General features: G+C 37.4%; 4 protein-coding genes across 7 annotated transcripts in view; 1 reads left to right on the top strand and 3 right to left on the bottom strand.

The window, feature by feature from the left end:
• The window catches only part of IGDCC4 (immunoglobulin superfamily DCC subclass member 4), a 43,001-nt gene extending 41,722 nt beyond the window's left edge, over positions 1-1,279 (bottom strand). For 3 of the 4 annotated variants that reach the window (XM_069098275.1, XM_069098277.1, XM_069098276.1), the window contains exons 1-2: positions 1,244-1,278; positions 758-858 (exon numbers count right to left, since the gene is read on the bottom strand). In XM_069098275.1, coding sequence (XP_068954376.1) covers positions 758-858; positions 1,244-1,263 — 121 coding nt within the window. In that variant the 5' untranslated portion in view covers positions 1,264-1,278. Of the gene's footprint in view, positions 1-757; positions 859-1,243 lie in introns of all 4 variants that reach the window. The other variant, XM_069098278.1, reaches the window with a different exon arrangement.
• A 23,264-nt stretch (positions 1,280-24,543) lies between these two features.
• Positions 24,544-96,555, bottom strand: DPP8 (dipeptidyl peptidase 8). Its single transcript, XM_069098274.1, has 20 exons — positions 96,358-96,555; positions 91,894-92,163; positions 89,212-89,324; positions 86,710-86,883; positions 80,434-80,602; positions 75,107-75,217; positions 73,291-73,419; positions 72,470-72,531; positions 69,989-70,089; positions 68,877-69,054; positions 67,346-67,505; positions 57,557-57,636; positions 42,848-43,000; positions 42,419-42,554; positions 41,087-41,232; positions 33,064-33,210; positions 31,733-31,885; positions 30,589-30,731; positions 29,660-29,771; positions 24,544-28,711 (listed from the first exon to the last, which is right to left on the bottom strand). The coding sequence occupies exons 2-20, from the start codon at positions 92,150-92,152 to the stop codon at positions 28,589-28,591; spliced, it is 2,649 nt and encodes an 882-aa protein (XP_068954375.1). The 5' UTR covers positions 92,153-92,163; positions 96,358-96,555; the 3' UTR covers positions 24,544-28,588.
• A 7,631-nt stretch (positions 96,556-104,186) lies between these two features.
• HACD3 (3-hydroxyacyl-CoA dehydratase 3) lies at positions 104,187-129,677 on the top strand. Its single transcript, XM_069098272.1, has 11 exons — positions 104,187-104,442; positions 109,870-109,912; positions 111,868-111,941; positions 114,551-114,715; positions 115,353-115,404; positions 117,048-117,158; positions 120,716-120,843; positions 122,775-122,887; positions 125,723-125,829; positions 126,861-126,992; positions 127,986-129,677. The coding sequence occupies exons 1-11, from the start codon at positions 104,356-104,358 to the stop codon at positions 128,060-128,062; spliced, it is 1,089 nt and encodes a 362-aa protein (XP_068954373.1). The 5' UTR covers positions 104,187-104,355; the 3' UTR covers positions 128,063-129,677.
• A 3,056-nt stretch (positions 129,678-132,733) lies between these two features.
• INTS14 (integrator complex subunit 14) overlaps positions 132,734-132,800 on the bottom strand; it is a 16,832-nt gene continuing 16,765 nt past the window's right edge. The window contains exon 11 of the mRNA XM_069098273.1: positions 132,734-132,800. This exon is cut by the window's right edge and continues 763 nt beyond it. The gene's annotated coding sequence lies outside the window, so the exon portion shown is untranslated.

The raw sequence follows: 132,800 nt of genomic DNA, 5'->3' as shown, positions 1-132,800 counted from the left end.
TGTGTGTGTGTGTGTGTGTGTGTGTGTGTGTGTGTGTGTGTGTGTGTATCTGACACCCAGAGTAGGGTTAGCAGGGCTTTACACACACACACACACACAACACACACACACACACACACACAGAGCCTTCGCCGCTCTCCTGTCCTCTCTGCCCAAAATCCGGATGCAGTTTCACTACTCTCCCCCTCTCCTAACTGCCTGCCTCGGAGCAATAATTTCGAGGTCGGGCCCCTATCTCCCCCCAAACCTTTAAGGTTTATCCCCTGCACTGGGATAAGATATGCGTCATTTTCACGGCACCCCATAACCCAGCAGCCCCATAGTCCCTCCACGGCAACCACCTCCAAATCTTCAGTCTGTACCCCTCGACCTACTCCCGCCAACCGGCCCTACAAATCCATACACGCCCCGCGCCACGGACACCCCCAAAGTCGAAGAACTCCCCACACCCCTATAAACTGCAAGACCTTCCCCCCAAAACCTGACAACCCCACAGCACCTCACCCCACCCAACCTCACACCACAAATGTGAGCATGCACCATAAACAACACTGGCACACTCACATCATCCCCAAACACAGCCACGCACCTCATGCACAGACCGCGCACACCCTGGGGACACAGGCACACACTGGGGCACAGGCGCGCGGGCGCGAACGCGCGCACACACACACACACATACACACACACACACGCACACACATACACACGCAGTCCCCTTCCCCCTTCTTGTTCTGTCGGCCCTCGGGCCCCTTACCGTGCACGGACAGCGCGCAGAAGGTCAGTGAGAGCACCCAGAGGCTGCGACGGGCGTCTCCCTGCGCCATGGGAGGGGGCCCCGGGCACCGCGGCCGCTGCCTGCCGGGGAAGGGGCGCACGGTGTCACTGGCCCAGGGAGCCGCAGCTCCGGGGGCGCGGCCTCGGGGGCCGGAGTCGGGGCCGGGGCCGGGGCCGCTGCCGTTGCCTCTCCCTCCCCTCTATCGCCATCTTGGCGAGAATCCGAGCTGGGGCTCTTGCAAGGCTCAGCCGGCCCCGAGTCCCACTTGAGCTGTCCGCCAGACACGCCTGAGCCTGTGCCAGTAGCAACCTCTCCTCCGCCCCCCGCCACCCCCACTCCCCCCTGGCCAGCAATGCCCCCCCTCCAAAAAAAAAAGGCCCCACCCCGTCCCTCAACAAGCACCCTCCTCCCCTCCCCAGACACTACTAGCCTCAGCCAAAAAACAAACCACACATAGACGCGTACACAAAACCCCATTCTCTCATCTGTCTCCCTCTATCTCAATGTCTCTGTCTTTAGGACTAACCTCCCTGGATTAGCCTGAGGCCCAGCTTTCTCCCAAAAAAAGGGAGCCCCCGTTCCTTGAAGAGAGGGCCTTCACATTGGAGTCAGGTGTCTTAGAAGCTTTCGTTTGTACTGCAAAGGCAGAGGGCACTTTTTAAAGTTAAGTGGGGAAACTGAGGCACAGAGATCACAGTGTTTGACTCACAAGGTCTACCCAAGGTCCACTTCAATTAATCACAGAATCACAGAATTGGGAATTGGAATAGTCCTCAGCAGTTAGCTAGTCCAACCCATACCCAAAAGGAATTCCCTAAACATTTACTAACCACTTATTTATGTCCCAGGCACCGGGCTAAGCTCTGGGGACACAGACAAAAATGAAACGGTATCTTCTCTTAAGGAGCTTACTTTGTATTAGAAGGAACAACCTAGGCATATACAAGCATTTATAAATACAGAGTATTTCTCCAGGAGTCATTTATAGGGGTTGGGATGAATCAAGATCTTGCCCTGGATCCCTAATATGCTGAGCTAAGTGGTTGGGGTAGAGGTAAGAAAAAGAAAAGCTATACTGTACAATAATCTACTATGTAGAGTCAATCCAACTCTTCCCTATCCTTCAAGGCTTGACTTTTTTCAACTCCTCCATGAAGCTTTGCTTGAGCACTCTACCTGCCACTGATTTCTTTCCTCCCTTTTCTGAACTTCTGAAGCATTCTGTCTATCCCACACTGTCCAGCAATTTGGGCATTCTCTTGTTTTGGTCTTTAATGGTTTTGTATGTGTGGTAATCTTGTCACCCTGATGAAGGTGTATGCTCTTTAAAGGAAGGGATTCTCTCTTTTGTAGGCATTCCCTCAAATCTACTTGAAAAAACTCAGAACGCACTTTCCCCAGTGGTTCAGGTCCCAGACTAGCCCAGAAAAAAAAATGTGTTTAGTCCAGAATGAAGCCGACATATTATACATTTGCAGTGAAAAACACTATAATAGAAAACAACACTTGTTACACTTCAAGGATCTGTGATTTTGATCCTATGGATATTTTCTCTGTCCACACAGAGGGGAAAACAAAGGTAGCATTTATATAGCCCTTTATGGTTTGCCAAGCACTTTAAACATTATTTTATTTTACCCTCTAATGCTTGTTAGAAAGTGTTCATCAGTTATTATGGCGATAACCACTCAATGGCCAGCCTTGGTCATGTGATTTTAGTCAAGCTGTCTCTGAGGTTAAGCAGTCCAACTATACTCCAGCCTGTGTTTGAAGCCTTTCCAGCTTGGTAAGATTTGCCAGAACTTAGACCCCCTTTGGTATACTGACTTAGAACTCTATATCATAATGCAGATCCAAGGAGAGCTTAAGAACAGTTGTCATACTTTAAAAAAAAAAAGGGTAGTTAGTAATTTAGTGGAAAGAATGCTAGACTAACTGTGAGAGAATCTGAGTTCAAAGCCTGCCTCTGATGTTTACTCCCTGTGTGATCTTGGGCAAATCATTTCAGTTCCCTAGGTCTTAGTTGCCCCATCTGTGAAATGGAAGGGGTTGAACTTGATGACTTCTGAGGTCCCTTCTAGGTCCCATCTAGCTATAAACCAGTGATCCTATGATTTTGATTTGATACTATTCCCTACTTTTGAGTTTCCTTTGCCTATAAAATGAAGGGGTTGACTTCCAAGAGCTTTCTTAATATTGGCTGCATTACTCTTGTTTTTTTTTTTAATTTATTTACTCTTAGGTTACATTTAGTTCCACAAGTTTTTGAGTTCCAAATTTTCACTCTCTCCCTCCCCCCCCACGGTGGTATGCAATCTGATGCAGGTTCTACATATACCTTCACATTAAAGATTATTCAAGTTGTAAAGAAGAATGATAACCGATTGAATGAATAACGAGGAAAGAGAAACAAAACAAAAAGAGAGAGCAAGTTGTTTCGATCTGCATTCAGACTCCATAATTCTTTCTTTGGATGTGGATAGCCTTTTCCATCATGAGTCCTTTGGAGTTGTCTTATAACCTTGCATTGTTGAGAGGAGCCCAGTCCATATAAGTTAGTCATCACAGATATCATGTGTCTGAAATTGTGTACAAAGTTCTCCTGGTTCTGCTCTCCTCACTCAGCATCAGTTTATATAAATCTCTCCAGGTTATTATGAAGTCTGTCTGCTCCTCATTTCTTATAGCACAATAGTATTCCATTACATTCATATACCACAACTTGTTTAGCTATTCCCCAATTGATGAACATCTCCTTGCTTTCCAATTCTTTGCCACCACAAAAAGAGCTGCTATAAATATTTTTGTACATATGGGTCCTTTTCCCACTTGCATGATCTCTTTTGGATACAGTCCTAGAAGTGGTATTGCTGGGTCAAATGGTATGCACATTTTTATAAGCCTTTGGGCATAGTTCCAAATTGCTCTCTAGAATGGTTGAATCAGTTCACAACTCCACCAACAATGCATTAGTGTTCCAATTTTCCCACATCTCCAGCATTTATTATTTTCCTGTTTGGCCATCTTAGCCAGTCTGAGCGGTAAGATGTGGTACCTAAGAGTTGTTTTGATTTGCATTTCTCTGATCAATAGTGATCTATAGCTTTTTTTCATATTCTTATAGATATCTTTAATTTCTTCCTCTGAAAACTGCCTGTTCATGTCCTTTGACCATTTATCAATTGGGAATAATCAAGCATTTTTTTACTTTGTGCTAGGCACTGTACTACACATTGGGGATATAAAGAAAGGTGAAAATAGTTCCAAGGCTCAATGAGCTTGAAATCACTTTGAATACAATTTTATTTAATTTCATTAATTAGTACATTTCAGTTAATATTATTAGTTAATTTTATTATTTAATACATTTTAATAAACATTTTAATGCTAGAAGACCCTAATCTTCTTGGGGTATACTTTTTGAGAGTTTATTGGGGAAGAAGGTAAGTCAGGATCAGAGTCGTAGAATATCATAGTTCGCAGAGACCTCAGAGGCTGTCAGGTCCAACCTATACCTGAACCAGAATTCCATTTACAATATACCTTATGTGTGACCATGCAACCTCTGCTAGACCTATTTCTAGGGATAGTCCATGTTTCCCAAGGAAGCCCATTTCACTTTGGGATAGTCATAATTACTAGGAAATTTTCCCTTATATCACAACTACCTTTGCCTCAACATTTTTTTACTTTTTTTGGTTTTTAGATTTTTTTTTGAAGGGGGCAATTGGAGTTAAGCGACACTGCATTAGTCTTTTTAAAAACTGATGAAACAAAAATGAATAAAAATGAATTCATCTTAAATGCCTGTTTCATAATATCAATCAAAAAATTTATTATCATTATGTATTATGCATTGGGGATACAAAGATCAAAATGAAATAATCCCTGCCCTCAAGGAGCTTACATTATATAGACAATAAACTATATACATCTTAATTCTCCAAGGTTCCTTTTTTCCAGACACACTTTGTTTCGTGTTTAACTTCTTTCTACCACCAATCACCAATTGCCTCCCCTCCTCTCCCAGCTCCCATGTCCACCCTCACCACCACTCCCACTAATTTTATGTTTTGACTGAAACTTTGACTGTTTATAAGTATTTCAGTCTCCCAAGGTCCCATAGTTCCCCATTCAGGTCCATTTGGAAAACATGCACTCTTTTTTGTCTCGGTGGCCACTCTGGCCCAGATAGGACATTCTGACTCAAGCTAAGCTGACCAGAGTTTGAAATACTGATGTTAGCTGGACAACAGAGTTTATCCTGAGAACTATGATTTGTCTTTAGTGCCACAAAGTCCCTTTAAAAGTTGTATCCACTTCTTTCCAGCTTCCCAGTACCCTCCAGTTTGGCACTTCACTAATCTTTCTAGCAAGCTCCCATACTTGGTTCTTTTACCCTTGCCATCAAAACTTTGCTTATTTCATTCATATTTTAAATCCTGTAGTACAGGCTCCTTGCCCCATTTAGTTCCCTGAAAGTCAAACTCAAGTTCAAAAAACTTATTGGATTGTTGGCTATTCAAAAGTCCAGGTCACAAGGACCCATCTCTTGTTCTCCTTTTACCAAAACACAAGGCACATTAATTCAAAGCAAAAGTATTTAATTAAACAAAATAGCAAAGTAACAAGAAAAATATCCCCTTTGCAGATCCATTTAGGTCCAAACTCTCCCACAAATTGTTGTAAGGATGGGAGAAGGAATAATTTAACCTACTAGGGTTCAAAAATTTGCCACTGAAACTTGCTTGCTATTTACTCAAAGAGCATCATCTGTGCCACTTCTGCCACCGAACTGCTACTTTTTAGTTAAATTGCAGCTGTTGGTTGACTTCTTTCCAAAGCTCTTTTTTGAACCAGCCCATTGCCTCAGAGATATTGTAGCTCTTTTGTGAGGAAGACCCACTGCTAGAAGCAGTAAGAACAGCAAAGAGTTTTTCATGGAATTGTTTTACTTCTTTGCTTCCTAGTTATTGGGAACTCCCCTGAGCCTAATTATTATTTGGGTTCATGTGAGTAAATCCATTTCAACTGCCAGTATTCCCCTGGCCAGCTGTCAGCACTAGAACTATGCAGATTACCTGTTAAAGAGGCAGTCTGGAGTTGGTGAACTTTATCCTGAAGTTGCAGGATAAAACTATAAACTTAAATCACTGATCCTCTTACAATTTATTCCTTCAACAAAGTGCATATTGTGTTCAGAACACTGCTGAGGAATACATGAAATCTGCCCTCATGGGAATTATAATTTCGTAGAGGAATAAGACACAAGCATAAGTGTCTATAATATGTCAGAACTAAACTGTGCTCAAAGATTGACACATATTTTAATAGGAGTCCCACGTTACCACCTTAAACAAACAGTAAAATCAGGGCCTGATAGGATGCCTTGTACAGACTGGGTAAAGGGCACATTCAATCAAAACCAATTCAATGATCACTTATTAAGCACCTACACAAGATGCCATAATAGGCTTCAGGGATAGAAATACAAAAGGAAAAACAGACCCCACCTTTGAGGACTTCACATTATTTTTATTCTGAACTTAACACCAAATAAAATGAGCTTTTCCATTTATATGTATGTATATATGTATACACACATATACAAATATATGAAACTCAGCATTGAATTTTCAAAGTTTTCTTACTGGTGTTTCTTGGTTTGTTTCTTCTACATTATCCTCTCTCTTTTCCACTTGTTTGCCCATTGGATTAAAAGAAAAAGAGAAAAACCAAATCCCTTTTTAACAAAAATGGAGGGGTGGCCAGGTAGCACAGCGAGTAAGAGCACCGGCTCCAGTGTCGGGATGACCTGTGGATCAAATCCAGGCTCAGATACCTAGTACCACACTCAGAAATAACTGGCTGTGTAACCTTGAGCAAGCTACTTAACCCCGATTGCTTAAAAAAAATGGATCATCAAGCAAAACAAATTCTTAAATTTTCTGTGTCCAAATATAAGACATATATCTTATTCCACACCTTGAATCCATCACCTTTCTTACTATGTAGGTAGCCTCCTTCATCATTAGTCCTCTGGAATTGTGGTTGGTCGATTCATTCACCTGAATTACTACATCTCATGCAATTTTCTTTAAAATATTATTAGTTTTTTTTCTGGTTCTGCTCCTTTCACTCTGCATCAGTTCATATAAATCATCCCAGGTTTCTTTGAAACCATCCATTTAGTAATTTCTTACAGCTCAATAATATTCCATAATTACATAATAATATTCCATAATTTGTTTAGACTTTCTACAGTGGATGGGCACTCCATTAATAGCTAAGTCTTTGCCACCAAAGAGAGAGCAGCTATATTTTTATACTTATGGGTGTTTCCCTCTTTGTTCTCTTTGGGGAATAGGTCTAGTAGTGGTATCTCTTGGTCAAAGGGTAATAACAATTTAGTGACTTTTGGGGCATGCTTCTAAATGGCTTTCCAGAAAACTGGACCAATTCATAGCTCTACCAACAGTGATATTAATATGCCTGTTTTCCCACAGCTACTTCATTTTTTTTCTTGTTTGCTAATCTGCTGAGTGTGAGGTAGACCCTTACTCTTTCGTTTCTGTAATTATTTGGAAATTCTTCATTCAATAACTGTCTATTCATATCCTTTCACCATTTTAAACTGGGGAATGGCTTTTACTCTTGTTAACTTGAATTAGGTCTCTAGATCTTGGAAATAAGAAACCCACTGTAAAGATTTTTTTTCTCCACCCATTTACCTTCTACTTTTTTAGCTGCACTGGTTTTGTGCAAAAACTTTTCAATTTCATACAATTAAAATTGTTCATTATATCTTCTGTCATCTTTATCCACTGTTTGGTGATGAATTATTCCCCAATTAATAAGTCTGAAAGGTAATTTCTTCCTTACTCCTGTAATTTATATCTTTTATGCCCAAGTCACATATTTTTGAAGCTTATGTTGGTATATGGTATGAGATATTGGTCTATAATTACTGCCAGACTGCTTTCCAATATTCCCAGAAGTTTGTGCCAAATAGAGACTTTGTCCCAAGAGTTGAGGCCTTCAGGTTCATAGAACATTATTTTGCTTCTGATTATTGTGTATCTAATCTGTCTCATCAATAAACCTAGTTAAAAAAAACTAGAAGGGGCAGGTAGGAGTCAGGGGGACTTGAATTCAAATCCAGCCTCAGACACTTAACACTTACTAGCTGTGTGACCTTGGGCAAGTCACTTAAACCCAATTGTCCTTCCTTCCCCTCTCCAAAAAACAACAAAAAAAAAAACCTAAAAGCAAATAGTTTTGCTAATTTTTGCTTTGTAGTACGGTTTGAGATTTGGTACTGCTAGGTTTTCTCAAGAACTTTACATTCTTTATTGTTTCTTTGACTACCTGGTCCTGGGATGGGGTTGGAGGTGGGAGGAGATGGATGTCTGGCAGATTTAATGTCTTGGCAAAAACATATTAAGGTTTTTCTCTCTTGAAGAACTTAGAACTTATATTCTCTTTACCCCCAAGGGGAAAAAAAGTTTAAAAAATTCTTACCAAAAGCACAGCCAATACCTACATCTCTCTTACACATTAATCCTTATTTAGGATATGCCTTTATCTTTCCCTCTTTTCCTCCCAGATAGCCCAATACTTCTTTAGTTCTTAGCTTTTCCCCTGAAGAGGATGGTAAGCAAAAACTAATCCTGAAGTTTGCTAACAAAACCTCCTTGGCCTCGAATTATGGGTGGTGTTGAAGAAAAATATTTTTTCCCCAGGGAATGAGAACAGGCATATATATGGGACTTAGAATAAAGATGATGACTGGAAATGGGTTATGGGTCTCATGTCTTCTGTGCTCTAGATTCCTCTGTGTCATTTTGCTGTCTCAGGAGCCCCTATCTACCCCGAAGGTATCCTTGAGTTCTCCTTCCCTTTTCTCCATCAAAACCTGCACTTGTGAAATTATCTGATAAATACATTCATATTACAGTGCAAGAGACCAAGGAGAGCTTAAAATATTACCTTTCTCAGAAGTATTTGTATTTTAATTGGCAAGAATGTGGGTGGTAAGGTCAAAAGAGTAAAGCTTAGATTTTCTGTAACCAGATGAACAGGAAGGATAAGTATTGGGGAAGGGAGGGTGTGAATGAGGGCAACATCCTCAAACTCTTGAATTTGCATCATTTATAGTGCTTTTTTCTTCCTCTTCCCTTGGAAACAGTCTCAGGTGGGAATGGCTAAACAAATTATTTTATGTGGATATAATGGAATAATACTGTGCAATAAGAAATTAGGAATAAGAAAACAGGAGTGCTTTGGTAAGGCTTTTATAACAATACAGAGTGAAGTAAAGCAGACCCTGAATATAAACAAAAAGAATCTAAAATGAAGGAGAAGGCCATGTAATTATAATGACCACTATCAACCCCAGGGAGAAGGGAGGGAAGCGAAGGGAATAAGCATTTTGTACAGCATCTACCATGTGCCAGGAGCAGTGCTAAGTACTTTAAGAATAGGTGCTACTATTGTCCCCATTTTAGTTGAGCAAACTGAAATAAACAGAGGTCAAATGACTTGCCCAAGGTCACACAGCTGGTAAATGTCTGAGGTTGGATTTGAACTCATTCTTACTGATTCCAGGTTCCAGCACTCTAGCCACTGGACCACTTTCTGGCCTCTAGAAGAAGAAAAGGAAATGTACTTACGTGGTCTCAACTGCTGATTTTAACTATTCTTGTTTGGTGCAAGGGAAGGTTTGAAGGAGTCAGTGGGGTTGAGGACATATCCAGAAATGACTAAACTTTAAAACCTTATTAAAAAAAGATACGTCCACAGTTCCTTCCTCTCTGGTGGCTAATTCCCAGAGAACCCTTGTGAAGTCACTGCCCCGGGAGTTAGAGAAATATTACTCACTAGATATCCCCATTGCTCTGACTGATTTAATGCCTCAAACGAAGAGGGACTAAAAACAAATAAAGCCCTTCTTTAATTGTATCAAGGATGAGGTCCTAACTGCTTAATGACTGGTGAAATTCAGTTTTCTCTATGACAAATAGGTAAGCTGACACAGGCCTCTGTTTTCCAGTCACTGATGTTAAGGAGCCAGCTGTTAGCCCCTTAGCATCAGATTGGAGTTAAGGGTAAGCACCTCTTAATGAGCCTCCCTTGCCACCCCAACCATAAGCCTTCAGAGGCCCTGGAGGAGGATGAACTGGGGCAGGGAAAGGGGACCGTGGTGTCAAATAGGTAATTTTCCCCTCCTTAGGCCCAATTTGATTTAAAAAAGCATTTAGGAGTCATTTACTTCTGTGCTCAAGGAGATCACTTTTTTTTTTTATATATATTTTTAAGCAATCGGGGTTTAGTAACTTGCTCAAGGTTACACGGCCAGGTGTTTCTGGGTGGGTGCTAAGTGTCTGAGCCCGGGATTCGATCTCCTGGTCTTCTCAACACTGGAGCCGGTGCTCTTACTTGCTGTGCTACCTGGCCGCTCCCAAGGAGATCACTTTCTAGAATGATGAGAGATTTCTACTGCAAGTCTGAAGGTAAGGCCCCATGGTGTAGGGTAAAGGTGTAGAGGTAAAGCAGATAGTAATTGCATCTTTTTAAATTTCATTTCCAATGATAAAACAATTCCTACTAATTCCTACTAAGGCATTGTGAAACTATAAGGACAAAGTCCAATCTTTAAGAAACTTAAAATATAGTTGGAGAGAGAAGACACGCTTAACAAAATACTGAATAAAATGACTGGTCCAGTGGCTAGAGTGCTGGAACCTGGAATCAGGAGTTGCAGTTTGTTTTTGTTCAGAGAAAATGTAAAAAGCTGGAGTAGTCAGGGAAGACTTCGTGGAGGAGATAAATAGTACTTAAGCTGATCCTTGAAGGTAGGATATGAAAAAGTAGATGACTGGAGGGCATGCTGGAAAAAAAAACGTTTCTCTGATACAGCCTAGAATACAGCCTAGAGGCTGGAGCTCAAAACTACCCCAGAGAACATTCAATGCAAGCCCCTCATTTTATAAAAGAGGTAATTGAGGCCAGAAAGGTTAAGTGCCTATCCAAGGTCACACAAGTTCATGACAAAAGCAGGATTAGAACTCATTTTTTTTCTACCAAGGAAATGCATGCATACATAGGTATATAGGTGCTTACTATGTGTGAAATACCATGCTAACGGCTGGGGACAAAAATAGACAAGCAAGACAAATGCTGCTCTCAAGAAGCTCCCATTCTCAAGCAAGGAGAGGTCTCTGCTGCATATCCAAAGGAAAGGCCCCTGGTTCTTAGGTGCAGAGTTAAAGCAGAAGGTCATGCATCTTCTTTAATGTGATTTCCACTGATAAAACACTATCAGCTTCTGCAGTGCCAAGGCCTGGCAAGAAGAATTCTCTTTTCTGGGTCTTTGGTGCTGTGACTGCAGAGGAGGAGGCTACCAGGCCGCATCTCCATATAGCTACTTCTCAGGATGCCTTCTACAGGGGCTGGGGTGGCAGCAGGGCCAGGGATGAAATAGCTGAAGCCAGGGCTTGGGCTCAGAGTCCTGGACTATCTCTGTTAGGGGGTGAGGTAAGGTTGGCAGACAAGGGGCTGCAGTAGTTTGATTTGCTTGGCACTGATGATTGAGCAGGGTGACTTGACTGCTGTGTAGGTAGCGAGTCGTGGGCAGTTTGTGAGGATGGCTGGTTCCATTTCCACAGAAGTTGCCTCTCTTGAATGATGGCTGTGGGGACAGGGCCAGAAGCAGGGTCAGTGACTTGAGGGGGTGGGATGCAGTGCCATTCCACAGACTCTTGGGCTTGCCTGCCCATCTCTGGCAATTTGTAGGTGGTTTTTTTGATGGTGGTGACTGGTGAGTCATTCTCCACAGGGATTGTTCCCTTTGATGATGACTGTAGGGGTCAGACTGCAAGTAGAACCAGTGGTATGGGGGACTCTGCTCTTCCTAGGGCTCTTGTGCTGTCTCCCCAGAAGTCTGAGAGAAGCTGGTGGTCACTGATTCATCTGGCACCTGGCACCTCTTGTCTCCCCCTCTAGGTGCCCTGCTGCTTCTACCAGACTAGGTAGCCTAGTTTCAAGTGCTCATGAACAGAGACACAGAGGTGAGAGTGAAGTGTCTATAGGGAAAGTTTGGAACATACCAGGAACAGTGAGAAGCAAAGCTGGATGGAGACCAATAACAGGAATCTCAGAAGTCAGGCAAAGGGGTTGGGATTCAATGAGGCAGAGAATAACGCCCACCATTTGAAGGTTCTTGAATGCAGGAGTGACCAGGCAAACCTGTGTTTAAAGATGAGTCTAGAAACAGTGTGCAGAGTGAACTGAAAAGCTGAGAGTCTAAAGTCAAATGAACTTAGGTAGGATGCTATTAGTGATCCAAGAATGAGATAACAATGGCTTATACTATGGTGGAATAACTGTGTTTTGGAAAGGACACTAGATTTGGTATAAGACGACTTGATTGAGTCTTGGTAGCTAGGTGATGCAGTAGGTGGACAGAGTACCACACTTGGAGTCAGGAAGACCTGAATTCAGATCTAGCCTCAGACACATACATACTAGCTGTGTGACCCTGGGAAAGTCACTTAATTTCAATTTGCCTCAGTTTCCTCAATTGTAAAATGAAGACAGTAACATCAGGGTTGTTATAAGGAGAAAAATGGGATATGTGTAAAGCACTTAGCACAGTGTCCACCACATAGTAGGTGCTACATATATGCTAGCTACTACTGTTATGGTTACTATTAACTCTGTGACCAAGGGCAAGTCACTTAACTTGTTTAACTTAAAGTTGTCTTTCTTGTGGGGCTGTGGTAGGCCAATTCATAAGCTCACAGTTCTTGTCCTAGAAGTGGCTAAGAGGGGGTAGATAGACAAGGTTAAAAAGGAAACAGAACATTTAATATCTCTCACTGGGTTTAAGTCACCTGGCTTAGACATCCTAAGGTATTGAAATAATTGGAGAGGATGTGATTGTCAGTGGTATTTGAAAAGACTACCTAGAACATAAGTGCCACAGGACTGAAGAAAATGGAAGGGCAACTGTCTCAGTTTTCAGAAGTGGAAGAGAATTTTCTGCAAAGTATACATCATTGAGTTTTACTTCTATTCCTGGCAAAATTCTAGAATATGTTATTGAAGATGATTAGTGAACATCTAGAAAAGGAATCTGTGATCACATAAAGACAACACCAGTTACATCAAGAAAAGGTCATGCCAGGCTAACTGTAACTCATTTTTTGAAAGAATTAATAAAGTAGATCATAGAAATGCTATGAATGTAGTATATACCTAGATTTAGCAAAGTATTTGGTAAAACATCTCTTCTTCTATAAAAGATGGACAGATGTGGACTAGATGTGGATAACAACTAAGATGTTGAACAGGCAGACCCAAAGAGCATTTGTTAATAGTTCAATGTCAACTTGGAACATTGCCAGTGAAGTTCCCCAGGAATCTGTGCTTGACCCTGTGCCGTTAAACATTTTCATCACTGCCTTGGAGAAAGGCACAAATGGAATCCTTATAAAAGTCAAAGATGAAACAAAGCTAGTAAGAATAGATAACACACTAGATGATAGAATCAAGATCCAACAAGATCTCCACAGGCTAGAACACAGGCCCTACTCTAATAGTCGACAGAGACTGGACCTAGTAATTATCTGCTGGAGCTCCACCCACGGAAAAGCCTGGAGCTGTGTTGTCTAGACAAAAACTGGGGTCTGAAGCCTAGGGAAGTCCTGGGGTGGGGGAGGGCAGTGAACAGACCAAGCCCTGGATCTAACTGTATAAAGCCCACTGCAAGTTTGCAGCATCCTGGCCTAAACTGACCCTGAGATCCTTAATGAACAAAGCATTTAATACCTAGAGAAAGCAGTGGCATGAACCCAAATAAGATAGGCCAGGAGTGCAATGCCAACATGGTCCCACAAGAAATAAACATAAACTGTCCCTAACATAAAATCCCAATAGGAGAAGGCTGGAAGAATGAGTAAACAAAAAAAACAAACAAAAAAGCAGAGTTATTGTAATACCAGAGATACTCAAGACACAAACCTAGAAGTGGAGAATATTACAAAACACCTACAAACCAAGGTCTCAAAGAAAAACACAGCTTGGTCACAAGACAATTAGAATTCCTAGAGGAAATTAAGAAGTTTTTTTTTTTAAGTTTAAGATATTATAAATGAAAAGAAAGAAATGGAAGTGATAGTTATGGAGTAAAGATATAGAAAAATAATTAATAGCTTAGTGCCAGGTGTCCCAAACCTTATCCAAATAACATGTTCCTTGAAAATTAGGATGGATTAAATATATTAACATTAGTGGCAATAATAATAGCTAGCATTCATATGGTGCTTTGAACGTTGCAAAGCATTTTACAAATATTAATTCATTTTATCATTATAATAGCCCTGGAAGGTACATGGAACTATTATCCCCATTTTATGGGCAGAAACTGAGGCAAAGAAAGTTCAGGTGAACTGTCCAGGGTCATACAACTAATAAGTGTGTAAGGTCATATTGGAACTCAGGTCTTCCTGACTGAAGGTCTAGTGCTCTATTCACTCTTCTATTTGCTAGCCAAAGAACAAGGAAAAAAATTATATAGTGCTTTAAGGTTTTCAAGTGCTTTATAAATATCTCATTTTACCCTCACAACAACCCTGGGAAGTAAGTACTACTATAATTCCATTTTACAGATGAGAAAACTAAGAAAGATAGAGGTTAAGAGACTTGTCCAGGTATACAGTATCTCAATGTCTAAGACCAGATTTGAACTCAATTTTTCCTGATTCTAGGTCCAGTACTCTTTCTACTATATCACCTAGCTCCATGAGATAATAAGAAATACTTATTAAACAGAATCAAAAGATTAAAAAATATAATGTATAAAACCCATAAAAACATGTAAAACACAACTGACCTGGAAAATAGATCAAGATAATTTAAGAATTATTAAACTACTTATAATCCATGATTAAAAAATAAAGGCCAGGATGGCATCTGTATTTCTAGAAATCATGAAAGAAAACTGCTCACACATATTAAAATAAGAGGACAAAAGTAAAAACAGAATACTAATCATCTCTGAAAGAAACCGTTTGATGAAAACTTCCAGGAACATCATAGCTCAAAACCAGAGTTTCTAGACCAAAGAAGAAATACTGCATGCAGCTAGAAAGAAAGAGCTCAAATACTCTGGAGCCACAGTCTGGGTTGCACAAGTTTTAGCAGGTACTACTACAAAGAATGAGGAGTATAACACTAAAAGGCAAAAGATATAGTTTTATAATCAGGACTAACTTATTTAAAAAAACTGAGTATAATACTACAAGGGAAAAAATTTTGCCATTAATCAAAAAGAAGACTTCCAAATATTCATGATAAAAAGTCCAAAGCTGAGTCAAAACTTTGAAACATAAACATAGGAGTCAAGAGAAACATAATAAAGGCAAATACAAGACAATCATCAGAAGGGACTTTATAGGACTGAAGCATTTACATTCTAAGGGGGAGGGGGAAGTCATACAAGTAAAATACTTGTATTTCCTCAGATTGCTAATGTCTGGGGTCATAGAGAGAGTTATATAAGACAGGGTGCCTGAGAGTGATTTTGTTATATCTTGATAATATTGGAAGCAAAGGGAGAGGGGGAAAAAAAAGGAATACATTAGGGAAGAAAAGGGGGTAAAGTGTGGGTAAACTTGTCTCACACAAAAAGGTGCACAAATAGAAGTCTATAAAAACAAGGTGGGTAGTAGTCAACATTTGGACCTCACTTTCATATAAACTGGCCAAAGGAAGGTAGAGAACACACACACACACACACACACACACACACACACAGAGGGTTTGTTGTAGAAATATATTCAACAAGGAAATAGAAGGGAGAGAGGAAAGGGTGGGGAGGTTAATTATTGCTTTTTATTAATCCTTCCCTGAGGGATTAGTGATAAAACAAATAAACCTAAATCTTGAAAGGGAAGTGTTGTGAATAGGAGTATAAAAGGGAAAAAAGAAAGGGTAAGAACTTCTGATTGGGGTCTAGGTAAGGGAAAGAGAAAAGAGACAGGGGAGCAGAAGATGATTGTATTCAGCAAAGAGCATTGGTGCTGCTTATGCTCCTGTCCCATGACCCTCTTCTTCTATGCAAAGAGTAAAGAGAAGAAAAAGTATAAGAAATTAGGATGGAAGAAAATAAACAATTAATGATCATAACTGAATGTGTATGGGATGAACTCACCCATGGAATGGAAGAAGATAACAGAAAGGATTAGAAAACAGAATCCAACAATATGCTATTTATAAGAAACACACTTAAAACAAAGATTCCTCTAAAATTTAACTAAAGAGCTAGAGAAAAATCAGTTATGTTCCAGCTGAACAAAAATACCCAAACAAACCCAAAAAGCAGGACAATGACCATCATCTCAAACAAGACAACAAAAACAGGCATGATTAAAATCATAGACAATGTGGGGCAGCTAGGTGGCACAGTGAGTAAAGCGCCGGCCCTGGAGTCGGGAGGACTCGAGTTTGGTTCCAGCCTGAGACACTTAACACCCACACAAAAATACTAGCTGTGTAACCTTGGGCAAGTTACTTAACCCCAATTCCCCTCCAAAAAAAAAAAAGGCAAAAAAAAAGATTATAAAACCATAGACAATGAATGAGTTTCAATACTATGCACACACACATATATGTATATGCATCTATACCTATATCTATACATACACACACGACCTCACCTCTCCAAATAGCATAGCACCTAATACGTAAAGGGAAATGCTGCATGAATTACAGGGAGAAATAGTAAAAATATAATAGTGAATGACTTCAATGTGTCCCTTTCACAACTAGACAGATCTAACCAAAAAATAAACAAGAAGGAAGTTAAGGACCTGAATAGATTTTCTGAGAAGTCAGATATATTAATTCTTTGGCAATTATTGAACAAGAATAGAAAGAAGTACACATATTTCTCAGCTATGCATGGCATCTTTACAAAAACTGACTATGTAATAAGAATGTTACAAACAGATGCATAAAAGAAGAGATATTACACATATCCTTTACTGACCACAATGCGATAAAAATGATAAACAAAGGACCACTGAAAAAAGGATTAAAAATTAACCTGATATGAAATAACTTAATCCTAAAGAATTAGTGGGCCAAAGAACAGATCATAGAAACAATAATTTCATTAATTCAAAGTTAAATTCATAATAACAATGAGAAGACATACCAAAAATTTTGAAATGCAGTGAAAGCAGTCCTCAGGAGAAAATTTCTATTTCTAAACACTTTTTTTAAATTTTGTTTTTTTATTTTTTTGCTTTTTGGAGGGCAATTGGGGTTAAGTAACTTGCCCAAGGTTACACAGCTAGCTTTTTTTGGGTGTTAAGTGTCTGAGGCCAAAACCTAACTGGGGTCTCCCTGACTCTGGGGCCGGCACTTTACTCACTGCGCCACCTAGCCGCCCCTCTAAACACTTTTTATCAACAAAAGAGAAAAAAAAAATCAATAGATTGGGAATGCATCTTAAAAGACTCAGAAAATCAACAAATTCAAAAACCACAATTAAATAAAAAATTAATCTTGAAAAACAAAAATGAAATTATAAATTGAATGCAACAAACCCTAATGAATGAATGAAACCAGAAGCTCATATTTTTGGGTAAAAAATTAAACCATTAGCTAATCTAATTAAAAAGAAAAAAAACCCAAATCATCAGTATCAAAAATGAAAAAGCATTCACAAAAAATGAAGAAATAAAGGATATTAACAGAAAGCATTTGCCCAACTATCTGCAATAAAACTGGCAATTTAAGATGAAAATGACAAAATTTTACAAAAAAAACTCCATAAAATACAGATTAAAAGAACAAGAAACAGTCAATTTAAACAACCCAATCTCAGAAATAAAAGAGAGAATTTGAACAAGCCACAAATGAACTCCTAAAGAAAAAAATCTAAGATGAGATAGACCTATAATAAAATTCTATCAAACACTCAAAGAACAATTAGTTCTAATGCTATGCAAACTGTTTACAAAAAAAGGAAATGAAGGGTCTGTCAAATTTCTTCTATAATATAAATAGGATCTTAATATTTAAATCAAAGAGTCCAAATAGAAAAAGGAAACTACAGACCAATATTCCTAAAGAACACTGATGTAAAAATTTTAAATAAAATATTAACAGAAAGCAATATATCAAAAAATTATATACTATCATCAAGTTGGATTTATACCAGGGATGCAGGGTTTGGTCTGTATTAGGAAAACCATACACTTAATTGGCTATGTTAATAACAAGAACAACAAAAGTAATATGATATCAATAGATAGAGGAAAAGCTTAGGGCAAAATGTTAAATATTAAATTTTAATAGCTTAAAAATGCACTAGGACTTTTGGACACCCTATGTAACACCCATTTCTGTATAGAAAACACTAAATATCACAAGAATAAATGTATTTTTCTTTCTTTTTTTTTTTTTTTAAAGCAATTGGGGTTAAGTAACTTGCTCAAGTTTACACAGCCAGTTATTTTGTGTGGGTGCTAAGTATCTGAGGCAGAACTGATCCCGGGTCTCCTGACTCTGGGGTCGGTACTCTTACTGTGCCACCTGGCTGCCCCGTATGTACTTTTCTTTATATGTTAAGTAGCATACATCTGAAATCAAGAGGCTACATTATATTCATCATTTATTTATTTATTTATTTTTTGCTTTTTGGAGGGCAATCAGGGTTAACTTGCCCAAGGTCACATGGCTAGTTGTGTGTGTGTGTGTGTGTGTGTTAAGTGTCTGAGGCCGAATCAGGTTCTTCTGACTCTGGGCCCTGTGCTCTACTCACTGCGCCACCTAGCTGCCCCAAGAGGCTACATTATACATAATGAGAATACATGAGAGATCTTCCTGGTAAGATCAGGGAAAAAGCAAGGATATCCATTGACAAGCAATACCACTAGTCAGTTCTGGAAATGCTAGCTATGGCAATATGACAAGAAGAAGAAATTAAGAAAATAAATATAGGAATAAAATTATTACTTTTTTTAGATGATATGATGGTATACTTAGAGAATACTAAAAAGTCAACTAAAATTAACTAAAATAATAATTTCAGCAAAGAGATATGAAAGGGAAGTTCCATATAAAATGACTATAGAATATATAAAATACTTGGGAGGATACCTACCAAGATATACACAGTAAGTATATGGTTACAATTATGAAATGTTTTTATACAAATAAACATAGACTTAAATAACATTGGAGAGGGGAGGCCAGGTAGCACGGCGAGTAAGAGCACCAGCTCCAGTGTTGAGAAGACCTGGAGATCGAGTCCCCAGCTCAGACACTTAGCACTCACCCAGAAACACCTGGCCGTGTAACCTTGAGCAAGTTACTTAACCCCAATTCTTTGGGGCGGCCAGGTGGCTCAGCGAGTAAGAGCACCGGCTCCAGTGTTGGGATGACCTGGATCAAATCCGGGCTCAGATACTCAGCACCACACCCAGAAATAACTGGCCGTGTAACCTTGAGCAAGTTACTTAACCCCTATTGCTTTTAAAAAAAAATAAATAACATTGGAGAACTATTAAAGTGCTCATGGGTAGTTCAAGTCAATAAAATAAAAATGACAGTATTACCTAAATTAATTTATTTATTCAGTGAGAACACCATCCAACTACTGGAGGGTAAGTTTATAGAACTAGAGGGAAAAATGAAATTCATCTGATGGAACAAAAGATATTCAAGAATCTCAAGGGAAAAATGAAAAGAACTGGGAAAAAAATCTTAACTGTACTTAATCTCAAACTGTAATACCAAGTAGTAATAATCAAAACAATTTGTTACTGGTTCAAAACTAGACAGGGTAGGTATATAACTTACAGAAAGAGGTGAACTAAGTAGCCTAGGGTTCAATAAACCAAAAGACCAGATATATTGGAATAAGAATTCACTATTCAACAAAAACTCCTGGGAAAAAGTCTGGTGGAAAGTAGGTTCAAGTCAATATTTCATACCATATACCAAGATAAGCTTCAAATTGATATATGACCTAGACACAAAAGGTAAAATTATAAACAAATTAGAGGGGATGGCTAGGTGGCACAGTGAATAAAGCACCAGCCCTGGAGTCAGGAGGACCAGCCTCAGACACTTAACACTTACTAGCCATGTGACCTTGGGCAAGTCACTTAACCCCAATTGCCCTGCCTTCCCCCCTCCAAAAAGAAAAAAAAATGAGTAAGGAAGAAATTACCTTTCAGATTTATGAATAAGAAAAGAGATCATGATCAAAGATCAGAAAATGTAAGAGAAAATAAAATGGATGATTTTGACTACATAAAATTAAAAATGTGTTGCACAAATTCAATGCAATTAAGATTAGAAGGGAAATATGTAACTGGGGAAAAAATCTTTATAGCATGTTTCACTGTGGGGGATTGCATTTCTTTTTTTTTTTTGCTTTTTGGAAGGCAACTGGGGTTAAGTGACTTGCCCAAGGTCACACAGCTAGATTTGTGTGTGTGTGTGTGTGTGTGTGTGTGTGTTTTAAGTGTCTGAGGCCGGATTTGAGCTCAGGTCCTCCTGACTCCAGGGCCGGTGCTCTATTCACTATGCCACCTAGCGCCCCCCCCCCATTGCATTTCTAATATATGTAAGGAATTGATTCACCTTTATAAGACTAAGAGCCATTCTCTAAGTGACAAATGGTTAAGAGATATGAAAAAAGCAATTATCAAGGGAAGAAATCTAAATCATCGCAAGTCATATGAGAAAATTCTCCAAATCAATGATTATTAGTGAAATGGACATTACTCTGAAGGTCCACCATACACCCTTCAGATTGTCAAAGCTGACAAAAAGGAAAAATGATTGATGTACTCTTGGTGGGGCTATGAACTGGTACGGCCATTCTGGAAAGCAATTTAGAAGTATGTCCCAAAAATTACCAAACTGTGCATATCCTTTGACCTAGTGATACCACTCCTAAATCTATCCCAAAGAGATCAAGAAATAGGAAAAAAATTAAATGTACAAAAATAGTTATAGAAGCTTTTTTGGGGGGGTAGCAGCACACTTTTGGAAACTAAGAGGGTATCCATTAATTGGAGAATGGCTGAACAAATTAGGAATACAATGGAATACTATTGCACTGTCAGAAATGAAGAAGATAGCTTCAGAAACTTGTGAAAATTTTATGAACTTAATGCAGGATGAAATGATCAGAACCAGGAAACAACTTTTAGTATAACAAAATTGTAAAAAAAAAATATTTTTTGAAAGACTCAAGAACTCTGATCAGTTCAATGATCAATCATGATTCCAAAATATTGACAAGGAAGAATGTAACCCATTTCCTGAGAGGTGATGGACTCAATATACAGAATCACACACACATGTGTGTATATATGTATTTATATGTATATTATATATATATAATATATGTATGTATGTATGTATGTATAAAATTTGGCATGGCCAGTATGGGAATTTGTTTTGCTTGCCTGTTCATATTTGTTACAATGACTTTTTCTTCTTCTAGGAGAGGGCTGGAGATGGAGCTTGGGTGGAAAGAAATAAATACCTGTTAATCAGGTCAATCAACAGTCAATCAGTTTCCCAATGTAAGATGGGGAAGGAATTGTAAGGTAGTAATTAGTTTGAAAAAGATCTATGGGTTTAAGTGGTCTTAAAACTGAAAATAATTGGGTATATGTCCAAAAAGCTGTGACCTTGGACTTCCAGGAAAAAGGTAATTGCTATGAGTGCAGGTACCAGGTAGACCACATTTACATTCAGTTCTAGGTACCATGTTTTACAAAGGGCATTGACAAGCTAGAGAGCATCCAGAAGAGGGTAGGTACAATACTGAGATCATACCATATGGTGATCAGTTGAAGGAACTGGGGAGATATATCCTGGACAAAAGACAACTGAGGAGAAATATGATAGCTATCTTCAAATATCTGAAGATATGTCATTTGGAAGAGGGATTATACTCATTCTGTGTGATCCCAAAGGGAAGACCTGGGAATACTGGGTAGAAGTTGTAAAGAGACAAATTCAGGCTTCCTGTCATAAACAAAAGACCTGTCTTAATAATTAGAATTATTCTGGGTAGCTAGGTGGCGCAGTGAGTAGAGTGCTGGCCCTGGAGTCAGGAGGACCTGAGTTCAGATCCAGCCTCAGACACTTAACAAACAAATAAAAACTAGCCATGTGACCTTGGGCAAGTTACTTAACCCCAATTGCCCTCCAAAAAGCAAATAACAATAATAATAATTAGAACTATCCAAAAGTAGAATGGGCTGCCTTAGGAGGCAGTAGCTTCTTTCTCACTGAAGTCTTCAAGTAAAGCAAAGGTTGAATGAACATATTTCTGGAATTTTGTAGATGGAATTCTTGTTAAGGTACAGGTTGGATTCTGAGGTCCTTCCAACTTTGAAATCCCTTAATGTATTCAAGGATCCCTGGTTTAAGGGATCAAATGATTTAAGGAGGGTTATTCCTGTGGAGATGAATAGAGACTGGACCTCTAACTTCAATAACATAAGTAAAGTTCCAGGTGATGAAATTCCCTTTACTGATACAGGTCACCACCTTTTCTGCAACAGAGAACTGGAGAACAGCAAACACCTCTCAACACTCCTGAGTAAATTCCAAATTAGATTAAGATATAACTTTAGAAATACTTAACAAAATAAATAAAAACACAAAAGTACACAAATAATGTTAATACGTGCTTTTTAAAAGCAACATGTGGCTTCAGGGATCCTTATGCACAATTTGAGTTTGATACCACTGTTGTGGGGAGCTGCCCAGAGCACTGAGAGGTTAAGTGACTTGTCTATGATCATTGAGCTAGAATGTCAGAGGCAGGATTTGAACCCTGGTCTCCTGGGTTTGAGACCAGTTCTGTACACTATACCACATTGCCTTTCCTCAAGTTATTACTGAAATATCTTAGTCAAACACATATACCTCAGCTGTCTTAGCATTTTACTCTATCAAACTTTGTGAGCCCTTAGTACATAGTAGTCTCAGAGAAGAAAGCCAAGACACTCTAATAGAACAAACATTGGTAAATTTTTATCAATCAGAGTTTTAGAGTAAGAAGAACTCTCATTAGCATGTGGGACTAACTTCTTTTTAATACTAAATTCTTTGCTAGTGATGGTTCAATAAGGTTTAGCCCTCCTAGGACCAGGATGGTGAACTTCCCTTTCACGATGATCCTATTCTGACCCTTTAGTTCCACCAAAGATAGAACTGGGCAATGGGGAATTAATTCTTGCTAACTCAATTCACCAAACATTTAAGCATGACTATGACCAAGGCACTGTGGATATAAAGAGAGATGATGTAGATTCTACTCCCAAGGAGCTTACAATCTAATGAGAGATGGAGGCAAGACAAGAATTACTTCAATGCAAGTACATAAATGACTGATACATGAAAAGTGTAACAAGTGCAAAGGACCTAGGAATTTGAGGGAAGAATCACTTTCAAGTTGAGGTGTGAGGATGTGACCTGGGAGGAGCTGGACCATGAAGAAAAGGATTTCAACAGATGAAAGACAAGAATCTCTTCAAAGCATAAGAAAAAGCAAAGGCATAAAAAAATATAAGTATGGGGAATAAAGAGTAGTTTTGATTGCCTGGAAAGCACAGTATAGAAAGGGATGAGGTAAAGAAGAAAAGGTAGGCTTGAAGTAGGTTGTGGAAGACCTTGAAAACCAGGAGTAGGACTACTTTTAATTCAGTAAACAACGGTGACCCCTAGACGTCTTGAGGCCAACATAGTGGTACATGATAAAGATTATCTGAGTGGTAGATTGAATGGAGAAGGGAGAGTAAGCATAAAGGCTGGATCATGAATAATCCAGGAAAGAAGAAATGATAATCTTCAGTAGGATAAACATAGTAGCAATAGAAAGGAAAGGACAGTTAAGAGATATTGATGACTGAATTTGAGAGAGAAGACAGTCAAAGATGACAAGTTATAATGAGACTGGGTCACTAGGAGGATGACTGCCTCTCGCATAGACAAAAAGTCGAAAAGGGAAACAGATTTTTGAAGATGAATTCAACTTGGGACATGTTGACATGGGACATGGGTGCCTGTAATATCCTAGTGAAGATCTCCATTAGACAATCTTTGAGGCTGAATAGCTAACAGAAGTTGGGGCTGGACAGATTTGTGAATCAGCTGCATAGAGGTGATAACTGAAGCCACAGGAGTGGATGGGAATAGATGAAATCATAATCCAACCCTTTCATTTTATTGATGAGGAGGCCTAGAAAGGTTAAATGCCTTGCTCAGGGTCACAAAGGTTATTAAGTTTTAGGGCTTGGAGTCCAACCCAGGTCCTCTGGATCCAAATCCAGGGCTCTTTCCATTGCATCAAGATACTTTCTACAAACATGGCTCATGCCCACTGATTTCCAAAGCAGTATCTTTCCTTGTTCAGCAGCACCAGCTGGTGGTTACTGGGAACAATTTGAAACTTGAAAACCATTTGCAGCTTGAAAGCAACACTGTACACTCCCTCTAGGCTTCAACACACTAATTAATGTAGAGATTTGATTAATTTTAATACTTAAAAACCTGTGTAATTCTTCACAAAATGGCCTCTTTACCCCAGCTCCCCCACTGCTAACCTCAAAATGTTACTTTTGAAGACTGAAACTAGAGATTTAATTTCATGCTTAAATACAAGCTGTTAAATCAAGGAGAGTGTTTAAAATGGGGGTGGGGGAAAACATTTAATTCAATTTATTTTAGCAGCATCTTTATTCCAACAAAAGGATCTGTAATAAAACACAACAAAACTAATGTTTCCACTTTACATGATTAAAAGCCGTGTAGCTAGAAATGGGGAAACCCATAAACTTACTGAAGTGAGACATGCAATTCTGCTAATACAAGTCAATGCTTAAAACAGCAGGCACTTTACATTCTAAAATTAAACACCTGAACTCTAATTGTGCTGAACAACCACAAAAGAAAAGGGAAAAAAAATAACCAAAACACTACTGTTTCTTCATTCTGAAGGTCTGTAGAACCAATAACTTTGGAAATAGTATGCAGGTGTACTGACACTTGGGAAACCTGAAGGAAACTGGGAAGGCATTTTGTATTAAGTTATCCCAATATTCTAGGCTGAGAGTTGGGGTGGAGGAAGGTTCTTCTTATATATTTATTATGACACTGATACTCTTATGAGAAGGGCTAGCTTTCCTTCAGACTTCCATAAGGACTAGTCCTGGTCCTATCTGTTTTCTAAGTTAATAGGTCAGGTAGACGGGCTTCAAGATCACGAGCAACCAATCTTGTGAATTATCAATTCCCTAGTGTTCTTATTACCAGGGAAAATATATTTTGTATTGGCATAATGATTTTAATCATATTCAACAACTTCACATGCTAATTAGTACAACTTCATTAATAAGCATCCTTAGCATTTAATTTGGAATAGGGGAAAAAAAAATTTTTATTCAGTTGTTTTTCAGTCATGTTCGACTCTCCCTGACCCCATTTGGGGTTTTCTTGGCAAAGATATTGGAGTAGTTTGCCATTCCCTTCTCCACATTTGGATACTTTTTTATTAAAGAAAAAAAAGTGCTCAAATAGGTGAAATAAGTAAGACTATATATATGTATATATACATACATAAACTTTAAATACACACGATATACACATATATATGTATATATCACATGTGTATTTAAAGTTTGTCTTTTCTACATATTTCTTGGAACTTAAGAGTTTTATTAGGAGACTAATTCCAAAACATGAAAAAACATTATATAAAGAGAGGTAGAAACTGAAATAAAGTCTTAAAACAAAAAGAAAAATTTGAACACTGGCAACATGCAACAATTAAATATCATTCTTAGAAAGGTAAGGAAGTTGGTGTGGTGGTGGTAGGACCAGGATTCATTCCCTTTTGTTGTCTGTGGGAAAAATTTTCAAACTGAGGCCTTGGAAGACAGGAGGAAGCTGGCCTCAAAAGCAGTCTTTACTCCCTTGTTCTCACAAGTAATGTAGAGCTGCTAGCTGCTTTTCACATACATCTCTTATAGTGAGAAAAAGTGGTCAATATTTACCTACAGGGAGAGGATTTCCTGCTTACACATCATTATCTCTTCTAAGTCAGTATAGTATAAATTTCACTCATTAGAGTCTTTAGAGTTATTTCAAATAACTATACTCAATAATGGCCATGGGAATTTATCAAGACAATGAATAACCCAGGTTGCCTTTTAACCCCAGTGCTTTTTGGCTCTCACCAAACGTGCTCCTTGCTTTAAACTGCCACTTGATGAGCTGCTTTCCTCATAGTTAACGTTACCAGTGAATCTTGGTAGAGGTTTCCATTGCTTGTTAACTTTGTAAACAAGAGCCTCCATTTCCTTTAGGAACAGCAAATCCAATCAAGTATCCTTTCTGAAAGAAAATTCAGTCATGTTCACAGTATGGCTGCCAACGTGACAACATTTCTTCACTGGTAAAGAAGGGAAATAGTGCTTAGGAATTGTAATGAGAACTTGCAATTTCTTTATTTATTTGGACGGGGAAAAGGGAAAAAACTAAAAATGAACTGTGTGTTTCACTAGAACAGTATGCAGCAGCAATTGAGTATTTTATTTTTTTCTTTTGGCAAAGGAAGAGATGCCACTGTAAAGAGACAGCCTTACAAAGTAAGAAATTTGCAATGAATGCTTGTCTAGTGGCTTGTGGTACTGCTGGATACCCATTCTGTTCTGTACACTGTCTGCAATGATCACAGATCCCTGAAGACTATTGGTACAGAAGCATGCATCTCCCTCATCAAGTAAAACTCGAGTCATAGGGGGAATTATTTTCTTGGGTTGCAGGGGGTATGAAGTTACCCAAATCAAAATATAAACAAATTTAGGTGTGGGAAGATACTAAATATGTAAGTTTATACGTATATATGTATATATGATAAATATACACGGAGAGAGATGACAGAGAGATAGGTATGTATATATACTACAGTTATGGAAAGAATTTTCCCAAATGAATATCCAACAGTGGTACATTATCACTTCTGGCTTCCCTCATTTCTTATCTCCCCTTATCATAAGGTAAAAACGTGCCACAAAGATAATGTCTTCGTGACAAGTATATGCTCTGCACACAAAAATCTACAGTCAGTATGTGATAAGCAAAAGAAACTTCCACATTCTCTCTGGGGACTCTTATAAATATAGCAACTTCTTTCCAAGAAAACATTAATGCCTGTGATTAGCAGGGCTGGGTCAGTTTTTAAAGTTAAGTTTTTCTTCCTGCTATGCTCTTACCCAAGTCTCCTAGCAACAAGAAAATTCTGCCCTTCTACCCCAACACTCCAGTGGGAACCCAAACAGTACCTGTGAAAGCATATGAAAACCCTTGAACATTAAAATGTTAGGGGTAAACCAGAATAATTTCATTATCAGAGTTTATTTTAGGGAAACTTAAAATAGGAAACTATATACAATTTTTAAACAATGAAGAAGAGAATAATGCACCACTAAGGGGGTCAACTTATGATAAACAAATCTGTTGGAAATTTAAATTTCTACTTTAAGCTTGTCATTTCCAAAAAGCTCTTTGTGCTCACTGAACCACTTAAAAAGGCGGGAATGTAAATGTTTGTTTCTAAAAAATTTAAAAAGAATTCTCTTGAATATAGTCAGTTTCAGATTATACTGGCTGAGGGGTGATTATTTTACTTTGGTTTTCTTAGTTAATATTCTAAGAGTTAAAATCTCATTTCCCAAATTTTTTTCATGACTTTTCCCAGCCAACTGGTACTTGCACTTTGGACTTAAAAAGATCCCTATCTCCACTCCAACATCCCTATGATTCCCTTCTATCTTCCCCCTACCTCCCCTTGTCCCTGCAACATCTAGAGCATTTTGATATAAGGAAATGGTATACAGAAAATTGGGTACCAACATATTTTCTGAAGAACAAAAGTGAATATGTACTTTTCTTTTCCTAAAGGAAAAAATAGCCTGCAAATATTTAAGTTATTGTCATTCAATTTAAAATTAATCTGCATGTAATTATTAATACCATAAGATTAGTTAAAACCATGCTACAAATACAGTTACTCTCCTTTATGTGAAAGTAAATCAGGTAAAACCCATCTTGTCATATCATCAAAGAAAAATTAGTATTTTGTTTTTACTAGACAAAGCTAAAACTCACTTGGGAAGAACTTGGATAAACCAAAATGAGTATCTTGAGGAGGCCACTAGGAATTCCTTAAAATCATTAACAATTGGTTAAGTCATAGGTTTAATAATGATTAGTTCTTAACATGCTGGACATACCCCAAGCAATGAAGCATAAGCTATTCAATTACACTTGAATGCTATCAAATTTGTAATTAGCCAGAGATTCAGGAATTGTAGTGAACCAATCACCTAATATTACCATAATGTAACAAACTCAAATATAATGTAAAAATACACCGATTAAATCCATGAGGCTTACAATGCTTTTAAAAGGTGGAAATGTGATGGTGCTGATATGTGCTGCAAATGTTTTAGCTTCTCTCAGTAATTCTCATGGTATTGCTGTGTCCCATGGAAGTGAACATCGTTCAATTCTTTGTGTGAGTTAAGGTATGAGGTTGCTATTTGTGTACTGTAGATTCCTGTATGGCACCAAATTTACTTTCAGAAGTGGATGTTATGTGGCAGGCACCAAAATGTGATGATCAGTTTTCTATATTTTCTACAGATTAGACCTCCTCATTTGGTTAAGCAGCCATGTATCAGAGTTCCACAAAAGTCACAATTATATCACTTTCAGAGCAGCAATTCGTGAACCAAGATTTTCTTGAAGATAGTGCAAAAGATGCAGTTCATAATGTTCTCCAGATTCAGGGACTCTTATGCTGTGTCTCTCCTGAGGATAGATCTAAAAATAAAAATTAATATCACAAAACACAAAGGACAAGCAGTTAATAACTATAAATCTCTTTCAAAATCTCCCCAACAGATGTCTAACAAGATTAACAATATGCAAGAAGAGTAGCCTTACAGAGAGGTTACAAACATGTACACATATACACAGTCATTAGAGATTCATAAAAAGGCTTTTCATCTCTTTCAATTTTCTGACACATCCCCTCTTCTTCCAACTTCCTTTGTTATTAAGCTAAGAGGATAAAAAAAACCTACTTACCTGGAATCAGATAATTTAGAGTATCCCCTTAAATACAAATGCCCATGACAATTCAACAAATGGAATAAAAAAGCAGATATGCTCAGGGCATGTGTAAATATGTGTAAGTAGTGGAATGAGGATATGTAAGAAGGAAACTTATTCCTCTCACTACCCAGAAGTGGGTTTTAAATAATAAAAACTTGTTTATTTGAGAAGAGATAACTTTCTGACTTTTGGACTACATGAATCAATGTTAATGGGTGAAGTAGGGAAGAAAGAACTAAAAGATTATGACATCAAGAGATTCTGCCCTTCCAATCATGAAATTAAGCATCATTTCCTCAACTTACAAAGAGAAAAAAGGAAAACAGTAAATTGACTTCCTACTGCCATTTCCGTGTTTACAAAGAATGAAACTGAGTATGAAAACACTGAGTGGTGGAACTAGACAGTCAAGTTTCTCAGCACATTTAACCAGGTCTGTCCTTTTGTGGTTCTTGTAAGTTTTAGGAAGCCAGAGCTAAAAACTTAACCTTTTACTCTGGTTTATCAGAGTGCAAGGAAATACCATTTACTTTTCACATCATGTTTTTAAAAATCTTGAGCTCATAAGGTCAAAGTATAGCACACAATTTTTAACCAGGAAAATTGAGTCATATGATATTGTTATATTTTAATTTAGATGGTGCAGGAACTTACCTGTAAATCATATGGCTTCCCAGCCCTTACTAAAAAACTCAGTAATATACTGGTATGTGCAAAGTGAACATTTTCATCCAAGAAGCCATGCAATAGCAGTAAACGATTGGGTCTGGAAAAGATAAAACATAGAGTATTAGGTAATATGCTGGAATACTTAAGGGAGCCACATAATTTAATATATAGTTCTGTTTAATAATTTCCAACTTCTTCACATATCATGATCAAATTCTAACAATTTAACTTCAAAATCACATGATGTTAACTTGCTCCCTCATCTTAGGGAAAAAAAAATCAAGAATGAAATAGAAGGTGGGTTTGTCCAATTTCCTTAGGAGAAACTGGCTGTAAAATCAGACATATTATCATTCATGCCCTTTTCCAGGAATAGGGCAGTTATTCAAAACTGTATAAAAACCTTTTAACATCTTTTTTGTTCCACTTTAGTAGAATTATGCCTTTAATTTCTTCAATTATAGGTGGAAGAAAAGAAATTACATGATCAGGAGGATTATAATTATGCAAATGATTGATTATTCAAGTAAGTAAAGGTACTATCTTAGGACTATAAAATCACTTTGTTTAGGACTAGTATTTCCTTTTCTAAAAAATGTTTTATTCACTTTAAACTTAAATACAAAACAAGAAAAAAAGGCATTTCCATGTACACAGCAGAACATAAGAGAGGATTCAATATAAAACAATAAATTTCCATTTCAAGAAAACCCATGTAATAAACTGTTTTAAAAGCTACCCAGTTTTTCTGTACTTCCTTCTTTTTCTTTTGTTCTTGCCTGTGCACTTTTTATTTTATTTTTTTCTCCCTCTCTCCCCCTTGCCCCAGGACTAGTATTTCCATCAAATAATTAAAAACTGGCCCTAATATATAGTTTTTAAATTTAGCTTAATGATTAAAAGAGTACACTTACTCAGAAGGGAACTTCTCTGCTTGCATGGCCACAGATCCTAGGTAATAGCCTTGTTCATTCTGGTCAGGGTGACCCATGTAACGTTCTGTATATCCCGTATCATAGAAAATCCACAAAGTAACTGGAGCTCCAGCAATGGCAACCTATACAAACCAATAATCACAATCAAATGTGGGCCAGGAAAGAGCTAGCAGTGAATACTTGCAATTGCATATGTATAGGCTAAAACTATTCTTATGTTGTACATAATGGATCTTAGTTCTAGTTAGCTTAGCCAGTCACATTGTAAATGTTATTTCAAATAATGGGTGGCCAATTAGTTTCACAATTTTTCAGGCACACATTGTATTCTTCTCTGGGATCAATAATTTTACAAATGAATATTCTTTAGTCAAAAGGGGGACTAAACAAGAAACTGGATGGTTTGTTGCAAATCCATCTCCACTACTGGAAAAAATTAATTAAGAGTGCATATGCTGAAGGCATCTTGGTTACATCAGCTTTGTGTATGGAGTACAGCATTATCAAGTAAAGGAAAGTTTAGAATCAGAGAACATGAGTTCAAATCCTCACAGCTGTGTGATCTGTGGAAGACTGCTTTCAGTTCCATGGTTCTCTTGCTATGATTTTTTAAAAGTCCCTCTTGAGTCTGCTGGTTTTAAAACAATAAAAGGCTATCGTTAAATATTAAATAATATAATTTCATGGATGCCACATAAACTTTCATATTTAAATATCTTATTCAACCTGTCCACAGGTAGCAGCCAGTAAAAACCATGCTAGTCATTTGAATTTATATTGATGGCTGAATAAAAATATTCTGCTATTATGTCATTATGCATGATATCTATTTCTATAAGTCATGCTATTTTAAAAACTTGATTGTCATTAAATTTTTTTTAAGCCTAGGTGTGGTCAAAATTTTCTAATAATAATTGGTTGCCAAAAGTTGACAAATCTTATATATCTATCTACCTCATGGAAAGTTAATATCTGTAAATCTTTGATATTTTATAGATTTTCTGAGTCTGTAAAACAAAAAAAAAATGTTTCATTTAGAAGAAATCTGCCCTATGTTCTATCCCTAAGCCACAAAGATATTTTGATTTGTATCTCAAAAATAAGTCTACAAGAATTCACATACCCTGAAGATATCTGACCTCTGCATTAATGCCATCAGAGAGAGGTATCCTCCATAGGACCAGCCATGGATGCCCACACGATCTAAATCAATGAAATCATATTGAGATGCTAGGTACTGAAGTCCTTCTACCTGGTCTTCAATTTCTATTTGACCCTGAAAGAAAATGAGTGCATTTCGTTGTTAGTGCTTAACTATAAGTATTACAACACTGCTTGTTAAAATCTGTCGATTTTAAAAATGGAATCTGTCCCTTATTTTTTTTAATCATTGTATTATTATTAGTCTTGTCAACTATAAAATGAGGGTGTCAGACTACATGACCTCTAAGGTGTATTCCAGCTCTTAAATTCTGTAATTAGCTAAAAGGAAGGCAATGGTATCAATCTGAAAAACCTCTTTATATGTGGCAATTCTATAACTTACTTTAAGTAGAGTCTACTAGTATTTTATTACCCCATATAATTATTTTTAACATACATTTTTGTATACTTGTAAAGTACTTTCCTTGTCACAGCTATCTGATTTTCTTTTCTTATTCCTCTGTGAAGAGGGACATCAGTTGGTCAAAGTCTTCCTTGTGACAAGTCTCCATATACCCAAAGACAGGAAATAAGTTACTCTTTAGACTTCTTCTCTGGGCTAATACCTCTATTATTTTGAAAATATGAAAAGGGAGTCATAATTGAAGCACTGCTTTACTGTTTCCCCGATCTCTATCTCTCTCATTAAACATAATACTTTCAGAGAGATACAGTATGCCAGGACATATTTTTCTAAAAAGTCTCACATGAGAGTACAATATGAGGTCAAAGAATTGACCTTAGGAAAAAGTCATCACTTCCTACTCAGCATGTTGAATACACTGGCAAATATTCTAACTGTCTTACTGTGCAAAAGGAACATCAGTTTCTTGTTTTCCAAATGCAGCGGGTATAACATGGAAGCATCTCTAAAAGGTAGCATTTTAAGCTTCCTGTAGAGAGAAAAAACTTGTCACAAGGAGACATTGATCACCTGGTCTCCCTCCCTCTTTGCATTGGACAGAACAAAGCTCAAACACTCCTCTTGGTATGATATAGGAAGCTGCAAATTGGCAATGTTACTTTTAATCTCAAACTCTGAAAATCAGAAGTCAGGGATACATCTACAAACTAGGTTAAGTAGCTCTGTTTTATATCTCTGAGGTTTCAAATAAGAAGAGATAAATTAATATGTTTTATTGATCACTAGCTTCCTACTCTCTCCTCCGTTTACTCTCAGGGTGTTACACTGGCCAATGCCACACAATGAATCACGATGTTTAATAGGCAAATGTTTTCTTGCACACACACCATTTTATATTTGAAGGCACCTTCAAATTTAAGCCCTCGATGACAAGATCCCCTGTTGTCTATTACCACAACTACATAACCCAGAGATGCCAAAGTATTCAAGCGGAAATATTTGACTCCTTTAAACCGATTATTCACCAGCTGCACCTGAGAAAGAAATACAAGATCAGTCAAATTCTATAAAATAATTTATATGCAAAAGAATGAAGCAGGTATGGCTGCTCAAATGACTAAATTGCTTAAATTGCTGTTGATACTATTCTGCTATGTAATTAAGTACTTTTTAAAAGTTAATTAAAATAAAGAAACTGTTAGGTGGGGGAAAAAAATCTCTGAATTAAATATCTGATGAAAGTCTCATATCCAAGACATATAAGGAATTAGCACAAATATATGACCAAGGACCATTCTCTAATACGCAAGTGGTTAAAGAATATGAACAAAAAGTTGCCAAAGGAAAAATTGTAAACTATTAAAACCATATGAAAAAATAGCCCAATTATTAATAATAGAAATGTAAATTAAAACAGCTCTGAGTTTTCACCTTACAGCCATCAAGTCAGAAAAGATGATAAAAGATAGAAATAATCAGTACTAGAGTGGATGTAAGAAGACAGGCAAAATAATACATTATTAATGGAGCTATGGAATAACCCAACTATTCTGGAAAACAACTTGGAATATGCAGTGAAAGTCACTAAACTGTTCATACCTTTTGCCCCAGTAATTCCACTCCTAAGCATATATCCCAAAGAGAAAGGCTCCACATGTATATTTATCAAAATATTCAGAGAAACACTTTGTGTGGTAGCAAAAAAAAAAAGGGAACAAAGTAGGTGACACCAGTTGGGGAATGGCAGAACAAATTGTTGTATATGAATATGTTTTTGTTATAGTCATTTTTAGTTGTGTCCGACTCTTTGTAACTCTATTTGGGGTTTTCTTGGCAAAGATAATGGAGTGATTTGCCATTTTCTACTCCAGCTCATTTTTCAGATGAGGAAATTGAGGCAAACAGGGTTAAGTAACTTGCCCAGGGTCATACAACTAATAAATGTCTGAGGTCAGATTTGAACTCAGCTCTTCCTGACTCCAGACCCAGGGTTCTATCTACTGTACCACCTAGCTGCCCTCTATATAATTACATCATTGCATATGAATGTAATGTTATATTATTATGCCATTAGAAACAAGTAAAATGACATATTCACAGAAATATGGAAATATTCGTATGATCTTATATAGAATAAAGTAAGCAGAAACAAAAACAATATACACAATAACTACAACAATGTAAACCAAAAAGAACCCCCCTACAAAAGCCAAACCTGAGTAACTATAATACTAAGTATTCCTCCTGGAGAATAGATGATAAAATGTATTTCCCTCTTTAAAGGAGAATAGTGATAGTGGTATACTCCATCAGATACAGTCACTACATTGGATAGATATGCTTAATTGTCTCTGGTTATAAGAGAGTATCCTTGGAGGAGGGTGTTATAACTGGAAAAGGCTGTGATATAAATGAGGGGAATTACTGAAACACTTTTTTTTTTTTAAAGATGACATAGTACTTGGGGAAAAAATTAAATACCATTAAAACTAATGCTGATAGTTAAAGTTTCTTTTGTGCCTTAAAGTTTTCTAATAACAGTGACACTTATTTCACATATTTAAGAACAACTGTGAATTGACATGTGCCCATGTTAGTTTCCTGACTCTCCCTATGCCATGTTGTCTGCAGCTACAGCTTCCACCTTCTACTGGAACTTAAACTCCCATCTTTGGGCTCTGGATTAGGAATATGCACATTATCTTATCTTGGTTTTAGGTCTACCATACCACTTTCTGACTTTCTCCATGCCATTTCTTCCCCCCAACACCTCAAACTCTAGTTCTGAGAACAGTAATAATTATCAACACTTTCATTGCTGGAAAGGGCATATTCAGTCACTTGCTCTATGGCAACACTCACTCTGACTTCTTTGTCCAAAATACCCTTCTCACTGGCCATCACTGGTGTTGTCTTTCCCTATGAAAACATAAGCTCCTTGAGGGCAGCTATATTATTGTTCTTGGAACATAATAAGCACTTTATAAATGCCTTTTCCATTCATTCAATTTCAGAAAAGGAAAATAACTTAATTGCTTCTCTGTCTTACACTTCAAAGTGAGAAAAGTCTAAGAGAGTAAATATGTTAGTACTTCCCTAGAACAGGAGCAGCACGTAGTGATACAAATATTACATTGTATAGACAAAAAATTACAGAGGCTCAAAGAATGAAAGGCAGAGAATTCATAGAACAAGGTTCTGGTAAATATCAACCAGAAGGAAAGTGACAAATAAATATAACTCCATAGATGAGCTAGGAAGTAATTAGGAAGTGGCATTAGAAATAATAATAAACATTTATTGGGGCAGCTAGGTGGCACAGTGAATAGAGCACCAGCCCTGGAGTCAGGAGGAAGTGAGTTCAAATCTGGCCTCAGACACTTAACACACACACAAAAAACTAGCCGTGTGACCTTGGGCAAGTCACTTAACCCCAATTGTCCCTCCAAAAAGCAAAAAACAAACAAACAAAAACCAAACATTTATTGAATGCTTCCTGCATGTAAAACAGGTGGTATTATAGGTGATACAAAGAAACATTAAAAATAGTCTTCGCCCTTGAGGAGCTCAGAAACTGGTTTGAGGAGACAAGACAAACAAATGAAAAGTTTAAAAATTATGAAAGGGATAGATTATTCAGTACGATCGAAGAATTTCTGTGAAGAAATATGTGATTAATTATCAAATGGACATCACAACGTACAAATAAATGAGTAAAGAAAATAAAATTTTTCAGAGAGGATTCTGGGAAGATGGTTGAGCACATCAGAAAATTCCAAGCTCTCCAGATTTCCCCCACAAACAAGATAAAATAGCACCTCAAGGTGAACAAAGAGTGGTAAAAACAAATAAGAGTAGGGGCAGAACAGTGTTCCCCTGGGACAATTGGAGAAGATCTAAAGAAAAATCCCAGGATGAAGTTTGGTCCCTGTGAAGAATAAACACCTCCAGGCTAGTTCCACTTAAACAAGAGGTGAACCCTGGGGTTAGCTGGGCTGGGAGGCAGTCTTAAGTCGAGCCATAGGAACTTTTTTTTTTCATTTTTCAAATGCTTTATTAACTTCTGATTTACATCATTAATTTCCACCAGTTTTGAGTTACAAATTTTCTCCCCATTTTTCCCCCACCCATTCCCCGAAAACAGCAGTCCCACAGGATATACCCTCCTCCAATCTGCTCTCTCCCATATCTTCTCCCTTACCCCCTTAGACTTTTCCAGTAGGGCATGGTGGATCTCTATGCCCCAGTGCCTGTATATCTTATTTCCCAACTACATGTAAAATAGTATTAATAATAGTATATATGTCTATATAATTTTAAACATTTGATTTTAAAACTTTGAATTTCAGATTCATTCCCTTCCTCCCTTGTCACCCACCCTTACTGGGAAGATAAGCAGTTCAGTATAGAATGTACATGTGTAGCTAATGCAAAATATTAACATAGTAGATATATTGTAAAAGACTGACTATATTTCCTTCCCTCCTATCCCACCACTGACTTGTTCTATTCTCTACTTTGATCCCGACCCTTTTCAAAAGTGGGTGCTTCCAACTTCCCTCCCCCCAGCCTGTCCTCCCTTCTATCATCCCCCCCTCATCCCCTTCCCCCTACTCTCCTGTAGGGTGAGATACCCTATTTAGTGTGTATTTCATTCCCTCCCCAAGCCAAATTCAGTGAGAATAAGGTTGACCCATTCCCTTTTGCCTTCCTATTCTTCCCCTCCATCATAACCCTTTTCCCTTGCCTCTTCTTTATGAGATAGTTTACCCCATTCTGTCTCTCTCTATCTCCTCTCATTATATTCCTCTCTCACCTCTTAATTTCCCCTTTTAAGCATCATCCCTTCCTATTAAATTGGTCCCAGCCACAGGAACTTTTACCCCCAGGTCAGTGAGGGGAGTTGGCCATCTGAGCCAAAGAAAATTGAGGGAACCTCTGCTGACAAGGAATGCCAGACCCAGCTGTGCTGCTGAGACATGAGAAGGAACCAGCACAAACCAGGTAACTGCAGAAAAAGTGGGGCAAGATAACACTGGCTGTGGGCACTTATAGGAAGCTGGAGGTCTTGGTTTCAGTTCCAGACCAGAAGGGAGAACTGAAAGATCTGAGGCCACACCCCAGGGCTATAAGTGATTACAAAAAAAAAAAAGTTGCTAAAATTTTTTTTTAAATGAGCAGGCAAAGGAGAAAGACTTCAACCACAGAAAATTACTATGGGAACAGAGAAGGCCGGAGTTCATCTTCATCTTCATGAAACAAAGAAACCCTCTTCTACTCTAAAGAGTAACATCAAATGGTGGCCTGCCCAAAAAGAATTCATAGAAGAACTTAAAAAAAAAAAAAAGACTTTAAAAATCAAAGGAGAGAGAGTGAGGAAGAACTGGGGGGAAAAAGAAGAATCCAAGAAAAACATGAAGATTGTAAAAAGAAAGTCAACAAATTAGAAAAGGAGATCCAGAATCTTAAGGAAGCAAACAACTCCCTGAAAATCAGAATTAGGCAAAGGGAAACCAGTGAAGTCATAAGAGACCAAGAAATAATAAAATATAAAGAATGAAAAATAAAAGACAATGTGAAACATCTCCTAAAAAAAAAACTGACCTGGAGAACAGATCAAGAAGAGAAAACACAAGAATAATCAGACTACTTGAAAGCTATGATCAAAAAAAGAATCTTGATACAATCATAAAAGAAATAATTAAAGAAAATTGTTGTAAAGAATTAGAGCAAGAGGAGAAAACAGAAATAGAAAAAATCCACCAATTACAACCAAAAAGAGATCCTACGAGGAAAACCCACAGGGATATCATAGTCAAATTCTGAAACCCCTAGCCCAAGGATAAAATGTTATAAGCAACAAGAAAAAAACAATTTAAATATGGAAGTGCCACAATTAGAATCACACAAGACCTAGCAGCAGTGACACTAAAAGACCTCAGGTCTTGGAACTTTATACATCAAAGAGCAAAAGAACTAGGGTTCTGGTCAAGAATATATTTTTTTAAATTTTTAAATTTATTTTTTTGCTTTTTGGAGGGGGCAATTGGGGTTAACTGACTTGCCCAAGGTCACACGGCTAGTTTGTGTGTGTGTTAAGTGTCTGAGGCCGGATTTGAACTCAGGCCGGTGCTCTATTCACTGCGCCACCTAGCTGCCCCTCTGACCAAGAATATTATACCCAGCAAAGCTCACCATAATCTTGAATGAAAAAAATGGACATTTAATGAATTGTCAGACTTTCGGTATTTTGTTTAAAAAAAGCAAAACCAACCAACAAACCTGAACTAAACAGAAGATCTGACATGCAAGAGCCAAGAAAAAATAAAAGGTATATATGAAAGACTAATTCCAGGGACTAAATAAGGACAGACTGTTTACCTTTTTATGAGAAAATGTAAAACTGTTATTAGTAATTGTGTAGTTTGTAAGAAAGATTGGGGTAGACCTGAGTATGATATGATTTTAAAAAGTAAAACTTTATAGGAACAGCTAAAAAAGAGTAATTATCTTATACAAATGAGGTGTGAAAGGAAGAGTCAACACAGAGGAATTACATGGGGTAGGAAGACTAGTAGTTCTGGAAACCTACTTTCATCAGGAATGGGTTCAAGAGGGAACAATATATCTAGAAGAGTATAAAAGTTTTCTAAACTCAGAAAGAAATGAAATGCTAAGGGGATAGAGAAAGGGGAGATGATAAGGGAAAGATCTTTAAAGGAGAAGGTGAGGTAATAAGTTCAAGTGGGGTACAGAAGGGTGTTTAGATTAATGGGAATGGGAGGATAAGAGAGGGATCCTTGGAGGTGGTAGGTTAAGTAACAGAAGGGAAAGGTAGTGGGTAGAAGTAGAGGAGTCAGGAGGGATAGGAAATAAGAGATATGCACAAACAAAATAAAGATCAGGAGTACAATTTATTAGGGGGAAAGGAGCAGGGGTGGTAATAATTATTTCAGACAAAGTTAAGGCTAAAATAGATTTAATCAAAAGAGAAAAACTGGGAAACTACACTATGTCTCAGTCATATTCATCAATGCTGTTTTAGACTATTTAAAACAACCAGACAGTATAAGGTTGGAATATTGCTGTGTTGTAGGAAGTGATGAGTTGGTAGACTTGGAAAAACATGAGAGGGCAAATTAAAAAAATATGGTCTTACATCGATGCATACAAATGGATATGTCTATATATGAGTATAATTACGTATATGTATGTGCAAATGTATATATGTATGGGTATATGTATTTATATATGTACATCTTTGTGAATATATATCTATGTGTGTATGTATATCTGTGTGTGTGTGCACGCATGCGTGTGTGTGTGTGTCCACATTTAATCGCAACGGGGAGTGGAGAACAAAGTAAAAAGCATATAGCAGGGAACAAAAGAAAATTTACAAGGAAGGAAAGAAAAGATGGACAGCTCTCAACATAATGTGTAGTATTTATTATATAGGTTTTGCTGAAATGGAAATTTATTGTATATTTTTAATCCTTTCTTACATTCTACTGTGCACATGGCAATACATTTTTTCTTTTTTGCTCTTGTATTATTTTAGTTAAATTTGTCGCTCTCATTTTGTATTTAAGTTTAAAATAAAATATATTAAAAAAAAGAAAACAAGAAAATATAGTTTCTTCTTCAAATGAAATAAGGATAGTGTTGTAAAACCCTGAAATAATACAGTCAATCCCCACCCTACCCCCCAAAATTTGGATATGATACCTCCACAAAAGGCTTATTCTGATGCTTCATCATGGATTAGAGGCCATAGCAGAGGCAAACTCTACCAGGTTAGGAAAGTTCTGAGTATATTGCCAGCAACAGACTGTGCCTGCTGCATGAAACCAACCTTGCTAAAGAAAGACAAGTTCATGACCAGAAGGTTGATCACTAAAAGATGAAGTTTTTGGCCCTGGTGACTCATGAAATATAATATAGATAATAAAATAGATATAATATATAAAATGTAATAAATATGTAATACAAATTAAAAATATAAAATAGCACTCAAAACTATGCAATCCCATTCTACTTCCACAGTGAAGACAATTGGGGGATTATAAAAAATAGAATGGAAGGGGAATAAAGTGCTAAAAATTGTAAAGGCTTTAGACCATCTATAAATATTTAACTGCTGTTAATCTTAATATGAAATAAGTATCCAATGACCAACAAGTTGATATACTGCAGGAGGAAATGAACCATATCTACAGCCATTCTCACTATAAGCAAAGCCAAAAAAAAAAATAAAGAAAGAAATGGTAGCTAAATGGAAAGATACCTTATAGGTTCTGATGAGAAGGGCAAAATAAATGAATTAGAAAAGTTGGTTTTATTACATGCAAGAGTGAGGGATTAGAAGGATGGACAGTACAAAGATTGCACAGATATTCATGAAATACTAGAAAATCTGACTGACAGCCTCTAACATAATGACAGATTCTCTATGAAGGACTTATGGAAGGACTTGGGCAAGGGCTGAATGAAAAGGCATTTTTAGGTTATGATTTGTACCAGTGGAGGGGAACACTCATGAAAAGATCATAAATCCATACTGAAGGGTAGATTCAATAACTACATTCCTATCCTCTGTCCCAACCAAAATTTTTGAGGCAAATATTATTTTTACTGAGGGAAAGGAGCTGGAAAAAAGAATATGCACAAAAGAGTACAGACTTCTAAGAAATCTAATGCCTGCAAGACAGATATTATTGCTATACATTGATACTTGTTTTCACCCTTATTTTAATGCTATGGAATGTGGGTGTTAACATAACCTTTAAACAATACCACCTTAGAATCTAGACAAAGAACTTCAGAGTAAGAATAAGCAATTCTGGTTATATGCAGACAAAATCCTAGCTTACTCAACCTGACTACAGCTACTGAAAGTGACACACCTACCTGAGGACCACCATAGATGAACAGCACAGTGGGATATTTCTTCCCAGGCTGTAGATCATGAGGTTTGTACATCATTCCATACAATGTGAATCCTGTAGTGCTTTCAAATGAGAAGATTTCTGGTGGTGTGTAGTCAGGAAGAGGGCCTGTGGGCAAATAAAACCAACCTTAATTCCAAAGGGCATTTATATAGGAGCACTATAATCCTATCTTCCTCCTGGACAAGAAGAAACTACACATGTATACACACAAACACACACACACACTCTCACTCTCTCTCTCATTCACACAAATAACTGCCCATTCTCTTCAACTGGCAGGTTGAAAATAAAGCAAGAGCATTCATCTTCAAAAGATTCTAATGAACATACCAAAAGACCCACACTACAGGAGGGGAAATAAGTTTTGTATAATTCTTGAAGTACAGAAGAAAGGCATTTAAAGTCAAGTATATACACACAAAGCAACTGTGAACTGGATCAGAAGTGGTCAATATGCTGTGTCAAGTTCAGTATGGCTTACTTTAACGGTCAGGCCAGCACTATTTTTGCTATTTCCACCACTGAATGACCAAGTAGAATATTTCAAAATTGTATTTGGTTCACTAAGACTACACATATCTGGCCCTCCTTTCCACCTAAAGATGCAAAATTAAGTTTTGTTTGCATTACAATCAGAGTAGAAATTAAATTGTATTGCTATGAATTCTTCTATGTAGATTAAGTAACTTGGAATTGCACCAAAATTTCTCAATATATACTAAGAAAATGAGTTCTGGAACAGGGCATGTTCAAAAGGTGCTAAAGCAAGACTGTAATTTGTTCTTAGGACACCAAGTCATTTAATTGGACATGTAGTTCTCAGGCATTATGACCCTGCAGTCACAAAGAAGTTTCATGTGCATTCAAGGTAACTACTTGATATATCTTTTCTGCAAGGAAGCAACCTCCCTGGCTGGAAAGCTTTACTGGGAGAGCAAGTAGTGTTTAGGTCAGCAGGCATTTTCCTCTCCTTTTGCTCATCTAGCAATTCATGCAGCTATTTATAAGTACAGGAAGCATCCTCGAATCTATCATAGCTTTTCTAGTGTTATTTTCAAAAAGGCTAGCCAGATACACTTCTGCTAAATGTAGGTGGCAGCCCATCTAATTTCACTATTTAACAGATACTCTGGGGAAGGTGGAACTAATTAAAAGCCTAGCAGCTCAGAGAATAAGCTAAGTGGTGGCAATAACAAAAAGAAAGATCAACCCAATAGTGTATAGACCACATACAGCTACAGTTAGTTAATTCACTGTTCTCATTTAATGTCAATTTAAACAAACTGAATACCTGCTGAATCTAAAATAGTGGCCCAAAATTCTTTTGTTCTGCGTGCTGGGTCATCTTCAGGACCTGAGAGCTTGTAAAGGGACACACAGTGTGGATTCTTCTGGTTACTGTATTTACTTATAAATAAATCACAATGCTGGAGAAAGGGAAAAAGAGACAATCATTTCCTTATGTTTTTTTTTTTCGCTCCATGGTATTATAAAAAGAGATTTTAAAATCTGAATTAGACAAATTCTGTTTGAGCTATACTATGCTATAGCAGGGGACAGAATAATGTTTTAACTTTTTATGATTCTATAATATGTACCTTCAGGGAGAAGTTAATATTAAGTTTAATGCACCTAAGAGTTAAATTGCTACACAATCCAATTTTACTTACTTCAAAATATGGACAGGGTCTTTATGAACCATTCAGACAGGAGTTAATACCTGGCTAATACAGCAGGAATGAGAGTAGCCACGATCTGTCAACCTTGTCACCTCTCCAGGATTGTCATAGCTCACCACATACAAGTGATGCTCTAAAGGGGAGTCTTTGGTGCCTTCAAAATACACCAGCTTCTGTACTTCATCAACTTGAATCTGCCAAAACCCAAAAAGTCGTCAATGTTCATTTTGATTTTATATAGTGAACAAATAATGTATCTAAAACTAAGTTTTATGGTCCAATTTCAATCTCATCCATTTGGTTACTCTTTGACTTGTGTTTAGCATTTTTCCCCTTTAGGGATATAAACTACTCTGTCTTCTTACCATTACTAATACACTGAGTTTATGATTTCAGCTAAAAATAAATCCTATTAATGAAGAAATAAAACAGTAGGATATGTTAAGAATTGGCAGCTTCCCGCCTGATCAGGGAATGTATTTTTATTAAGAAAATTATAGGAAATAAATCCCATTAAAAAAAACAAAAGAGAATTTCTTGGGACCAGCATCTGGTGGCAGAGCAGCTACAGAAGAGAGAATCAAGAACTGAGCCAGAATTTTCTGAGAACTTGTGGTAGTAGAGCTTCTTCTGAAGAGGAGCCCAGGAGCCAGGAGCCCAGGTGACAGAGGAGCCCAGGAGCCTAGGAGAAGACTGAGGAAGCAGAAGACTGAGGAAGCATGACCAGGATGCTGAGACTTTGTTTATGGCTTGGTTGAGCCTTGAATTCCCTGGAGCAGAAATTATGAAGGATTTGAGATAGACTGGACCCTGTGAACTTCAGTGTGGAGCAGGACCTACCTAGAGATCTGGACAAGGAACTGGGAGGTGTCTGCCATTGAACCCAGCTTTTAGGATGGAGAAGTAGAAGCACGACCTTCCCGGGCTCCGGCTTCCACCCTCCCCAATCCATGTAAAAAGGGGACTCTAAACAAACTTTGGAGCTGCAGAACCCACAAAATGACACAGAGAAGCTAACCTCCCGCTGAGGACAGCCCGGCAGGCCGGCAGGAATCGGCCAGCGCAGAGCTCTGGGAGGCTCTAGCCCCAGGGCGGGCCTGACCAGCCGCCAGCCAGAGGGACTCCAGATCAGCAGCAGCTGTGGCCGTTTCCAGATTTATCAATACATAGATGCGACGGACAAGGTGAGAGGCCAGTGCATTCTGGACTTTGGGACCAAGTAAGTGGGAGTGCGGGCACAGCCAGCCAGCACCACGTGGTGGCTTCAGCTCCTGGCCTGCAGAGTGTAGGGGGACCAAGCACCAGTCTGAGGGGTAATCGCTCTTGCTTTAACCTGCTTGGATCTGGATTGCAGTCTAGGGTGGAGGACCTGGGGTGTGTGTTCAGCTTGCCAGAGCCTGTGGAGACCTCAGATGGGCACCCATCTAATACCTCTGGCAACTGAGAAAAAACCCTAGTGTTTGGGATGAAAACCCCCTGTCTGGTGGCAGAGTCCTACTGTGGCAAAAAGACCAAAAATCAAATAATTGAGTGGCAAAATGAGCAGGCAAAGGAAACAAAGCAGACAGAAGATTCCAACATTACATTCCTATTTTGGGGATAAGAAGGAGCAAGGCATGGAACAGGAGGAAAACAGTGAAGTCAGAACTCCTGCACCAAAAGCTTCAAAGGAAAATACAAGCTGGTTACAGGCCATAGAGGACCTTAAGAAGCAGATAAGAGAAGTGGAGGAAAAATTGAGAAGAGAAATGAGAACAATGCAAGAAAATTATGAAATGAGAGTCAACAGCCTGACTGAAGAAAATAATACCTTAAAAAACAGATTGACTCAAATGGCAAAGGAGGCTCAAAAAGGCAATGAGGAGAAGAATGCCTTAAAAAGTCGAATTTGCCAGATGGAAAAAGAATCTCAAAAGCTCACTGAGGAGAATCATTGCTTCAGAATTAGATTGGAGTAAATGGAAGCTAATGACTTTATGAGAAATCAAGATGCTGTTAAACAGATCCAAACAAATAAAAGAATAGAAGGCAATGTGAAATATCTCATGGGAAAAACCACTGACCTGGAAAATAGATCCAGGAGAGATAATTTAAAAATTATTGGACTACCTGAAAGCCATGACCAAAGTAAGAACCTAGAAAGCATCCTCCAAGAAGTTCTCAAAGAAAACTGCCCTGATGTTTTAGAACGAGAGGGCAAAATAGAGGTTGAAAGAATCCACTGATCACCTCCTGAAAAAGATCCCAAAAAGAAAACTCCTAGGAATATTATAGCCAGGTTCCAGAATTCCCAGATTAAGGAGAGAATATTACAAGCAGCCAAGAAGAAACAATTTGAATATTGTGGAAACACAATCAGGATAACACAGGATCTGGCAGCTTCTACACTGAGGGATCGAAGGGCTTGGAATGTGATATTCCGGAGGGCAAAGGAGCTGGGATTAAAACCAAGAGTCACCTACCCAGCACAACTGAGTATCATGTTTCAGGGGAAAATATGGTCATTCAGTGGAATACAGGACTTTCAAGCATTCTTGCTGAAAAAACCAGAGTTGAATAGAAAATCTGACATTCAGATACAAGAAGCAAGAGAAGCATGAGAAGGTAAACAGGGAAAAGAAATCATAAGGAACTTATCAAAGTTGAACTCTTAACATTCCTACATGGAAAAACAATAATTGTAACTTATGAAACTTTTCTCAGTAGTTGAAGGGATTAGAAATATATATATATATATATGTCTTTATATGAGGGTATGCGGGCATATGAATACATACGTGAATGTGTATATGTACGTATACAGGTATACATAGATAGAGGGCACGGGACCAATTTAACAGGAAGGGATGATACTTAAAAGGTGAAATTAAGAGGTGAGAGGAATATAATGAGAGGAGATGGGGAGAGACAGATTGGGGCAAACTATCTCATACAGAAGACACAAGGGAAAATGGTTACAATGGAGGGGAAGAATAGGAAGGCAAAAGGGAATGGGTCAACCTTATTCCTATTGAATCTGGCTTGAGGAGGGAGAGAAATACACACTAAATAGGGGATCTCACCCTCCAGGAGAATAGGGGGGGAAGGGGATGAGAGGTGAGATGATGGAAGGGAGGGCAGGCTGGGGGGGGGAGGGAAGTTGGAAGCATCCACTTTTGAAAAGGGACAGGATCAAAGTAGAGAATAGAACAAGTGGGAGGTGGGATAGGAGGGAGGGAAATATAGTCAGTCTTTTACAATATATCTACTATGTTATTGTTTTGCATTAGCCGCACATGTACAACCTATACCGAACTGCTTGTATCCCAGTGGGGGTGGGTGGCAGGGGGAGAAGGGAATGAATCTGGAATTGAAAGTTTTAAAATCAAATATTCAAATATATATATATATATGTGTGTGTGTGTGTGTATATATATATACACTATTATTAATACCATCTTACATGTAATTAAGAAATAAGATATACAGGCACTGAGGCATAGAGATCCACTGGAGAAGTCAAAACGGGTATGGGAGAAAATATGGGAGAGAGCAGATTGGAGGCAGGGATATCCTGTGGGACTGCTGTTTTGGGGGGATGGGTGGGGGAAAATGGGGAGAAAATTTGTAACTCAAAATCTGGTGGAAACGAATGATGTAAATCAGAAGTTCATAAAGCATTTAAAAAAAAAACAAAAAACAAAATACACCACCACCACATTTAGAGTGGTCTGATTTTATTTTATTTTTCAAAATTTCAAAATATACTGTTCTAATGCAAGATACTTTTCAACAAATCCTTTTAGAAAACATTTTGATTAATAACAGAAAACAAAGAGATAGCTTTTAACTTTTGGTAGTATGATACCCAACACTGACTGTCACATCTGATCAGAATTTTTATGTCTTTCCATGTTGATTTTCTTTCTACTCTACTTATTGTGTACATTGGTATTCTGGCTCACAAGTCAAGCTGCATCGTTTCACACAAATCTTATAATTTCTCTGGATTCTTCTGATTTGTTGTAAGGTAGTATTTCATTAGAATTACATATCATAATTTGTTCAGTCATTTCCCAATCAGCATATATTTTGTTTTCAGCTGTTTGTTATCACAAGTAATGCTGCTATGAACATTAGTGTACAAAGGAGTTTTTTTTTTTTTTTGCTTCTTCAGATATAAAGTACCAGAAATTGGATCTCTGGATCAAAGGGCATGAAAAATTAGTAATTGTTTTTACAGTTATAATTTTTCTCCATAATGGTTCAAATATTTCCCAGTTCTACTAGCAATGAAGCCTGATTACCTTTTCAAGGCCCTTTAAACAAGTTTCTTCCCACCCTCACCCCCATCTTTTAGTCTTTGTTAGCCTAATGAGTGTAACTAAGGTGGTACCTCTAATTTGTTTTAATTTACATTTCTCTACTCATTAGTAATTTTGAATATTTTTTTTGGTGGTGACAGTTTGCAATTCTTCTGAAAAGTGTACATATTTCTCTGATCAATCTGCCTATTAAGGAATGGATCAATCATTATATATGCCAGTTTCATATAGAATCTAGACAAAAGACTTGAGTTATTCAATACAAAGATTTTTTTCCCATTACATATAATTTTTTCTGATTCTAATTGGAATGATTTTATGTTCCTTTGTGTTTTAAATTTTAAATAATTTAGATTACAATTTCTGTCTGATGATTTTCTTTTGTTCCTTTTCTAGTTACAAATTCTTTCGCTAACTATAATGGTAAAAGATAACATTTCATTCTATTCTATTAAAAAACAATGACAAAACTTACTTTTTTACATAGAGGTCATTTACTGGTTTGAAAGTTATTGTGGTACAAGGTATAATAAAATGCCAATCGAAATCTGAATCTACCAAATTGCTTCTCAGTTTCTCCATACTTCTTGTTGAGTAAGCAATCCCTTCCCCTGGACCTTGTTTTATTTTAGGGCTGACTGCTGCACATGTTTGTTTCCAAGCTTGCTTATCTGGGCAATCCTACTGATCTACTTTTCTATTTTAAATCTAATACCAATTATTTTTGGTAATTACTGCTTTATAGTATCATTTGAGATCTGGTAGTGCCAACAACACCTTCTTTTATTTTTTAAATTTATTTTTTCTGATATTCTTGACTTTAGATTGCTCCAAATTAACTGTTATTTTAATTCTATAAAATATTCCTTTGATGATCTGATTGGCGCAATACTAAATTTATAGAATGATTTGGATATCTTCCTTTTCACTATATTGTAACCAGTCAAGAATATGAAATATCTTTCAATTTGTTTGGAGTGTTTTTATTTCTGTAAAAAAATGTTTTATCATATTATCTAAGATATATGTTGATAGGTTAATTCTCATATATTCAACACACTTTTTTGTGCTCTTATATCTCCTCTAGTTTTTTTTTGTAGTAACTTATACAGAATATCTACTGATTCTATGAATTTACTTTTTATTCTACCACTTTCCTAAATCTAGTAGCTATCGACTATTTTTTTCATGAATTTTCTGGGGTTCTCCAAGTAGATCACATTATCTACAAACAGAGATAATTTTACCTTTTTTTGGCTTATGCTTATTACCTCAATTTCAAAGTCTTTCTACTTATCATTTTGAGCACTATGTCAGATAAAAGTGGAAAACAGTAAGTGACCTTGTTTTAACTCTGATCTTATTGGGGCTTTCAATGTTGTACTTAAAAAAAAATTTAATCACTCCATCTTTCTTCTCATCCATGTTTTTCCCATTACAAATACTGCTAGGTTTTGATTTAAGATAGATACTTTTGGTCACAGTAAGGTAAAAATATTTTTATTCCAATTAAAAATTAACACAAAATGGATACAATATTTTTGGAGACTGTCTCTACAGAATATAATCACTTTGTTTTAATTAATTTTGTTATTAATATCACGTTCAGAGTTTGCTTAATGTTTTTTTTTTAAGCAATTGGGGTTAAGTAACTTGCTCAAGGTTATTGCTGGGTGTGGTGCTAAGTATCTGAGCCCGGATTCAATCCCAGGTCATCCCGACTCTGGGGCCAGTGCTCTTACTCACTGCACCACCTGGCCACCCCTAAGCAACTGGGGTTAAGTAACTTGCTCAAGGTTATACGCCAGATGTTTTTGGGTGGGTACTAAGTGTCTGAGCCTGGATTCAATCCCAGGTCATCCCGACTCAGGGGCCAGTGCTCTTATTTGCTGTGCTACCTGGCCTCCCCCAGAGTTTGCTTAATGTTAAACCATCTTTGCATTCCTTTTGTTAATTCAACCTGATCATATCAGTTTCTTGAATATGCTGCTAATCTTTGCTAATACTTTAATATTTCAGATAATTTAATATGATTATTTCTAATGATAAAATCTATTACTTTCTGAGGTTAAACCATTTCACAGTGCTAAGGGTTTTGGTGGCAAGAATTTCCTTTTCTGTAACTTCAGTAATTATGGTTCTAGCACTTGCAGCTTTCTAGGTCACATCTCCATGGGGGCTGTTTCCCAGAATGATGGCTGAGTTGGAGGCAGAGGGAGTATTTTTTTTTTTGAGGGGGAAAGGCAAGGCAATTGGGGTTAAGTGACTTGCCCAAGGTCACACAGCTAGTTAAGTGTCAAGTGTTTGAGGCTAAATTTGAACTCTGGTCCTTCTGACTTCAGGGCGGGTGCTCTGTTCACTGTGCCACCTAGCTGTCCCCAGAAAGAGTAGTCTTAAGGGACAATGCTCTTCCCAAAGCTCATAGGTTCAAGGTCCTGAGCTATCTCCATTGGGGAGAGTAGGCATCCTTGTTTTGCTGCTGAATTTATTGGGAAAGGTTTTGGTGTATCTCAGTTACATGTGATACTTGCTTTTGGTTTCAAATAGATATTACTTATGATATTGAAAAAAGGTTCCTCTATGGCTATATTTTATAGAGTTTTGGACATGTTTGTTGTACTTTGTTTAAGGCCTTTACTGAATATATTGAGGTAATTATGTGGCGTGAGACTTTTTTTTTAAGATTATACTGACTGTTTTTCCAATGTTGAAATAGTCTTCAATCCCCTGGAATAAAATCCAACTTGGTTATAATGAATGATTTCTTGAATGAATAGTTATTGTTTGAAAAGATTTTATTTAAAATTTTTGAATTGATATTAGTGATAATTGTATCCTTCCAAGGTCTGGTATTAGGCTTATGTTTGTCTTGTAAAAGGAATCTAGTCAGGTGCATTTTTCCTCAATTGTTGAGAATAATTTGTGTACTACTGATACTACTTGTTATTTAAAAGTTTAATAGAATTCTCCTATAAATCCATCAGGGGCAGGAGCTTTCCCTGCCTTCCCTCCCTCTCCCCCTCCTTTGGTAATTCCTTTACACTAGGTCTATTTCCTTTTCTGAGATTGGATTATTTAAGATTTCTATTTGATGTTCTATTAGTTTGGGTATTTTATTTTTTTGAAGATATTCCTCTATTTTTGGTTTCTCAGATTTGTTTGCATGTAACTGTGTATAACAGGTTCTAATTTTTTTTTTATTTCTTCTGGTTTTATCATGATTTCATCTTATCTGCTATTTTGTTGACTCGATTTTCTTTCCTCTTTAATCATATCAGTTTTTTCAAAGGACCAGTTTTTAGTTTTATTTATAATTCTACACCTGGAGGTTTTTTGGGGGGGAGGGGCTTCTAGTTTATCTATTTCTCTTCTAAACTTTAATATCTCTTCTTTTATGTTATTTTAGGCTTATTTGTGAGCTTCCTAATTTTCAAAAATGGATATGCAGTTCATTAATACTCTTTTTTGGGGGAAAAGCAAGGCAATTGGGGTTAAGTGACTTGCCCAAGGTCATACAGCTAGTAAGTGTCAAGTGTCTGAGTTTGGATTTGAACTCAGGTCCTCCTGACTCCAAGGCCAGTGCTCTATTTACTATGCCCAATAATACTTTTTTTTTCTGTTAACATTAGTGATATGATTCACACCCCCCCCCCCAAGAACTGCTTTAGCTGCATCCTAGAAATTTTTGTTTCATAAACATAATTTTCTTTCATATATTTATTGTTTCTATGATTTGTTTTTTGACCCACTAATTATTTAGTATTTTACTGTAAAGTTCCTATATGGGTATGTATCTTTTGTTTGTGCTACATGAATTGATTACTATTTTTATTACTTTATGATCTATAAAGGATATATTTACTATTTTGGTCTTTCGACATTGTACATGGTCAGTTTTTGAAAAATTTCCCTGTTGTGCGGTGTGTGTATATGTGTATGTGTGTATGTGTGTGAGTGTGTGTGTATGTATGTGCGTCTTTAGCAGGCCAATTTTAGAAGACAGCATAAGTCTTTTAGTTCTGTTTTCTCCAGCATTTTGTTCAGTTCTACATTTTCCCTTTGGTTTTCTTTTTGTTAGATGTATCTAAAACTGAGAAAGGGACATTAAAATCTGCTATTATTGTGTTCGTCTTTACCCTCCTGTAATTCAGTTAATTTTTTTCCTTTTATGAATTTAGATGCTAAGGCATTTAGAGCATTTAAATTTAATATTGATACTGGTTTGTTGTCTATGGTTCCTTTCAATATAATATAATTTTCTTGTTTATCTTTTTTTAATGTTCTGAATGTTTGTTTCTGCTTTGTCAGATAGCATAATTACAACTTCTGCTTTTCCGGATTCATCTGATGAAATTTTTTCCCCCTAGACCCTCATTTCTACTCTATATGTTTTTGTTTCTTAAAATGTGTTTCTTATAAGCAACTGATTATGGAATACCCTTTTTTTTTTTTTAAGCAATCAAGGTTAAGTAACTTGCTCAAGGTTACACGGCCAGTTATTTCTGGGTGTGGTGCTGAGTGTCTGAGCCTGGGATTCAATCTCCAGGTCGTCTCAACACTGGAGCCGGTGCTCTTACTCGCTGAGCCACCTGGCCGCCCCTAAGCAATTGGGGTTAAGTAACTTGCTCAAGGTTACACGGCCAGGTGTTTCTGGGTGGGTGTTAAGTGTCTGAGCCCGGGATTCGATCTCCAGGTCGTTCTGACACTGGAGCCGGTGCTCTTACTCGCTGTGCTACCTGGGCGCCCCGGAATACCCTTTTCTTATCCAATCTATCACTTTTTCATTTTATTAGATTGTTTATCCATTCACATTTAAAGTTATTATTAGGTTTTATATTTTCTTCTATTTGTCTCTAATACCTTTTTTTTTCCAATTAACATTTTCCCCCTCTTCCTCTGTTAACACAGTACTATGTCATTTCAATCATTTTAGCTTAATATATTTTGAGGCAATCCCACTGTCTCTCTTCTCTTCATCCTTAACACCCTTTTTTCTATCTCTACTCCTCCCCCCACTAACTTCTCCCTGGTTATCTCTTTCCCTAGTTTTGGAATTTTGCTTAACTTATTAGTTCCTTTTTTTTGTTTGCTTTCATCTGGTTATTTAATCTTTCCCCTCTTTTTTTCGTTCTCAGTAAAGAGTCAAGTAAAAAAATTCCCTTTCTTCTCCTTCAAATTTTTCTATTCAATAGTTTTTAAAATTCCATTTTCTGCGCATTTCTCTAAAAAGAATTTCTTTCCATCAGTTTCTTCATTATTTATATTTCCTTTCTGTATATTACAGATTTTTATTATTTGATCCATGGTTCCTATGCTTATTTTGCCCTTCTTTCATCTCTATTCCTTATGGAATTAAAGCTTCTAAGGTATATACTTCAGGCTCCTTCTAAAGATCTTGCCCTATTGCCCCCCCCCCCTTTTTTTCTATTGTACTTCACTCTTAGAAATACCAATTCCTGCAGGTTATAGATAGATGTTATTCCATGGTGGAGATTTTCCTATGTTCCTGATTGTGCAGTTCATTGTTCATTTTTGACTCAGGCCTTCCAATGGTAGGTTTTTTTCCCCCGTGTGTTTCAAGATCTCCTTGTATCTGTGCCTTCCATTCTTCTGGGTGTCAGCTGTCCCTAGGAGCTATTATTCTCCTCTTAAGGGAGGACAAGTGATCTCTCTAAGCACCAAATCCCTGCAGATTATATCCATTTTAAGGTCCTGGTCTCCCTTTGTGGAATATCTCTTCTCCTATAGAAGCATTCATCAGTGGTACCTCTTCTCATCAAAGAAATAAGATTTCTCCTTTCTTTCCCTTGTTTCTGCCTTTGCTTCTCTGCCCATTTGTTGTTTTTTTTTTTCTTCCTGAGAGGATATAGGAGTTATTTTCCCTTCACTGCTAGCCTTTGACTTACTCAGGCTACATCCCATAATCCCCTCCTATGTTCTTCCACCCTGCTCCCTTTTTATGCACCCTCCCATTCTGTAATTTAGTCCTGCAAAAACACTGATTCTCAATTCAGACCTGTAGGTGGAATATTGTGACTTAGGTCATCATGTTTCATGCCTGTTTCTACATCATCACTTCTATTTGAATTCTGCTTGTCTCCTTATGCATACATTTAGAAAGAAATCTCTTAGCACTACAAATATAAAATAAATGATTTTGATTACATAAAATTAAAAATGTTTTGCACAAACAAAACCAATAAAACCAAAATTATAAGGAAAGCAGACAACAGGAGGAAAATTTTTGCAACAACTATCTATAAGGGTCTCATTTCTCAAATATATAGATAACTGTGTCAAATCTATAAAAATACAATTCATTCCTCAATTGATAAATGGTCAAAGGATATAAACAGGTGATTTTCGGACAAAGAAATCAAAACTACCTATAGTAATATGAAAAAAATTCTCTAAATCACTATTGATTAGAGAAATGCAAATTAAATCAATTCTGAGGTACCACCTCTAACCTTTCAGATTGCTATTATGACAAAAAAGGAAAATGATAAATGTTGGAGGGAATATGGGAAAACTGGGGCACTACTGAACTGATGGTGGAGTTGTGAACTGATCCAACCATTCTGGAGAGCAATTTGGAACTATTCCTATGTTTTTTGAATTTCCTTTCCTTAATATTTAAAGAACTTTCTCATGATAGTTTGCAGAATTTGATGTCCATGGAACTTTTTAATTTAAGTGTATTTTGGAATTTGCATCATAGGATTTTTTTCTGGAAGCATTATGTGGAATCTTTTAATTGGCACTTTATTTTCTAAAACCAAAGGTTCTGGGCAGTTTCCCAGCTAGTTAGGATTGTTCTACCCATTATCCTTTTTTTTCTGTGATTTCATGGGTGTACACTTTAGTGGAAATACTCTTTACCAATGCAGACTGGCACCTCACATACAACTTACAATCTTAGAGAGTTACTGGGGGTGCTGAAAGGCCAGGACTTACTGAAAGTCACTCAGCTAAGAAATGTCATAAATAAGACTTGAACCCAAGTCATCAGAATACAAGGGCCTCCTTCTAATTTCTACATATGCCCTTTCTCTGTTTTCTTCTACTGCCCAGCTCCTCTCTGTTATATCTACATATGAAAAATACATTATTTCAAATTCTCTTGGAGCATTTGAATTCAGAGTCATAGTTAAAACCACAGCATAGCTTGTAAATAAGTGAAAGAAGGTACAGTGAAAAGGTTTCCTTTACTCAAAAAGCAAACAAAATCTCACAGTAGCAGAAACAAGACATTCTTAACAAATTGTGTCAAGATACTGAAAAAAATATTTTCTTTCAGTTATACCTTTGTACGTTTTCTATTACTGTCAATACAAACATGCTCTGAACAGGTATCTACTACTGTAGATACAAATGTGATTCTAAAAATAACAATTTATGAAATATCTGCTAAAACTCAAAGTAACTTTTTCAGATGGCCTAGTCATATCTTTAAAATTTGAGTTACAAATTTTCTCCCCAATTTTCCCTACCCACCACCCCAAAACAGCATTCCCACTGAATATCCCCTTCCCCACTCTGCTCTCTCTCATATCTTCTTTAAAACACAATCAGAATAACTCAGGACCTGGCAGCTTCTACACTGAGGGACCGAAGGGCTTGGAATATGATATTCCAGAGGTCAAAGGAGCTGGGATTAAAACCAAGAATCATCTACCCAGCAAAACTGAGTATCATATTCCAGGGAAAAATATGGTCATTCAGTGGAATAGAGGACTTCCAAGCATTCTTGATGAAAAAACCAGAGTTGAATAGAAAATCTGACATTCAGATACAAGAAGCAAGAGAAGCTTGAGAAGGTAAACAGGGAAAAGAAATCATAAGGAACTTATCAAAGTTGAACCATTAACATTCCTACATGGAAAAACAATAATTGTAACTTATGAAACTTTTCTCAGTATGAGAATAGTTGAAGGGAATAGAAATGTATATATGTGTATATATATGTATGTGTATATGTATACATACATATGTATGTTTATATAGGAGGGTATATGGGCATATGAATACATATGTGAGTGTGAGTATATATGTCTACCAGTATACATAGACAGAGGGCACGGGATCAATTAAATAGGAAGGGATGATACTTAAAAGGTGAAATTAAGAGGTGAGAGGAATATAATGAGAGGAGATGGGGAAAGACAGAATGGGGTAAATTATCTCATATAGAAGAGGCAAGGGAAAATTGTTACAATGGAGGGGAAGAACAGGAAGGCAAAAGGGAATGAGTCAACCTTATTCTCATTGAATCTGGATTAGGGAGGGAATGACATACACACTAAATAGGGTATCTCACCCTACAGGAGAGTAGAGGAGAAGGGGAAGAGAGGGGGGATAATGGGAGGGAGGGCAGGCTGGGGGGGAGGGAAGTTGGAAACATCCACTTTTGAAAAGGGAAAGGATCAAAGTAGAGAACAGAACATGTGGGGGGGGGATGGGATAGAGGGAAATATAGTCAGTCTTCCACAATATATCCACTATGGAAATGTTTTGCGTAGTCTTATCTATGACATTTCTTAGCTGAGTGACTTTCAGTAACCTATACTGAATCGCTTATCTTCCCAGTGAAGGTGGGTAACAAGGGAGGAAGGGAAAGAACCTGGAATCCAAAGTTTTAAAATCAAATGTTTAAAATATATATATATATACACACACACATATTATTCTTAATATTTTGCATGTAACTGGAAAATGAGATATACAGGCACTGGGGCACAGAGATCTACCGTGCCCTACTGGAAAGTGGAAGGGGGAATGGGAGAAGATATGGGAGAGAGCAGATTGGGGAAGGGGATATTCAGTGGGAACACTGTTTTGGGGTGGTGCGTAGGGAAAATTGGGGAGAAAATTTGTAACTAAAAATCTTGTGGAAATGAATGATGTAAACTAAAAAATAAAAAAGAGAAAAAAATTTTGGTTTTAAAAAATGTCTTATTTTAAAAAGTTAAGTGTTTTCTATTATTAAAGTTTTTTTTTTCCTGAATGAATGCAGAAATAAATAAGTTGCATTGGGTAACATGGTATATGTAAAACCTAAATGGAAGAAGACAGTGGGTTAGGGCAGGACACAGACACAAGGGACTTCCTAGGTTTATGCTAATCCCTGTAAAATGTTAGGACTGACTGTCCTTTATAAAGATAGTCTTCAAATAGCAGCTGGAAGCCAGACTGTCCAAAACTGAACATGATTAGTCAATTCCCTGCCCACATGCAGAAAGAACAGTACGACAGAATGGAAAAATGTAGTATCGGAGTGTGATGAACTGGATGCAAGTCCTGGGCTTTGTCATTTATTAACATAAGATCATAACACCTCTGAGTCTCAATTTCTGAGAACCTTTTAGTTCTATATCTATGATTCTATGAAATTAGAAACCTTGAGTGGGAACAAGAAGCTGATCTTGAGTACCACCAACTAATGTAATGCCATTACAATTCATTCGTAGGTCTAAGACACATATAGGTAGGGAGAATGAAAAAAAGAGAAGAAAAATAATAGTATAAAAGGAGAAAATAGAGAGAAAAAAATGGATTGTAGAATGGTAAGAGGTAGAATGACATTACCAATTATCCAAGTGGTATTACTGCCATAGATTGGTAGCTTTGGGCTAATCTTTAGACCTACATGAAAACAATTTTGGAAATTCCTTTGATAGACTGAGAATCTGATTACTCTTCTTTGTCACAAAATAATCAAATATATTCCACTGCTACTTGTTCTTTTCCCTGACAGCTCTAGAACTCTGTATAAAAACTTTCTCAAGTGATACAAGGTAACAGCTAATAGTAAAGACAACTGAGTCTCTGAAAAGATTAAAAAAATGTGTATTGTAACTACACCAGAGAATATTAGACTTTAACCAGGAATTAAAGTTTAGACTATTCTCCACCTGACTGTTTATGATTCTTTAGCAACACAAACAAGTCTGGTTCCTGTTCTTCCTTCTCCCTCTATATTCACCTTGAAGACTAAAAGGCAACATTTACAGTAGCTAGTACACATAATCCTTTAATAAGTCCCATATCAATTTGTGGCAGTCACATTCAGTTCTGCTCTAAATGCTAGCAGCACACATCAAGCCAACTGTATATGTTACACATTAATGATATGATGGCTCTTCAGGATCCTATGAAGCCAGTAATCCTTTGGATAACTCCTGATCCAAAATATTCAAGCAACATTGCAACATTTTAATTATAGGTATGACAAAGTAAAATTCAAGCTACTATGAAGGACAGACAGGGAAATGTTAATACTTATTAAATCACTTTCACGAGTCGGATAAATGGAAAATTTCTCTTTCTCTTCCCCATCAATTCAAGCTCTCCATAACATCTTATCTAAGAGCAGGAATCATTTCACTTTGTATATTCATTTTATAGCATGACATAGGAGATGCTGACTAAACCGAAAGAACTTACATTAGATCCATGTCGGCCAAGCACTTCCCATTCACCACTTGTAATTGCTACTTCTTCCTTGACTGGGCACTTGAAATCACCTAAAGATTAATACATAGTTAATTTGAAATTTTAGTAGGATTCTAGAAATATATTCCTCATAAATTGCCCTAAATCATGTTTTTTGAAGTGAAAATTGATTGCTTGTGGGTGGGCTGAGCCAATATAATAAACATGACAATACTTTTGTAAAGAAATTTACCTATTCAATGCTATACCAATCAAATCACCAAAGGATTACTTTATTGAGCTATAAAAATAATAACAAAATTGATCTGGAAGAGAACAAGAAAGTTAAGGGAATCAGGGTAAAAAAAAGTAGGAAGGAAGGGTATCTATCAATACCATATTTCAAACTATACTAATAAACTATGAAAATAAAAACAACTGGCTAAGAAATAAATAGAGGGGTTGATCAGGGGAACAATATATGGAAACAAACTAACACAGTAGCCTACTGTTTGATAAACCCAAAAATTCCTAGCTATTGAGGCAAGAATTCATTATTCCATAAAAACTGTTGAGAAAACTGGTAGTCTGGCAGAAACAAGGCATGGACCAACATCTCATACTAGAAATCAAGACTAGTTCCAAATGCGTGTGTGACTTAGACATAAAAGGTATTATCTTAAACACTATATGATGATAATAACAGCTAGCATCTATATAATGCTTACTATGTGCAAGGCACTGTGCCAAGCACTTTACAAATAGTATCTCATTTGATCCTCACAAGAACCCTGGGAGGTAAGTGCTATGATTATCCCTATTTTACAGTTGAGGAAACTGAGGCAAACAAAGATTATGACTTGCCCAAGGTCACATAACTAGTAGGTGTCTGAGGTCAGATTTAAATTCAGGTCTTCCTGACTGCTCAGCAATGTGGCACCTAGAAACTATGACATACTATGTATGGTCTTTACAGAGATATGTCCAGACTTCCTCAGCAGGTGAGCCTCTTCAAATTTCATTGCTATACTCTGTGCTGGCCCAGGATGCAATGGGAGATCTTGGCCCTTTTGGACTAAGGCTTTTTCAGGTTCTCACTCTGAGTGAGGTAATGCCCTACCAGAGTATGAAATCCACAGGATCAGGAGGCTAGGTGCCCCTAAAGACTTCTTTACCCTTCATCTCCAAATGAACATGGAGATTCAGTTAATTAGGAGTAAGGAAGAAATGACCTATTAGAAATATAGATAGGACCCAGAAACACCTGGCCATGTAACTTTGAGCAAGTTACTTAACCCCAATTGCTTAGGGGCAGCCAGGTGGCTCAGCGAGTAAGAGCATCAGCTAGAGTGACAGGATGACCTGAATCAAATCTGGGCTCAGATACTCGGCACCACACCCAGAAATGACTGGCCATGTAACCTTGAGCAAGTTACTTAACCCCGATTGCTTTAAAAAAAAAAAAAGAAATATAGATAGGGAAAGAGATCATGAAGAAACAAGAGATACAGAGGATCAAAAAAAGCAAAAAATGGACAATTTTTATTCTATAAAATTAAAAAGATTTTGCACAAGAAATTCAATCTGCTAAAATTAAAAGAGAAGCAGGTGAATGGGGAAAAATCTGTAGTACATTTCTCTGAAAAAAGTCAAATTTTTCAGATATTTAGGGAATTTATAAGAATTTAAATTTATAAGAATAAATTATCCCCCAGTTTATACATAGCCAAAAGGATATGAATAGGTAATTCTCAGAGGAAGAGATCCATGCTATAAGGAAAAGATTCAAGCTATATTAATAGTTTGGATCTCTTCCTATGAAAATATAATAAAATGAATGTCATATAAAGAAATCTATATAATTAAAAAATAGAGAAATACAAATTAACTCTGAGGTTCCACCTCAATACCCTCAGATTGTCAAAGCTGATAAAAAAGAAAAGAGATTGATATACTATTGGTGGAGGTATAAACTGGTCTGGCCTTTCTGGAAAGCAATTTGGAACTATGCCCCCCAAACTACTAAATTGATCCATAATAGCACTCCTAGACCTATACCTCAAAGATATCAAAGAATGAAGAAAAGGGCCCATATGTGCAAAATTAGATATATGCCACTTCTTCTGGTGGCAAAGAACTGGAAACTGAAGGATTCCCATCAAATGGGAAATGGCTGAACAAGTTATGGTATATTATAAGATGAAATACTATTATGCTGTAAGAAATTATGTGGGGGGGGGAAGGGCAGCTAGGTGATGCAGTGGATAGAGCACTGGCCCTGGAGTCAGGAGAACCTGAGTTCAAATGTAGCCTGAGACACAACACTTACTAGCTGTGTGACTCTGGGCAAGTCAATTAACCTCAACTGTCTCAGGAAAAAAAAAAAGAAATGATGAAGGGGATGGTTTCAGAGAAACATGGGAAGACTTATAAGAACTTATGCAGTGTGAAATGAGCAGAACCAGGAGAACAGTTTATATGATGTAACAGTAATGCTGCAAAGACAAGCAACTTTCAAAGATTTAGGTTCTCTTACCAATTGTAACTGGAGGACTCAAGAAGAAACATGGTACTGACCTCTAAATTAAGAGGTGATGGAATGAGAGCATGTATTGTGCCTTTTTTGGGGGGGAGGGGGGAAGGGGGAGACATGGTCAATGTGGGAATTTGTTTTGTTTGACTATACATGTGGTTTTTTGTTTGTTTGTTTTTGCTTTTTGGAGGGCGATTGGGGTTAAGTGACTTGTCCTAAGTCACATGGCTAGTAAGTGTGTCAAGTGTCTGAGGCCGGATTTGAACTCAGGTCCTCCTGACTCCAGGGCTGGTGCTCTATTCACTGTACCACCTAGCCACTCCTATATATGTGTTTTTAACAAGGATTTGTTTTTCAAATTTTCTCAACTGGGGAGGAAGTAGAAGGGAGAGAATGTGAATCTGAACACCTTAAAAAAATATTTAAAGACATGAACATCACTAATAAATTATAACCAAATTCTGCTATGATGTATCAAACCCTGACCATTAATAAAACCATTTTAACGATCTCCACTTATAAAATGATTTCCTTTGAACTAATTGCCTTCCTCCCTCCCCACAGTATTCGTGTATGTATAGAATCAATTAATAACATTAATTATGTAATGGAATCTGTATTTCACAACAATACCTTCACTGTCTCGTTGTGTGGTGGTAACCCTGGGATCTCTAGTAAGATGCCAGTGAAACACAAGCTTCAGAAGTTTCTACTATGCTGGAAAGGCTTGAGTATAGTTCCAGCAATAAAATCTTAGCTGCCTGAGTCTGAGGATTAACCTAAGCACAGAGAGTCTGTACAACTGCCAATATGCTAGCCATTAAATAAATTCTTTGGCCATGACAACCCTTAAAACTAAGAAAATACAAAATGGACTTCAGTTCTATGTGAGCTGCCTTTCCATTCTGCAATAATAGAAAGAAATTAGCAGGAAATGGGGAACCAAGAATCACAGTTTTCAAAAAGTCTATAAACATTAACTTAACTGCTAGTCCTCAAAATACAAAATTTTTACTAATTCCTAGGACCTTCATTTCCATTCTACCTTAGTCATCCTTAAAGAAGGTCACATCTTTGACATCATCATCATCATCACACCAAACTATTTCACCTGCATAATTTTAAACTCTATTCTTATTATTACTATATACCAAATGAAATATTTATAAATTCCTTAGCATGGTGCCTAGCACTATAGTAGACATTATAGAAATGCTTATTACCTTCCCCCTCCCTATTCCAAAAAAAATCCTTCACTTGACCCTCAAGCTTTATCTATATTGCCCTTTGTATCATTCTAAACTCTGAGAAAGAGCTATTCTCAGTCCCTCCTTGAAATCTGGCTTATTTATGATTATCACTCTACCGAAACTGCTCTTTCAAAGGTTACGAATGATTTCTCAATTACTAAACATACAGATCTTTCTCAACCCTTATACTACTTTTTTTTCCCTCCCTATTTTAGTTTTGATACTGTCAACCAGTCTCTCCTCCTAAATATTCTCTTCTCCCTTTAGATTCGACAACACTCATCTATCCTGGTTTTCTTCTAACTTGTCTAACCACTCCTTGTATGGAAGAGGCTTAGTTTTGAGTTTTTCAGTTCAATGTTCTTTCCCATGGTGATCTCAGCAGCTTCCATGCTTTCAATTATCTCCTTGCAAAAGATTCCCAAATCTACATACCAACTGGAATCCCTTTGTGAACTATAATGCGACACTGCTGGATTTCTATAGGAATGACCCATATGTGACTCAAATTAAACAAACTCATAATGCTCACCCTTAACCCCTACCCCCTCCAAATGTCCTTATTTCTTTTGAGTATTATTCTCTTCTTTTTTTTTTTTTTTGGAGCATATTTCTTTTGAGAAGTTCTACTTCTATGAAACCTTTAGAATCATTCCCATTCTCTCTAGCTACACAGCCACTACCCTAGTTTAGGCCCTTAACACCTCTCATGAGAACTATTTTAATAGCCTGGTTTCCTTGATTCCTCCTCTAAATAATTATCCACAGATGCCAAAATAATCTTTCCTAAAGCTGTTTCCTAATCTTTTTTGGAATAGACTTCTTTGGCAATCTAGCAAAGCCTATGAACCCCTTCTCAAAATAATGTTTTTTTTAAATGAATAAAATAAAATATGGGATTGAAAAGGAAACCAATTATACTGAAATACCAGTTATCAAAAAATTTTTAAAAACCAAGTTCACAGAACCCAGATTAAGAAACTCTTTTCTAAAAATTGTCTGCCTGATCACGTCACTCCTTTGCTCAAAAATCTTCAGTGACTTACCAATTATCTCTCAAAGAAACGTAAACAACGACCCTGGGTATTCAAAAGCCATTAACAATGTGGCTCCGACCTACTCCTTTGTGCATTTGTATTGATATACCTTTAATACAACCCACACTTCCCCCCAAAGCCCCAAACAAACCTCCTATTAAGTATATTTCCCCAAAACAGTTAAGAAAAGCAAACAGAGGGACTCAGTCATAGTAGATGCCCCTTTACACTTTTATAGTGCATTGGCTAACAGGAAAGTATGTGTTTGATCTTTAATAACCTGGTTCCAACACTGTCCGCTGCTTTTTCATCTGAGTTTTGCTGCCTTTTAGTGTTATCTTTACTTAAGATGTTCAAACCTACTCTCCTTAATTATTTTATAAATTACTACCCTTCAAAGACTTCATTTCCAGGGAAACAGTTTTACCAACATTCCAAAATTGTTCTTTCATCTTCTGGCTCTGAAATGGCTGTTCAATACATCAACAAACTGATTAAGCATCTATGTGTTTATGTGCAGGGGATCCAAAGAAAGGCAAAAACCAGCGCCTGCGTCCGGGGCGTCAGTCTCCAGTCTACTGGGGAGACAACATGTACGCTGTGCGCAAATGACGCACAGACTGGAAGAATCGAAGAAATAAACTTGAACGTAAGACTCCCTCTGCTTGGTGTGCATTTCCACTAGCTGTCTCCCAGGCCTAGAGCCTTCTCCCTCCCAGCATCCTTTAAGTCCCAGCTAAAATGCCATCTTCTATAAGAAATCTTTCCCTATTCCCCGTCCTCCCTTTCTCCAACAAACTTCTTGGATAAGTTGTCCACACTCACTTATTTCACCTCCTTTCCTCTTACTTGCCCTTAAATCTTTGCAATCTGGCTTCTAATTTAATCACTCAACTAAAACTACTTTCTTTCCAGAATTACCAATGCTCTCTTAACCCTCAAACTGGATGGTCTTTACTCAGTCTTAACCTTTCTCAACCTAGCTGTTTCATTTTACATTTATGATCACCATCCCCTCTTGGGGTTCAGTAACACTACCTTTTCCTGGTTAGCCTCTTACCAGTTTAACTGCTCCTTCTCAATCTGTTGCTGGCTCATGTTCCACTTGAGGCCCTCTAACTGTAGGTGTTCCCTGATGTTCTCTCCTAAGTCCTCTTCTTTTCTTTCTCCATAATCTCTATCTTACTGTAACCTCAGCAACTATTATGGGTTTAACTATCATCTCTATGCATATGACTCCTACATTTGTATATCCTGGCCCATTCTCTCCCCTTGTGCTTCAGTCCCACATCACTAAGTGATTATTAAAAATTTCAAGCTGAATGTCTTAAACTCAAGATGTCCAAAATGGAACTGATTATCTTTCCCCTCAAACTCTCCCCTCTTCTAAACTTTCCTATTTCTGTTGAAGGAGTCACTTTCCTTCCCATTTCCCAGGTTTATAAACTTGGCATTATCCTTGACTCTTTCTCTCTCACCCCACATATCCAGTCAACCTGCCAAATCTTGCTGCTTCTGCCTTCACAACAATGTGTCCCACTCCTCTCCACTCCCATAGCTTAGTTCAAGCCCTCATCACCTCTTGCCTAAATGATTATTACAACAGTCTCCTAATTCATCTTCCTGACAGCCTCTATGCAATCCAGAGTCCTTCCTACATCCCGTTGTCAAAGTAATTTTCCTTAAGTGCAGATCTGACCATGTGACTCCTCTACTCAAACAAATCCAGTAAATTCCTATTGCCTCCAAGAAAAAATGTCAACTCTTATTTAGCTTTTGGAACTCTATATAAATTGCTCTGACTGAAACTGCAGCAGTCACTTACATTCCAGATCCCAATACTGATCAGCATGAAAACTAACCTGCTGACCTCAGCCAGTTCACCCCTCTTTAGCCTGAATGGTCTCTACTCCTAAGGGGCTCCCCATAATAGGTGTTGGACTTAGTGCAGACACCTAATTGGCTTTAGTCTTACTGAAGCTTAGAATTCCCAAACTCAAGAGATCTGTAGTGCTTCCCCAGTATCTGCGACTATAGGTGCATTCTATTATGACTGACCCTTACTCTATTCCTTTTCCATAAAGCATGTAACAATGTTAACTCTGGTTTCAAACCTTTTATATTAATAAAGTCTCCAGACTTACCTTTAAAAAAAACCAATTATAATCAAGACATGGAAAGAAATGCAAAGGATAAGAAAGCATGGATGGGTTGATGACCTATACCTAAAGAAGAACACTCTCACTAATGATTATTTCACTGTATCCAGAGTCTCAAGAAGAGAAGATGAGTTTTTCTGGTCTCTTTTTGGTGTTTGCAGGGATAATTACATAATTTAAAATATTTTTTTTTCTATACATGTGGCAGATTAGGTTAACAGTTTTTTTTTTTCTAATTTGTTATATAAACCTTATAGTCAACTCAAATTTTATTTATTGAACACTTACTATGCATAAGGCACTGTGCTAGGTTCTAGGGGGATACAGAGAAAAATAAGAAAAGAAATTTGCCCTTATGGAACTTCAATCTAGTAGGACAGATAAAATGTGCACATCTATAATACAAAATATCCAACTCAACAAACATTAATTAGTAACTAAGTATAAAGTGGTGCTAGGGATTAACAATTATGAAACAGTCTCTACCCTAAAGGAACTTGGATTCTATTGTAGAGAGACAACATATACATATATACATTTGTGTGTATGTGTGTGTGTGTGTATATATGTATACACACACACATTTACATATGTTTTTGTATATATATATATATGTATGCATAATAGGTATATACAAAATACATATAAAATATAATAGATAAGACAGACCTGACCCTTTAGAAATTTACAACCTCATGGGGAAGAACATGTCTGACAATAATAATGGTACAAGAGAGACTGAGAGAAGTGGGAAGGAGAGATCCACTGAGGGCAGGGACTTTTTTTACCTGATGGGATACAAGGAGGAAATGGTCAGGGAAGGCTTCATGAAGAAGGTGGCACTATAGTGATGCATTAATGGAAGGGCCTCTAAGATCAGTTGTGATGTGAAGATATGCCAGCATTCTCAAAGCTATGCCAACAGAGAATAAATTCTGGTAGGTCCTATAAAAACTTTAAATACAGGCCTGGCAATAGAATGCATGCCTTAAGAACAAGACCAGCTAAGTGTGGAAAGACTTGTCAAAAGGATAAAGAATTATTCAACCATAACAACTCAGGATACCTTGGGTTTTTTTTGCTTTTTGGAGGGGCAATTGGGGTTAAGTGACTTGCCCAAGGTCACACAGCTAGTTTTTTGTGTTAAGTGTCTGAGGTCAGATTTGAACTCAGGTCCTCCTGACTCCAGGGCTGGTGCTATATTCACTGCACCACCTAACCGCCCCACACAATACCTTTTAATAAGACAAAGAATGGTTGTGATTTGCATTCATGGAGGGAATATCCAGACTAATCAAATCACATATTTATTACTAATTGCTATTATCTTGAAGACAGAATAATTTAGTAGAAAGAATAGTTCTTAGAGGTAGAAGACTGAATGAAGTTCAAGCCTAGCTCTAACATTTACTCAACAAAGCACTTAAATTTTCAGAGTCGAATATATTTATCTATAAAATGGACAGGAAATTAATGTAGTATAGTAGAGAGAAGTAGAGTCAGTATGACCCAAATTCTAGTTTTGCCTTTTGATACCTAATGAGAATGAGAGCTTGGGAAAGTCATAATCTCTAGTACTCTAAGCAATTCTATGTAACTCTCTAAGGCTATAAATTCCAGAGTAGCTGCCAATCAGCATTGGTAGGAGGAAATTTACTTACCAGTAATTTCTTATACTGATAAAATCACAAATTCATCCAAAAAGCAAATAAAAAATGGGAATAACATTTCCATTATCTACTTTATATGGCTGTTACTAAGAAAGTACACTGAAATTTGAGTTTTAAATTTTCTCCCCTTCCCTCTCTTCCCCCCTCTCCAAGATGGCATACAATCTGATATAGGCTCTACATATACATTCACATTAAACATATACTCATATTAGTCATGATGTAAAGAAGAAATAGAACCAATGGGTATTGTAAAGCACTTTATAGACTTCAACACAATGATTGTTGTAGTTATTATTATTATAAGAATGGCTAATATGTTTGTGCTTTTTCGTCAAGTTTGGGTATCAGAGCCATATTCTATAATTGGGAACAATTTATATAGCTGTTCACATTGGGATGATTTCTGCTTTAAAGTTTGAAAAAAATTTCTAGTGATTCTGTCAGGTCAGATGCCTATTTCTGAGGTGTTTTATTATTCATTCCTCTCTTAATGGTTTATTTACAATTCTCTATTTCCTGTTTTATCAGTCTCAGTAGTTCTTTGAATGCTAAACTCCCATTTTACAGTTAAGACAAATTATATCCAGTAGTTCATTATTTTTATTCTGAGTATCATAATAAATATTTCAAATTATATCAATTGAAAATAAGCTATAATAATGAATGGAAGTACAGTATGGAACAATAAAGTATGGAAGACACATACAGATTTTAAATGCTGCTCTGCCATATGTAGTAATACCATTTTTAATTTACATAGTGCTTTGTACTTTTCCCCAAAGTGCTTTTACATGCACCATTTCCTCTGAACCTCATGATGACATATTAGGCATTCAGGGAAGATACTATTATTATTATTATTATTATTATTATTTCACAGAGGTGAAAACTGAGGCCCAGAAAAGTTAAAATGATTCACCCAAAATTACAGTGAGTCACTGGAAGAATCATAATAAACTCAGGCCTCCTGACTCTTTCCACTACTTTATGTTGCTTCCCATTTGTGAGACTTCTATTTACTTTACCACAAAAGAGGAGAGAATATACTTTTAAAATTCTGAGTAAAACAAATTTAACGTGGCAAGTTTTGGGGTCACTATATATCTTGTAAAAAACACATTGCACCCTCTCAAAAACCAGATTCCTTACTTGGAGCAGGTAGTCCTCCATTGGATCGTTTATACTTGCTCTCCTTTAAAATGGATGTGATTTTATACAGATGTCGGAAACCTGTTTTGCATTCTGAGGCAAAAATAAACTCTATTTCATCTTCATGACTTTGGGGGAAAACATAAAAGATATCGTGGATCTGTGAAATAAAAAGGTGAATTACTATATATAACACTTAAATATCTTTCTACATACAAAATAAAATAATTCAATATACTAGAAAAAACAAAATAACTCTAAATATACCTTCAAGTATAAAAATTACTAGCACTAAAATAAATATTTCAACTACAACCACAGTCTTTGCCTATAGCTTTCAAACTTCATCTTAACTTGACAAATTTCTCACCTATTTTGAGATCAATTTGTATTTCTAGATGGGGAAAAATACAAGCTTCATTTGATTCTATCACCCCAATACTACTATAACATATCACCTGAGGTAATTTATATCTTTTTTTGATGTACATTTACTTAAGAAATAGTGAGAAAAGGGTTTAATTTTCTTTTTGCTAAGAAGGTATTTGCTGAGGATAGAAGGAAAAGTTTCATTTCAGATGAATCATAATGCATGAATATGATAAAACATAGTTTATGATATCACTATGATTATTTGAATTGTGGAGAATCATAGCATCATAGATATAAAGTTAGAAAGGACCTTAGAGATCATTCTAGTTCAATATCCACCTTTTACAGATGAAGAAACTGAGACACAGAGACTGAGAAAACCTATAGCAAATAATGTATCTACATAATTTTATTTTTAAATTCAACATTTTGATTCCCTTTTAAATTTATTTTTAAAATATTTATATAAAATGGATAAATATTTTGTTTAAACTACTTCTAGGAGAATTTAAAAATGAAAAAAAAACCTTTTGAATTTATCTACTGTGTTTGTTATAGTTCTCTCATCTTGAAAAAGCACAGTATAGAGCTTTAGAGAATATTCTCTTAAGGTCATTTCAGCAAAGCTGACTCTGCTGGAGAACCTGTAACTGTATACCAATACCTGATGTTTCCAGGAACAACTGAAATAAGCAACCAGGGAGATGCCATTTCAATGGCATCAGCTTTCTATCTACATAACTGCTTAATTCTGGAACTCTATTCTTACTATTTTTACTGTACGGAAGAATAATGCAGTATGCTTTAGTGTTTTAGCCCACACATACTAGAAATGAAAGCTTTATTTATTTATTTATTTTAAATAAGAAACTCTTACTTTCTAGAAAGGGAAGAAAGCATATAATCTTGAATGAAAGAAAACTGAAAGTATTACTTCTGGTGAACCATGACAAACTTTCCTTGAGGCAATCAAGTAAGAGTGAACTAAAATGCTTCTAAAATGTTAAGAACCAGGGAAATAACTCACTTTTTCTTTTTGGCTTTTTTTTTAATCCATTATGACAGCTGACTATATGAAAATCAATGTTCATTGTTATGTTATGTTATGTTATCATATTAATGGAAATATTTAACCAACAACTCTAGAAAAAAGTCTTACATTTATCCAGATGTCTGTTGTTTCTTCATAGATAATGAGTGGTGTAACAGAATCAGGCACTGAATCTATTAGTTTCTGTCTTTCCATTGCATCATCTTCTACTGGGATAAATAACGCAGGGGATATTAACACTATCTGTAGTCGGGTTTGAGACCGATCTAGTAGGATGGACCAAGCACTATTTATGTAAAAAAAAAAAACTTATTAGAAAATAAGTTAGATATAGTTTTAAGAATATAATACAATATTAACCTACAAACTAGTTGCCAGAAATTGAGAAAATGTTTTTTAATGGCAAAGTGAAAAGAGAATTGCAGAACTAGTTGATTTATTATGCTTATCACAAACAATTAAGATATTGAATCCTTTTTTTTTAAATTAAGAACATTTAATAGATAAATTAAAATTTTCTTTCTCATGGGGCAGCTAGGTGGTGCAGTGAGTAGAGCGCTGGCCCTGGAGTCAAGAGGACCTGAGTTCCGATCCAGCCTCAGACACTTAGTGCACGTGCGCGCGTGCGTGCACACACACACACACACACACACACACACACACACACACACACACATCTAGCCGTGTGACCTTGGGCAAGTTAACCCCAATTGCCCTCCAAAAAAAAAGCAAAAATAAATAAATAAATGAGATTTTCTTTCTCAAAATTCCCAGTCACATGTAATCTTTCAAATTATTTTTCATTTTAAAGTCAATAGCTGCATGCAGCTCTTATCTATCATAATTTAGATATAAACTTTGCTCTTATATTATTTTAAAAATATTTACACATATACCTATAAATAATTTATTAAAAGTGAATGCCTAAAAATTATCTTGAGAAAAAGGATAGCTTCAAATTCATATCTGGTAAATTTAATCTGAGTAAACAGTGTTCAAGGTTGTAATAGAATTAAAATGCAGTTTTATTTACTTTCAATTCTGTTTTCCAATCAATAAGTCAACTCAAGTCTTTGTATTATATTAGTATTTCTGCAGGCAGGCATTTTTTTCAAATGAAAAAACATATTTACAATGAAAGACAAATCCAGAACTATAGATGTTTCTAAAGCTACTTATCCTAAACCCGATGTAAACAGCAGATAACTTAACATACGCACTATTTTCCCTCTGGAGTCCATCCAGCCCGGGCAATATACTCAACTCCTTCAAATAGAACCTCGAAGGGTTGTACTAGTTCCTTATCCACCACATCTGCGATCTGTTAAAATCAAAAGCATTTGAGTTATAGAGGATTCAGTCATCAACGAATGAAAGTATTTAATTAGTATTGTTATGGAAAGAGCACTGGATTCAGTCAGAAGTGCTGGGTTGAGTCCAGCTTCCAACACTTACTTAGCTGGATGACTAGCAAGTCACCTGACCTCTCTGTACCTCAGTTTCCTCATCTGTAAAATGAGGATAATAGTATTTATTCTATTCACTTCACTATGTTACTATGAAGAAAGTACTTTATAACATAAAGCATTACATAAACACGAAGGGTTATTGTGATCATCTCCTATGATATAGTTCATCCTTAGGTAACTAAGAGAATTGGAGGGGAGTGAGGAGTATCTATGCAGGATACCAGTAAACAGAACTAGTACTAATCTGTTGGTAACTCACAAAAATGCCTTTAATGCCTACCAAAAGATCTAGCCAGAGAATCAACCCAGACTAAAAGAAGAGTTCTTAACTTTTTTTGGTATCATGGATCCCTTTGGCAGTTTGATAAAGCCTGTGGACCCGTTCTTAGGAAAAATGTTTTTAAATGCATAAAATAAAATATATGGAATTGCAAAAGAAATCAATTATTTTGAAATATAGTGGTGAACAATGACTAGTTAATAACCAGAAAATAATGTGCTGTTCTTTAAACTGGTTTTTATGGAAAAACCCCAACAACTAAGATTGAGTAATAATGGTAACACACACACACACACACACACACACACACAAACACAGTTTTAATAGTTCACAGACTCCAGGCTAAGAACCAATGGTCCAAAATGTCTTTTCCAAGTCTATACATTGCTCATGATGTATTAAGAGAAAACCAGAAACATTAGCATATGTGAATTTTAAGTAATATTCCCTTGTATTTTGTTCAAAAACATACTTCTAACATTTGTTGTGCTTTCTCTCTGCCATTATACTCATTTTCCTTTTAAATACTGGTTAAAAAAACACATTACTTTTTCATTAAATTACACTGATGTATTTTAAACTAAAACAAAAAGTTGCAAAATATATGGATTACTCAAACATCATGAAATAGTACAAGAGGAATTTGTGGTTACACTCAAATGGACCCTGTGATCCCATGGATTTAAATATTCTTACCAATTATGCAGATTGTAAGCCATTGATGGCTTGCATATCCTTCCATAAGTTCACCAGAGATGTCCACCCAATGAAGGGCCTTATTCATTTTTCCATGACATCACAAGAATACCAATGGAGTACATGGGCTCTCCACTGTCTATTTGCTGTATTAACTCATCACCATCATGTGACTTTACTCTTCCATTAACATTTTCTTTTGATTCTTCCTCCTGTTGTGGAGGTGACATTGGGTTCCCAAAGGCTATGCTAGTACAGCACAAGCTCTAACAGGTTAACTGTTAAACTGTTCCAGCTTAACTGGAAAGGTTTCAAGTTTTGGCTGAGTAATGGCCTACATATCTCATGTTAAAGGACCAGCTCATTTCAGAGAGGGTCATCACCAACCTAGAAGGTGAAGAATTTTTCAGGCCTAGAAACTCTACATTTATTAAGTTATGGACGGGTTACAAATTGCAAATGGTCAATATATCAGTGAAATTACAGATTCTTAAGATATAAATTTGTCAACTACAGAGAGACAACCTCTAGTTAATATCCAGAAAATAATGTGTTATATTTTATACTAGTGTATGGGAAAAAACTAAGGCAGAGTGGTAATGGAAGGTGATGATGATTTCTCTCCATTATATCCTTATACTGTTAAGATGAAAACTGCCTGTACTTTGAAAAATAGAAAATTAAACATGAAACAATCTATTCTTCAAAAAGTCCACAGATTTGTTCAATAGGCCTATTAACTTAACCTACAATGTTACTTAGTGTGAGTAAAGAATCACAAGAATTACACCTAAAAGACTACAAAGTATTTTTTAGAAATTGTTCAAGAAAAACTGCTAAGTTTTGACAAAGTAGTACTATATATATCAATGCCAAACTGTTGAAACAGTATTAACATCAAAAGTCCTATTTCTGTCCTGCTCTACAAGAAGAGAAATCACAGAAAGACAAACTAGTGACTAGATATTTTTAGAACAAGAAACATAATGTAATGACTATTTTAGAATCGTTATTTCTAGAACAGTGTAAGTATTTAGTCTTTTTGAAATTGTATAAAAAGAACAGAGTTACAGTCCCTCATTTGAATCCCCAAGTTGATTGCCTATATGCATATATTCTGGGGAAACTGTTATTTTTCCCTCTTAAACATTATACTATTGCATAATAAACTTGTCTTCATGTGTGATTTCCAACACAAAAGGACTCAACTAAATTTCAAATGAATTTAGAAAATAAACTTATAATTTAATACTTACCCTTCCTTCTGCATCAACTGTTACTTCTGACATCTTAAAAGTGACTTTTGGATTTGCTGTGCCTTTTCAAAAAGACATTAATAATGAGTTGCATCCAAATTCATACATAAACAATTTTTCCCAAACTAGACATCTGTACCAGTTCAATGCACTGTACATTTTAGAAAAGTCAATGCTATCAATGAATATTGAAAAAATGGCACTATTTTATATATCAGACCTTTTCTGGGGAAAACATCATGACATCATTATACATTAGTACTTGGCTGCAAAAAGAGGAGGCTAGAAAATATGTACCCATTTTAAAAAAAACCTTGAAAGCAACATAAAAGTGAAACAACTGATCAAATGTACTGATGATGATAATAATATTTAGCATTTATATAGAACTTTAAGATTTGCCAAATGTTTTACAAATATTATTTCATTTTACCCTTGACAACCATCTTGGGAAGTAGATGCTGTTATTATTCCCATTTTACAGATAAGGAAACAAACAACTGACTTACCCAGGGTCATCTATGAAAATTTTCTTGACAATATAGGCAAGTATTCCATTTCCCAACTACTGCTAATAGCTAGCACAGTATTATATGTGAAATAAAGCAACCAGTAAGAAAACACAGTGTTTCAGGTGAAAATAATGGAAGAACTTTGAAAATTATCTATGAGTTCAACATGTACTAAATTTACTAATGTAAACTAACCCTATTTTTATGAAAGACTTAGTAATAAAAGATAAGTACTGAAGGTTCAGATAATTAGAACAGGTGATATAGGAGGGGAAATTGTGTTAAATAAATGCCAGCAAGAGGCCTTACCTGTTTTGGGATATCTGAATGAATCTGTCCTTCTGGTCTCTAACATGGGGGATGTAACATGAATAATTTCCACTTCTGATTCATCATTTTCTTCATATAGAATTCGAAGAATTTTTCTTCCATTGGGAGCTTAAAAGTAATTTATTATTTTTGTATTCAGAATAATTAAAAATAAAACAAAAAATTCTCCTAGTACTAATTTTATATATATATAGTTATATATATATATATAACTAGTAAAAAATTTTTATATATGAAGTTGTCACTACTGATATGCTATCAAGATGATAAATGTAATGATTTTTGCTATTTTAATATGAGTTTGTTCTGAGAAAGTTTAAATAATTTCATTATATACATTTTAAAGGTAAACAAAGAATAAACATTTCTGATGTACTTAGGATTGGAGTTTTCTATACACTGTTAAAATATCTATATACTCTATTAAAAATACTTAATATGTTATGTGGCATTCAAATTTTTTCATGAATGTCAAATCCTGTAACAAATGTAGTTACAAGTGGACTACTAGCTTAATATGAGCCAACAGAGGCATGTCAACAACAAAAAAATACAAAAGTGATTTGAGACTTCATTAATAAAGGCACAGGATTCAGAATGAAGTAGGCAATAGTCCCACTGTACTCTGGCTAGGTCAAAGAATCTCTCAAGTACTACATTCAGTTCTGAGTGCAAGATTTGAAAAAGGATACTGATAAGATAGTATATTCAGAAAAAGACGATCAGCATGGAGTGATGGATGGGGCTAATGCTATGTAAGGATCAGGTGAAGAAACTGAAGGTGTTTAGATCTAGAAGAGACTACTTAAGAGGATTATAAGAATGGTCTTCAAAATTCTGAAAGACTCACATGGAAGAGAGATTAGACATGTGCTAACTGGTCTCACAGGGCAGAATTAGGAGCAATAGATAGAAGTTGCAAAGAAACAAATTTTGGCTCAATGTAAGGAAAAACTTCCTTAAAATTTGAGCTGTCCCAAAGTACAATGGATATGGAGGGAGGAAGTGGCAGGTTCCTCTTCACTGGAAATCTTCAAGCACAGACTGGCTGACCCCTTCCTAGGGATATTGTAGAGAGGATTACTGTTTATGTGTAGATTGGACTTGACGATCTCTAAGAAACCTTCAAACTCTGTGTCTGTGAATAATCTCTAGAGCAAAAGAAAAAAAACAGGCAAACCCTACCTAATGACCTACTTATCTCAAGGAATATTTTATAAAAAAAGTTTCGGATACAACAAGAGAAAAAGCACAGTTCATTAAAATATTATTTTCCAACCTTTTAAAGTCAGCTATACACTTATGAAAGCCTTTTTCCACTCCCATTTAGTTCAGACCAATCCAAGCATTTGTTTAGCCACAACTTTTACCTCAAATTCATCTCTGCATATTTGCATATATATGCACACACATACACACTACACACACATGTGTGCACATACACACACAGACATCATCCTTTTTTCTACTACCTTCTATATGAAAACTATCAAAGTATCAGGAGGGAACCCAGGACAATGAGATATGATAAAAATGTTTTCACAGGATATGAAATTGTCCAAATGCAATGATTGGAAAATAATGACTTACGGTTTGGTGCAATAGAATTTGTTCTATTTCATCTGATTAATATTTTGCCTAGAGAAGGTTAGCCCTGATTTTCATCACTCCGAAATCTATACTATCACTATCTAAGACTTAGAATCTGGGCACAGTATTGAATAGCACTATGGTAGATGAGTCTTAAAATTATTTGTCTGTTATCCAGTTAATGGGCTAGATTCAATACACTTACTTGGTTCAGCCTCTGGACACCACCAATACCCAGAATATCTATCAAATTCTTCCTGAAGGACAAAAGTAGCAACCCCAGCAGATCTTGGGTCCTCTTCCATGTTAGCAAGCTCTGAATAAATATAAAAGGCATCATCACCATCACAAGTAGTTTTGAATGTCTGAAGCCAGAAAGTAGTATGACTATTTCATTCTGCATTTTTAAAACTAAGATTTATATAAGAAGAGCAAAGATAACATCCATGGCGAACAAGTATACACAGAAATAATAACTGTAGCCATCAAATGAGATCTACAAACACTTTAAAGTTTTTAAGGTCACTTTCCTTGTAACAACCCTGTGAAGCAGATAATAAAAGTGTCTACATTTGACACTGAGAAAACTGAGGCTCAGAGAGATTAAATGACTTGCCTGAGCTCACACAGTCACTACGTTTCAGAAGTGTGTATATAGTATATATAATATGTTACATCATTCTATACACTTTTCCTCTTTTCTCATACTCTGTTGTTGAGTCAAACTGTACTTCGTTCTTTCAGTGTTACACTCCAGCTCTCATTCCTGCATTGGCCATTCCCATGTCTAGGACATATTACCTATTCACCTTTACCCCATAGAATACCTAATAGTTTTTAAGATACAGTTCAAGTATTACCTTTGAAGAGCACTTGTTTACTAACATCCTATGCTGTTAGATTCATCCCTCATTATCTTATATTTAACTACCTTTGTTTATTCTGAATAAATTTACTCTGCATATACTTGTATATGCTTTTTCTCTTCTCCCCTGTCCCCAACTGCAACAGAATATAAGCCTGAGATCAGGGATATTTGCTTCATATTTTTGTCTTCGTATATATCCATGGTACCTGGCACAAGCAGGTACCTTAATAAATGTTTATTGATTTCATATTTATTTCTGCCTCCTTAAGTGGATAGGAAATTCTTTAAGAAAGAGAATATGCCTTATAATTCCTTTATATCCTTCCACTACACTAGGTCAGGATTCTTTAAACTACAGATGTTCAACAAATGTTATTCACAGAGAGACTGACTAAAATTTGATTGTTAGAATCATAACTAAATATCTAATAGCCTATAAATGATCCATTGTAAACAAATGAAAGAAATCTTTAATGGTAAAATCAGTTTTTTCTTGAAGCCATCAGAGAGGTCAAAATCAGAATGTCTACTCCAGGCAAACCAATGACTTCAAAATGTAAATGAGCTAGTCCATTAGACCACTCTAATTTAATACCATCAGCAGTCACATCAATTAATATTTACTGAACACATCCTGAAAGAACTTCAACTTTCTCAAGTTATCCTACTTATCTAACCTGGGGAAGAAGAGAAGAGAATCAAAATACCCAAATACCTCTTTTTGGCCATATTTATTCTTGTCTCATTCTTTTTCTCACTCTTTTTGCATGGGCTGGTAACCACTTAACCCCTTTCTTAATCACTAGTCTCATCCCTTTTTATTCAAAACTAAGACTTATCAATTCACTCTCATAAATATATCTATCCCATTTGTCTTGTCACTACTCTATCCAAGACCTTATATCAAATCTGTATTATCCATTCATTCCACATAGACTGAGGTTCTTTGGCCTTCTAACTTTTCTACTCTTTCTCAACATAAAGTCTTGTCTAATCACAGCAGTCTCCTCACTGTATACCATATTTACTCCCACTTCCATATTTTTACCCATGCTGTTCTTTCTTCCTGGAATAGCTTCACCTCTCTTGCCTTATCTAAATCTTAACCATTTTTCAAGTCCTACCTTTCACATAGCCCTTTCCCACCATTCCAGCTTATATTGATCTCTACCTTTATAAAACTCCTAAAGCAATTAAGAGCCTGACCCATACAATATAGCACTTGATTATGTGATAAACACTTGTTCACACACAGCACTTTACAATTCTCAAAGTTACTGCACCTCAACTAATGAGAACTTTATCCATATAACAATAATACTGTGTGACAGGCATGACATTTTAATTCTAATTTGAAAATGAGCAAACTGAGATTAGATGAGGTTAAGTGACTTCTCCACGGTCACACAAATAAATCATTGGCCCTATGTGGACTATAACCTAGTTCTTCTGATTTGTAGTTCAGTGAATTTTTTCCAACACCAACTTGTTTCTCCAGAGTTATAACTGTTCTGGAAACTGTTTTATGTGTCTTAGTCTTTTCTCCCCAAGAAGATGATGGGCTATGAAAGACAGGAATAGTAACTTTTACTTCTCTGGGATCTCCTACAGGACCAGGCATACAGCAAGGGCACCATAAACATATGATGGTTAGAAAACAAGCCCTGCTGAACTAAGTTAGGGTGATAACATACATTCCCAAAGCGAAATATTATGACAAATGACAACAATTACTAGTAATATATTAATAGTATCTATTGATACTCAATAATACTTATATTACTATATCTAAACCACAGCTAAAGACCTATGTCCATAGTGGAGAATGAACAATTTAAAAACTGAAGAAAATAATACCTTATACTTGTGTAGTATTTTAAGATTTTTCTTTTTAATAAGTTTTCAATTATTTTATCTCCTCTGATCATCACAATATTCCTATGAAGTAGGTGAGGAAGACATTATTCTCATTTGACAGATGAGGAAACAATAAGAAGTTTAGCACCTTATCTAAGGTTACACAGAAAATGACAGAATTGGGATTAGAATCCATGTTTCTTGACTTAGTCGAATGGTGTTTCTATACTTAAAGCTAACTATTTAAATAAAAAACTTTCTACTTTGATCAGAGAGGTCTTGCCCCTTGAAGAGATATATGCTGAGGCTGATTCCATTGTATAATATGTCAGACTTCTGACATTTTTATTACAATATTATTCATTAGAATCTCTAATACAAAACAGAAAGACAATATTATATTACCTTGTGAATAAACGGCTTGGCAGGCAGTCAGGAAGACTTGGATTCAAGTTATGTTCCCAACACACACCGGCTGCACTGACTCTGGGCAAGTCACTTATCCCTATCAGGGACCCAGGGAACTTCCTAAGACTATAAATTGCATAAAAGTTGCCATTCTGCACTGGTATAGGGAGTTTCCACACCATAAGTTCCCTAAACTAATAAAATCATAGGTCCAGACTCCCTTAATAAAAGCAAATACTCATTTAAAAATTAGTCTTAAGAACAAAAAGCCAAGAAAACAAAAAATATATAAACTTTTATTTTCTTCATTATGTAGCTTGGCCTTGAGTAATCTATTCAGTCCAGGGGAAGAGAAACAAATTATTGAAATGTAAATACTTTCAAATCAAAATAGAAAAAAATGGAATTATATATTTATTGCAATTAGGGAAAGGAAAAAATTCTTATCTGAGGAGAAAAAATTATGAGATAAATGGATAGATCTGATTGTACAAAAATGCACAACAAAACTAATCCATCTAAAATAAAAACAAAATAAACAGAATGAAGAAAAATTACTGGCAGAAAATGTATCTGGTAAAAATTTGCCATCTAAAATCTTTATGACATAGATAAAATTTTATATAAGTAGAGTCCATTCCTTAATGGCTAAATGGTCAAAGATATTAATAAATAGTTCTTGACAGAAGAATATATAAATCCAATTCAATGAAATTGTCAATAACCTCTTAAAAATTGTTAAAGTTAGTAAAATGTAAATTAAAACTCTGAGTTACAAACTAGTAATTAGTAAATTGGCAAAAAACTTAAAATGAAAAACTTCAAGATTGGCAAGGACGTGAAGAAACAAGAACACTGTTACACTGTTGACGGTGTTATGAATGGTGCAATCTTTTTCTAAAACAATATGGCAATATTCAAAAAGAATTACAAAAATGAACACATTCTTTGGCCACTGATTTCACTACTACTAAAAATTCACCTTAAATATATAAAGGGGGGGAAGTCCTCTCAGTACAAAAAAAGGAACTTTATTTACTGTAACAAAAATTGCTAATAGTTCATATATTCAATGATTGAGGAATGGCTGAATAAAGTATAGCATATAAATTTAATGGAATATTTTTGGACCATAAAAATGACCAAGAAGAATAAAAAGAAATATAGAAAGACTAATATGAAATTATGCAGAGTGAAGAATGAAGACTCAAAACAATACATAAAACTAATTACAACTGTACACAAATAATAATAGCAGCAACAAAATAATAAAAAATAGAAACAAAAGAACAAAAAAACAGAAGAAGGTATAGAAGCAAGCTGGAAATTTTTGATATTATTTCATTAAAGTAAATATACAGTTTTAAAAAACAAAATACAAAAATTGGATTGTATGAAAAAATATGAAATTTGGACTTTGACCATCATTTAAAATGTTTATTTGAATGTTTTGTTGATTATTGTTTAGAATTTTATAATTACAAAAAGAGAAATATTACTTTCATCTTCTTTCACTTGGATTAAAACTCCTCCAGAGAATATCTGATGTAGTGAATAATATTCTGAAGGTTCTTAATGTGCAATAATTTTATGTTTAGTAAGTACTTCCATAATGCTTTTAGTTGTTTTTTTTTTCTTTTTGGAGGAGGGAAGGCAGGGCAATTGGGGTTAAGTGACTTGCCCAAGGTCACATGGCTAGTAAGTATTAAGTATCTGAGGTCACATTTGAACTCAAGTCCTCCTGACTCCAGGGCCAGTGCTCTATTCACTGTGCCACCTAGCTGCCCCAATGCTTTTAGTTTTAAAAACAAAAGGTATATTTTCCTTCTATAAACATTTTAAAATATTCAAAACAAAAAGTTTTTCCTCAAAATGGGATAAAAATTATCTGAATCTAAGGGGCGGCCAGATAGCACAGCGAGTAAGAGCACCGGCTCCAGTGTCAGGATGACCTGGGGATCAAATCCAGGCTCAGATACTTAGCACCCACCCAGAAACACCTGGCCATGTAACCTTGAGCAAGTTACTTAACCCCGATTGCTTAAAAAAAAAAAGTTATCTGAATCTAGAAATATAAGTTGTAAAAATAATTGATTTCTTAAGAGCAGGCAAAAGAAATATAAAAAATAAATCTGTTACTTTAATAAAAGCTGTCACTTTAATTATTATTTTAATGAAATTTGTATTGCAGAAATTTCCGCAGTTCTTTGTCAGGTTGAATGCCTAGTCTTATTAGAGCTGTTACTAAATGCATAAAAAGGTGAGAATGAACATTATTACACAATGGTACCACCCAGCTTTCCTTCATATTTAAAAAGGACATTCCCACTTCAAAATATAAAAACCAACTGAATTTTAAAGATAACTCCCAACAATGTAGTCTACTAGATGCGCATTACCATTGTGCACATAGGTGAGCCTCCTTTCTTCCCTAGTTACAATGTTCGCTATCCAGATGTCATTGCTATGGATGAAAGCAATCCAGTTTGGATCAGCAGGGCACAGTTTTGGATCCATCCTTATGTTGGGGCAACTGGTCTCCACTAAATTGGGTCTTAAGGGTTGTTGCTAGAAAAGCAAACATAAGATATTCTTAAATCTTTGTGGGCAAGAGGCAGGCCAATATATAGACATTTCATTTGGTTCTACTCTGACTATAAGAAGGCTATCTCTATGTAAAATGTTAAGTGGGACAACTCAGATAAATAGCTTCCTACTGCAGTCTTCTATTTTAATTTCTGAACTTGAAAAAAAAATTTGGTTTTTGAGCCAGAGAGCTAGATGTATTGATAGAATCTTTAGTTTTCATTTCACCAAACAGGAAAAACTTCTGAGACCAATACAATAATATAAATCTTGTTACTGTAGAGTAAAATGATACATGAAGCAAATTGTAAAGCTACATATGAAGTATACTTGACTTAATTAGCTTTTATTCAACATTAAAAAATAAATTCAACCAAAAAATGTTTGTTCACTAATACATAACACAAACAGAACTACTGCAAATTCATTAAAATAGATTAACTGGACAATTACATAAAGAGGATCAACCTTATCACTATATAAAATGATTACACTAATATAATAACTTAATAAGAATAAAGACTTCAAGAAGTTTGAAAGATAAGTGCTTCTAATTTTGACTAAACCACTAGCTTTTAAAATCACTTGAAATTCAACTACTAAACATAAGAAATATTCAGAATCCCCAAATCTGTTCCTCTAACCAACCTCTAAAACCTAACTCAACAAACCCTTTCTTAAGCATGTGAAGAATGCTATTCTAAGTATAAGAAATTGAAGGAAAAGAGAAGCTACCTAAGTTTAGATAAGTCTTTGCCCTTCTGAAGCTAACAGTCTAAAAAAGAGATATAAAATATAACACAAAATATTATATGATAAGTCTATCAGAAAGAATAAGAAAATTATTAAGAACATATAAGATATATATAATATACATTATAAGATAATATAATATATAAGAATAATATAAAGAAAAGTATATAAGAATAACAAGAAAATAAAACAAGAGCTATGTGAATCAAGGGTTATTATTAACTGGAAAATTAGGAAAGGCTTCCTGGAGGGTAGTGGCATTTGAAGTAGGTTTTAAGGAGTAAAACAGTTGTAGATGAGGAGATCAGTTTAAGGAACAGCATGAGTAAAGAACTGGAGGTGGAAAAGAAAGAAATATCTTCAGGAGGCCAAGATTACTTCAGTTTGGTTAGAGGATGGCATAATAATAAGAAAGAAGACTGGAAAGCTAGAGTGGAACCAAATTGTGAAATGTCTTAAATGCCAGGCAAAAGAACTTTCCTCACACATAATAAGGATACATTTAAAATTCCTGAGCACAGGAGAGCATGATCAGCTATACACAAAAGTTAATAATATGTCAAAAATGATGGAGGTAGAAAAACCTATTAAATTAAGACTAACTGAATCCTGGAGTCACAGAGAGAAAAATAGTGAAGTCAGATAAAAGATTACATTTTAGAAAAAAGATAAAAACTCACTTCTGGATATGTTGAATTTGAAGTGCTAGTGGAGTCCCATATGCAGTTGCAAATTTAGGTCTGGAGTTCAGAGCTAAAAATATAACTATATGTGCTATCTGGATAGTGATGATACTTAAAGTGATGGGAGTAAACAACACTGGAAAGGTAGAATATATACAGAGAAAAGTGAATGTATATAGACAGAACCTTGTGGAAAGAACATCCACATTAAGGGATGGAGAAGATGAGCCAGTTAAGGGATTCAGAGAGGTAAAAGGAGAACCAAGAGAATGTGGTATCTCTAAAGTCAAGGAAGGACAAAGTATCAAGACACAGTCTCAAATACCACAGAGCTGCCAAGCAAGAAGAAGAATGAATAAAGATTTTTCTGTCTTTTACATGATAAATTCTACTACTACTCTGAAATTGGTGCTGGATTTATTTAGCAAAATGCCTTTTAAGAGGGTAGTTCAAGTATCGTGGTAATGGAAGTAGCCAGATTATAAAGGGTTGAAAATCGAATAGGTGGTAAGAATACAGACGTATCAAAGAGAAACAATTATTTTCTTTTTCTTTTCTTTAAAATTTATTTATTTATTTGCTTTTAGTTTAACAACATTCAGTTCCACATGCTTTTGAGTTCCAAATTTTCTCCCACTCCCACTCCTCCCCCCTAACGCCCTATGGCAGCATGTAATTGGTATAGGTTCTACAAATACCTTCACATTAAACATTAGTCAAGCTGTAAAGGATTATAACCATTGGAATGAACAAAAGGAACAAAACACAAGAGAGAGCAAGTAGTTTGCTTCAATCTGCATTCAGACTCCATAATTCTTTTTCTGGATGCGGATAGCCCTTTCCATCATGAGTCTTTTGAAGTGAGACAATTATTTTTTGAAAAATTTGGCAAAAATGGGAAAGAGAGAAATGGGATCAAAACTATAATGTAATAACAGCTGGAACTGATATAGTGCTTTAAGGTTTGCAGAACACTTTACAAATATTATTTTATCCTTCAACAATCCTGAGAATTTAAGTGCTGTTATTATCTCCATTTTACAGTTGAGGAAATTGAGAAGGACAGACTTGCCCTAAGTCATACCACTATTAAGTGTCTGAAGCCAGATGGAAACTGGGGTCTTCCTAACTATAACTTCAGTACTCTATCAACTGTGCTATCTAGATAGTTTAAAAGAATCAAGAAAAGTTTTTTATTTTTTTGGTTTTTGGCTGGACAGATTTGAGCACAGTTGTAGATATTTAGGAAGGAATCACTGGAAGGGCAATGGTTGCTGCAGCAAGGTCCTAGAAGAAGTGGGAGGAGATGGGATTAAGGGATAATCTATGTAATCAGAAGGAAGGATACATTAGGTGATGAAAATGATGCTGTTGATAAACTTTGGGTAAAGAAAAGACCTAGGTGGCACAGTGAATAGAGCACCAGCCCTGGAGTCAGGAGGATCTGAGTTCAAATACGGCCTCAGACACTTAACACAAAAACTAGCCATGTGACCTTGGGCAAGTCACTTAACCCCAATTGCCTTCCAAAAAAAAGAAGCAGGAAAAAAAAGTAGAAGAGCTAAAGGCACTCCCTGTGGATGACCTCAATCTTCTCAATGAAGACGCTAAAACATCGATACTGACTGGGGAGAGGAAGGAGTTACAGCTAGGGAGCTACACCTTAGAGAGAAAGGAAAAAGTCAGGAACAATAAGATAGGGAACTGATAAGCAGACTGGATTACTGAGTATCAGTGAAGGTTTAGCTAAGGTTATATACCATAAATCTGTAGTAGAGGAAAAAAGAGGATTTAGCATGCATAATAAACAGTGACATGTAGAGGAACAGGAGATTGTAGAAAGACAGCAGAATTTTAAGATGATAACTCATGTATGTCTAACATTTTAAAGTGTGCAAGTAATTTCCTCAGAATGGCACTGTGGTGCATTTCCATGAAACTATAAACTCTGAGGTATGCCCATGTGAGAGTGGTTGAAATGGGGTAAGGAAGGAGAGCTTTGGGAAGGGTGGGGTGGGTCAGAGGGTAAGAGAGGGCTGGGGATTTATGTGGTCAGGATGTTACAGATGTTATCAACATAAAAATTAAATCCTTGAGGATTACTGTGGAGATGGAATGGAAATCAAGGCTCTGAATCAAGTAGAAAAGACAGAAATTTGGAGAGGGAGCTAGAGGTCAGGAGAAGACAAAAACAAAGATATGGAGAGGGTACTATAGTACCCTTTTATAAGCTGATGGCATGGACTTAAAAAGAGAAAAGGAATGGAGGTAGAAGAATTGTCTAGAAATGTCAGTGGGAAGCAAGAAGCATGTGCTAATACCCCTTCCTCTTTTTGGCACTCTATTCCCAAGGGAATGAAAATAAGATTGGCTTCCAATGGCACCCATATTGTTATAGATGTGGTCCCCTGGGAAATAAAGGTGGAAGAAATACTGCACAAAAGATTCCAGGAGAGGAGTTCACTTAAAATAGATTAGGAGTTCTAAGAGGCATAATGAAATAGGTTAGAGCTGGGCTAATCAAATTACAACAGACTTGGGGAAGAAGGCTGATAGAGCAAGAGGTCAGGAGGAAGGTAGTATGAATATATAGTTTGCACCTAAGACAGTAAGACTAAATTAGTACTAGGGAAACAATATAAGAAGTAGGTTAGAGTAGTATAGTAGCAATATAGGAGGATAGACATGTTTTAAAGGATTTCTTCTCTCTATCAATGGCACCACCATTCTTTTAGTCCTTCATGCCTTACAATTTTAGATTTATCTTTTTTTCATTAAATATTTTTTCCCAATTACATGGAAAAATAATTTTTGACAGTTGTTTTTAAAAATTTTGAGTTCCAAATTCTCTCCTGTCCTTCCTCCTCTCCTTCTTCCTTGAGAAGGCAAGTAACTTGATACAGATTATACATATGTAGTCATGCAAACCATATTTCCATATTAGCCATGTTATGAAAGAAAATACAGACCAAAAAAAAAAAAGAAAAATAATTTAAGTAAAAAAAATTATTCTTTGCTCTGCATTCAGACTCCATCAGTTCTTCCTCTAGAGGTGGTTAGCATTTTTTAATTAGATTTTTTGGTCCTCCCCTTCCTCTTTATTTCAAATCAGCAGCCAAGTACTGTGATTCTACCTCTACAATCTCCTTCATATTCATCCCTTTTTTCCCATGCCTGGATTAGTGCAATGGAATACTAAATGGTTTCCACATCATCTCTTTCCCCTCTAATCTATCCTATATATTATTACCATACCAGTCTTTCTGTTACACAGATCTGATTATGGTACCTCAACTCTCAAAAAACCTCTACTGGGTCCTCAGGGATTGAATGATATTTGGTAGATAATCAGCAAGCATTTGTTAAGTGCCTACTATGTGCCAGTCACTGTGTTGAGGATACAGAGACAAAGGCAATCAGCAGATAGGTCTGAAGGTTGGAAGAGAGGTCAGCACTGGAGATATAAATTTTGGGATGATATGTATATAGGTAATAGTTGAAAATATGGAAGGGAGGGAAATTACCAGGGCAGATTATGTAGAAAGAGAAGAAAGGTGCCAAAGGAAGATTTTTTTCAAAGAAAATTGACTATTGATGTTTAAATAATTAATCAGATTCTTAAAAGCTTTCTTTTTTATTTAATATGACAATACATATATTTTTCACAGCATGGATAGAATTTTAATTTAAAAAAAATTTTTTAAAAGCAATTGGGGTTAAGTAACTTGCTCAAGGTTACATGGCCAGTTATTTCTGGGTGTGGTGCTAAGTATCTGAGCCCAGATTTGATCCCAGGTCTCCCGACTCTGGGGCTGGCGCTCTTACTCACTGAACCACCTGGCTACCTCAAGAATTTTAATTTTAGAGATCAATATTACACATCTAAAAGGTAGGTATTACATAGTGAAAGAAAGTATACATTTAGATTATTTAGTTATGAAAAAAATTTAAAATTTTAGCCAGATAAACATAGCAACATGCAAAATGTTACCTCCTTTCTTCATTTCCTCAGTTGTTAATGTTCTTTTCAAATTAACTTGGGTTTACTTATCTAAGTACATGCTATATCCCTCCATCAAAAGGTAGGAACTATTTTACTTACTCTCTATCCCTAAGCACTTAATATGGCATCCTGCCTGTTCTAGATGCTTAATAAATGGAACTGATTTCAAAGCTTTCTAACTACACTTATATGTACTCATATTCTAGTTTGTATTTTGTTTTCCTGTGTACATCTTTTATCTCTTCCAGCAGGTTGCATCTCTTCTTTTATGTCTTATTTGTTTTTATATTTCCCTGAATACCTCGAATAAGCATACTGCACATGGTAGATAAAAAATGGTTTTTTTTTCAAAATAATAGCTATATTTTTTCTCAGGAAAGATTTCTTATGCTAATTCATAAACTTGAAAACCAAAATATTCTTTGTCTTGTTTATTTTCATTGACTTAAAGTCAATGAAGTACGAAATACTTAAGAATCTCAATTTTTTGTTGGCAAGGCAGAAGAGGGTTTAAAAAAATTAAATTTCATTGCATTTCAGAAAAATAATGAAAAGGAAATTGATAAGGAAATTACTTTCTTAAATCCCTCAGAGCTAAAAACAACAACCACAAAACCCAAAGCTTTAACAATCAGCACATTTAAACTTACAGTAAATCCATGTGGGCCTCCATCTTTTACATGGTAAATTCCGCTACCAGCTTGGAACAAAAATGTTCCACTTTCCTGATGATAATCATAAGAAGCAATTCCAATTGTTCCAATGCGTTTTCTTTCTCTTAACAACTCTTCTTCTCGAGAATACATCCCATAGTCCAGAGTTGCCTAATGAAAAAAAAAATAGGAGTACTACCTACTTTTCAGTCTTCTTCTGGATACTTATATCAATGTGGATTTCAAAAATAAAGATGTCTTATCATCTCCAAATTTTCTATTTGTGAGGAACAAATTTGAGTGCCCCTCCACACATAGATTGCTATCACAGAATCATCTTCTAACTAAGATCTCCCTTAAATGGATATGCAGTAAAGGATATTTCCTCATTTGGCAGTTATATGTGTGTAAGAGAACAAAGATAAAGTCCAAATCCCTTAGCCTGGCATTCAGTCTCTTCCATAATTTAGTCCCAACCTACTAATCCAAACCTTGTTACTTCATCTTCTCTTAAAAGAAATATTCTACTCCACCCAGATTAATCTTACTATCCTTATATATAACCTATCCCTTTCTACCTCCAGGTTTTTGCCTTCACCATTGTCCCTATCAGAAATGCTCTCTTTCCTCTCTCGCCAAGTCCTACCCATAACTTAAGGCTCAGTTTAAGTTTGTCCTTTTCCTATATTTATAATCTAACCTAAATTTATAACCAAGAGTCTTTTTAAAAAGCTAATGATATTACCTGTACAATAAAACTATACCTAGAATTCTGACTTAATTTGTTAATTACTATATAAGAGAATAATCCAAGTTCTATTTATTTTTTCAAAACATGTACTCATTTATGTAAAGAATAAGGCGTACTACCAAGAAAAATGGTTAAACATGACACAAAAATAAAATAAGCCTATTATCCTCAAAAAAAGAAATTCAGCAATTGTTTATTCAGCACCTACTGTGTATAGGAGAGGCACTCTGCTGGGCATTGGGGATGCAAAGATGAAAAATAAGTATTTTGTCCTTAAGGAACTTACATGCTACTTGGAAGAATACCACATGTACCAAGTTAATTATATATACACAAAGTAAAGTATAGTGGGGGGCAAAGGAGAGGTCCATACCATGTTCTAAGAAAATGTAAGGGGGGAAAGAACACTTTCAGAGATAGGAAATTCAAATGTGATAAATAATCATCTACTGATATTTATTGTCAGCTATAGTGAAAGCAAAAAATTAGGCTTAATAATATAAGTTAAAAATACAAGAAAAGAGCCTTAATCAATTTTAAATGAGTTTTTCAAAACATCACTATTATTTTAGCTAATTCTCAATACTGGGTACCTGACATAATGATAGGTAGGTTCTTTTCTTATTTGTGTTACTTTTGCTTTCCCTTCTATTCATGTAACAACTTACTTTAGGAGAAGAGGAGAAGAAATGAGAACTTTAAAGAGATGGTTACATGTTTAAAGACAAACACAGAATACTTTGGGCATTCTCAATTATGTGTGTGTGTGTGTGTGTGTGTGTGTGTATAAAAATAACTGGAGGAAACAGTGTGCCTAGACCTGTAATTTTATTAGTATAAGACACTCTCAATGAGGAAATTCCCTCTACTAATACAGTTTAGCAACTTCTCCTGCAATTATATTATTGGAGAGTTGCTGGGAGCACTGAAATATTAAATGACTTGCCCAGAGCCTCACAGCTAGTATGTGTCAGAGTCAGGACTTTAACCCACAACTCTGAAGCAGCTAAGAGTTTGTTATTTATTATAACACACTGTCTCCTTGCCCCTGCTCCCTCCAAGATAAACAATGCTTTCAATTTTGCATAAATTTAAAGGTACATAATACTAGTTGGAAGCAAAAGTGGCACTATCATTAATAAGAATACCAACTGCTAGGGAAGAAATACAGTGTAGTTAAGGTGTAAAAACAAATAGCATCTCTACAAAGGAAGACCTTTAAAATCTTTGAGGTAATCTACATAGATGATTGAGCACTATATGGCTGAAAACTTTTGGAGAAAAAAATGAGGCACTAAGAAGAAAAGTCACTTCATAGTGTAAAATGCTTATTAATTAAAAGGCTTTTTATATAATTACATTTGACAGAAATGAAAAGACCAACCACAACAAACTATGAAAACTTAAAAACCCTTATAATCTGTTGTAAACAAAGGAATTTCATAATTTCCATATTTAAACCAGGGATTTTAACCTTTTTTTTTGTGTTATAGATACCTTCAATAGTCGGACAAAGCCTATGGAACCCTTCTTAGAATAACGCTTTTAAATGATGAATAAATTTTAAAATAAAATACATAAGATTACAAAGGAAACCAATTATGATAACATACAGTTATTAAAATATTAAAACATAACAAAATCAAGTTCATGAAACCTAGGTTAAGAATCTCTTATCTAAAACAATTTATTCACTGTATGTGAAGAGATATTAACATCACATATCAAAGACAGTTTAAAATTCCTACCTGAAAAAGATCTAAGAGTGGCTTCCAAGACAGCATTAAAACTGCTGCTTTGTTGATGGTTTTGGGAATTTCTGAGTAAAACAGCGTATTTTCTCTGTTCTCACCAGACATGGCTATAAGAATAAAATGCAATTTCTTATTAAATAGTCTTTTTCCTTCAAATGGAGAAACTATAAAAAAGTCAACAATAAAGTTTCTTTATACAAGGAAACAATTATTAAAAATGGCAGCTGTCTATAAGATGTATACATACAGTGTAGTTAAGGTGTAAACATTATTTAGCACTATTCATGGGAGTGCCTAACAAGTGCCAATGAAAGAAGATGGCACACAGAAATGCTTAATAAATGTTCATTTACTTCCTTCCAGTTTCATGGAAGTGAGTTAGTACTTCAAAATTGTTTTAACTCGAAGCTCTTTGATTATTAGTAAGGTTGAGCATTTTTTCAAGTGCTATTTTGGGAGCTGAATGTCTTTGGATATTTTTAGCAGTTCTCTAGAAAACTTAGATGTCAAGTTTTTAATCAGTTATATTCATCATAAATCTTTTCACCAATCTATTATTTTTCTATCATATTGTTTCTTGTAAAATAACTTAAAAAGACTTCAGAACTCTGATCAATGCAAAGAACACACATGACTTCAAAAGACATAAATGATGAAGCACACTATTTCCCACCTCTTGGCAGAGAGGTGATGGACTCTAAGTGCAGAATGAGACATATTTCCAGACTTGACCAATGTGTGAATCTGATTTGCTTGGTTATGCTAATTTATTATAAGAGAGGGTAATTATTGTGGGATATAAGGAAAGGGGTAGTTATTGGAGGGAATCAAGGAGAAATGAGGAATGCAAAAAAAAAAAGGGAAGAAAATAAATAAAATGGTGTTAATAAAAATATGTACTAACAAGTAGAAGTCCTGTAGAAATTAGAGAAAATATGGCAATGTGCTACTTTGTTAAATTTAATATATACTTTAAAAACAAGCTATATATAGTTGAGAATTATGGTTTCATATAAAAACTTTTTAAAAATTCTCTCTGTATACAGAAACGTTCTTGTTTGCTGAATTCACAATAAACAAATTTGGAGGAAAAAGAAATTTTTTAAAATCTATTTCCTATCTAACAGTTTTACCAATATATGTATTAAATAGTAATTACCTCAATTTATATTTCCCTGGGCTTATCAAATACTAACCTTTTGTATATATTTGGTTCAATGTCTGGGATCTTTACTGCGTTCCTGGGATATTTCTCTCTCTTTCTTTCTATCTCTCTCTTTCACTTTATCTCTCTCTCTTTCCACAGAACCAGATATTTTTCTAAGAATCACTGTAATATGCTTTAATGTCTGAAGTTCAAAGCTCCTTGATATTCTTCCTATTTTTGAAAACCTTTAAGCCTTTGTTATTTTCCCAAAAGAGGACATTTTTTGGAATCACTTTATTTTTGGGATCCCATGAATTATTTGTTTGAAAACAAATATATGTGTATGTATATGTGTATATATGTATTATATACATATATCTTACCTCATCTTTCATAATTTAATTGTAAACCTGCTCAAAAATCAATTTTCCGTGATTCCTTTTGACCCAATCCATCAAAGTTTCAGAAAATTTCTTTGCCTGAATTCTTCTTCTTTCTCAGTGAACAAAGACTGTAGAAAGGGGCCAATTCTGGTCATGGAGCTAGGCACTAATTTCAAGAATAATGAATTGGTTGCAGTATGGTATAGTGGAACAAATACTATAACAGATCAAAGGACCTGGCTCTGTCCCATGAAACCTGTGAGGCCAGAGACAACTAATTTCGTCTATTGTGATTTCATTGGGTAGAGGAATTTCCTTTCCTTTACCAATACAGACTGGTAACTATTCTGTAACTTATAGTCTACAGAAACTGAGGAACTGAAAGGTTAAGTGACTGGTCCAGAGTTAAATGGCCATGTATGTTAAGAGACAGGACCCGATCTTAGGTCTTCTTGAATCCTGCGCTGGCTTGTTAATAAAAGATATAAAACAAAAATTATGTATACAAAGGAAAAACTTGAGTGTATTTCAAATGTTTCTTTTGTTGTTGTTGTTCAAATGAATGGGGCTTACGTAAATATATACATGATATTAAATCTCTTAGTAAGACATATCACGATAAAAATGCCACTAAATTTTCTTTAATGAAAAGGTTGTTTTTAATGATTTATTCTTTCCTGTATAACTATTTCCTTGGAGAAACAGTTGAAAATTGAATGTTTACACTGGGTGGATCTTAAATTTAATGTCTTCTTCTTGTGGATGTAGGGTGATGAAACCAAGAAGAAAGTGAGGCTAAGAAAAGGAAAGTTGGTAACTAATGGTAAGGAATGAGGACAATCTAACAATTCACCTCCAGGAAAATTCATACTCACCTGGCATTGGGAAGAAGTAGATTCTGGTAATTTCATTTATTTTAAAACTACATGAAAGTTTTTATATGAAATGATTGTCCTTGTCTATTCATAACTTACAGTTTCAAATCCAAAGAAAAGGACCTTGAGAAAAGGGGCAGGGGAGGGAACCCACTAAAGTTATAATTCTTTTCATATAAAAATTTTTTTTTCCTTTTCAAGAGAACTATAAAGTACAAATATAGTTTAAAATTCCGTATGTCTGAAATAGAAAACCTGTAACTGAACTCACCAAGGTAATAGACCCTGTCCGAATGAGGCCCATCTGGATCATTCTTCTTTACAAACATAAAATCATGTGGTGCCTTAGCCATCATGTAGCCATGGTATTTCCTGGTATCTGCAAGCAGTTTCTTAAGCTGACTCCAGGAATATCTCTCAACATAAAATGGCTCCAATTTAGGCTGTTCTTGTGATTCAACATTCTCCTCACAGTCTGCAGTTTCAAAGATTTCAACACCCAGCTGTTCAGTTTCCATTGCTGCTGCCATGTTGCATTTTCCTGGAAAAGTAAGCCACAAGTAGCAGTTTATGAGGCTTACCTTCTGTTGTATTGGTCAAAATGAGAATCTAACAGGAATGAAAGAGAATCAGCAAAAAAAAAAAAAGGTGCAACTTTCACCCTAGTTGAAATGAATAACCAGCTCAAAAGCTTATCTTCCTCTTTGTTCACTTTAAAAGATGGATTTATTATTTATAATAAAAATAAAATAAATCTGTTCTATACATTCATTAGAGATCCCCTTGGGAACTTTCTATAAGGGTTTTCCTGATATGCTTTGCCAAAATTCTAACTCCTCTCTCTCATTGGAAGAAAGTGGGTCATATGCCCACTGGCTGCTAGTTTTCATCCCAGAGCTGGCTTCAAATCAGTGGTGAAGCTGAATGTGCAAAGGTTGTTAAGTGCTTTGGCATCAAAAGGGAGGGATACATCTGGCAAATGGAGATTGCTAGAACTGAGCCAAATCACCACCAACAACTGAAACAGAAGAAAAGGCTGTTACTTATATGGAGCTTTTTAACCCAAGTTCTCAAGTGCTTTGCTAACATTCATTTAATAGCGGTAATTTGCCACAAAAGATATATAACAGGTAACATTATTTCAAATTTTTTCATATTTTCAGAAGAAAACCTGGTGACAAAAAGTTTAACTGGCAGATTCAAAATTAACTTGAAGGATTCTGCTTTCATCTAGCATTTAGGCTGGAGTAAAAGAAGGGGAATAAAGCAACTGGAGTTTTTAAATGTGTTTTATGGGAAATTCTCTAAGGTCAACATAAACTGCTTAAGTTATACTCGTCATCAAATTAAAAGGAAACATACTTCCTTTAAACAATATCACACAGATGCAAAACAGGGTACTTAATATTTTGTGACAAAAATTCATTATAAAAATCTGAAGGGCACTTTTTCCTATTTGAAAATGAACTTCACACTACAGTATACTAACTTATTTATAGTAAACTGCAAAGTTCTGTACTTTTCACAAATCCAGAACCAAAATTACCAATTTCAATACTTATTACTAAATTAAATTTGCAAAGTAATACTAATACAAAAAAGAATTAACATCATAAACAACTAGTACTCACTGATAATATATAGTTGCCATAAATGTACATTGCTTTTAACCAGGAAAAGAAAAACAATATAATCAATAGTAACTCAACATACAAAGCTATTTTATTACTGTTACTTAGTTGCAGGTATTTGGGTTTGGGGGCTTTTGATCCATAAATGTAAACTGATACCACATAGTTATAATCTACCACTGAAGTGCAATCAAGAAATGAATTTAGGTCTAAAATGATTGCAAATTATCATAAGCTTATGGTGAAAAACAATTGCCACAAAAAATGGTTTATGAAGTGCTGTGTATGTCTACTCATGACAGCCCTTATTAGCACATATACTGGGTCTAAAAACTTCTTGCTACTAGGACACTATGTCTTTCCACATGCTACAAAGAAATAGCATAATGATACTTCAACAAAAGCCAAGAGAAACAGATTAGAAACCCTGTGTTCGTTGTACTACTTGTACTCTCTAGAATAGTACTGCAACTAAGCACTCACTTCTAGATCACAGATTAAAATCCAAACAAACTCAGCAGAGAATTCATTTAATTCAATTAATATTTATTGAGTATACAGGAACACACAACAGTGTATTACAGTAGTGGCTTACCCATCTAATAGGGGTGGCCTACTTTCTGTGAAATGTTTTAGTGACTTCAGTTCAGTTCTAAATGGAATAGGATACAAGGAAGAATTCACCCCTCAAAATCTTTCTTCTTACCTTCAGCTAAAGCCAAAGATCAAAGCTAACAATATGGAAGTTCATTTTCAAAGCAATGATATGAAATATAGGAATAAGGCACAATGTCATGGCAAAGTAAATGAAACTGTACTGCGTCAGCTCTATAATAATAGGTATGGTGATTCCAGGGGTAGGGAAATCCTAGAAGAGGAAACTCCCTCTACCATTACAGATCAGCTCCATCCCTGCAACTTAAAGAACTGCCTAGAGCACTGAGAGTGCTTGTCCAGGATCATCACACCACTAGATCTGTCAGAAGTGAAACTGGAACCCAGGTTTTCCTGGTTTCCCAGCCAGTTCTCTATCCATGCTGCCTCTCTTGCATAAATTCTCACATTTGTATAGTGCCTCAAGGTAAGATCTTTCCTCATACCTCTTCGAGACAAGTATTATATTTAACAGAAGAAAACTGAGGCTGCAAGGTTAATTGACTTGTCCACAGCCACATAGCTAGTAAATTCTTTGTGGTGGGAGAGCATTCTCCATACAGCCACAGCTATCCTATCATTTCTGATGTTATCAGTTTTTCTCCAATTTTCCAGCTTCTTGTGCCCTAATTGTCAAGCTCTGTTATCTTATTTTTAAAATAAATTCTCTAATCTACTTCCATTACTTCCTAGAATGCCTTAGGTCAGCAACATTTTAAAAAAATGTAAAAGCCAATACTATGGTTCATGAAGCTATTCATACTACCAATCCCCACCTACTTTACCACTTAAGGTCTTTTCCAGGTACCTAATATTATCTCTTCCTATCTTCACATTCAAAAAGATCTCTCTCAAGAGATGTTACTGCACATACAGATCCCTCTTCATCCTACTACTCTCTTCTCACCAGGATGTTTCCTCCTTTTACCTATCAGCCCTGGTAGCTGAATACAGGTAGTTTTAAATCATGTAAATGTGGTTAAGATGATATTTGTTTTGTAGTCCAGCAATACTGAAGGTTCCTTATGCAAATCACCCCTCTTTTCTCCTGTTGTTATTCGTAGAACTTTTATCCATCAGGATGCAAGAGCCCACAGTTTTTCCTTTTCTTATTAAATAAAATATCTATTTCACAATCTAGTTTAAATGGCATTCTATTTATAGAAAGATAATATAAGTGCCTTTCATTTGTATATCACAATTCCAAAATACTTTTATTTGATGTTTATGAAAACTTTTAGAAAAATGTACAAATATAAGACAGCATCATTATTCTGCGATATATTACTAAGAATCTAATGAAAAAGACTGCCATAAAACAATGTTATTTCTCTGTGATTCCATTTCCCTGTCTTTTGGGTAATGAAACCAGCTCAATTATTAATTGATTAATTAGGATCATCAGGCTAATCAATAAGAAAGTACCTCCTTGGGGAATACGGCTGAAGAAAGAAGCACCAGAAAATTAGCAGTATTGTTAGACTCAGAAAATGTGATATGTTTTAAGGGTTAAGATCAATAGAAGGCAGGGAATATGCCACCAGTTTAAGGACTCCTCTGCTTTCTTTCCTGATTATCAAACTGGAAACATTTTAAGTTACTTGTTGGAAAAGTCATGTAAGGATTGTTGTTGAAACTTTGGAGGTGGTGAGAGAAGATAATGTAATAACTATTACTCTAAATCTGTCCATGCATTTAACACCAGGATGCCTGCAGACTAGCTAAGAAGCTACAATGAAGGCTGGAAGAGATTCAGGGATTAATAAGTAACCCTGGGGCTGGCAAAGGTCTTAAAAATACCACAAGAGCCCTAACACAAATATGTCAGATTTATCTACAGAAAAAAAAAGTCTTTGTCGTCTCGGTTCCTTCAGCTTTTAGGAACTGGGCCACCAAACTGGCATTTTTAAAGGGGCAGCCAACAGCAAGCCCCATCTCGGACTCTCTTAGGGATGCACGCCTGAGTCACCACGGGAGGAGGTAGAAGGGAAAGGGGAGAAGGTACAGATCGGGAGGTGCACGGCTCCCAGAGCTACGGCCTAGGAAGCCAGGGAAAGGAAGAGATTGAGGGATGTCCTCCCCTGGCCCGGCCCCCAAAGCCTTCAGTGGAGCGGCCGGGGCTGGCGGACAGAGCGCTCTCATTGGGTGGGAGGTGGGACAGGAAGGGGCAAGCTGGGGAAGAGGAGTGACCCAAGAGAGGTGGGGGGAGGGGACTAGACGTTAATAGGGGAGTGACTGTTAGCGCTCCGAAGTGAGAGGTTATCAAGGGGCGGAGGGCGGGAGAGGCGGATTCGGGGGAAGGTGGGAAGGAGGAAGGAGCGTAGAGGGGTAGGGTCCGGGGGGACAAGGGAGAGGGCTCGGGAAGAGGCGTTGAGGGCCCTGGCCGCTCCCCGGCCGCGGCGCCCCGTCCCGAGCCCGCGGGAGTTGGAGGGTGGGGGCGGATACTGCACCTTCCCCTCAGCCCCGCCCGGCCGGCCGGTCCCGACGAGCCCTACAGACTGGGCCGCCGCCGCTTCATGCCGCGCCCCGCCCTCCCTAGACTTCAGTCCCGGCTGCGGCGACTGTCCCGGCGCCGAGTGGCTCCTCAGCTGCCGGCGGGCGGGAGGGCGACACTGGCGAATGCGGCTCCCAGTGGTGGCGGCTCCCGCACTTCCGGTTCCTCGCGGACCCGCCCGCCGCCGGTCTCGCCGCAGACACTGCCGCGGCTGCCGGGCCAAGAAGGGCACCTGGCACCCTGGCCCGGCGCGGCCCAGAGAGACAGCGCCCCCGGGTGGCGGGAGGAGGGAACCCCTGTGCACTGCGCAGCTGTTAAGGTGGGGAGACCCGAAAGAGAAGGGGATATGCAGGACAGGGCAGAAAACAAGCAATCAACAAACACTAATTTTTCTTCCTTTCTTTCTTTTTTTAAAGGAAATAGCCGGAGCATTTATAAAGCGCTTGCAACGATGGGAATACAACGACAAAAATGAAACAGCCCCTGCCCCCAAGAACTCCTACTCTGCCAGAAAATGGGGTTGGGGGAAGAGCCTGGAGAGAAAGTGAGAATGAGGCAGAACCTGAGGGAAAAGTGTAAATTGGGGGAGGAAATATCAAAGTGAGGAGGAAGAGAAAATAAATACTTGTTTTTCTAAAAATAAAATGAAATAGTGGGAGACAGTCACCTATCTAGTTCAGGTCAAAACCAAAAAGAAACAAAGAACAACCTAGGGGCCCCTCTTCCTCCCCCGCCCCCCCCACTGGAACAGCTCAGGTTATGGGGCAGAATTTATAACATTAATTACAGGTCTTCTCAGGGTTCCCGTGTTTCTCTCCCTTGGTAAGTAATTATTCACTTTGGGATTAGAGCAAGGAGCAATCCCTTGGGCACTGTCAGACCTTTCCTCTCCTGAGAACTAAAGATGCCATTCCCTCCTCCAAGCTGCCTGCTGGTTTTTCTCAAGAAGATCATGGAGCAAATTTGAAAGCTTTTAAGAACTCTATGGCTGTGTTTATAGGTATGCTAATAAATAAAATGATTTGTAAACCTTGAAGTCATATGTAAATATGTATAGTGTACATACTAATACTGATTTGTATAGTGGTTTATTATCTCCATTTGACATATAAGAAACTTGAGGGCCAGAAATATTAAGTGATTTGCTCATGGTCATGAAAGTTAAATAGTGGAAGAGCCAGGAGCCAGGACTTGATCCCATAAGTTCTAACGTATAGCTCTCTTCCACTGTTCCAGTCGGCCTGACTTCAAAGCTTTTGTGGACCACTTAACTTTACAACATTTTATAGTCATATTAAACTATTTCCCTCTGGAAGCTCTCTTGCATATTCACATCTTTGTGACATGGGAAACTTTATAAAAGTGTGACTATCCTAGTGAAAATTTCTTAACTAGAAAAAGTGAAACTATGGGGGGAGGGTGTTATAAACAATCAATCAACAGCTAGGGAATGATTAAGTTGACTGGTAAGAAAATGAAACTGTATTCTATTGCCATTGAGATATGTTTATGGACAATATCAAAAGTTATTACAAAGTAACACACTGAAAAAGTAAAATTTGGAATAATAGATATACAGATTGCAACTATGTAAAAGTATATTCACAAGGATAGAAAAAAAATCTCTTCTATCTCTCTTCAAGCATGCTCATATTTCATTCTTAGAAGTTTTCATTTACCTCTATCCCTTCAGGTATCACCCTGTATTTCTCCCTCTCCTAGTCACACTCCTCAAATAAAGCTATGAACACTCTGTCTCCACTTTAATCTGACTTCCATCCCACCACTGGACTGAAACTGCTATCTACAAGACCACCAAAGATCTCTTTATTGTTAAATTCTGCCCCCCCCCCAATACTTGTTCTTGATCTCTTGGCAGTGCTTGACACCATTAACCATTCCCTTACTCTGTCTCCTCTGTTCTCCATGGATATTTCTGAGCTGTCTTCCTACTTTTATCTGATACTATCAAGTGCCCCCAATATCCTCTATCCAATATCCAATATCATTTATGGGTATTCACCATGGTTCTTTCCTCTTCTTAATGGTTTCTTTCTCTTTGTAATCTCATAAATTCAGTCATCATCTCTATGTAGACAAATTGAAGCTCCAGTCCTATATCTTATATTCATGCAAACAACTATGAACAAACAAGATATGGAGAGAGTAGATGGAAGGTAGTAATCACAGAAGCAAGATACTACCATTAAGGAGGCTTGAGAAGGACTCCCTGCAGGAGACGTAGACTTTAGTTGGGACTGTAAGGAAACTAAGGTAGAAATGAAGGAGAGTTTTAGGCATGGGAAAGAATGGCTGAAACCTAGGGTGTTGAGAAGAAAGACCATTGTGGGCTAGAACAATCTGAAATGATCCAGAAAGGCAAGCCATAAAAACAGGGCCTTTGATTTACATCTTGATATGACTATTGACTTTAGTGAAACCCTCAGTCCTACTTGCTTAGTATGTCAAACTTGGTCTGCCTAATTTTCTCTATCTTATATATAATATTCCTGGATTCCTAACTTTTTCTTTCCGTATCCACCAAGTCATTCATTTAATGTTTTTAACATTCCAACCATTTCTGGTGAAAGGCGTGCTGTCCTTGACCACAAGAAATTTAAGTTTTGTTGGGATGAAGGCTGCCCAGGTGGCTGTTCTGAAAAGCACAATGATCACAGAATATAACCTTCAGTCATCCAGAAGATCACGTTGTATCCTGTTTTGTAATCATGCTCCTATGATTAAGAGAGATTGTGAATGACAGTTTAAGCCAATCTAATGTAATCATGTCTTTGTATCGAAAGATGATTGTACTAATACCAGCAAAGTGTGTGTGTGTGTGTGTGTGTGTGTGTGTGTTTTCCAGTAGTTGGGATGGATTTGCACTGAGCAGTGCACACTTTCACATCCAGTCTTTCATGCAACAAATAGTACATTAACATTTTCAGCCTTGACCTCCAATTTGGTGTAACTGCAACCACAATGGCATACCTAGGATGGCTGCTAGCATAGGTTCTTAGATCTGCTTTACTAGGAAAGATAGCTATTCAAGGGGTGTAAAGCCAAGCATGAGCAGCTTCCCAGAAGAATGCTACTATGAACAGCTTTTAAGGTTCTGATTACATAGTATAGTGAACACTCTGTTTATTCAATAACAAATCAGAGCAAAATATTCACAGCAAATCAAGGTACAGCATTCACAATGTTACAACTTATCACAGATAATCAAAATACAGCATGTACAACAACTTATCACAGAAAATTGACACATAGTTTTCAACACAGTGGTCACAAAGTTTTGAACAAAGAACAATCATTTAGTAACTCAAATCATTAATCATCTCAATCATTCAATCATCCTTAGGGAGGTTTGCCTCCTTAAGGGACACAAAGTACAATAGTCAAAATTCTCCACTCATGGGGCACACTAAGTTAATGAAATCAGTCACTTATTCAGTCACTTATTCACTATTCAGTCATCAGAAATTACACAAGCCTTCTACCCCTAGGTCACTAGTAAATTATAATCTTCTCAATCACTACACAGTATTCAAGCAAATTCTTCATTCAGCTTGACTTGGGGTGATCTCTCAGATTCCCTGGATCCCCTTCCATGGTCCCAGATCCTACCTGGATTCACCAAACTGTCACCTGGGTTCAAAGGCAGACAGCTCCCAGGTCCTTGTCCAGCTCCCTGAGTGCTTCTTGTTCCATGCTGAAGCTCACAGCATCCAGTCCACCTTAAATCCTTCACAGTCTCTGTTCCTGGGAAGTTAAGGCTTAACAAAGCTACAAACAAGTTGATGCAAAGTACCAGCCTTACAGTCCTGCTTCCTCAGTCTTCAGCAGCTCCAGCTGGCCCTCAGAAATCCTCAGCAACTTCAGAAGCTCCGGCTGGCCCATTGGACTCAACAGAAGTTTCAGCTGGTTCCTAGAATCAAAATCACTTCATCCAGCTTCTCCAAATAAACATCATTCTCTCCAGCCTGGGGGGCCTTTCCTCTTCAGCATCCCCAGTGGCAGCAGCTTCTGCCTCCACAAAGCTTGCTCCAAGAAGATCTGTCTTTCCCAGCCAGGGTCTTTCCTTATATACAGTATTACTCCTCCCTATTCAGCCCCTTCCTGTTATGTCAGCAACAGGGGATCACACCTTCTGTTTCTTTAACAGAGGTCTGATTAATTACTAAGTGCTGAATACCTGTTACCTTTGCCAATACAAAGGAATTAAATTACATTACTATTACAAGGGGTCAACAATCTATTTTAAATACATTCATTAATTCAGGGGAAAAATCGACACCCTGAACTTCAGAGAAAATCCAAACAAAGAAAATAGAGAAAATACAAGCAGAGAAATAAAGACCAACAGACAGGGCTTCCCACTGTCTGAGAAATTAGCATAGATCAACAGACAGATCCACCTGTCTGACCAAGGCAATACATACATAATTACCAGAGAGAAAAGCATCAACAACTGGGGTTTTCAAAGGGGAGGAGGGACTACTTTAACAGCTACCTAGAGTCTCATCTAGTCAAATCACAAGAACACTCTTCCAATGAGTGAACCCCAAAGCAAATGCTAAACTCAGAGTATATAAACCCTTTTTAGAGCCAGAGGGCATCAAAACCCTCCTGACTCAGTGCCTAATTAGAAATTAACAAAAGGTGTGAAAGCCTCCCTACAAGCAAGCTTCCCCTAAGCAAATTTTCCTTAATGGGCTCCACCTGAGGCCTATTAATGGTTGGGGAAGATCTTAAATCCCATTAACATTACATTTGGCTAGCACTCAATCAACATCTATAGGGTCATCATCAGATAGGCTACTGACATTAGCAGTAAATGACTCCCAGTTAAATTCTTAGTTCTCTAGCAAACCTTTCTTCAGAGAACCCTCTAACTCTTTCTTAAATGTCCTACCCTTCAACTTGGTTGACATCTCTATCCATAGCTATATACTGTATATATAAAACATTTACATATTTATATAATATATACACAAAACACTTGTATATGTATAATATATGAATATAATATATACGTGTGTATATATACACATGTGTGTAATACATAAGTGTACAATGCATATACATTAAATACATGTTTCATTTTTGTTTTTGTATCCCCAGAATAGTGACTGACATGTAGTAGGCAATTAATAAATTCATGTTGATAATAAATATAGATGTATACATGATCAGTACAGGTATAGGGCTAGAAGGCAAGATTTTGTAAAAATATTAGAGGGAATTAAAATTATTTAGTGAGGAAAAGAAACTTCAAAATGTTTTCTTCAAAGAGAAAGTCACCTCCTAGAAGCTTAGTCAAATTTACCAGATTCAACTTTGGTTATTTTATAGAATTGAAGATTTAGAGTCGGAAGGGACTTCAGAGGTGAAGTAGTCCAACACTTAATTTTATAGATGAGAAAACTGGTCCAGGAAGGTTAAGTAATTAGCCCAAGGTCATAGGAAGTGGCAGTCAGATTGTGAAACATAATTTATTAAGTGTTTGCTGTTTGCCAGGCATTGTTTTAAGCATTGGGAATACAAAGAAAAGAAAAAAAATCCAATCCTGTTGTCCAGAAACAATAATTAATTATCAATTCATACTAGACATATACAGATTAGACTGGATGGTATTTTGACAGGGAGAGATAATGCCACTTGAGTGACTTTTCTATAGAAAAGAGGCTTTGAATGGAATCTTGAGAAAGCCAGGGAAACTAGGAGATAGAGGTGAAATCCTCCCCACTTCCCCACCCCAGTGGACTACCCTCTACAATTCAAGTAATATATATGTGTGTGTGTGTGTGTGTGTGTGTGTATGTGTATATATATACACACACATACATATCTATCTAATCTATCTATCTATCTATCTATCTATCTATCTATCTATCTATCTATCTATCTATCTATCTATTTATCTATCTATCTATGTCAGGTGTTGTAATGGAAATGTAAATTTTTAAGATCTTCCCTGTCCCTAGGCTAAAGTGCACCTGGAGCCTGGGGTGGGAGGCTTGTTTTTCAGTAGATACTTTTTGATTGGCCAGTGAGTCCAGAAGATTGTTACATTCTCTGAGCCAGGAGAAGGCTATATAATCCCTGATGTGAAGCTTTGCTTTGGGGCTCACTTTGAGAAGTGTTCTGTGATTTGGTCAGATGAGACTCTGGGAAGCCGTTGTTGAGAGCCCCCCAGCTTTGAAAAACTCAGATGTTGATTTGGTATGGATGTAATGGTTGGACAGTTTGGAAACCTGTCTACTTGATCTGTTTCTCTGTCTTGATAATTCTGTCTGTATGCCCTGATGTTCGGGGCGTTGACCTTTTCCCCCTGAACTAGGTAAATGATACATATTTGACTGATTAAAGTAAGCTTGTTAACCCATTTTGAGTTGCTTTCCTTTAGCAAAGCAGATCCAAGAACCTGTATTGGCAGCCACCCTGGGGACAACGGGGTGCTTGCTGCTACATGTGTGTATTACTGAAAGGGTCCCTTGATAGGGAGATACTAAAGATTGGAAAGTGGGGGTGAGAGAGGAGCCAATCTAGTAGAGAAGATGAGAAGGGATAGATCAAAGCTGAATGTAGAAAGGTTGGCAAGGAGAATGATCACTTCTGGATTTGATCCCAGGTTACCTCTCTTTAATAATATTGATTGCAACACTTCAGCACTTAGTTCAGTGTCTTAGGCCATATTAGTTTGTACAAGCTGTTTTGTGTTATCAAGTGTCCTGGATGTTCCTACCAGATGTTGTTAGGTCAGGGTCACAATTAATAACACGTAGTATATTACATGACAGCCCTGTGAGGCAGGTACAGATGAGGAAACTAATTAGGGTTTAGAGAGGTTAAGTTAACTTGTTCATGGCCTCACACCAAATATGGAGCTCCATTGGGATTTGGATAGGGGTCTCAAGACTATCAGTGTAGTATTCTTTCTAGTACTGCAAACAGAGTGTGTGGCAGAGGAGCTATGTGATGTGTCTCTCTAACCACTGTCAAAGGCCTATTAATGTTCCCCTTCCCCTGGGGAAAATGAACCTTACTAGGGCCATTCTTCAGAAAAGTTTAGGTCTGGTAAGTTACTCTACATTTTGGTTCTTTTGTTTCTGATTAAGATGAACATTAAGGGATGACTTACAGTAGGAGAATAGGAGGTGTAACAAATGCATTTCAATTCAACAAGCATTTTTTAAGTGCTTACAGTATGCAAGGCACTGTATTAGGGCCTGGTAATGACAGAAAACTGAAAAAGTTTCCGCCCTCAGGGAGCTTGGTCTCTAATGGGAAGATAAAAGACAGAGAAGTATATTACAAGGCAGGTAGGCTGTGACAGGTGCAAAGGAGTGACCCAGGAGGGTGATAGGAGTGAAAATCTGAAGAGGGAGGCCGTGTACACCGAGGCGAGTAACAGCGGCTATGCCAAGTCCTATCTCCGCTTGCTCCCAAGTGGTTAGAGAGCCTGATTTTTGTTCGTTTCTTTTTTTAAGGCCCACCTGCCCCGCTTCCTGCCGGCCAGCTCCACAGAGCCCGCAAAGGGAGCCCCAGAGGGGATTTCTAAAGGGGATAACTGGCGCTGACCGTCCCCCATGGGGCACCCCCCCTACATCCGCCTCCAGCCACCCAGGGCCACGGCTGCAGGGCAGGGGTCACCAAATCCTGCAACACGGTCCTTTGAATGCATACTTCCCCCCACTGGACGAGCTACCGGGCACGCCCCCCCTCCCCACCGCAGGTTAGCGCACGCTCCTGGCTCCAGGCCGTTCCGGTGCGCAGGCGCAGAGCTCCGGGCGAAGGGGGCGGACCCGAGGCTCTGGGTCCGGGCGCGGCGGCGCGCGCACCCCGAGCGACCCTGCCAGTTCCTCCGGCTCCGTGGCTCTCGGGCTGCTGCGGAGGACACGACTCCTCGCCCTCTCCTCCCCAGCACCCGGGAAGCCCGGCAGCGGCCATGCAGAACCAGGTGCTGACCCCGCACGTCTACTGGGCCCAGAGGCATCGTGAGGTGTATCTGCGTGTGGAGTTGAGCGACGTGCAGGTAAAGCGGCCCAGCTGGGCCCACCCGGCTCCGCTGCCCCGGGGAGACATCTAGCCCTCCTTTCTGGGCTTTCCCCGGCCCCGAGCGTATGGGAACATCCGCCCATGTGGTCAATATGCGTGACCCTCGCGGGAGGGGTGAGTGTGGGGGTTTCTGGTGTGGGTTTCTCGGTGTGTGTCTCCCCGCGCGCACTTCTGCGAGCGGGCTCCGGGCCTCCCTCAGCTCTCTGGCCCACCCCACCCGTGCACCTGGAGGTGCGTGACTGGGGGAGCCCCGTGGTGGCTCGGGTCAGGCAGCTGCCAGCGAGGACAGCTCCGTGTGCACATGGTCTCCATGCATGGGCTCATGCTAGCCTTGACTTGGAAAAGATTAGGACATATTGCCCTTCTATTGGGTCTGTTATGTACTTTCCAGTCGACTTAAGAGGAAGGGGCAGGTTTGTAAAGCGGGGCCAAAGGTAGGTCTGATATGATGCATTTGCAAGTTGTTCCCTCATCCCTAGAATCTCCTCCTCTAGCCCGAACTGGCCCTAGTTATCTAGTGTGGGTTGAGGAGTGAGTATATTTGTATTTCAAAATCCACCTGGAGGAAGTCTCCTTCTCTGACCTTTTCTAGTGATTCAGAAAAGGGGATTGTTTGCTGTTGGTCGAGGAAATCTTGGTAGGTTGGCTGTGGGTGTGGGGAGCTCAGCATAATTTACATTAACTTGGTATATGGTGAGGCAACTTTTGTACTTTTGCTGTCCTGCACAGTCAATCTCAGTTCATCCCAGACCCAGGGTTCTTCCTGAGGAGACCACAGGGTAAAGGACACCGAGTAGTTCTTTGTCTATTCTGGAAAATTCTCCATCATGTTTAAATCTCAGTTCCTCTGATTGATAAACCAACTAATAAATGTTCAACTAGGGCATACTAAATACCAGGCACTGTGTTGTAGGAAGAGATAAATAAGACTTGGTCACTGCCTTCATGGAGTTCACAGTCTCCCAAGGGATATAGCATGTGCATACAAATAAATATTCCAAAGTAGAATGTGGTAAATGTTAAAAAAAAAAAGGTACATAATAAAGTGCCATCATAAATTTGAGGATGAAAGGTCGATTTAGGCATCTAGATGATTATAGGAGAAGGCCCTTAAAAAGAGGTGGAATTTGAAATTAGGCATGAAGAATAGACAGGGTTTCAGCCGGCAGACACTGATTAATCTGACATTTAAAACATAAAGAAAAGCATAAGTGCAGATGTGGGGAAGTGTAGGATGTATTTAAGGGACTATAAATTCCCTAGTTCAGCTGAAAAAGGTAAGTTAAAGCTGAAGGATAGTTTCAAATGCCAGGTTAAGGAATTTGGTATTCAGAAGGCAGTAAGAAGCCTTTAATGGTTTCTGAGCAGAAATCATCATAGAGATTATAGATTCTAGGGCCTGAAGACTTTAGAGGTCCTCTGGTTCAGCTTCCTTATTTTATCTTTTTTTTTTTTTTGCTTTTTTTTGGAGGGCAATTGGGGTTAAGCAACTTGCCCTAGGGTGCACGACTAGTTTTTGTGTTAAGTGTCAGAGGCTGGATTTGAACTCAGGTCCTCCTGACTCCAGGGCTGGTGCTCTACTCACTTCGACACCTAGCTCCCTTATTTTAGAGGGTAAAATGAGGAAACTAAGGCACAGAAAGATTAAGTGATTTGCTTAAGGTCATACCCAGGGAGTAAGAAGCAGAGCTGGGATTCAAACTCAGGTCTTCTTAAATCCAATTCTAATTTCACCGCAATAGAATTTCACCACAATGAGACAAAAAATTAGAATTTTACCACAATACACTGAAGATGTAATGGGCTCAAATCAGTGCATTATTAGAAAGATTAATCTGCTAGGGTGGACAGAAGCCAAAAACTAGGGAGCCATTTATAAGGCTGTCACAGGACCTGATCAGGTAAGATGAGGGCCAGAATTAGGTGGTGTTGATGGGAAGGGAAAGGAGGGGACAGTTAAGGAAGGAAAGGTTGTGGAGGTAGAATCTTATGACGTGAAAAATGGGTGAAGGAGGAGTAGAAGCTGATTGGAAGGTTTCAAACTGTACTCCATGCTGGAATGCTCTGCTGCCCTTTCTTCCACTTTTCAGCACCCTTATCAGCTCAGGTGCTACATGAGGCCTTTCCTCATTTTCCCAAGTTATTAGTGCTTCCCCACAATTACTTTATATTTTATTTTGTATTTATTCAGGTAACTAGACAGTTCTTCATGGGCTTGACACAGTTGGGATAAGCAGATGAGACAATAAGTTGATTGATTCTTAAGGGGAGATTCCTGGTGTCAGAGGGAATGAGTTAGATGAGCTTGGGGAAAACCAAAAGTATTAAGAGTTAGAATATCACTAAATCCAGTCCCCTCTTTTTATTGATGAGAGTGAAGTAACTGCCAGAGGTCACATAGCTCGTAAGTGACAGAGTTAGAACTATTCATATTTTTTAAAATTCCAACTCAAGGGATAAAAATAGTAGTGTGGGTTAAAGGGAAGGAACTGATGCATATGGAGTCAAGAAAAATGAGTTAGAATCGAAGGCTTACTAGTTATATGACCATGGGTATGTCATATTCTCATCATCAGTTTCCACATCTATAAATGGGTATAATAAATGCTGATCTCATGAGGTCTTAGTGGAGAGAGTGTTTTTTTAATAAACCTTAAAGTTTTATAAGTGTGAATTGTTAATAATTTAAACATTTTAAATTATGATTCTTATTAATGAGAGGCAGCATGGTGTGTGGTGGATAGAGGATTGACCTTCGGGTCAAGAAGGTCTATGATCAAATCCTGCCTCTAATGCATACTGGCTTTGGGATCATAGACAAGTTGCTTAACCTCTTAGTGCCCCAGGTAACTCTAAAATTCAGATTACAGATGATTCAGCAGTCTGTATCATTGGAAGTGATTTATATATCTAGAGTTCCCTATATCTATGGAATCACAGATCTAGACCAAAAAAAATTGAGTGTTTCTGTGTTTATACCATTTTGAAGTTTACCAAACTCTTTTGCTGTAGTACCATAGTACTCAAAGGTTATTGTCAAGGTAAATCAGGCGCCCAGATTATGGGAGATGGGCAAATTGGTTAGGTTTAGTTTGATTGGAATGGCCAAAGTTAAGGGTTTGATTCCCTAAGTCAGTGTCTTTCACAAGTTAATAGGGTCTTCTGTACCTTTAACTCTTCCACCCACACATAACCATTGATCTGTGGGTCTGGTAACAAATGTGACCTTAGGATAAGAGAGGAGGCTGGAGAGTAGGAGTGGCCAAACATTCCATAGTTGCACTGTGTTTGTTAATGTGAAGGTTGGAATATTACTGTTTTAGATCATAAATTGTTTTATTAGAGGTGACTGCTGTTAGGCCTACTCCGGATGAGTACCTATATGTCTCTGAATTGTTTAATTTGCACTTTGCAGTGATAGTGCTCTCCCCCACCCCTAAACCCTATACTTGGCAGGTGTTTTTTTTTCCTTTTCCCCAAACCTCATGGGTTCTTCCCATCAGCTGAGCCAGGAAGTTCCCTATGTTTGTGGTGATCATGAGTGAGTATCTTAGCTTTCCCAGGGAGGGATGGGGTAAGAGTTTATGAAGCTATTTCCTAGGATAATGGGTTCTACTTTTGGGGGGTGCTGGGACTGGGTTCTGGGATAGGAATCTGCACTGGCTGTTGGAGAAAGGGTCTCTGAGTACTTACCTGAGCTGGGACATGGGAGGTGGGGGGAAGTCTGCAAAAAGAAAGGTATTACCCAGTATTGAGTATTTCTTTAAATTGAGACTTATTTACCCTCCTTGTCACCCCCAGTTTAGAGCTTGCTTCTGGTAATAATATTTCTAAATGCATGAGGCCTGTGGACAGGTAGAAATGCCTTTGATGGTATTTGGATTCACAGGAGATAGGCTTCTGCACTGCCTGCATGACCTTGGAAAGTCACTTTTTCATGTCCCTCTTCCTTAGTTTCTTTATCTACTAACTGGAGGAGAAAGGAAGGAGTTTATATGAGAACCTTTGAGATCTATTCTAGCTCCGAATGAGTGATCCCATCCTTCAGTTCCTCTCCCCACTGCAGTAAAGATTAGACTTGAGAATTCATAATACTGTGGGTAGCTTGGAACAGAACCTACCCCTTCCTGTCAAGCTAGTATTTGGAAGTAACCTGACTGAGGTCCTTGCTGGGCTCCTAGGCCCACCCTTTGGGTACACAGTCAAGCCTATGTTAGATGACGGTGCCAGAAGCCAGCTTGAAGGAATGGAATAGTGCCACTCATATTGTTTTACTTCGCAGCCATATAGAGGTAGAATTGGGATAGGATCACTTTTCAAGGTGGGTAGCAAGCAGCCCTGATGAGAATCAGGCATAAAGAGATGAAACATGAAATTTAACAATTCCTTGCTTCCTTTTACTGAGGACAGTTTTTGTTCTAATGGAGCTGTTCCCTTTGCCACTGAATGTGCCTCCTGGCTTCTGGCAGTTTGCCCAGTTAGCTTTCACACCCCGTCCTTCAGCATGCCTGCCTACCTCCTCCTCCTTCCTTATCTGTTTTTTCTCAGAGATGTGAGATGAAGTAGAGATTTCTGAGGTTGCTTGAAAGAACTGATCCAGGAGGCAGTGATGACTCCTTGGAAACATGTTGCCTCTTGCCTAATGATGCTGGAGTAGGGTGGGGATGGGGGGAATACTCCTTCTGACATTAGTTCTTAGCAGTCCTACTTAGGGCCCAGATACTAGAGGAACTTGAAAACGGGCAGTAGACAGCTCTAATGATTTGAGACATTCTAGCTGAGCTGTCCTCTCATCTTTCTATTCCAAACTGAAGTCTTTGCTGCTTAGTGAGTTAGTCACTGAGTAAAAAAGCCTTTCTACTTGGAACTTGAGTCAGGGAAGGTCTCCTCAGGGCTAGACATCCCATACGTGTATTTTTTTGGTCATTATTCCCTACATATAATGCCCTCACCCTTGCTGACAGAATATTGAAATTGTGCTCCTTCTTCAAGTCCCAGGTCAAATGTCTCTTCTGTGATACCTTTCCTAGTGCTCACTGCTGTCTGTAATCTTTCCCTCCTCTGAACTCAGTGTTTTTGGTGTCTGTATGTTATCTCCCCTATGTAAACTCTTGGTGCACAGGGTCTTTCTTCATGTTTGTGTTCCCCTTAGTGCCAAGAACAGTGTCTTAAACATAACAGGTGTTGAGTAGAGCTTTGTAGAATTGAAAACTTGCTATTGGAGATAGACCACAAATAAATATACAGAAACCCTGTGTCTTGGCATTAGTAGATAACCAAATATTTCAGCTCAGAGCATGCAGGGGAAAGAGAGGGCCCAAGGTTGAGGGTGGAAATTAAATATTTAATTTTTCTCACCGTTAGAGCTGCAGTTTCTGTTCATGTTCTTGATCTTCTTCCACAGCATCCTGACATCAGCATCACTGAAAATGTCCTTCATTTCAAAGGTTAGTATCCACATATAAGTGCTCTTCTACTTGTTATGAAATTAAAAAAAAATTGGTAGCAGTTTTATTTTTTATTTGCCTTGATTTATTCCTTTACTGTTGCTTATCCTCTGATGCCATTGGACTTAAAGAAAAATTAATGAGTTTGGAAAGTACAAAATTGAAACAGTCAATATTTGTATCATGATTGCTACAACAGTCAGTGAGCTTCTTCATAGCAGAGGGCAGGTTGTATGGGGGCTTCTGAGAGGTCAGTGTACTTGAACTTCACCTTGTTCAGACCAGGGAAGGGATCCTCCTCAGGAAAGATGTTCCTGAATGTTAGATTTGGGGACCATCATGGGGAGAACAATGATGACAGTGAATGATGGCTGATATATGCCTCAGGGTCAGAAACTGCACCTGTTCTCAGATGCACGGACTGGGTCATCTGGTTTTGCTTAACTGTCTTTCTTTGTTACAAAAGAAGACTCCTGGGTGGAAGTGAAGAGAAATCCAGAAATGACAGGCAAAAGAAGAAAAGGCATCAATAAGACTTAAAATTTCTTTAATAACTTAGATTAAAAAAGGGGGAAAAATCCCTGTTAATTTCATTGAAATGGCAATTTCCATTGGGATAGAAATGTAGAGTGATTTTTATTGACCAGAAAATTGGTATCTGATTTTCTTAAGTAATCTAGGTTTGAAAGGTTGGTTATTATAGTGTCAAAAGTAGTATCATCTTGGATTTGTAAAGGAAAAATTTAAGTCGAGAAAGTCAGCAACCAATGTATCTAGCAGTCATTGTGCTCTGGACTCCCTGACATGCACACCTGTTGGAGATGGGAAAGGAGAGTGATAGTACAGAGAAACAAAGAGAGCTTGGTGTTTATTTTATGGGTTAATTCAGAAGCCATTTCTTTCTCCATATTTCCTTTTACTTTCTTGTTCTAGCTTAGGCTGGGGCAAGAGAAGTAGAACTTAGTAAGATTTGATTTTTCTTCAGTTTAGGATTGTAGGATTTAGTTAGATGGAACCTTAGAGAACATCTAGTCCAGCTTGCTCATTTTACAGATGAGGGAACTGAGGCCCAGAGAGGTGAAATGCTAGAGGTTACCCAAGATGTGAAGCCTAGGGTTACCTGGTAAGTGTTACCTGGTAAGGGTTACCTTGTAAGTGTTGGAGACAGGACATGAATCCAGGCTTCCTAATTCCAAGACTTTTCCTATTACATTAAGGATTCTTTACCTGGGGTCTGTAAACTTGATTTTAAAAAAATTAATAACTATGTTCCAATACAATTGATTTCTTTTGTATTTTATTTTATGTATTTAAAAACATTGTTCTGAGACCAGATTGCCAAAATGGGCCATAACACAAAAAAGGCTTAAGAATCTGTTCATTATATCATACTGCCTCTCTCTGCCATTTGGCTTGGTTCCATGTCCTAAAAGGAGGTAGCTGCTCTTTCAGTCTCTTTCCCTTTATTTTGACCCTTATCCTCTCTCCTCAGATAGGAGTTTCTGGAGCTGAGAACAACCATAGTTAGGCAGTCTAAAATTTCTATGTATCTTGGCAGCTTTCCTTTTGTGACCTCATAAACAAGATAATACAAAGGCTTCCATCCAATTGCTATTGACTATGGATCAAGAACAAGAAGAAATTTGAAAGTTAAATATATACCTGTGTGGCTTCTTTTGTTTTTCCTCCATGCCTACCATTCCCACCCCCATCCCACACATACCACAAACAATTTTATCTAAATACAAAGTGCATATAGAAATAAAAAGAATTTTTGTCAAGCTAAATAGCCATATCTAATGATTGTCCCTACAAACAAACTCTCATATTTGGCCTTCTCAGTCTGGATTGGCTTACATGTACACAGAGAACTACATAAGAGACCTCTCCTGAACTGACGTGGGGATAGATTTGCTTTGCTCATGTATATGCTGATCTCTGTTTTTCCTTTGTAGCCCATGGCCATGGTGCCAAAGGAGATAACGTATATGAATTTCACTTGGAATTCCTAGAACCTGTGAAGCCTCAGGTATGGTTTACTTCTTCTTTGGAAAAAAAAATATTCCTGACCTCAGGAGTGAAAAAGAGCAAAATGAAAACCAAGGGGAAATTTACCTCCCTTTTTAGCATTCACTTCTTTAGTGTTTTAGTAGTTCTGAAGTTCCAAGATTCCAGTGGCTTGAATGCTGTAGCACTGAGATAAGTGGTATTCCTTGAGCTCCTATGACCAAAAAAACTCCATCACCTGGTGGTGAGGCTCCTTCCCCAGCATGGTTAGATGAGCTGTCTCACAGCAGACACGTGGTTGGTTGCCAGGCTCATACTTTTAGAGGTCTAGGAGGACCTGTGAGAGTTTGTGCTCTGTTGGCCTCACTTTTGAGATGGAAATGGAGGGATGAACAACAATTCTCCCCTCCCCCCATACAGAAGCTTAGAAATAGCTAAGTTTTAGAGAGCATAGATTCCTTTTTGTCTAATTTGAGATTAAGGGGCACATTGTATGGGGCACAAGCCCCTTGGTGCTCTTGCTTTGAACCAGCAGTTCTCAAACTTTTTGGTTTTAGTTTGTCTTTACTCTTTTTTTTTGTGGGGTTGGGGGGAGGCTATCGGGGTTAAGTGACTTGCCCAAGGTCATATAACTAGTAAGTGTCAGAGGTTCTCCTGACTCCAGGCCCAGTGCTTTATCCACCAAGACACCTAACTGTTCCTTGCCTTTACATTGTTAAAAATTACTGAGAATCCCTGCTACGCCCCCCACCCCTGAGCTTTTGTTTGTGTGGGTTATATTGTGGACAGCATACAGAAATACTGAAGGAGGGAACAGAGCTTTCAGGATATTATTCAGGGAGAAGATCCCTTTCTATACCTCTACCACAATGATAGTGAGAAGAGCTGACATTGGCAAAGGCTAAAACTTACAGAGAGTGGAAGCAAGGGCTTTCTATTCCCCTTGTGCCCTGGAATATACATTTTCCCAGTGCTTCTGGGCAGTGGGGATGAGATGGAAGGGAGAATCCCACAGATGCTTTAATTTAATTGTTTTAAATGTGACTGAGTTACATACACCCCCATCTTCAGGAGAGTGAGCTCATATTTCCATTCCATTAAAGGCTCAGTTATTTTTGAGAAAGTGTCTGAGAAGAGCCATGAAGGCAACATATAGAAGACGCCCCTGGGTAGGCAGTATGGAGGAGGATGGAGCCATTGTTATTCATCACACACTCTAAGAAGTATGAAGTTGGTTGGGAAAATGCTGGGAAGAACCCCAGTGGAAAGAAAGATAGTATCTAATCCTATTGGATAGAGCTGCTTCTAGATGGGCCAAGTGCTGGTCTTGATACCAGCATTTCCAAACATTTCTTAGTGGAGTTCAATCACTTCTTATAGGATGGTGGTTAAGAGACTGAGCATGCTTGGGCGGAGCTTGCATGGGGTTTTGCTGCTCTTTCAGAAAAGATACATTCATTACTGATTGGGTAGGACCTAGGCAACAAGGAGCCTATGAGAGTTAGAACAAGAAGGGATCATGGAGTTTCTCTACTCTTACCCCACTTATCTTACAGATGACAGAGCAAATCTAGCAGGGGAAGGTAACCTCTATGTGACCATGCAGCTTCTAAGACAGAATTGAAACTCAAACCCAGCCTTTCATGTCTGTTGATTACCAAGTCTAATACTGCAGGCTTTCTCTTATAATTCTGGTTTTATGAGAATGCTGGAATTTTCCTTAAGGGACAAGGGAATATTCTCTCTCATCTCTTCCTTCCCATGAGAATGTGGCCTTGAAAGAGTCTGGGAGCCCTTCCTGTGCTCCTGTCTCTCCTTATCTGTCAGGCACTAACAGCATCTGCCTCTATTACCTGTTTTCTCATTCATACCACCCACAGTGGGATTGGAAAAAGTAACTAGTATTCTTGTGATCTGTTCTGTGACCTTTAAGTACCAAGTTTCTGGTCATTTAATTTCTTTGTCTTTTTTTTTTTTAACTTAGAGAAGGAATTGATTTGCTCATGCTCACAGATGAAAGGCAGAATTCAGACTCAGGTTCTTTTACTGAGTGGAAAGAAGACTAACCGTGGATTGGAGAAACTAACTTGAAGTTTCTGGCCAGTTAATTTCAAGTTCTATGGGATTTGGGAAGAGAATAATAATAAAAATAGATTTCTCTATCCCTTTAAGGCATACAAAGCATTCTTTACAGCAGCTCTATGAAGTAGAATTCACAAACATTTTTATTCCTGTTTTACAGATGAGGAAATTGAAGCTTAGTGAAGTGACTTGTCTTACTTCATACAGCTAGGAAGTGTCTGATGGGACTTGAGTTGGCCTCTCCTGATGCCAAATCTGCTGCTCTGTTATACCACATACCTGTCTTAAACTCACATCTTCTATTTGTTCTTTCTGAATAAATTGTAGGCATAGGTTATAGATGTTTCCAAAGAATAACTGTTACTCCACTTCCATATAGCAATTCCTTCTGGGTGAACAGCCTATCCTCTATTAGGATTTGGCATCTCTGTCAGCAGCCAATGAAATATTTCTCCACAGCACTACTTAGGTTTGATATATTTGTAGGAGAAGGGTAGAAGAGGAAAAGAAGGGTAGACAGACCTAATTTTGTTTTCTTGTGTTTCCTAGCTGATTCATAAGCTGACCCAAAGGCAGGTGAACATCACAGTGCAGAAGAAGGAGAATCATTGGTGGGAGAGACTGACTAAACAAGAAAAGCGCCCTCTTTTTTTGGCCCCTGATTTTGATCGCTGGTTGGATGAGTCTGATGCAGAAATGGAACTCAAAGCCAAGGTCAGTCATGATCTGGTGGTTAGTTGCATGCAAGGATGCACATTTGGTAAGAGTCCAAGCAGTTGGGTGATGGTTGAGCTCATAGAGCTTATCTTTACCCAGTTCCTTCTCTAATTTAACATTACTGGAGAAATGTTGGAGGACAGAAATATCCACTATTTAGCCCTCTTGAAAAGTTTTCAGAAAAATTCTCAAATCTTTAAAAATTGCCATACATACTTCCTCTGCCCTTCTCCTTCACTTCCCACTCACCCATTCTTTGAATCTGTCTAGGATTGCTTAGTTATAGTTCTGTTATTCAGAGGCAGAGATAAAGGAAAAATGACTGATAAAAGGCCCTTTCTAGAACAAAAGCCAGCTGTCCACTGGAAAACCTATTAGGCTCCAAGAGTGAAAACTTGGGTGCTCTGAGAGTAAATGGCAATGCCAGTGAGCAAGGGTGATATTTTGAGAGATTTCCTGGCAGGTAAAATTTGGTCCCAGATATGGATATTTAAGGATGCTCAATAACACAAGGACCAAGCTTGAAAGGAGAGAGCTTTGGGGAAACTAGGCCATTTATCTAATTTTGGGGTATTGATCAGTGTCTGAGCAGTGTTCCTCATTGCTGTTGGGGAAACTTCTCCCTGAATTCTAGGAAGAAGAACGGATAAACAAAATCAGGATGGAGTCCAGAGTTCCAAATGACTGTAAGTTAGTTGATGCTGCTGTTACCATTTCAAGTGTTAACTACAGTTATCTTTCAGTGGGAGTGGGATGAACCTACAGAAATTGGACATGAAAGCAGTGGTAGACTTGGGTGGATGTGAATTCACAAAGAAGGGTGATGTCCTCTGATTCCAAACCTTCCCTGCTCTTGAAATGAGGTGTTTGGGTGCGGGTGTATAGGTGTGTATGTGGGGGTGGTTTATGAATGTGTATGGGGGTTATGTATGGCTGTGTGTTCTTGAATCAAAGTCCTCATCCTTAATTTATTCCTCACATTTTGGAACTGTCTTTGAGTTTCATCTGTTAGGATACAGGGAGGTGGTCAGAGCAATGAAATGATGTGGTGTGGTTGCAGATTAGACAGGGTATAGCAATATAGATATTGCTATGCTATGTTTGATCCATTGTCTATCCAATTTTGTGTTTATCTTGCCAAGAGAGACTGCCCAAAGAATGTGAGGGGCTGTGGGAAGGCTGGTGGAGGGTGTATTTGGACTCATTGCAAGTTAGCTTGCACTACTGCTCAGTGTGTTCCATTCAGAATCTTTTTGGAATCCCATTTATATTTCCTGCTATTACTACCTCTTAGAGATGGATTCTATAAACGTAACCATTAGTGTTTGAGATCAGACTTCCTTTGATTTTATTCTAAACAACATACTCACATTTCAGTGGTACTTGTTTGTTTTCTGTCTTCACTTTTCCAATGTGGGAGGAACCCATAAGTAAGTGACCTTGCTTCCATAGAAAGAAATGAAAGACCTTAGAACTCTGCTTCTTCAATGGTGCAGAGGCAGACAAGGATTACTGGAGACAAAAGACAAAATGAACACATTGAAATTTAAATGAATCACATGTGATAGATGCCTGGCACTTGGTGTCCTATCCTGGGCCTGCTTTTGATTGGTCATATTGTGGAATTTGATTATTTGAGCATAAGCCAAGCCTTTTGATTAGATGTTTTTGAAGGCTATTTCAGCCTGGGAATGGGTATGTAACAGCAAAACTCAGAACTCATGATTTCTCTACTGAAAACTGCCTAGCCCCTACTCAGTTTCTGCCCTGACCCTGTTCCAAGTCCCACACTCCCTCTTTTGGCACTGCTCCTACCTCTTCCCTCACACTTGGCCCCAGTCCTGTTCTCTTTCCTGGTGCTGTCTTCTCTTTCATTCCTGTTCTCGCCTTGTGTAACACAACCTGGTCTACCCAGCTTAAAAAATTTCCCTGTATTGAAGTAACAATAGATTATAGGGGAGATATGGGCATATCCATACCCATCTCCTCCTCCTCCACCTATAAAGTTTTCTATAGATGCCAAGGTCACCAGATATTGTACATTTCATTTTCCTGAGCTCCCTGTACCTGCACACTTGCTTCTCAGAGATGTGAAAGGAAGTGCAGTGATTGTCATAAAACATTCTTGCTCCTTGTTCACAAGGGTCCTCTCTTCTCTGAGAGAGAAACTAGGGAGCTGTGCTGACACAGGCCTCGATGGAAGGAGTTTGCCTGTGAGCTTCAGGCTTTGGGGAAGAAAAAACAAAGTCAGGCATTTAATCCCTAAAAAACTGCCTCCTGCCATGATAATTTCTTTGTTGCTAACTGCACTGTTTATTCTGATTTTCAGCTTTCGCCAACCTGAAAAGAGGATACCTGTTTATGTATAATCTGGTTCAGTTCTTAGGATTCTCGTGGATCTTTGTCAACATGACAGTGCGGCTGTTTATTTTAGGAAAAGGTAAGTAAGCAGGCCCATGTCCAAGCCTTCCACTTTCTCAAGCACCGGCTTCCTTTCCCTTCCCCTTGAGCTGAGCTTGTGGCGTAACATTAATGTTAGCTCCCATTTGTAGAGCTTTGACCTGACCTTTACGTTTTTACATCCAGCCTGATGATTACCTTTGGTATTTACATCTCCCTATGAGATAGGGAGGAAACTGGTGCTGAGAAGAGAAAGGGGCTTGCCCATGGTCCTAGAACTTGTTAGTAGCAAATTTAAACCCATAATGCAACTCTCCTTACTCCACCCTCACCCCACCCCCCAGCCCAGTGTTCTTCCTATTACATCATATTTTATTCATGAGCAAATGTTAGTAACCCTTTATGTGAGAGGATCCTCGGTGCCCCAGACTCCCTAGCTCCTCTTCTAGGGGTTCTTGAGCCATGAAGATGCTGGAGTCCAGCCACATAGCTGCCAAATTGGTCTGGGAGATTGCTGTATTTTCAGCCTAATCCCATGCATTCTGGAATCCAGGGAGCAGTAGATACAGTTACATCAGGGGCTGCCTCCTGACTTTGTCATCCCTCTCTTCAGGAAAGGGAACCTATTCGTTTTTTTTTTTTGTTTTGTTTTGTTTTGTTTTTGGTTTTTGGAGGGCAATTGGGGTTAAGTAACTTGCCCAAGGTCACACGGCTAGTTTCTTTGGGTGTATGTGTGTTGTGTCTGAGGCTGGATCTGAACTCAGGTCCTTGTGACTCCAGGGCCAGTGCTCTACTCACTCTGCCACCTAGCCGCCCCAACGCCCCAAGGGAGGCTATTCTTCCACCTGTCTGAACACATAGTATGTATTCTGCAAAGTAGAGTGGTAGCAGGCAGACTATAGTGGAAAAACTCCTCAGACAACTAGTGTAAAATTGACCATTTTGAAGTGGAATTTTAAAAAAGGGAACTCGGGCACAAATCCTCATCTCTCCCTTCCCATTTGGTTTTATTCGTTCATTTTTATACTTACGATCTTGAAAGTGATTCCTGGATTCACCTTCATATTCCCAAAACATTTATTGGGAACCTGAAAAGATATATACATACACATGTATATATACATATGTACTCATGTATATGTATGTATGAAGATATATATATATATATATAATATATATAGCTATCAATAGATACCTATGTCTATATATATTGCCTTGTTCTAGAGAGTTGTCAGTACTAGGGTGTTTAACTGCCTCGTGAGGTGGGTTCTCCCTTATCTGCATTGATGTGCTCTCACTCTGTCCTCTCCTTTCTCCTCTTGCCCCTGCCCCTTCCCACTGACCTCTGGCTGAATGGCTTTACTGAGAAGCTCAGCTCTTTGGACCTTCCAGAGGCAGTGACAGCCCCCAACTGGGCCTTTCACACTTCTTTACCTCTTTGTTAATATTCTGTGAATATCAGTTTTAGGGCAACACTACATCAACTGAGTGAATATCTGGTAATAGGCCCTGGTCAGTCAGGGTGATCTGGGAAGGGAAAATAGCTGGGTGGAATTCCCTCATTGGCCAAATTGCATGTTTTAATGTTACCATTATGACTACAAAGGGATATTTATGTTAGGTATTGATTAAATTACAAACTGATTTAGTTTACCCAGGATGTTCCATCTCTTATATGCATCAAAGAATACTATAAAGATATTTAATTATAAGTGCAGCCACACCAATCAATCCTAAATATTTCACCCAGCTCATAAACTTACCATTTTAACAGCATTTAATGGCTTTGGACATAGAAACTCTGATGTACTTATCACAGCAGCTGTTCTAGACCTCTTCTCAAGCCACCTCCATTTCTACCCCTTTTCCACTCTCAGCAGAGAGACCTTGCTTCCACCTCCTTCCCTTTCACCCCCTTCTTTCTTCCTTCACCTTCTCTCAACAGCAGGAACTGAACTGTAGTCTCATTGGTACAGTCAAATGTATGAATGAGCTTTCTATTTTGTCAAGGCAGACCTCCAGATCTGACAGGGCTCATTACACTTTACTCCCTCATGGATTTTATACTCTAGCCACAGTGGCCTTCTTGACCTTCCCCATACACCACCTTCAATCTTCTGCATGGGCTAGCTGCCATACTTAGAATACTCTTCCTCTTCCCCTTTGTTCCCTTGGAACCTCTTATTCCCTTCAAGGCTTTGTTCAAATATCCCTTCTTTTGGAGACCTTTCCTGTTTGCCTCAGTTGTTAGTGTATTTGTTTTTTATATATCTTGTAAATACCTATGAACATATTGTATCCTTCCACTTGAATAATGTGAACTGCCTGAGGTCAGAGACTCACTTTTTATTTATTTTTTTAAAGCACAGAGACTTTTTTGTTTTTTTAGTTCCAAATCCTTTCCCTTTCCTTCTCCCCTCCCCCACTCAACAAGAAGGCAAGAAAAGCAAAATTTTTTTAAAATATGTATAGTCTTGCAAAACAAATTTCCACATTAGCTATGCTTCACCCCCAAAAAAGGAAAAAAAATGTTTATATATGCACTCTTAAGTCCATCAGTTTTCTTTCTGGAGATGATCAGGAGTCCTTTGGAATTGTGGTGGGTCATTGTGTTGATCAGAGTTCCTGTCTTTCACAGTGGGTTTATCTTTATAATATTGTTCCTGTGTAGGTTATTCTCCTGCTTCTGCACACTTCACATGGCTCCAGTTCATACAGATCTGCCCAGATTTTTCTGAAATTGTCCCCTTTATCATCTCTTACAGCACAATAGTATTCCACCACATTCACATACCATTGTAACTTGTTTAGCCATACCATAATTGATGAGCATGCCTTGGTTTCCATTTCTTTGCCACTGTAAACAGAGCTACTATGTTTTTTGTTCATATGTCCTTTTCTTCTTCTTTTGATCTCTTTATTGTGTAGACCTAATAATGGTATTATTGGATGAAAGGGTTTGCAGTTTAATAGCTTTTGGGGCATAGTTCCAAACTGCTTTCCAGAATGGCAGGACCAATTCACAGCTCCCCTAAGAGTGCATTAATATTCTTTGCTTGTTCTGCCCTGTGAGGCCAAGCAGAACGAGCCTTCTTCCCCCTTCCACACAGCAGTCCTTCAGCTACATGAAGCCAGGGATCATGTTACCCCCAAGGTTTTTTTCCTCTACTTCCATGACTGATGTGATGTGTTTTTAAAGTCCCTAGTTCCTTCATCTTACCCATAGGAAATATTTCCAAAATCTCTCATTCCCCTGCTTGTATTGCTCTGGATGTAGTCCAGTTAGTGTTCTTCCTAAAGTATAGTTTCCTAAGCTAAATATAGTGCTCTAGATGTGGTCTGACCATGACAGGGTTCAGCGGGACTGGTACTTCCCTCATGTTAGACACTGCTATGAATGGAGCCAAAGATAGCATGAACTTTTTTTGGGCTGGCATGAGTGTTTGTCTTGGCAATGTACTTGAATCTAATTGGGTTTCTTGAATTTTATATTCCTCTGCTTAAGCCCTCCATAGAGGGAATGTATTCTTTTGAGAAATTAGTCTTTCAGGAACTCTCCCACTTAGTTTTCTGTTAATGGATATTTGTATCTTACAGATTCTTTCTATGACACATTCCACACCATGGCTGACATGATGTATTTCTGCCAGATGCTGGCAGTTGTTGAGATCATCAATGCCTTTCTTAGAGTCACTCGGTCTCCAGTGATCCCCACCTTGATCCAGGTAGTGTGTAGGTGGGCAGAAGGGTTGTAGGTAAAGGATTTCACTGGGTATGGCACTGTTTTCAAATAATTTTCTGTTTATAGATAGGTAGGTAGAATTCTGCCTAAGCATAAAGAAAATCATATCTTGGGGAATTTTCCAAAATAGAGTTCTGTCATTTTGAATGTATTCCATTACTGACAACTCGCTCCAGGAGGCAGAAAGCTCTTTGGCAGAGCTGGAAATTAGAGAATAGCTGTTAAGTGCTTTAATTTGGATACTCTGTTATCTATTTTACTCCGCCACACCTTAGCAGATGGAATATTTAATAAGTTGCTCTGACTAAAAAAATTCCATCTGTTGGCCATCCACAGAACTTGTCTAGCCTTGGTTAGCCTTGTCCTTGGATGACAGCCTGTCCCTAGGCCCATGCTCAAGGCCTTTGTGAACTTGTATAACCTGCCAGAGCTTGAATTCCCTTGACATGGTATCTAAGAAGTCGGGTTACCTCTGGGCCACAGTGGAGCATCAGAGGAGGGCTTCAGGGAAGGTTAAATACAGCATGTACCAAAAGTCTTAGTGCAGTTTTAGGTTTAAAAAAATAGCTTCAAACTGCACTGAGACTTTTTGGACACCCTCTATATGGAGCAGAAAACTAGACCGTTTTCTCAGTTCTTTCTCCCTAGGCAAAAAGTATGTACTAAAGCACTTCATTAGAAATAATAACATTCTTTGTTTTCCTATCCCTGCATGAACGTAAGTAAGCAGATGTTTGGAGTTTTCCCATTTTAATTTCACCTTAACAAAAATAATGCTTTGCTTTTCTTTTGGAACTCAGTTACCCTCAAGTAAGACCGGCAGTTGCTTTTGCCACAATTAGTTTTGCACAGATTCCATACATACACAGTTTTCAAGAGATGTGCAACCTTTGGCCATGAATTTTGCTGTTTTTTTCTGGCAACCTGAATGCAAAGAATATAAATACCATCTCTGTGGGGGCAGTTGAGAACAAGGTTATGTGCTTGGGGTGGTCTGTTCTGGACCCTTTTGTACTTCTCACACGTACTGTCTGGTTAGCCCCAAGGTCAAATGGTGGTCAAGTCTATGTTTTAGGTAACTCTCTTTAGAAAGAGATTGAATGTAGCTTACCTAGGAAATGCTACTTCATAGTGGTGGGGTGGGGCTAATAGAGCCCTGGACTAAAGTCAAGACATCTGGATTAAAACCCAGATTTTGAGCCTCAGCTAACCAAGTGGCACTGGATAAGTGCCTTAACCACTGCCTTCTTTTCCTCAGAAATGGGGATAATAGATGTATTAGGCAACTCACTGATATGAAAGCCTTAAAGCCTGAAGCATTATTGGTGTACTCAGTGACACTATCAATAGGACATGAGATTTCATTTTTGAAGGACAGCATTATTATTAAGTCAGAGCTTTCTTGGTGATATTGAAGGAGCCAGGATTGTTCATGCCTGGGGACCGAGGGGGCCAGTTGTGCCCTGACAAGTTGGTACTGTGACAGAGGGGCAGAGTGGGTTAAGTTAGGTCTTTTTTACAGGGTCATTTGAGGAAAGGGAGGACTAAGAAGCTTAATTTAATTGAGGGTGGTGTTACAAAATAGGAAGTAGTACAACCAGAGGATGGGATCTCTGTTGGTGGTGGACTTGGAAACAAGGTTGCCTTTCTATCACAATAGATTGCTTTAGATACTTGGACTTCTTCTGGTGTCTGGGTTACAAGTTGGTGGATGATCTCAAGTTCATTCAGTTGCTATTAATCACTGGAGTTAAATTGTTGCTAGTTATATATAGACAGTTGCTACAATTATACATACATACATATATATATAAAACACTGTTATATACACTCTTGGGTGGGGGTGGGGCAGAAAAGGAATTATATGTCTGCAGGTTTTTTTTTAAACTGTTTCAATTTTTCTTTCTTTGACAGTTATTTGGCAGAAATTTCATTTTATTTGTCATCATCGGCAGCTTGGAAGAAATGCAAAGCAAAGCTGTGGTTTTCTTTGTATTTTATCTTTGGAGCACAATAGAGATATTCAGGTGTGTTGGATTCTGGTATTAGATGCAGAAATGGACAAACTTGTGTTTAAAATGCTACCCAGAAACGCATTCTCCACCCAAAGCAGTTCTCCCAGGATAGAGCTATTCTCCATGGATGCTCAGGGATGGAGCCTATCAACACACAACCATAGTTGTTGCATGTGTGAGAGAATGATTGGCATGTGACTTCTCCCTGCTTCCCATCATATTCTTCTTTCATTTAGGCCAAAGATCTGAGGTGGTCCCATCTGGATGCTTATGCCTTGTGGAAACAATGACAGGTTTAATATGATCTCTTTGGGGGTACAAACTCCCACATGGGGGAAAAAATAACTTTGCAGTTGAAAAAGCACCTCCCTCTTTTCATTGCAAGAGGGTGGGAAACTATGAATGTGGAATGTTGCACATCTGTCAGACCAGATCAAATGACATGACAATAGTAAAGTGCTTTCTTTGTACAGTGCCTAGCAGATAGTAAGCACTATGTAAATGATGATGATGATGATGATGTAGCTTGGTTCTGCTGAACTCTCGTCCTTGCTCTTTTATTTTTGTTCCAAGGACACCTTGATGGAGAGGGGAGGGGAGAAGTCTATATATGGAAAGGAATGTGATGATAAAAATTAAAGACATCAATAAAAATAGGATGAAAGCCTAAAAAAGAAAATGAATATCTCCCCCAAAAGCACTCTTGCATTCTAAGAGGGCTGATGGGACCTGGGGTCAAGGAACTGAGTTCCCATGGGGTTAGTAGGAGAGAGCATTCTCGAGAAGCAGGTGGCACTTGTAGCCTTACCTCTTTGGGAAATGGTCAGCAATTTAAGGGGTGATGATTCTGTATCAGTTTGTTTTGTTTGTAGGTGGCTATGAGCCATATATTGGGTTTATACCCAACTTAGGCTGGGTGGAGTATCTTATGCAGGGCATTCACATTCTTTCAGGCCCACATACTCTTTTTCTCTTGCATTCTTTCTCCCAACCCCCCCCCCCGCTCCCAACCATCCCCTCTGTCTTCTCCTCTCCCTGGTACTGAATTAGAACATGAACTATGCATTATTGGTTTATATTTGCTGTGCCCAGGTGTAAGAGGCTAATTTCATAACACATACCAGTTCTTTTTTCCATGGGTAGTCACTATATAGCCACCTCTTATATGAAGTAGCTAGGCTGACAGATCAGAGAAATGCTGGAGCCATAGGATGGTTGAATTTCAACAGAGGATTTGATAAAATTTCTCATAATGACCATGTGAATGGAGAGAGGTGGCCTAGATAATAGTATAGTCAGGTAGATTCATAAAAGTATTTACTAATGAATTGATACCAACTCTGTGGGAAGTCTTGACTGTTATTCCATAAACTTCTATACTCATCCTTTACCTTTTGGACATTTTTACCAACTACTTGGATAGTTAGGGAAAGCATTGTTTAGAACATATACAGATAACACAAAGCACATATGTTGGTTCACAAAATTGGCATTCAGAAAGATTTAAGAAAGGAATTATGGGGACAGATTAACAAAATAAAACTTAGTAGTGATAAGTATGAAGTCTATATAAAAAGTATGAAGTATAATATGAATTATACTTAGGTTAAAAAAATTCATCCTCAAAATTATAGCGTATAGGAGACCTGATGATGTAGTAGTTCATGTTTCAAAGATCTGTTGGATAAATAAAAACCAAATTATAAGTAAGTTGTGGGATGTAGCCAACAGAGGTGCCTTAAGGCTATATTGATAAAATATATATATATATATATGTATATATATATATAGCATCTAAAGAAAGAGAGGTAATAATTTCTTCTTTCAACTAGGAAGATCATAAATACAGTCTGGAGTATTGCATTCAGGTCTAGGCTTTGTAGTTTTAAGACGGATACTAGCAAAGGGACACAGGATATGAAAGGAACTCAAAACTCACTGGAGCAATAGCTAAATGAAATAGGGCTGATTAGCTTAGATAAAGGAAGACATTTGAAAGGCTGTTATGGTGGGTAGGGAAGGAAGATAAGATTTAATCAGTAAAGCTCTAGAACGAAGAACTAAGAATCTGCTTAATCTTGGAAGTTTTTACATAACAGCTGTCAAAAAATGAAATCAATTCACTTGTATGATAAAGATGTAATATGCTCTCCCCTGCCCTGAATCGTTATAAATATTTAAGAGGTTGGAAAACCCATATGATGGGAATATTGAAGGGATTCTGCACAGGATGAGAAGTTAGACTAGGTGAATTTTCAAAACCCCTTCTGGCTCTTAAGATTCAATGGTTCTTTAATAGAGAGGGTAGTATAGATTGTCTTAATATTATGTTGGGGTTGGAGGAAGCAGATTTACTTTTCTTTTGGTTTGGACTAGTTGAGAAATGAATTTTTATCTTTCGAAATTTGGGGGGTGGCCCAAAAGTATTCTGGGAAATGATCTCAACTGGGATAAAAATGATTGAGATATTACTATACTTTTTTTTTTACATTTTTATTTAAAGTTTTGAGTTCCAAATTCCATCCCTCTCTCCATAGCCTGCCCTCTCCCTGAGACAATAAGCAATCAGATACAGGTTATACATGTGCAATTATGTAAAACATTTCCATATTAGTCATTTTGTACAAGAAGACTCAAATAAAAGAAAAAAAATTAAAGAAAGTGAAAAGTAGCATGCTTCAGTCTGTATTCCAACAGTATCAGTACTTTCTCTGGAAGTAGATAGTATGCTTCATCATTAGTCCTTTGGGATTGCATGACTGTACTTTTTAAAGGTACAGTGAACCTCTTGAGGTTTGAGAAAGTAGCCTCAAAAAAACAAATAAACTGGTTTCTTGTTTGCAATAGGTATCCATTCTACATGCTTTCCTGCATCGACATAGAATGGAAATTACTCACATGGATCCGATACTCCATCTGGATTCCTGTCTATCCTCTGGGATGTTTGGCAGAAGGTATTTTTTAGAAATTCTGGGTTTTCTTTACCAATTGTACATGAACCTATTTGAGTTCAATTCATTTTTTGAGATGAGAAAACTGAAGTCAAGAGATAAAAGTGATATGATCAAGGTCACATAGCTAACTTTCTCAGAGTTTGGACTAGATCTCCAGGTGAGACCATGTTCTATTTGGCCATGGTGACTGGCGAGTGTGAGGCCACTATCAGGTATGGAAACAGTAGGAGAAAAAAATTAAAAATAATGGAAATTGTAATTGAACATTTTGGCAATTTATTTTCTGATCAATCAGGAGTGACTGCATGATGGCAACAGAAGTTGTTAGACCAAAAAGCTTCAAAGTAAACTGAAAATATAGATTAAGTCTGGAGAGACCAGCTCATTTACAAATGACGGAGTCATTCTTACACTTACTTGATTTTCTTTCTTTAGTGGCTTACACACAGAATTGGCAGCTTTAACATGGGGAAAAAGAGCATTGTTCTTAATTGTCAGGAAACCTGCCTGCTCTTAACCAGCTGTTAGATTTTTAAGCTCCTAGACTGTTTTCTCAACTCCAACTGGGGATATTCTTGTCCTAGCTGTTGAAAAAAATCAAATTAAATTAAGATAATGAAGTGTATAGGACTCTGTGCAGTATGTTTATATCTCATTGCACGTTGCATTCTGTAGAAACATTTCACTTTCTCTTAGGAAGGCTCTTGGCCCAGAACTTGATGCAGAAAGTAGAAGATGGGAATCTATTACAGATGATGATGCTCCTCCCATGAGTTCCAGACCTAGGAACCCTAATATTGGGAACCCCATTGGGGGTGGCTTAGCTATGGAATTATTTTATAGGCCATTGAAATCTATGTTGATAGCTGGAGTTGTGAAGATTTAGAAATAGGAAGAAAGGTAAACCTCTTGAAAGGATGTTTCGAACAAATATAAAATCAGAATTTTCAGGGCAGTACATTAAAAGTTGGTGCCATCAGATGTGAGTGCGTTGGTTTGCCTCTCTGACAGGCGTTACCTTGTGCTTTCAGCTGTTGCAGTCATCCAGTCTATTCCAGTATTCAATGAGACGGGGAAGTTCAGCTTTACATTGCCATATCCACTGAACATCACAGTCAAATTTTCATTCTTTCTTCAAATCTATCTTATAATGATATTCTTAGGTAAGTATTGGCTCTGCAGGTGAACCATCATTAGAAATGTGTTCATTACCAGATCCATCATCAGAAACTTTTTTTTCTGAGAGTGTTACAGTGGTGAGGAGAGGGGGAAAAGACCTGTAGAAAGCCATCTAGGTGGAGAAAATACTCATCTGAGTTGAAATTCTTGCTCCCTAAATTGCTAAAATTTGTTTACCCACTTCCTGGGCAGACATTTTGTGCTTCATATCCATTTCAAGGGTCACTACTTTTTAAATAATGCTTTTCAGGATGTTGTCTCTACCTGGAGTAATTGCAGCTGTGTTCCACTAATCCAGAATCGGTATATATGTCACCCATTATCCAAAAAATAACCAGTAACAACCCAGAAAGAAGCAAAAATGTCCTGGGCAGCCAGCAAAGATGTTACCATGGGTGCTCATACCTTTTTCTCTTAAAGAGCCTTTTAGGCCCTGTGTGGATATGAGACAAGTCTGACAAGTGAGGTTTTGTGGTTTCCTAATGTGCAGTTTCTCTTCCCTCTTTATCCTTAATTTATATACTCCCATGACTCTCTTTTATTATAAAATAATTTTTAAATCCATGCTTAGGGTTGACTCAGTATTAGTCCAGTGGAAAATGCTTCTTTATTTAGTAGCCTAGAGCAGTGGGTCTCAAACGTTTTGGTCTCACAACACCTTTACACTCTTAAACATTATTGAGAACACTAAAGAACTTTTGTTTATGTAGGTTACATTGATAGTTTTAGAAAAATTAGGAATTAAAATTTGGTAGTTTAAAAATACTTAAGTTTTTCACAAAAAATAACCATCTTTTCCAGCCCACTTTTTGAAAACCACTAGTGTAGATCAGTCACTTTCATTCAACAAGTATTGACAGATGTGGGAAGCACTGTGATAAGGGGTTGCTCTTTAACCTTACCCTCCAGAATCACCCTGGTTATAATTATTGATACCAGTGTTCTGAGTGCTAATCTTTGCTCACTTAACGTTTTAGGACTGTTTGTAAATTTCCGTCACCTTTACAAACAACGAAGGAGGATCTATGGACCCAAAAAGAGAAAAACCAACTAAGCAGAGCAGCAAATGGCTTCTTACCAGATGACTCATAATCTGCAGTTCTTAATGATTTTATCTATTATGCCAATACAAAGGCTTTTCTAAAGTTTAATAATTTTAATTTTCAGTGATTCTGCAGCCCCAGGTAACATTCCTCTACTTATTGTACCACTTCACCACAGAACATGCATGACCGGTAACCCTCATGTTCAGCCTACTAAACTTGACTGCTAACTTTCACCATCCTAAGAACAGTACATAATTCCTACATATACTGTATAGTTAGTGATAGTAGGAGGACTTGCCCCAATCTCTGCTTCTATCAGCCAGCCAACTACATTTACTGAGCATGTAAAGGCAGAACCTTGTGCTGTACATTTTTTTAGTTGAGATTTCTCATCTTCAGCACTGGCTTGTAAGGAAAAGCAAGATGGCACTCTCTCTTACAGTTAACTGAAAGCTGTAGACATGGGGCTCAGAGACCAAAAAAAGCATGAGTATTATAGGTTATTTGTTGAGTTACCACAAGGTCAATCTTTTGATGATCAGTTTAGGCCCAGCCACTGATAAACTTTTATCTGAGCCATATTGGGGATAGACTCTGTGGTCTTAGAACCTTTGCTGAACCTACATTTTACCTCTTATTGCTGGTGGGCTGTCCTTTGCTATAGTTTTGATTGTGTGGGCATTGGATAGAGAATAAGACTTGAGAGAATGACAGGAAATCAGATCTGGAACCATTAACTTTCTCTTCTCTGGTGGCTTAATTGCAAGTAACCCCCTTTTTTTTTCAGACTTCTGTTGAAGTTAAATAATTTTAAAAATTCATATCATTAGAATGAAGTAAATTTAAGGCAGTGCTCAAACATAATATATTGCTTTATCTGTGCTCATTACACAGAGTCTACTCAGTTGTCTATTTATAAGAAGTGGGAAAAACAATTTTTTGGAAGCATCATAGTTGCCTTCATTCTATTGCAGTTAAACTGACTTTTTCACTTACCATTGTAGCATAATTGGGAAAACGAATCTGGGAAATTGGCAGTCGGCTAGCTAGTGTCAGTAAGAGATTCTGGAAGGAAAATCCTAGCAGGGGTAGGAGGAATTTGAAAGAAAAAAGATCACTTGTTTTGAAGATTAATAGGGTTTTCTCCACTGCATTTTGAGTATACCATGTAGAAAGTCTGTTAGAAGAAACATTTGAAGAAAAGCATTCAAGGCATAAATAGATCTTTCAGCCCTGTCCTGAAACATGTCATTGTTCATGCTCAGAGATCACACAATGATTTATACTTTATAGTTACAGGAGCTGTGAGCCTAGGACAGTATCTTGGCTTGATATCAAACACCTGATTAGCATAAGGAAGGCATTTTCCCCTTTTAATTTATTCCTTGGTAGGACAGTATTTTGCATGCCTGAAGCTTCTCATCAACACTTAACTTGTTCATACTGACTTCTGACATGTTCTTTCAACTTGAGTTCTTATGAAATCAGGCATTTCAGCTTTGCAGTCAAGTAGCCTGCACTCTCAAGGAAAAAACTTGTATTCTTTGTGATTGTCATGGATCTTATGCTGCCTCTGAGGAGGCGAAAGATGGTGGATTTCTATTAAAACATTTACAGTCAAAACCTTTGTTTTTTTGTGGTGCTTTTTTCAGCATCCTGAAGATAGGAATATCAGATTTTACCTCAGTTTGGAGTACTTTCATATGGCAGATTCAGTTGCTTTTAAAAAAAATTTTTAAGTTTTAGTTTTCAACATTCACTTCCATAAGTTTTAAATTTTCTCCCTTACCCTCCCCAAGATGGCATGCAGCATGATATAGGCTCTACATATACATTCCTATTAAACATATTTTCACATTAGTCATGTTATAAAGAAGAATTAGAATGAATGGGAGGAACTATGAGAAAGAAAAACAAAACAACAAAAGAAAATAGTCTGCTTTGCTCTACGTTCAGACTCCGTAGTTCTTTCTCTGGATGTGGATGGCATTTTCCATCATAAATCCTTTGAAATTGTTTTAGGTCCTTGCATTGCTGAGAAGGGCTAACTAAGTCTATCGAAGTCAGTCAATACATACTGTGGCTGTTACTGTGTACAATGTTCTCCTGGTTCTGCTCACTTCACTTAGCAGCAGTTCATATGAGTCTTTCCAGGTTTTTCTGAAGTATACCTGTTCATCTCTTCTTATAGCACAATAGTATTCCATTACATTCATACACTACAACTTGTTCAGCCATTCCCCAATTGATGGGCATCCCCTCAATTTCTAGTTCTTGGCCACCACAAAAAAGAGCTGCTATAAATATTTTTGTACATGTGGGTCCTTTTCCCATTTTTATGATCTCTTTGGGATACAGCCCTAGAAGTGTATTGCTGGGTCAAAGGGTATGCACATTTTTATAGCCCTTTCGGCATAGTTCCAAATTGCTCTCCAGAATGGTTGCATCAGTTCACAACTCCAGCAGCAAGGAAGTAGTGTTCCAATTTTCCCACATCTTCTCGAACATTTATCATTTTCCTGTTTTGTCATGTTAGCCAATATGAAAGGTGTGATGTGGTACCTCAGAGTTGTTTTGATTTGCATTTCTCTAATCAATAGTGATTTGGAGCATGTTTTCATGACTACGGATAGCTCTAATTTCTTCCTCTGATAACTGTCTGTTCATATCCTTTGACCATTTATCAATTGGGGAATGACTTGTATTCTTATAAATTTGACTCAGTTATCTATATATTTTAGAAATGAGGCCTGTATCAGGGATACTGGTTGTAAAAATTCTTCCCCAGTTTTCTGCTTCCTAATCTTGGTTGCATTGGCTTTGTGCAAAAACTTTTCAATTTGATGTAATCAAAATCATTCATTTTGCATTTCATGTTTATCTCTTGTTTGGTCATAAATCCCTCAATTCTCCATGAATCTGATAGATAAACTATTCCTTGCTCCCCTAATTTGCTTATAGTATCAGCCTTTATATCTAAATTATGTACCCATTTGGACTTCATTTTGGTATGAGTTGTCAGACGATGGTCTATGCCCAGTTTCTGCCATACTATTTTCCAGTTTTCCCAGCAGTTTTTGTCAAATAGTGAGTTCTTACCCCAGAAGCTGGGGTCTTTGGATTTATCAAACAGTAGATTACTAACGTCATTGATTACTGTGTCTTGTGTACCTAACCTATTACACTGATCTACCCTTCTATTTCTTAGCCAGTACTAAGTAGTTTTGATGATTGCTGCTTTATAATACAATTTAAGATCTGATATGGCTAGGCCACCTTCCCTAGTATTTCTTTTCATTAATTCCCTTGATATTCTGGACTTTTTGTTCTTCCAGATGAATTTTATAATTTTTTTCTAGCTCTTACAATAAGTTTTTGGTGGTTTGATTGGTATGGCACTAAATAAGTAAACTAATTTAGGTAGAAATGTCATTTTTATTATATTAGCTTGGCCTACCCACAAGCAACTGATGTTTTTCCAGTTATTTAGATCTGACTGTGTGTGAAAAGTGTTTTGTAATTGTGTTCATATAGTTCCTGGGTTTGTCAAAATCAGTTGCTTTATTTTGGACTCATCCTAACTTATTTTCATGAAACTTTTATGTAATTCATTCTTCCATATTGGGCACAATGTTGCTTCCATAGGAAACTATGAAACAGACAGCTAACATTGGGAAATGTTTCTTGTCCACAATTTCAGAGGCTCTGAGTCACGTAGTCATTGAAGCAGCTGTGAGACTATAGAGATCATCCTAGTCCAAGGGTTCCTAACCTGGAGTCCATGAATTTGTTTTTTTAAAAAAATACTTTGATAAATTTTTCAAAATAATTGGTTTCCTTTGTACTCCTATATGTTTTATGCATTTAAAAGCATCATAGGGGGCGGCCAGGTAGCACAGCGAGTAAGAGCACTGGCTCCAGTATTGAGAAGACCTGGAGATTCGAATTCCGGGCTCAGACACTTAGCACCCACCCAGAAACACCTGGCTGTGTAACCTTGGGCAAGTTACTTAACCCCAATTGCTTAGGGGCAGCCAGGTGGCTCAGCGAGTAAGAGCACCGGCTCCAGTGTCGGGATGACCTGCATCAAATCCGGGCTCAGATACTCAGCACCACACCCAGAAATAACTGGCTGTGTAACCTTGAGCAAGTTACTTAACTCTGATTGCTTAAAAAAAAAAAAAGCATCATAGGAGCTAAGCCATGGCAAAGAGAAGGTCGAGAACCCCTGAAGTCCAGTTCTCTCGTTTTTGTACATTAGCTGAGGTCTGGAAGGATGGAGTTCTGAGCTTCATTGGTTGAGTTCACAGCTAGTTTGTGAAACAGCTAGGACCAGAACACAGATCTCCTCATTCTCAATTCAGTGCTATTTTTAAAAAATTACATAATTATTCCTACTTAAGATTTTTTTCCCCCTACTTTGTCAGAACTTGATTTTGACTGAGCCTTAGCCTATGCAGTGATGAGGAAGGTAATAAACTGGTGCCCAAACAGTCTAACCCGAAGTAGAATTCAAGGGGACAGGCTGTTCGAAACCATGCTATTTCAGTAAACTCTTAAAATCCTGTAGATTAAGACTTAAATACTAATGAGTTTAATTACAAGGAAATCTAAATTATATTTGGTAAGTAGGTTGGAAAACAAATGAAATCTGAAGTACTAGTCTCCAAGTGAAACCATTTTGTAAAATAAAGTGTTTTATTGTTCATTTACCTTAAAACGTAAAAAAAAAAGCCCCAATCAATC

This window comes from Petaurus breviceps, unplaced genomic scaffold, assembly GCF_028583685.1.
Source record: "Petaurus breviceps papuanus isolate PSGF00001 unplaced genomic scaffold, PetGlider_PUasm1.0 37, whole genome shotgun sequence".
In the NCBI taxonomy this organism is placed as follows: Eukaryota; Metazoa; Chordata; class Mammalia; order Diprotodontia; family Petauridae; genus Petaurus; species Petaurus breviceps.
Note: the sequence above shows the minus strand (reverse complement) of the source record. Positions and strands in the feature narration are given on the sequence as shown.

Bases quoted from the DNA above. Each gene is read 5' to 3' on its own strand.
- DPP8 (XM_069098274.1), bottom strand. From the start codon at position 92,152: ATGGCAGCAGCAATGGAAACTGAACAGCTGGGTGTTGAAATCTTTGAA. The intron at 69,055-69,988 runs GTGCGTATGTTA...TTACATAAATAG, and splicing joins TGGACTCCAGAGGGAAAATA to TGCTTGGTCCATCCTACTAG. The intron at 67,506-68,876 runs GTAAGACTTTTT...TTTATTTCACAG, and splicing joins CAACAGACATCTGGATAAAT to ATCCACGATATCTTTTATGT.
- HACD3 (XM_069098272.1), top strand. From the start codon at position 104,356: ATGCAGAACCAGGTGCTGACCCCGCACGTCTACTGGGCCCAGAGGCAT. The intron at 117,159-120,715 runs GTAAGTAAGCAG...TGTATCTTACAG, and splicing joins GCTGTTTATTTTAGGAAAAG to ATTCTTTCTATGACACATTC. The intron at 120,844-122,774 runs GTAGTGTGTAGG...TTTCTTTGACAG, and splicing joins TGATCCCCACCTTGATCCAG to TTATTTGGCAGAAATTTCAT.